Raw genomic sequence first — 114,466 nt, 5'->3', positions numbered from 1 at the left:
AGTATAGGCCTACTAACAGATGAAAACGTATAATGCGATGCACTTACTGCCGTTCTACCATATGTGAACAGCAGGGTGCGATATCACTAACAATGGAGCTGTTCATAGTTTGAACTTAGACTCAAATAGCCTATAAAGAAATACGATCAGTGCTCAACTTCGCACTTGTCTCTCAGCCGCCTGCTCATATAGAGACCAATTTATATTATAAAGCTTGTTTTGAGGAAAATTGGGTTGTAGCTTGTTGACTACGTTATTATGATTGGAAATAGGTTTCATTTGTGATTCAACAACGTTTAGCTCACAAGTTATTGATCCGGGAAGTTCGAATCTGTGAATATATTAGCCTACCAACTTTACTAAACTCCTTGAACTAAGCACTGACCGCACTTCTTTATATTCGAGTCAAAGTTCAAAATAAAACCCTATGAACAGCTCCATTGTTAATGTACAGAGCTGAAACACTGCCAGCGGGACATTAAACAGAAAGTATTTGTCTGAGCTCACAACAGGTTTTGCGAGAGAACACAAAATATCTGAAAAATATTTTTTTTTAAAGAACTAATAGTCGAAGTTTATTCGGAATTTGAATGTTTAATCAAAACGCCAGGGAACACCTCAAAGTCTGCAAAATCTCTTATTTTGTTTTCAAAGAAAAATAAAAACTCATCACATGACGGGGATGAAACCCCCGGAGAGAGTCCAGCCAATGGATTTAGAGTAGCATTTAGATTTAGAGTAGCATTTATAATATTAAAAAGTGTCTTTGGTCTGGAGCAGTTCTTGTTAATAATGTTTGATAGATGTCGACATTTGGCTTTTTTTACTTCCTTCTGGTATCTGCGCAGAGAGTCCTTTCAAATCACAAATGACACCTGAAGCCTGTCCTTTTTCCACTTTCGTTCCGCTCTTCTGCAACAGCGTCTAAGGCAACGAATGGAATCATCAATTCAAGGTTCAGAGTAGGATTTAGTCGCGGTGATCTTAAAGGGGCCACGGCGTTCAAGACATCAGAGCAGGTGGAATTAAATCTGGAGTAAAGTACTTCTGCGCTGGTCTCACAAGCAAATTCATCAGGCGATGGCATCACTTCATCAAAGATGGTTAGGAAAGATGATTTTGTATGGTTATTAATGTAACGATATGGAGCCTCACGAGGTAAAACTGTAGATATTTTCGCATGGCAGAGTACAGTAAACATAACAGTCTTATGATCAGAAAACCCGTTTTCACAGACTTCTAAGTCAGCAATACAAACTCCATGCTGGAGCACTAAGTCAAGGGTATGGCCACCTTTGTGTGTGGAAACATCGATCCCCTATAGTAAAATCAAAAGCATTTAGTAGATGCATAAATTCCTTAGCCAAACAATCATTCATGCAGCATACATGCACATTAAAATCACCCACGATAAGAAACTTATCATATTTTGGGGTCAGATCACCATGGAATTCTGCAAAGTCTGTTATAAAGTTTGTGTTATATTTTGGTGGTCGGTAGATTACAGCAATCAGAAGTGGATCAGTAAGTTCAAAGCAAAACATCTGAAGTTCAAAACTGCTGTAGCTGTTACTCACCACCGAACGACAAATAAAATGCTCTTTGTATATAGACACTAGTCCACCACCCCGGCCAGTTGTCCGTGGGGAGTTAAAATAGCGACATTTGTTTGGCAAAAGTTCGGTAAAAGGGCTCAGATCTCCTGGACAGAGCCGTAAGAAATAAAAAATCCAGTCTCTGCGCAGAGAACAGATCGTTTAAAATAAAAGTTTTATTTACGATCGATCTGGGGTTTATCAAGGCCATCCTTACTTTCAAGGGATTTGATGTAGATTCCTTTTCATGTACTGCGCGTGGTAACGAGCGAAGATGATTTAAACACACTCCTCCACGATAGAAACGAGGAGAAAAAACAAGAGTGTGAACGCTTGAGGGCGAAGCCAGCTCAGTCGGAACCAGGGGAATTATCCATTGTTGAAGCGGATCCAAAGACTGTCTCCGAACAGCTCGGCGCCAGGTGAGAGGAAGCTCTCCATGCCACAGCAACTCCAGCCTCAGCTTAACCGCGATGCCAGCTCGTTTTCCCCAGCGTCGCCTCCGCCTCCGAGTCGGAAGAGAGCCAGGCCAGCGGCGCAGGTATCCAGGTATAGATGATAAAACAGGTGGTGGTATAGAGTGATAACCATCCTGTAGTTGGTATGGCTGCACATTTGATGAGATTTCCACGTTTAGATTTAAAAGAGTTTCTCGATTATAAATCAGTAGTGACGCGCAGCATTTCTGCACGGTAGCACAAGTTAAAACATATAAGCAAACAAACAACAGACGGAGCAATAGACGGCGTGCCACACACATCGGCGCCATCTTAGGCCTCATCTTAGGCCCTTAGGAATCACCGATGCAAAAATGGACAAAACCTGTGCGGCATACTTTTCGCCTAATGAGCAACAGCTTCTTATGGAAACGTATGAAGTGAAACATATAATATGTAAAAAAGGCAATACAGCTGCTGTAATAAAGCAAAGAGAGAATGCCTGGCAAATACTAGATGTACCGCATGGCGGTACAAAATATGACCGCCGCTCAGGCCTGCACTGGCTTTGAATTTATTTTATACCCCCCCATGGATGAAATTCTACGAAACTTAGCATACCCCCAGAGGATGTCAAGTTAATCATACACATGAAATATGGTGCAGTTCTGAACATCTCAACTGAAGATAGGGGCGATTAAAGCAGAATAATATTGCATTTTCATTTTTTATGGGAGGGGCGCAAATCACAAATGAGTGATTATGGGCTAGGTTGATGTGGGCCCTTAAGAGCAACATACCATAAAAATGTCTTCATCCTCAGTGCCACGGTTCAGGTAGTTATTTAGGAAAAACTGCATTTTTTGGGTTTGGGGGGGCCCAGCGCGGGGGGGGAGTGGCCCCCGGGGACCAAACGAAATTTTTCCGTAAAAGTCTAGTGGGGCTACATGCCCACCAAATTTCATGTTCCCCGGTGTTTCGGTGTCCCTGGTATTGTTGACGAAAAAATTCAGTAGATGACGAAAAAAAAAAAAAAAAAAAACTTTGACAATCGATTATGGGCTAGGTTGATGTGGGCCCTTAAGACCAACATACCATAAAAATTTCTTCATCCTCGGTGCCACGGTTCAGGTAGTTATTTAGGAAAAACTGCATTTTTGGGGTTTGGGGGGGCCCAGCGCGGGGGGGAGTGGCCCCTGGGGACCAAACGAAATTTTTCCGTAAAAGTCTAGTGGGGCTACATGCCCACCAAATTTCATGTTCCCCGGTGTTTCGGTGTCCCTGGTATCGTTGACGAAAAATTCAGTAGATGACGGAAAAAAAAAAAAAAAAAAAAAATTGACAATCCCTATATGACCGCTTTCGCTAGCTACGCTAGCGGCGGTCATAAATAGCGGACCGATTGAATGCGTTAGTAGTCCAAATAACCAGTGCTCCACTGAAACCCTCATAATTACAATTCAAGGAGTTACTTGTCATTTTCAAAAATAATTGTATACTTTGCCTTAAATGTGACCAGTGGACATGCATTTAACATTAAGAATAATTGCAAACACTTACCCACTATGTGCATATATTTGATCTATTTAGTTTCTATGTCTATAATCTGTTTAATCTTTTTACTCTTATCTATTTGTATGTAGGTTTTGTTTCTAATTGATTTGATGTAATCTATAATCAGATAATTTGCTCTATTTTTATCCATCTAATCTATTTTATCATTTGTATCTATCTATTCATCTTAAAGAACAAACATGTCTGGCAAATAAAGGACTTGGCAACAAGTCAAGATTAAATACAAGAATATTTTGCAGGCTGGTAAGTGACTTGTTTGCGGAGAACATAGTTTATCATAGAACATAGTATCATAGAAGTATCATAGAACATAGGAGTATCATAGAACATAGTCAACAAACAATGTTTGCTGACATTTTATTGTCTGTGCTGATTTTAGCAATAAAAAAAAAAAGTCATATATCTGGTACGGGGGGTGGCCCTCTCCAACCCAAGACTTCACCACAGCAGAGGAGCTGGCCCTGGACTTAAATAAAGGGAAGCCAGTGATTGAAGGGATCCAGGGAGGGACAGCTACTGACTCTGGCCCAGCAAGGGATACTGGCCTCTTCATACAAGTTACATTATTGCCATACATGGAAAATATTGAAATCCATATATATTTTGTTATGTGGACTGTGTGACTTTGCCTTACCTTGCAGTGGCTGGTAACACCCTTACACTTTTGGAGCCACCAGATTATGATTCGCCGGTGAGTACTCTTCATTAAATCATAGGCTTTGCGTGTCCTGTCAAAAATATCAATACAAGTATTGAATATTGCAGAGGGAAGCCACATCTACAGCAGTGGAGTGCACTTCTGCCGATGATGAGACCGTGTCGCTGGACTCCAGAAGGCTTGAGGTATCATGTCAATTTTGTGGAAATAGACACATTTTTTTAAGTTCATAATAGATAAGAAGTCCGGGAAGTGGTACTAATAGAAAATATCATTTGTTACACGATCTTGACATTGGGCAGCCTGGTAACATAGTGAGTATTGCCTAAAGTAAATTTACATTATGCAAAAATTCTGCTAAAAGGTGTTCACAGAATTCACAAACTGTCAGACATCTCTACACAACGCATCTTAAGAGACAGATCGAGCTGACAGAAGTCAAGATTGATGTGAACAAAAGAAAGCTGCAGGACATGGACCTTGAGATGCAAATTAAACGCAAGACACTGAGGAAACTAGAACTGGAAATCCAGAAACTAGAAAGTCAAGTCAAGTCATCTTCATTTATATAGCGCTTTTAACAATGTAGATTGTTTCAAAGCAGCTTTACAGAGATAAACGTATAATTTAAGGTAACAGAGATTGTTTTGGCTTTATAACGGTTCTTTAATAAAGTTATTTTCCAGCTAAAGTTAGTTTTGATTGATTCGCTTCCGTCGCAATGATCATTTGTTATTAAATTTGGGGCCGCTAAGACGACACCATTCTCTCTACACAGACTTTAAACGCGAACCTGTGAGAAACGCAGATGGCGGTCACATGCGCATTAAGAATTGGTTCTATAGTTATGTGCGTTTGAATATATGTGCGCAGGTTTGGAATTCCCTACAAACCAAGCCTAAACAAAGTACTGGCGTTTCCTTATAATTTTTGATACAAAATTTTATTTTATTTGATCAATTCGGGGTAGGTACGCGAATTGAGTTTCCCGACAACGCTTTATCTGTAGAGTGGTAAAGGGATCCTCCATAGGGAGAGACTAGTTGGCACTTCAGCACTGCGTTGGATCGGGTTCAGGCGAAGGTCCTTCATCAGATCTGGATACGGCCTGGATCCGGCTGGCTGCGGGAAAACCTCGGGATAAACAAAGACACTAAAATTAGCGTAGATGCCATTCTTCTCATGATGTAACGAGTACATCAGGATTTATGGGAAGTGTTCCCGGTTCCAGCTGACCTAATCTATGCAGCCTAACATTGAATTCTATAGTCTATAATGTATTATGTGAATGCTAGGTCAAAGAGATGTGTCTTTAATCTAGCTTTGAACTGACAGAGTGTGTCTGCTTCCCGGACAATGTTAGGAAGACTGTTCCAAAGTTTTGGTGCTAAATAGGAGAAGGATCTACCGCCAGCAGTCGATTTTGATATTCTAGGTATTGTCAACTGGCCGGAATTTTGAGATCGCAATAGACGTGAAGGACTATAATGCGTTAAGAGCTCGCTCAAGTACTGCGGAGCTAAACCATTTAGTGCTTTGTAAGTAATCAGCAATATTTTAAAATTGATGCGATGTTTAATAGGCAGCCAATGCAGTTTTGACAGAACCGGGCTAATATGGTCATACTTCCTGATTCTGGTAAGAACTCGAGCTGCTGCGTTTTGAACTAGCTGTAGTTTGTTTATTAAGCGTGCAGGACAACCACCCAGTAGAGCATTACAATAATCTAGCCTTGAGGTCATGAACGCATGAACTAATTGTTCCGCATTTGTCAATGAGAACATATGGCGTAATTTAGATATATTTTTAAGATGGAAAAATGCGGTTTTACAGATACTAGACACGTGACTTTCAAATGAAAGATTGGTATCAAAGAGCACACCCAGGTTCCTAACCGACGACGAAGACTTGACAGAGCAGCCATCAAGTGTTAGACAGTATTCTAGGTTATTACGTGAGGAAGTTTTTTGTCCAATAATTAAAATCTCTCTTTTTTCAGAATTAAGTAGTAGGAAATTATGAGTCAACCAATTTTTTATATCAGCTATGCATTCCGTTAATTTTGTGAATTGGTAAGTTTCGTTAGGTTTTGAAGAAATATACAGCCGAGTATCGTCAGCATAACAGTGAAAGCTAATGCCATGCTTCCTAATGATATCTCCTAATGGTAGCATGTACAGAGTGAACAGCAACGGTCCTAGTACTGAGCTTTGTGGTACGCCATACTGAACTTGTGATCGATGAGACATCTCTTCATTTACTGCTACAAACTGATAACGATCCCTAGTGCAATTCCACTAATGCCAACATAATTTTCGAGTCTATTTAAAAGAATGTTGTGGTCGATAGTGTCAAATGCAGCACTAAGATCGAGTAACACTAATAGAGAGACACAACCACGATCGGATGATAAGAGCAAATCATTTGTGACTCTAACGAGAGCTGTCTCGGTACTATGGTACGGTCTAAAACCGGACTGGAAATCCTCACAGATATCATTTCTTTCAAGGAAGGAACACAGTTGTGAAGACACTGCTTTTTCTAATATCTTTGACAGAAAAGGTAGATTCGAGATCGGCCTGTAATTGACTAATTCTGTAGGATCAAGTTGCGTTTTTTTAACAAGCGGTTTAATCATAGCTTAGTTTAATCAATGAATTAATGATATTAAGAAGAGGATCTATGACCTCTGGGAGCATCTCTTTCAGCAGCTTAGTCGGTATAGGGTCTAACATACATGTTGTAGATTTAGATGATTTAACAAGTTTAGTAAATTCTTCCTCTCCTATAGCAACGAATGAATCAAATTTTCCCTCAGGGAGACTACAATGCACTGCCTGATGCGATACTGTAGTAGACGGTTGCATAGTTATAATTTTATCCCTGATATTATCAATCTTATAAGTGAAGAAGTTCATAAAGTCATTACTGCTGTGTTGCTTGGAAACTTCTGGGCTTGAAGCTTTCTTTTTCGTTAGTTTAGCCACCGGTTCAAATAAATACCTAGGATTACGTTTATTTTCTTCTAATAGGTTTGAAAAATAAGCAGATCTAGCAGCTTTTAAGGCCTCTCTGTAAGCAATCAAGCTCTCTTTCCACGAAATGCGAAATACCTCTAGTTTCGTTTTCTTCCAGTTGCGCTCCATTTTTCTGGCTGCTCTCTTAAGGGCCCGAGTGTGCTCGTTAAGTGCAACGGAGCAACTGTGTCTAAAGTGCTGGAAAAGAGAGTTAAAAGTTTCTGTTGCAATATCAAGTTCTTCTAAGCTATCCGGGATGCTGAGATGATGAAACTGATCAGGAAGATCATTAATAAAGCAATCTTTAGTGGCAGAAGTGATAGGTCTAACATATTTGAAACACAGAGTCGGCTTTGCAGCCTTGGCTAAATGAAGTTTACACGAGACTAGATAATGATCTGAGATGTCATCGCTCTGCTGCAGAATTTCAACAGCATCAACATCTATTCCATGTGATAATATTAGATCTAGAGTATGATTACGACAATGAGTAGGTCCTGACACGTGTTGTCTAACTCCAATAGAGTTTACAATGTCTTTAAATGCCAATCCCAATGCATCTTTTTCATTATCGATGTGTATATTAAAATCACCAACAATTAGTACTTTATCTGCAGTCAATATTAATTCTGATAGAAAGTCCGCAAATTCTTTGATAAAATCTTTATGGTGCCCTGGTGGCCTGTATACAGTAGCCAGCACAAATCTCAAGCGTGATTTATCGTTTATACTATATATTTTTACATTAAGTACTAACACTTCAAAAGAATTATATTTAAAACTTGATTTCTTAGTGGTTTTGAAAATATTAATATAAATTACAGCAACTCCTCCCCCTTTGCGTTTCAGACGAGGCTCATGTTTATAACGGTAATCTTGCGGGGTGGCCTCATTTAAAGTAATGTAATCGTTTGGTTTTAGCCAGGTTTCTGTCAAACCCAGCACATCTAGGTTATTATCTGAAATCATATCATTAACAATGAGTGCTTTTGAAGTAAGCGATCGAATATTCAGCAACCCAAGCTTTAGCATTTGCTCATCTGTATTATAGCTGTTTTTTATTTGTTGAACATCAATTAAATTTTTAACCTTAGATGGGTTAAAACGTTTTTTGGATTTCCAAATTCGGGGAACAGACACAGTCTCTATATGATGATAGCTAGGTGAAAGAGGCTGTATGTGATGGGATTTATCTGACCTGGGTGACGCGAGGCCGCTAGCAGACAAATAAGTAAGTGAAGAGAAGTAAGTGAGCAGAAAGAGAAGTAAGTGACTTCAGTTCATACTCTAACCATGACTGTAACACAATGTATTAATCATCATAATTTTTTCTCTCCAAAGCTCCAAGCTGACAAGTGATAACAGCAAAATAATAAAAGAAAAATAATAAAAGAAAAATATTCCAAAACCATCGTGGTCTTGTAACTTTTTTTATGAATGTCAAGTACACTTTATAGTTATTGATCCAGTGAAGTGGAACTAGAATTTGGGAAGATAACCACAGTGTGTGCTACCGATGCCAAATAAAATGCATGTACACATGAAAAAGTTATATAGCCTACATTATCCTTTATTAAGGGATGGGCTAAATCAAAACTAAATTAACTGAAATAATTTGCAATGTATTGTTCTCTAACAAGTCTACTATTTCTGTCATCTGGGAATATGGCAGCATTGTCCCAATCACCATCCAAAGCAACTCTGGGAGCCCTTTCTTTTCTTAGGCTGGCAATATTGTGCAGCACTGTGCAGGCAACAGTCACGTCACATGCTCTGTCTGGGGAGACCCTCAGCTGGTGCAGGCACTAAAATCGTGATTTCACGAGGCCGAAGGTCATTTCATTTCGAGCCCTGGTTTTGGCATGGGCATGGTTGTAAGCTTGCTGAGCTGGGGTTTGGGGGTCTGTAAGGGGAGTCATCAGAAATGTCTCACAGGCATAGCCTTTGTCCCCCAGCAGAACACCAGAGAACTCACCTGTGAATACAAAACATAATTCTTACAAGTACTGTACTCTTGATGTTCAAGGTGCTTAAAAAAATGGGGTGGCTTACCTAGAGAGTCTCTGGTAAATTCTACTGGCCCGAAAGATTCTGGAGTCATGGACTGAGCCAGGCCACTTTGCCTCTAAATTTGTGATAAGGCAGTCAGCTCATCTGTAAAAATATATAGCCTATTGATACTTTGCACGTGACGTCACAAGTAATGGCTGGCGGGCAAGAACGTCGTTCTCCAGCAACGAAACCCAGTAAACTAATCAAGGGTCGCCAGAAGTAGGTGTTTTGAGGTGTAAACGACATGCCAGATAGTTGTTGTGCAATTGGATGCACTAACCGCAGATGAGATAAGCAACCTTCACAGTATACACACGTCTGTGCAAATTACCATCAAAGGTAATTTCAACATTTGTCTGAATACAATGGGTGTATGATCATGTAATTAATCGTGTCTTTAAGTTACCCTGTAGTTTCATCAATCAACACCACCAGCTGGTTCGGCGAGTCAGCTGTTTGTGTTATGAGTCTAAGCTAGGCTAACTGTACGTCCACACCGCCACCGGCGAGAGCGGCAAAATTCATTGAAAAATGAATGATTTCCGGGCACTTTGACGCTCTCGCCGGTGGCGGTGTGAACGCACAGTAACAGCTGTCGTCTTTTGCTAACAATAACAGAAGTGTGTGATAGGTTGTTTTGAGGTTTGCGATATCTATGATTTTCAATGAGAACCAGAGATGACCCAACAGTAGAGCTAGATTATTTACGGAGGAATTATTGCTGCTGGATTATCTTTAAAAAAAAGTCTGCTTTACACAATTTAGCTACCTTGGAGTTAATCCTAGTCCATAGTTATGCAGATAGCTCGCTAACAGACTTGATAGCTACTAGAAAGACCTGGAACTACAGGACTCAACATTGAAAATACCCGTTTGTTGCCCGCCAGGTATCCGTGGTAGTCACGTGACTGCAAAGTATCAATTAAGGTCATTTAATGCACATAATAATTATGTAGCTGACAGTAACCATAACTCATTCTTACCTGAACATTGACACTGTGGAAGGATTTCCTGTTAACATAATCTCCCTCATGTGCCCCTGAGGGGCGTTGGATACAAATATGGGTGCAATCCACTGTACCATTTACATTAGGAAAAGCTATAACACAAAATAATGAGTGTCATACTGTGACTGTGCTAATGTAACATTTTGTAGTAATCTGTTATTATTCGTGTTACCTGCAATCTTGTAGAACTCCTCCTTGATGTGGATGAATTTTCTGTGACCAGGGAAGGTGATAAATATGTGCACAAGAGATTTCAATGCCAGACTTACATTTCTTATTGTGCGGCAAATAGTGGCTTTATTGAGGTTTTCTGCATCACTGACAGAATACAGAAACATGCCACTTGCAAAGAATCGCAGTGTTATGCAGACCATCTGTGGGACAGTGAGAGCATGGCTCCGTGCTGTCCTGTGCTGTATGTTTGGACCCAGCAGCCTACACAAATATCTGATGCCATCACCTGAGAATCTGTACCTCTCAGTCAGATATTCGTCAGAAAAGGCCAATGGGTCTGCCCTATCTCGGAAGACTCTTTCATGCCTGAATGCTCGTCTGAGTATTAAAACTTCCTCATCAACTACATCATCAAACAAAGGGCAAGCCATTGTGAATAGGAAACACACAAATCTTTAGTCTATACAGTATATACTACATATTGACTTCGTTACGGACTTAATTGAAACCACATTTGCAACTTCATGAGCCATTTCTTATTATCTCATCAACTGCAATAAAATATAATATATTGATATTTTTTCTCATTCAACAGTACATTTCTACTCTATACTTGCATATATAGATATACATAGTCTATATTCTATTTCTCATATTGTATAGTATAGTTCTTTTGCACTGTGTTGGCATTCATTGTGGACAGCAAAGTAATAATTGCTCAGGAAAATCTGCTTTCCTTACTGGGTGCATGACAATAAACGCTTTAAATCTCGAATAATATATATATTCATCAAACCTCTGACAGTGAAATGAACAGCAGTTTTCAATAATAATTAAAATAACAGTACGCATACTTAGATGAATGACAGTATATCTAGTATTTTAATGCAGGACCATGAAGTGACTAAAACACATTAATATCTAGTAGGATTTAGGGAGGAACTAGCCGATAAATCACTAGGATTAATCTTAGCCTGGTTGTTAGCGAGCTCCGGAGCAGGCTAGCTGCAAAGTGTAAATCTCCATAGTAACTTAATGTAGATTAATTTAGCCTCCCTTCATGCAACCGCGTCAGGGCTAAATTCAGCCAGGATAACTGGAAAATCCCAGCTTAAAGGGACACTAGGTAACTTTTTAACCTTAACTGAACAGCTTCGGAGTCAGTGGAATGGTTATATTACTTATTTCGGGTTGAATGGTGGTGGTTTCGCACCCCCCTGGTGCCCGAGAGCGGAAAAAACTCATTTGCAACTTTGGGCCGGCGGCCTCGCCGTCAGGAAGTATCGCGTGATATCAGGTCTCGCGATGTAACGAATTGCTTGACGGCACTGCACACGTACACGCCCCCATTCAAGCACTGGCTAGGTATAAGCAAAGGGCAACGATAGATTGAGTTATGGCTGAGCCTGTAAAAAAAGAAGCAGAAAGCTAGGAAATCTTTGTCGGAGGACCAACGAAAGAGGAAACGGGAGACTGACCGAGCAAGAAGTCAGACTCGAGTAAATATATCGGACCGGCTTTTTCAGAATGGTGAGAACTGAGAGAAACAGAAGCCTGCAAAATGGATGCTGACTTTCTTGCTGTTGCACTTGTAAGTATCTTTGGAATAAACTGTGTTTAATATTTAAATTTCAAGTAATTGCGACCTCAGGATGTTTGCTATTGTCTGTAAAGGTTTTTTATTATGATCGCTGTCTGTTACGGGCTTACTAGTACGCTAGATACTATAACTTTGATGTTAGCATTGTCATTAGCAAACACGTTTGATTTCTGTAGTTGTTTGGCCGTTCCTCTGTCGGTTTTATTTGTGTAACTTACACTTTTATTTTATGTCACTAAGTCAACGCGTCTGATAATAGGCAATATCAGACGCGCAAAATGTTGCACATATCATGATCGAGCTAGAAAAAACGTTCTGATGTTTTCTTAGACAAGCAAAGGTAAACCATCATTCTACCAGATAAACTTATAGACCTTGCTAATATAACTTTAGACAAATATTAGCCTCCGATATATATATTTTTTTATGCTCATGCCCATTCTCCCAAAAACAAACAAACACGAAAGCAGTAGTTCGCCTCGTTCATATCGTTCGTTCCCAGTAAAAATACTAGTATGCATGACAACACAATAAAAAAAAATAATAAAAAAATCGCCATCAGTTGGAAAGAAAGTATTGCTTTACTTGCCTCGGTAGACATAACTGGTTTTGAAATAGCCAGTTCCTCTGCTCAGCTGGGTTGACAGCTGATCAGCTGGGTTGCTCGTGGCGAGGGGGGAGAGGGACAACAGTTCGTTTTTACGACAGAGTGTTTGAAAGCATTTACTACCAGACACTAGGGGGAGCTCCGTAGAGAAAAAACACTCAGACTTGCATAGTGTCCCTTTAATCCCTTATCTTGCTTTTGTGCGATACCCCTCAGGGGTTTAGTTACCCTTTAAGATTTGTAACTTACCTTATCAACTGCAGCCATTTTCTCTTCTCTTTCTCGTCACAGGGAAAGCGGTAAAATGACAGCTGAATGTCACTTGTTTTTTTTTAACTCTGATCTGTTCAAACAACACAGCACTGCGGCATTGTAAAAACACTAGTGAAAGCGGTAGAGAGGACCCGGAAACAGTATTAACGGAGTGTGGTTACATCATGACTTAACAACCAACACGGAAGTGAATTCAACGGCAATTCATCGACTGGCTGCTTGAGGCTGGGTGCAGAAGTGAGTCAAATCTGTATCTCCCCCATGTTAAAATACCCAAATTTACAGCAAAAAAAAAAAAAAAACACATTTACAGCCTGGTGCAAAAAGTGGCTTTGGTCTATATAGCTTATTTTTCCCTTCATGACAACTGTGAAGGGGGTGAATTTTTTTTATAACTCATCTGTTTACATTATATTAAGCCTTAAAGTTCTGCATAATTAAGGGTGTCCACTTTTGAGTGACAGGTGGATTGCCGCTGCTGTGGTCATTAGTCATCATTAGCCATTTGTCTGTTAGCCGCCACGTTACCTAAGCTAATTGTCTGACTGTAAAAATAAATAAATTCAGGAGTGACGCGCTGCCAAGATGGCGACGGTCGGCCACGCCCACTTTAGGCTTCAAAAACGGTATTCAGAAACCTACGGGTGACTTCCGGCAAGATGACGGAACGGGCCTGTCCCAGATGTTTACAAATATTTCGCTATCCAAATTGCCATAATGTGCTCCTTTTGAAATGACAAATAACAGTGAATTTTAAACCACCGAAAAAGATTGTGCACCATGACGTCGGGAAAAAAAATAATCTGCACTGTTAGACAGTTCTTGTAATTTTACAGGAAATTCCTGGCTAATAGTTGCCGTAAATTTACTGTAAACAGTATACAGGACTGTTATTGTAATACTTAATACAACATCCCTACTGTAATTAATTACAATAATCATGTAAATTTACTGGTATTTGCCAGGAATTTCCTGTAATTTCACAGGATAGAATACTGTAAATATTACAGCAAAATGTTATATTTACGGCAACTCAGTAGCCAGGAATTTCCTGTAATTTCACAGGACAAATCAATATACTGTAAAACATTACAAGTATAAATATTACAAGTAAAAAGCTGTCATTTTCCGTATTGGCCAATTAAAAACACAACAATGGTATATTTTCTTTTTTTTTAATTAACAAACTGTGCAAAAATACATATTACAAAAGTATCCACTTTATCACACATAAAACAAAATTTTACTTTTAAAGAGATACTCCACTTTTTGTGGAAATAGGCTCATTTTACAACTCCCCCAGAGTTAAACAGTTGAGTTTTACCGTTTTCGAATCCATTCAGCCGATCTCCGGGTCTTTAGAAGAATGTCAGAGTTTTTGGTCCCATTGACTTCCATAGTATATATTTTTTCCTACTATGGAAGTCAATGGGACCAAAAACTGTCTGGTTACTGACATTCTTCTAAAGACCCGGAGATCGGCTGAATGGATTCGAAAACGGTAAAACTCAACTGTTTAACTCTGGGGGAGTTGTAAAATGAGCCTATTTCCACAAAAAGTGGAGTATCCCTTTAATGAAGAAGCTCACTTCCAGACATCCAGGCAGCCAATCATCAGGGGGAACATGATGATATGGAACAAAGGTGTCCAGCCAGACTTGAACTGCATAGGGGAAGTTGTTCATGTTACTATCCCATCAACTCAAAGTCCAGTTTTCTTAGGAGGGTGCAAACAGGTGCGTTGAGCCTGTGTCTCTTCTCGGCTTTACTGCCCGTCTGGGAGTGGATTCCACAAAAAGCTCTGAAAACCGAGAGAGAAGAAAAAAGTTAAAGTTTTCATATCTGTTAAATAATGACAAATACTGTATAAAAAACATAAGTAACCTACTTGCTCATAAAATAAAATGACTTTGATGTATTTATTTAACATTAACAACTTTAACCATACAATTTAATTTAATGAATTAATGAAAGTTGTAATGTTAAATTGTTGTCCGTCAGTCTCTTCTGTTTACACAAATTATGTCCTGCAGGGGAAAACCAACTCTACTATAGAACAGACACTTAACAGCAATAGCTGGGTCTCCATCCAACTTTTTAATGCACATTTTAACCATTTGAAAAAGAAATCCTGACTGGAAACGGTTAAAATTCACATAAAATATTCTAATGTGAACAAAAACTTCTATGTGGATTGACAAATTTGCATTTTTTGCAATTATATCAGGTGTTTCAAGTTGCCCTGTCAACCTTACGTTTTGATCCCACAGCTGTTCACGACTCCTAGGTGCGTGACCATTTATAATTCGCATAACAGAGTTGATTGAAATGCTCTCCAATTAGAGGGTTTTTTTGCCAAATTTTTACGAATGCGTTTAAAAGTTATGTTTTAATTGGATGGAAACCTATCTATTGACATCATTGCATAGAATATATCATAGAACCTAACAATACTGGTAATAAGGTAATAATTCATGGGACGTTACATATGAGAATGATGGATTCACTTTACAGTAAGAATTATCATGAATTCATGTATAAATTCATGCATGAATTATGCATTCATATCTCATGAATCATCAGGAACTAACACGAGTTCAACGTTTTTCATTCATGACTTCATGAGTGAACAACACCTTAATTAAAACATTAACTAAGATGGGTAAATCATCATGAATTATGATTTATTACGCATGATCATGATGTTTTCTTTGTTCACAGTTATACCACTGTTCATCAGTGTTTCTAAGGACCAGTCACCACTTTAGTTGAGGGGCCACACACATGAAGTCATTGATAGATAATGCTTAGTTAATGATGACTACTGTATTTGAATGTCAACAGTTCATGTCTTCTTCAAAGCCTGCAGGTGATGATGATGATGATGATGTTTATTTCAAACCTGCATTCTAATTTTCTCACAATCAACATAACAGGCAACATAGCAGACAAATTATACAAGTGCATGTTTGAAAAGGAGGTGGACGAAGCAAACGCTTGTGGTAGTTGGACAGACCCCAAAATAGACCAATCACAGCTCAGAGCACACAGATTCTGTTGACATTCAAATACAGTAGTCATCATTAACTAAGCATCATCTATCAATGACTTCATGTGTGTGGCCCCTCAACTAAAGTGGTGACTGGTCCTTAGAAACACTGATGAACAATGTGCTAATGGTCGCATATGTGAACAAAGAAAAGCATCACGATCATGCGTAATAAATCATAATTCATGATGATGTACTCATCTTAGTTAATTTTTTTATTAAGGTGTTGTTCACTCATGAAGTCATGAATGAAAAACGTTGAACTTGTGTTATTTCCTGATGATTCATGAGATATTAATGCATGAATGAATGCGTAATTCATGCATGAATTTATACATGAATTCATGATAATTAATTTACCCATACTGTAAAGTGTTACCTCATTTTCTTTATTAGTGTGTAAACAGTTTAAACATACCTTTGTATAAAGTGCCTGAGGCGTCTTTAGGATACTGCATGTTGAACACATAGTAAGCAGCGAAGGTTTCAGCCACTCCATTCAAAAGACTGTTTTGGGCCCCATCACAACTGTTCCTTCTATGAACACTTGTTGCGATTAGTGTCTCTCCTGAAATGCATTAACACAATATGATAATAAAAGGTGAGTAAATCATGGGGTAATTTTCATTTAAAAGTGAACTACTCTATAAAATAAGGGAAGAATTTACCTTGCACAATTAAGCAAGGTGTGCTGGATAGGTCTCTCTCTCTCTCTCTGGATATCAGCAGCTGTGGCAGAGGGCTAGGCTAGGGAATAAAAAACGTAAACATTACCAAATGTATTACCAATTACACAAATGCCAAATTAAAAATCTATTATTATTTTAGTCCATATAGTCTGCCAGGCAGCCACATGTAATTTGAGACAAACAAAATGGTTAACTTAATTTTAATACTACTGATAATTTGCTGCCTTTTCTGAAGACAAAGAGAGCATTGAAAGCTTTTCAACAGAACCCAGGCTCCGGAAAAAAATATATTTTATGACGATGCTGGTTGGATTTAGTTGCGCACGCGCAGTTTATTTTAGATACAGACAGTTACATGACTGCTCTTCCAACCTGGTTTGCCAAGCACAAAGTAATGTTATAACATATGAGCATACCAGATGCTATATTCAGCTTATCTCACAGTTATAGCTGACTCACATAATTAAAGATACCAGCATTGTCGTTTAATTAAAGCCCATATTTCAACTAAAATGTGCTTGTGTTTATTCAGTGGCCGTAAAATCTAACGTTACAAACTTCGTTTATGCTAGTGTGCAAACCACGGCTTCAAGACCCCCGATTACAAGACAGCAAAGCCCTAATAATGTTACGACAGCCTATACAGTAGCACGTGTAATCAATGCAATAATAACCTGAGCTAACTGATCGGGCTAACGTTAATGCTTATTATTAACAGTCTGGGCTAACGTTATTTGAGCTATCGTTATTGTGGTGGTTTTCCATTAACGTTAGGCTACGTTACAAGCTCAGCTCTACTCGATTCTACTCACCATGTTTGTTTTTCCATTGAAAATAGTGCCGTGTATCTGCATGTGGTAACGTTACCATTTTCTTTATGGATTGAGTAACTTAAAGAAGACGCCGCTTCACCGCGGTCAGTTCAGGTTTATAACGTCGTTACCCGGGAGTGAGCGGGGCGAGTTGAGCTAACGTTATATCTAACATTACTCTGGTTAATGTTACTGAAATATACCAAGCGAAAAATTGTGAATATCTCGTACCTTGTAGCTGCATGTGGTAACTTTTTTCCGTATGGGTTGTGTAAGAAGACGCCACTTCACCGCGGTCAGTTCATGGTGTTGTTTTACCGGGAGTGAGCGAGTCGAGTCGGGGCGAACGTCACAGAAGCTAATGTCACTGAAATATACCAAACGAAACAATCACCACTCATATGACCGGTATTAATATATCCATAGACTTATAAAAATAGATGGCATGTTAACGTTTCATACCTGAGATGTGTTCCTTCCAAAAGCTGCTTCTTCCAAAAGTGTTTGATTCTGGTGCCGTTGGCCGCCGCGGTACCCATAGACAGTGCGGTACCGCGCAATTTCAAAATTCAAATCGCAGCAATCCCACAATGCTATGCGGTGGCTGTAAAATAATGCTTCTACAGTGTAGTTACAACAAAATTACAGGACTGTCCATAAATTTCCCATCATGCATTTGTATTTACAATAAAAACATGAATACAATATGTTGTTGTAAATTTTATTGTAAAAATTACATCAATTGCTAACAGTGTGGCTTTGTCCCGCAGCAACGACACAACTGACGACCATGAGTATGCTGCAAGGATGGAAGTGGATTCCACCGAAAAAACTAAAATAAAAGATCCGTTCTCGCCGTTAAAGAGCACACCAACTGCTAAAAGGCAGGATATGGGGACGGAAGGGAAAGAAGGTATGAATGCGGTCCTGGAATAGCCTGGCTCCGCCCTCCTGCGTACTTCCGCTCAATTATATTTCCCTTCAGTACTACGTCTGGGATTGTGGTGTATTCTTTGGTTTTCTCCAATCATTTTTTTGGTGATCCAATCAGCGAACAGAGGAAGTGGCTGAGAATGATGATGTTGAGGTTGTGCGCTAGTTTGAGTTGTAGGGTTACGTCACGACCAAAGGTTAGCGATTGGTTATGGCAGATCCAATAGTTTTAAACTTCAACAGAGTACCCGCCTACAAGGAAGTTAACGCTTGTCAATGGAGAGAGGCCAGACTCTCTGTTAAAATGCAATGTACGAGAGTCTGGTAGAACCAGGCTAGTCCTGGAAGCAATAAAGCAGCTAATAAGGTGGATACACTATGTACCCAGCTGCAACAGAACTCAATCATGTTGACTAGCTAAGGCTGTCGAGTTCAACGCGGCAGAAATTAAAGATTGCAAAACCCAGTTACAATTGACTGTTCGCGATGTATCGGCTGTAAAGAAAGACAACGCAGAGCTAATGGAGCGTGTCCTTGAGCTAGAACGATACAAACGCCGGTGGAATCTTTGGATTCGGGGACTAAAAGAAAAAGAAGGTGAAGACATACGTGAGGCGGTCGCTGATTTACTAGTTAAAATCTCACCATCATGGTCCTCGAGCATCAACCAGATTGTGGACTCAGTTCATCGAATAGGGAGGTGTGAAGAAAACAAAACAAGGCACGTCATAATTCAGTTCACTCAGAGATTGCATCGAGATGCGCTGTGGAGAATGACCAAGGATCACGCGATCTGCAAAGAACTTCGTATCAGCTTCATTGAAGACCTCTGCAAAGCCGACAGGGAAACCTGAGCTGTACTGTGGCCTAAAATAAAAGAAGCAAGAGATGCGGGAAAGCGTGCATACTTCAGATGTGGTGCTGGATACTGTAATAAACCTTATTGAACAGCCCTACGGTGATCAAAAACTCTCAACAGCCAGCCGGTTTGATCAAAGGGAGTTTACACTTTATTTCAGATAGAGAAGATAAAACTCATAATTATGGGTACAGGTACAGATACGGAGAAGGGGAAGAGAAACATGGGAAGACCCGCAAGGCACATCACTTCATCTACACACAGTGAGTTTCACACTTAATACGTCACACAGTGTTTTATACTCAACGTAGCACCCCAGCCTGCACAACACTCAGTGGACACAAGTAAGGCGTGTTTCTCCATTCTCAGTTCCCCGACCTCCCTCCTTGACCCGCTGTCCGTTACACAATCAAAACAGTCCATACATGCATGAATAGATTAAAAACACTTCCCTCTCTCAGGGCCAAGAAGACCCATCCGTATGGGGTGAATAGTGCAGGCAGCAACCCGTATCCTCATCCAAGGACGCCAATCCACGATCCGGGGGCGGCGTTTAAAGCATAAGTTCGTTCACCAAGTCAATTCATCATTCGCGTCAGAGAATTCTCATTCTCAGAGTCTCAGTGGCAGGTGGGCGTCAGCCGAGCAGTATTCTGAGGTAATTGGTGACACTATAATAAATCCCCCCCCAACTCCACTTTCTCACCCAAATGCAGCTAACTAACTAACTAACTAACTATCTTCATCTCCGGAGGACCTATTGTCCTCGAGAGACAGCCAAAATGTTCTCCACAGTTCACCACCTCAGACCCAAATCTGCTTGCCCCGCGCCTTTTTTTAAAGTCTGAATGTGATGAATGCCATCAGAGCAATCATCTGATCACCCAATGACGTCACACTACAATACATTAACAGAGAGAGAGTCACTTAGGAGCACACAAGGTAACGTGATAGGATCAAGGGGCCTTGTTGTTCAAGGTTTGAAAAAGCCTTTTGACTTTATGATCATTTTGGATGGTTTCATCTACATTTAATCCATACTTAAGGGACATTGCCTGTTTGGGCTTCAGGCAAACGGTTGTTAGTTAGTTAGTTTGTTTGTTATGAATTTTTTTTTTTCGTGCATTTCACTTAATGCTAGGGGCTTAAGAGAGAACACTAAGAGGAAATCAATATTTTTGTTTTGCAAGGGTGAAAAAGCACACTTTATTTTGTTGCAAGAAACACACTCAAAACCAGAGGATGAAAAGTTTTGGGTAAACCAATGGGGTGACAAAATTATCTTTGATCATGGGTCTACTAGATCAGCAGGTGTGGCCATCTTGTTCTGTAACTCACCTGGTAAAATAGTGACATCTAGATTTAGCAATAATGGTCACTGGCTAATTTCTGTTCTGAAAATGGATGATCACTACTTTATTCTGGTTAATGTTTATGGGTTCAATAATTTAATTCAAAACAGACAGTTGATTTCAGATGTTTCTAATGTCATAGTAAACCTCAAACTCATTTATCCAACTGCTATTATGGGTGGTGACTTTAACATGGTTAGTGATGAATGGCTTGATAGATGACCATCCAGATGTAGTCACAGTTCTTACAACCCTGTTTTAACTGATCTTTGTCGCACTCACAATTTATTGGATCCCTGGAGATTTAAATATCCTAATGCTAAGCAATATTCATGGTTTAAGCCAAACAAAGTAGCAAAGTCAAGAATAGATTTTTGGTTAACCACAGTCTCCACTATAAACTTCATCGGCGACTGTTGTATGTCAGCAGCTCCTCTCACAGATCACGCTGTTATTAAATTGAGTTTTAATCCTCCATGGTGTTAGCCGTCAGAATAAAGGGTATTGGAAATTCAATTCTAGTTTTTTAAAAAGCCAATCATTGAATGAAGGTATCAAAGCCACAGTCTCTAATGTAATGTCTGATAATTCTATAATATCCTATGTCTCCAAATGGGAATTCCTTAAATTTAAAATGAGAGAATATTATATTAATTTTGGGAAAAACAATCAATAAAAGTAACAGATTATCTGAAACTAATATTATTAAAGAAATAAATATATATTATACTAATTATGATAAACAGAAACTGCAAACAAGCTAGATGAAATCTATCTTCGTAAAGTGGAGGGGGCTTTTATAAAGTCCAGAGCAAAATGGATTGAGGAGTGGGAAAGAAGTACCTCATACTTCTGTCGTTTATAAAAAAGAAGGCAAGAGAAACTTTCAATTAAAGCCTTATCGGTCCAGGGCCAGGTAATTACAGATCAAGCTTCAATCAGTAAGAAAGTTGTCTCTTTCTACAGCAATTTATATTCCTCAACCTTTTCCCTGGACGATGAACTATTATTTTTCGACCATATTAATGATCTCATTCCCCATATAGATGATGAATCTGTAGCGCTATGTGATGCTGTTATTACTTCTGTTGAGTTGGATAAAGTAGTTGGTAGTTTGCCTTCGGACAAATCTCCAGGATGTGATGGCCTTACGGCCAATTTTTATAAACACTTTTGGACCTTACTAAAAGACCCTTTTTTACTCATGTTAAAGGAAGCAACTGAAAGCTTGACTTTCCCTCTCACAATGAAACAATGTATAACCTTAATCCCCAAACCTGATAAGGACCCTAAAATCTTAGATAACTTTAGACCAATCACATTATTAAATACTGATTATAATATTTTATCCCTTATACTGTATATGCTAACAGATTAAAATTATTTTTACACAAAATCATAAGTGATTCTCAATCCGGTTTTATGAAGGGGAGATCCATACACAACAATATTCGTTTAGTGCTTGATCTTTTACAGACATCTAATAGAAACTGATAGCTTTATTCTCTTCATTGACTTCTACAAGGCATTTGATTCAATTGAACACCCTTTTATTTTCGATTGTTTAAAATTGTTTGGTTTTGGAGATGAATTTCGAAAGATTATAAAATCCCTTTACGAAAATTCTAATGGTTCGGTTTCTTTATCAGGAGGTACATCACCAAGATTTCCAATCAATCATGGCATAAAACAGGGTTGCCCTATTTCCCCATTTCTTTTTATTATAACTACAGAAATGCTGTCTATCTTTATCAGGAACTCAAGCATAGCCCCATTATAGGTACTTGGCCAGCCAGTAATCATCAGCCAGTTTGCAGATGATACTACCATTTTCATGAAACAGTTAACAGAGGTCCCCAAAATATTACAAATAATTCACACCTTCTCTCAAGCCTCCGGTTTAAAAATGAATTTGAACAAGTGTGAATTAATGCCAATTCATCAATGTCACTTAACTGAGGCTAACATCCCTATAAAATCTAAAGTTAAGTACCTAAGGAATGTTTATTTCAAAAGATTCTGTTGAAAAAATGAATATATGAATGTGTGGAAAGTATTAGATACATTTTAAACGTAACTCTTGGCTATTGCGTGATATAAGCTTATTAGAGTATTTTTGATTAAGATGGAAAGCATTTCAAGATTAATCTATCCTGCATACACAATAGCTATATATTTCAAATAGAGCCATTAAAAAAAATAAATCAGGTTAACTTTGGTTACATCTGGAGGAAGAAAACACATTACATTAGAAGGGTAGAGATGACAAAAGATTATAAAGACGGAGGTTTACAAGCCATTGATTTTGATTCTATAAATGGGAGCCTGAAAATTAACTGGTTGAAATCCTTTTTAAATCAATCAATAATTTTTGGTTTCATATTCCCAGAGAATTGTTTAAGAAATTAGGAGGAATATAATTTTTACTAAGTTGTGATTTCACCGTTCAACGTCTGCCAATTAAATTATCCAAATTTCATCAACAGGTTTTGTTATACTGGAAGATTTTATATAATCATCATTTTACACCACACAATACACCATTATGGAATAATAGATGTATTACGGTTAGGAACAAATCACTGTTTGACAAGAACTGGATGGAGAAAGGTATTTGTTCAGTGTCCCATTTAATTGATAGTAATAGTGAAATTATATCATATGAAAATTTCTGTGTTAAATATAATCTCATTTGCAATCGGGCCAAATTTGAATCTATTACTAAAGCCATCCCTAATTCTGTTGTATGCCTAATTAAAGAAATTCTCTCTTATTCTGTCTCTATGATCCCACATATCCCAGCACTTTTAGTTGAAGGCCGTGATTTTAAAGGAAGCCAACTTTCAGACAAAACTGTTAGAAACAAATTCAACAACATTTCTTTTCCTATATTAGCTTATAGAAACTCAATTTTACATTATTTCTCAAAAGATACCATTCACATGCTTAACTAAATATTTAAAATTCCCTTTACCTCCCAAAGTTAAAGAAGTTCATTTTAAAATTTTAAATGGAATATGTCCATCGAGTGAATATTTACTACTTCGATTTGGATTTGACTCAAATAAATGTTTATTTTGTGATGATATTGAAACCACGGAGCATCTGTTTTTTCATTGTATGTTAGCCATATGGTCTGATATTTATGACTGGCTTTACCCAAAGATACCTCACCTCGAAGACTTCACTGCAAATGACATTATCTATATGGACTTCTAATGAACAATAACAAAGATAACTTCCTGGTTAACAATATCCTCATGCTTGTAAAATTTTATGTTCACAAATCAAAATACCTAAAGATGAAACCAATGTTCTGTGCATTTCATGGTGAATTTGTTTCTTATACAAAGCCCAAAGTGATAAAAAAGAAAAACGCAATTAGTCTTTTTTTCCACCATAGAAGAATATGATTTAAAAGAAAAACCTTAGCCCCTTAATTTTATTTTATTTATTTTATTTAATTATTTATTTATTTATTCTGTGTATTTGTGGTTATTTCATTCACCTGTTTTGTTTTTTTATGTAAAGATTTACTAATATTGCCTTATCGTTTGTACATGAATAATTGTTCAATAAAGAGAGGATAAAAAAGAAACAATTTCAGTCGCTGAATTGAACGTTCCACATGATAGGCCTACACCCAGATAGGCTATTGTATTTTGTTATTTTATTTTTACATTTACAGTCACGATCCCTCGGCCGCTCACTTTTTTATTTATTTATTTATTTTGTCATTTAATGTCGGGGTACAATAACGAAAGGTATATTAGATGTGTATATAACATTTTTTTTTAAATAAGAAAATATATAAAGTTTAAAAAGTTATATAGTTTATAAATTATCACTCGCGTGCCAAAGCTCGCGAGAGAAAGCAGAGCGTTCTCAGACAAAACTGCGCTGCCCGCTCCAGAGATCACCACACTAGACGAGCGAGTTTTCCTGAGGTAAAGTAGCGTACGTTACCTACCTACTTATCTGATTATTTTAATTACCTTAAGACTACATTTAATTACAAACAAATAAATATGTAAATTATGTAAAACTAGCAATAAATAGGCTATGACATTTCAAAATATGACCAGAGTAAATAATTAATTATTTTAGGACACAGTTTGAACAGTTCGTTTTCCTCATCTATTATAACAACTAAAAATTAATAACATCCGTTTTCTCAAATGAAACAAATGAAATGGTTAAAAGGTCTCGGACTGCCTTTTCAACATTAGGCCTAGCAGTAACGTTACCGTTAAATGCCGTTAAATATGCGTGACGTCATTTGCGCTAATAATAAATATTATGTGGCCCAGCCCAGCATGTACTGACCATCGGGACTACCGGGCGATTCCCGGTGGGCCGCGGTCTGTGTGGGCCGTCACAATATATCAATCGTATAATTCGTATGCATATTGTTGTATAGTCAAATTAATGATACACATATTGCATTGTTTTGTTTCAAAGTTAAGAAATTGCAGCTGTAATTCGCTCCGTGCACAATTGGGCGACTGTTGACGTTCGAACTTGAGTGTGTGGGCCAGTACTTCCGGTGATCTGACAGCGAGAGACAACAGTGACCCAGTTCCTTTACCACAGAGATATTTTTTCACAATGAGTGTTTTTAGCAGGGGCGGTTCTAAGGTCAGTGGATATTCGGGGCTTTAGCCCAAACTAAAATTGGGTATTTTTATATAAAGGAATGAATTAATTATTTATAAAAGCGATTTATGGGAATAAAGACAAATAAAGGCTTATTGTATGACAGGGTTTTTCCTGGCTCAAAATGAGACCGAGGTGGTAAAATCCTAATAATGTATTTTAATAATAAGGTAATTAAATGTTATTTTTCATAGATCATCATATAGCCTAATGTGTTTTCGACATTATTTTTGTGGGTGGAGCTTGGTACCTCTAGGGGGGTCCGGGGGCATGCCCCCCCCCCCCCCCCCCCCCCCCCGTAAGAAATTTTGGTACATTTTAAAGATAAATTCATTAATCTGGTGCACTTTGAGTCACCCAAATCCACTGTTAAAAATAAATAATCCACCCGCAAACCACCCATATTCTTTGATTTAGATATCTGCATCTGATCATCACATAACAATTATTCAAATTCTCAGTGTTAAGCATGATAATATGGTAACATATCACACTGAAGTTGGCTAATTAAAAATGAACATTTGTTTAAAATAAAAGTTCTTCTTTTGGCAAAATTACATTTCCTTAATAGACAATAATAGACAATAGCCTAAACAGAGGCTTTACTCCATTCAAACTTAAATTGTCAATGTTTCATTACATCACTGTTTGAAAACACTCAGAATAATTTTTTGTACCTTTATAAGGTTTTATTTTATTAAATGTTTGCTCATCTTTCATTTCAAATTCTTAAATTTGATCAATATATTCAATTAAAATAATAAGACATTAGGCTGTTACCAATCAAATTAAATAATTTACATTGAAAAATTATAACTGTATTAAATTAGATTATTTTAAATATTTTTGATATTTAAATAAAAAAAGTTGACTAATTTGCGTCCCCGGATACTGTCGGTAGTTTGACATTTTTATTGTAAAACAGTCAAATATTAAATGTTTATCTAGGCTACTTACATTTTACCAGACATTCGTTCACTTCTTTAAGCATTTTGACATTGAGCTCGACCGCTGAACTTTTAGTCATCCTAACAAACAGAGCGGTGCGTAATGTAGTGCATCAGAGCAGCATCAAGAATATAAAATACATTGCAGTGAATCTCTTATTTGCATCTTAAGTTTATTGCCAATAATAATGACAGGTTTGCGAAAGTGTAGAACTCGGTGAGCTCGCGCAAAATACATCTTCAGCACAGCGACTCATGTAAACGCCTCTGATTGGCCGATGCGTTCAACAGACATGTCTGTGATTGGCTACAATGCTCAACGCTGCAAAAGCACGTCGCAAGTACCTTTAATGCAAAGGGAAAAATAAATAAAACTGTAATATGCACTTTTCATGATTAGGCAATCGCGGCTGCTGTAGGCTAATCTTATTCACATTTGTTTTTCTGATTAATTGTTTTGCTCTATGAGAAAGACAAGGTAACAAATTATTCGGGGCTTGACAGGGTGACAGCCTCAGCACTTCATCGTTGTGTGCAGTTATAGTCCAGGCGTTTTAGGAAAACAGGGTGAACAAATTGCAACAGAATCAAACTCAACTGATTTTGTATCCTCCATATGTCCTGAGTAAGGAAAAAAAAGCCCCGAAGAATCCCATTAGGGGAAAGTTCCAAAAAAGACCCAAATATAGCCTATTCATAAGCCTATTCATTATTTTTCTCACATGAATAGGGTAAAAAATGTAACCTTTAGATATCACCATGAAAATTACTGAGTTGATTACTTATATCAAGAAAAACAAAAAATGTATTACAAGTTTTTTTAAATTGTTTGTTAACATGGACAAACGGTGCATAATCTAATTACAGATGTGATAATTTGCATAAATACCACAACAGATCTAAACATTGGGGACAGCCAGGAGAAAATGTCTTGTTGAATCTTGTTCACACATAACAGTAAAATACTTGATGTTAAGGTCTGAATGGAACCCGACCCATGAGCATTAATACATAGAGGCAGGAAGATGTACTTTAGAAACCAGCCTTTATTAATTTTTAAGAGACTGGGTTTGGGGCTGGGTCCGTGGGACTGTTTCTGGGGGACGAGTCTGAGGGAAGAACAGGAGACAATGGTAAGGAGAATGCAGAAGACAAAAGGTAGGCAAAATAAAAAGTGAATCCCCAGAAACAGTCCCACAGACACAGCCCCAAACCCCCATCTCTGCAATAATAATTAATAAAGGCTGGTTTCTAAAGTACTTCTTCCTGCCTCTATGTATTAATGTTCATGGGTAGCCTAAATGGGTCCCATTCAGACCTTAACATAGTCTTTTACTGTTATATGTCAACAAGATTCAACAAGACATTTTCTCCTGGATGTACCCAATGTTTAGACCTGTTGTGGTATTTATGCAAATTAGCACATCTGTAATTAGATTATGCACCGTATGTCCATGTTAACAAACAATTAAAAAAAACTTGGCATGAGTGGATACAGAAGATCCGGAGGGATGACTTCAACCCGACCAAATTTTTAAATGCATATAAATTTTCAGTGTATTTCACCTGTGCGTTTCTATGCTTTCTATTACTGCATTTATTTTGTGCAAGTGAGATGAGTAAAGATCATAAATCATTATCTGTCTGGTGTTTATAAGCAGCACTTACAGTATTGTACTACGTGTAAAATATACACAAACTTACCTATATTAAATTGTTTGTGGTACCTACAGTTAAAAACGTAAATGTAAATATGAGATGATATTATTGATCGAGCAATTGATGCAAGTAAGTGAAAATATATGCGCAGAATTGAGAAAATAGTATTTATGGAGATAAATTGTTGCCTATCACAGGGCAAACATGGGAATGTTCGCTGTGCATGACACTTGCACAATTATGCCAGGAGTGTTCATTAAGATTTTTAAACATTATTTTCTTTATTTATAAAAGTTAATATTTATGAAATAATTTTGTCTACCGTCACACCATAGGACGATTTTGAGATTTGGCTCAAAGTTGTAAAAAAATAAAAAATAACTCTGGAATTAAAACAACAAATTCATGTAAAACAAGAAAATGTTTAACCATTTACAGTATTCCAAATGATGAAAATGTGAAATAAATATTTTTTTATCTTCTGTGACGGTGAAAAAGCCACGTCACGTCAACTACCCATTTACAGTAGGCATAATTGTCATTGCGTAGGCCTGTGTATGCAGCATGAGTCAAATACAATCTTCTGCTCGTGAACAGTTGTATTTCATTCATTAATCTATGCACCCGTGCATTTAATTGCCTTTGGCTCGTGTGATAGTAATATGGATCTTAGTAGAATTTTAAGTGATAAGTGATTCTATAAACAACTATAAAAGATCATTTTCGTGATAAGTGATTCTATAAACAACTATAAAAGATCATTTTCGGCTTTCCGCGGCTCCCACACACTCGCAGATCTGAAATCCAAAATGGCGGCCATGTGCAACTAGCCTATAGGCCACCACTTACTGATCTATGGGGACATTTATATACATCAGATCAGTGCTGCCACTGTATTATCTCACTGCTATTAAAAATAACTCGATTAGTTTGCATGAAACAGTGCGTGAGTTATCTTTTGCATCTTCTTTGCGCCCGAATAGATAATTTCACAGACAATTGTCAAAATAACTTTCTTGGTGAGAATAAGTGAATGTAATCAATCGAGAAAAAAATCCCTTAAACATAAAATAACTTGATCCTGTTTAATCAAGGCTTGCGACTGTTCTGACTTGTCCAATTTTCAGCATAAATTTTTCATCTTGCATCAAAATCCTGTCTATTCATTGTATGCATTTGAAATATAGAGTTGGGTTCTGTTATAATGGACCCAAGTGTACTTAAAATAAAAAGAGTTTAATATACAGGTTTGTGGCTCTTAATTTCCTTTTATTAATTAACCACTTGTAAACTTATGTTCACTGTTCTTTTTTTATAAATATAGGATTTGGATTAAATCTATATTCATTGAGTCGACTCGTAACATCTGAATGGATACCCAGCCCTACATTTATAGATATAATGGCCATCATTTGAAAGAAATACTTGCTGTAACAAATCTGTATAGAGTAACAGCTCTGTTACACAGCAATAAACAAAAACGGAAGCCTTCTGTTACATATTGCTTAGGCTATCTGTGCAGTGTGAAATAGGCTTTACACTTTCAACTATACCAACATACCAATGGAACAAAATGTGTTGCATGAACACACAGTTTCTGAAATGGCAAAAAGCAAGACACATCCCTTCACTGTTTAAACTGGCTGATATGTTTCTCTTTTCTTTCTTTCCAGAGACATTGCTGCACACCTATCTTTTCAATGTTTGTTGGTAGACCAGCCAATGCGGGCGTCGCGAAGACGACTCCTTCTGTTGGTAAGGGCCATCCCATTTTATCATATATACAATTTTATACAATATAAATAATATTATTGCGAACTTTCTAATGTAGCCTAGTAGTGAATGACTATGTTTGGATTAGGAATGGAATATTCTGCATACTATGTAATACTTACAATTGGAAAAAGAATGGGAAAAAAAGCATCTGCTAAATTAACACATGTAAATGTCATTACTCCAAAGTGCAGTGAGTTGCGTATGCCCTATGCTGTGGTTATTTACAGAAAGATCATAGGAAAAGCGTAACAGGGAACTACACTAACCTTTTCCACTGGTGGCACTTGCGCTACTAACTTTTTCAGTTACTGGCGCAAAACATGATTTGGTCGCACAAATTATTTATAGTAAGCCGCTCTGGATAATAATGAACAATAATGAAACTGTATTGCTTATAGGGCTGGTCCGAATACCTTTTTTTTTTTTTTGAGCTTCGAAGCTTCGGTAGTAATGAACATTGAATATTCAAAGCTTCGGATAGAAGGGGCTGAACATATTCTTCGCTCTAATAAAGGCAGTATTCTTTCTGTGTCTGTCTGTCCGTTTGCATTTTGATTATATCAACTGTTCTAACAAATTACTGACACAGTAAGATTTAAATAAAGAAAAACGAAATTTAAATAAAGAAAAAAACTAAATTTAAATAAAGAAAAACGAAATTAAGTTCATAAAAACGAGATTAATTTAGATTGATAATAACGGGTAAAAAGCTTAACCTGTTAACCGTTGCCAGAGCGCGGACGCACTGAAGCGGTTTTATTTATATATAGTTCAAAGTTACTATCAGATTTAATGTTATACCTTGACAAACTATACATCATTAAAAAGATATAAGACTCAAGTTTCAGAATTTGACCACTATTGTATTCTGAGAAACTTATAGCGACAGTTATTTCTTAATTTGTTTCAGGAGTTATGAAATGAAAAAATTAGTCGATACCTTTGATATGAATTATGCGCGTCAGCCGCTTTCATTCATAAAAAAACTCCCGTGCCGTCGTCATGACAGCGATACACAAAACAACGTGCCTCAGGGCTTTAGCTCAAAAATGTGCAGATTTGGAGAAATATTGATATATTCTCATAGGTTTACATCAGATTTCTATAGACAGGAATAATATTTATTGAATTTATACCCAAATGCGTCGATGTAATCATTATGAGCTTTTGCATAACTCTGATACTGTGTTTTGAATTCATACCAATAGCCTGAGGGCGCCCTCGCCGCCCTGTGCACAGTATTAGAACATGAAGAAGTGCCATAATCATGTGACAATCCAGGAAGCCTCGAACACACACAAAGCTAACGAGATCGCGCTGTAACTATGGCTGTAACATGCAGTTTTGAAGACAATAAACATGTTTGCTATGATATTTGAGTTACCTGTGTTTTTCAATCCATGCCAGGTATTTCCATAATAATAGATTATATTTATAATGTAATGCTAATCTATATAGAATCGTTGTGCAGAACACTATTCAATAGTATATTTTCTGTCTGATTTTTTATCTGAAGCCAAATTAGATCACAAAAAATTATTTAAAATACTCGATTTGCTTTATAAAGTAAGTTTATAAGCACAAACATGGTTTTAATCTCATAAATTGTCGTGTATTGATGGTGTGCTAAGCTAACATGCTAGCTAGCCCTAGGTGCACCTGCCACCTAGAAGTTATATTTTTATTATTTTTTGAATGCTTACTGAAATGTTTCTTTATTCAAGAAATGCATTTGATACAGTTTAAAATGTAAGGGTGAACTTTAAGAAAAGAAATTAGTGACTGAAACCCTATGAATAGCCTGTGAATAGCCAGTCGTTAGTAACTATAATGCAGACAAAAGAAATGCATATTTAGAGCCATAACTAGGCTGGAGAGGTGTGAATGTGTGCAGGGGGAGACTGAGACTGAATGGGGCTCGTTTGCACCACAAAACAATAAAGACAATATACTGGATAGATGGTTAGAAGATGACAATAAACATCAGTAGCATTTTAGCGTCAAATCAAAATAAAGTCACATGACACGGTCTTGAAAAACATTTCACTAAATACAGAGTTTTGGACTTATTATCTTAAGATTTTAAACATAAAATGTTTAGACATGTGGCATTAGCTGTAGTGCATTTCTAGATTGCTCCAGTGCCAACTTCAATTTTTTTTTCATGAGGATGTTTCATAAAAAATAATTTCTAATAACTTTACAAAACTTTGAAGCTATTTATAACAATTTTTGTCATTATGACAATAATTAATTCTACATTTACAATAAACTGCCAGGTGTCAGCTTTCAAATGAGATCATACTTGTGCTTTTAGTACAAAGGGTTCATGAACTGTATCTGTTTCAGTTTGGGTATGTCATTTCTTGGGATTTTTCAAAAGTGGGGTTACAGCTTAACAGGTTAATACATTTTGTTTCTATTATTCTATTTTCCACAATGTCAAAGCAACGCAGCTTAACCCAAAATACAAGCTCAGGCATGCACTTCTGTCCATACAAACTCCGCTGTTCTGCGCTCTAGCCATGAGAATACTCCCGTTGCAGGAACACTTTAGTAGGCCAAGAAGAAGCAAATAACGAGGTTGGGTTCCTTCAACTGTCCATCCTATTAAAAATGGCTAGGCTATATAAGATAGTTGTAAAAAAGAGTTCTCGGAGCATATAAGCCCTGGCCACGTGAGGCGCGTCGCTTCCCGCTCGCGCTGTTCTGTATATCAAAAGCCAACTTGATGTGTTGAATGCTCAGAGCACGTTATAAAACGTATTCTTAAAATACACATTTCTGTTTTAATAAATGCTCATAGTAAATCATAGTATATTGCCTAAAACATAAGGTAGGTACAAAAATAATCAGTGATACATTTGCGACCCATTAAAAATTAGGGTCGCAATGGCATTTCAAAAGGTTGCATATGTAGTTCCCTGCGTAATCAAGAACAGGCAATGCCACTTGCATTTAGTCCGTCGTCCAGTTTGTTTATAATGTGCACCACTTTAAGATTCACTTTACTTGCATATTGGTGTAATTTTAAATTTAATGTAACAAAGTCTTTCAAATAAAATTTAGGCTCAAGTGTTTAAAGGCTATTTGAGTAAACATGTTAAATGTTTAGGCAATTTTTTTTCCCTAAATTGGATTAAAAAATTTCCCCCATTTGAACTTTTATGGATTCTAATTTAATGGTTTAATTACATTTTAATAATCAAAAAGCATGTCTTAAACAATTGCATTCATGAAACTTTAACACTTTAATTTATTAATTTTTCTTTTTACAATAATAGGGCCCTGTGAAATGTTTTATTTTTTCAGACATTCTTTGTTGTCTGTTTTTCCGGATTTATAATTTAATACAAATGTTTTATCAAAAACAGTGGTAATCGAATGTAGGCATGAAACATTCACAATTTAATATTTTTTTTTTATATATATATATATATATATATATATATATATATTTCTGTCACAATTTCTTCAAGTCAAACCAGACTTTTATTTTGACTGGTTGTTGCGAAGACCTTTAAGTTTTTGTGGCTGCATCCAAAATCACAATTTCTTGAGTAGGTGCTTATTTTAAATACCGTACGTAATTACTTTTGCGACCTAATAAAGGACCTTCTATATAGTAAGAATGTAATTCTTCTTTAATTTCCCAACTGGGATCAATAAACTACTAATACTACTACTACTACTACTAATCCGGACGCACTACATTCACCATGCTGTCATTATCATGTGACCAGCATCAGTTGTGTCGCTTCACTGTCATTCATACATTCTCCCATGGCCTCATGGGATAGTATGCCCACTTCAGAATGTCTCCGGAAGTAGTAAACTGTCTGCGCACTTTTTCCCTTCTCTTTTATGAGTACTGTAAATTCAGACATACTACTCTTGTCACATACGTTTTTTCACCTACTATAGAGTAAGGAAGTATGCGATTTCGGATGCAGCTTGTATGTATATGATATGACGATAGTTATTTATCAAATGAATACAAATTTGATAAAAATCATTGTGTATAGCACAGTGTAAATACTGCATGTTATATTCTTAACAAAGCCTATTTATTTTCTTCCTTTGGAACAGGTGCTTCCAAACCACCTCAAAATGACGAATCCTCAGCCGAAGCCCAAGATGCTGGCGAGCAATACAAGATTGGGGATCGTGTCTGGGTTAATGGCAACAAACCAGGCGTCGTTCAGTTTTTAGGAGAGACTCAGTTTGCTCTGGGCCAATGGGCTGGCATTGTGCTTGATGAGCCAATTGGGAAAAATGATGGTTCGGTGTCTGGTGTGTGCTATTTTGAGTGTGAAACATTAAAGGGTATTTTCACACGTCCCTGGAAGCTTTCACGCAATGAAGGTGAGGTGGATGACACAACGACGGCCCTCCGTCTCGTGCCAGGTCACCCACTCCCTCTAATGCATCAGTATCTGCTTCAGCCAAGAAACCAGCCTCACTCACTAAAACAGCTGCACCTACCTCAGATCTGGTGCGGTCCAAAAGTGCATCGGTGTCAAATCTGTCAGAGTCTGGTTCGGTCAAGAAAGGTGATCGGGAGCTGAAGATCAATGATCGAGTTCTGGTGAGTGTGTTGTGATGAGCATTATTGTGTGTCAAGTTAGGATAATTCAAGGTTCTCAAGATGGTCCGACTCAGTCAAAGTATTATTAGTTTTAAATTGTTGTGTCCTCTCCTTGAACTGCCACCTTACCGTGGTGGAGGGGTTTGAGTACCCGGATGACCCTAGGAGCTATGTTGTCTGGGGCTATATGCCCCTGGTAGGGTCTCCCAAGGCAAACAGGTCCTAGGCGACGGGTCAGACTAAGAGCGGTTCAAAACCCCTTATGATGAAGAAAAAACAGAGGACCGTGACGTCGCCCGGTATGGCGCAGCCGGGGCCCCACCCTGGAGCCAGGCCCGGGGTTGGGGCTCGTATGCGAGCGCCTGGTGGTCGGGCCTCCCCCCATGGGGTCCGGCCGGGCTCACGTAGGAGCGACGTGGGGCCACCCTCCCGTGGACCCACCACCTGCAGGAGGGACCGTAAGGGGCCGGTGCTAAGTGGATCGGGCGGCAGTCGAAGGCGGAGGCCTAGACAACCCGATCCCTGGATGCGGAATCTAGCTCTAGGGACATGGAACGTCACCTCTCTGGCGGGGAAGGAGCCTGAGATTGTGCGTGAGGTTGAGAGATTCCAACTAGAAATAGTTGGGATCACCTCTACGCACGGCTTGGGCACTGGAACCACACTCCTCGAGAGAGGATGGACTCTTCATCACTCTGGAGTTGCCCATGGTGTGAGGCGGCGGGCTGGTGTGGGTTTGCTTATAGCCCCCCAGCTCAGCCGCCATGTGTTGGAGTTCACCCCGGTGAACGAGAGGGTCGCTTCCCTGCGCCTTCGGATCGGGGATAGGTCTTTCACTGTCGTTTGTGCCTACGGGCCGAACGGCAGTGCAGAGTACCCGGCCTTCTTGGAGTCTCTGGGAGGGGTGCTGGAAAGTGCTCCGACTGGGGACTCCGTCGTTCTACTGGGGGACTTCAACGCCCACGTGGGCAGCGACAGTGACACCTGGAGGGGCGTGATTGGGAGGAACGGCCCCCCTGATCTGAACCCGAGTGGTGTTCTGTTATTGGACTTCTGTACTAGTTACAGTTTGTCCATAACGAACACCATATTCAAGCATAAGGGTGTCCATCAGTGCACATGGCACCAGGACACCCTAGGCCGGAGGTCGATGATCGACTTTGTGGTCGTCTCATCTGACCTCCGGCCGTATGTCTTGGACACTCGGGTGAAGAGAGGGGCGGAGCTGTCAACTGATCACCACCTGGTGGTGAGTTGGATCCGATGGCGGGGGAGGAAGCTGGACAGACTCGGCAGACCCAAACGTACTGTGAGGGTCTGTTGGGAACGTTTGGCCGAATCTCCTGTCAGAGAGATCTTCAACTCCCACCTCCGGCAGAGCTTCGACCAGATCCCGAGGGAGTCTGGAGATATTGAGTCCGAGTGGACCATGTTCTCCACCTCCATTGTCAACGCGGCCACTCGGAGCTGTGGCCGTAAGGTCTCCGGTGCCTGTCGAGGCGGCAATCCCCGAACCCGGTGGTGGACACCGGAAGTAAGGGATGCCGTCAAGCTGAAGAAGGAGTCCTATCAGGCCTGGCTGGCTTGTGGGACTCCTGAGGCAGCTGATGGGTACCGACGGGCCAAGCGGACTGCAGCCCGGGTGGTTGTGGAGGCAAAAACTCGGGCCTGGGAGGAGTTCGGTGAGGCCATGGAGAAGGACTATCGGCTGGCCTCGAAGAGATTCTGGCAAACCGTCCGGCGCCTCAGGAAGGGGAAGCAGTGCCCTACCAACGCTGTTTACAGTGGAGGAGGGCAGCTGTTGACCTCGACTGGGGATATCACCGGACGGTGGAAGGAATACTTCGAGGATCTCCTCAATCCCGCCATCACGTCTTCCATTGAGGAAGCAGAGGCTGAGGGCTCGGAGGCGGACCCGTCCATCACCCAAGCTGAAGTCACCGAGGTAGTCAAGAAACTCCTCGGTGGCAAGGCACCGGGGGTGGATGAGATCCGCCCTGAGTACCTCAAGTCTCTGGATGTTGTGGGGCTGTCTTGGCTGACACGCCTCTGCAGCATCGCGTGGCGGTCGGGGACAGTGCCTTTGGATTGGCAGACCGGGGTGGTGGTCCCTCTTTTCAAGAAGGGGGACCGGAGGGTGTGCTCAAACTATAGGGGGATCACACTTCTCAGCCTCCCTGGGAAAGTCTATGCCAGGGTACTGGAGAGGAGAATCCGGCCGATAGTAGAACCTCGGATTCAGGAGGAACAGTGTGGTTTTCGTCCCGGTCGTGGAACACTGGACCAGCTCTATACCCTCTACAGGGTGCTGGAGGGCTCATGGGAGTTTGCCCAACCAATCCACATGTGCTTTGTGGATTTGGAGAAGGCATTCGACTGTGTCCCTCGTGGCATCTTGTGGAGGGTGCTCTGGGAGTATGGGGTCCGGGGCCCTTTGCTAAGGGCTATCCGGTCCCTGTACGACCGGAGTAGGAGCTTGGTTCGTATTGCCAGCAGTAAGTCAGACTTGTTCCCGGTGCGTGTTGGACTCCGGCAGGGCTGCCCTTTGTCGCCGGTTCTGTTCATAATTTTTATGGACAGAATTTCTAGGCGCAGCCAGGGGCCGGAGGGGGTCAGGTTTGGGGACCACACGATTTCATCTCTGCTCTTTGCGGATGATGTGGTCGTGTTGGCCTCATCAAACCAGGACCTCCAGCATGCACTGGGACGGTTTGCAGCCGAGTGTGAAGCGGCTGGGATGAGAATCAGCACCTCGGAAAAGGGTGGCTTGCCCGCTTCAGGTTGGTGGAGAGTTCCTGCCTCAAGTGGAGGAGTTCAAGTATCTCGGGGTCTTGTTCACGAGTGAGGGAAGGATGGAACGGGAGATTGACAGACGGATCGGTGCAGCTTCTGCAGTAATGCGGTCGCTGTACCGGTCTGTCGTGGTGAAGAAGGAGCTGAGCCGCAAGGCGAAGCTCTCGATTTACCGGTCAATCTACGTTCCTACTCTCACCTATGGTCATGAGCTTTGGGTCATGACCGAAAGGACAAGATCCCGGATACAAGCGGCCGAAATGAGCTTTCTCCGCAGGGTGGCTGGGCGCTCCCTTAGAGATAGGGTGAGAAGCTCGGTCACTCGGGAGGAGCTCAGAGTAGAGCCGCTGCTCCTCCACATTGAGAGGGGTCAGTTGAGGTGGCTCGGGCATCTTTTCCGGATGCCTCCTGGACGCCTTCCTGGGAAGGTGTTCCGGGCATGTCCCACCGGGAGGAGACCCCGGGGAAGACCTAGGACACGCTGGAGAGACTATGTCTCCCGGCTGGCCTGGGAACGCCTCGGTGTCCCCCCGGAAGAGCTGGAGGAAGTGTCGAGGGAGAGGGAAGTCTGGGCATCCCTGCTTAGACTGCTGCCCCCGCGACCCGGCCCCGGATAAGCGGTAGAAGATGGATGGATGGATGGAAATTGTTGTGTATTACACTGATTGCATGTATTTGTAAGCGGACATGCCAAGTTCTGAAAACCCCCTTTAGTTAAAGGAGTAGAATTAAGATTTCCTGATAATTTACTCACCCCCACATCATCCAAGATGTTTATGTCTTTCTTTCTTCATTTGAAAAGAAATTGAGGTTTTAGGAAGACATTCCAGCATTTGTTCTCCATACAGTGGACTTCAACGGAGATCAACGGGTTAAAGGTCCAAATTGCAGTTTCAATGTAGCTTCAAACTAAAGGGCTCTACACCAGTGTTTCCCAACCTTTTTTCTGTCATGGCACACTTTTGATATGTAAAAAATCCAACGGCACACCACTATCACATTAAGCACTAAAATATGACAAAATTGCACAAACATGCATTGTAATGGTTCAAATGGCATGTAAAACAGCATATAAAATTTAAAGTAGACCGTACTCACATTTAATGTGAAACTTGAGCTTGTTTTGATGAACACAAATATGATATCCTGGCTGGAACTGACGAATTATAATTTTTTCCGAAGTGTTGAAAACTTAGTGTTAACTAATAATCTTTGCAAACTGGTACTACCAACTACCCTGGCTAATGTCAGACCTCGTCTCATTGAGACGTGGTCTGGGAACCACATGTTCATTTTTCTCGTATTTGAGGCGTGGTTTACGAATGCCCAGAGCCGTTTATTGGGCGCTACGAATGTATATCAAATGCGCCTGTACGTAGCTCATAGCCAATCGTTTCAATTATACCAGATGACATATGTAGAGCGACAGAAATTCGATGAGGAAGAAGACGATTCGTCAAAGATTTATGTGTACACGATGGCGTTCAGCGACTATTGCCGTTTGTGCAAGACAAACATGAGGGTAGAAGGTATATATGGACATAAATCAATATAAACCAAACTGCTTTGGTGTGTGTTCGGGGAGGGGGGGGGGTCATGGTGCAAAGGACCCTAGGTTGATTTTACTCCGAACCATCCCTTTAGATCTTTGTTTGCTAATGTAGTAGACGTGTATATGAAATAAAGTGAAGATGCTGTTATAAATATTCCATAAGCACTGTTTAGGAATCCTGTGTATGTTAAGTTCTTTTTTCCTTCACATATTTTAGGTTGCTGGCTCGAAAGCTGGCGTAGTGCGTTTCTTAGGCAAAACCGATTTTGCCAAGGGTGAGTGGTGTGGAGTTGCGCTGGATGAGCCCTTGGGAAGGAACGATGGTGCTGTGGCTGGAACCAGGTACTATGTCCTGTTCTTACATTAGCAAAGGTAGATTGTCTTGAAAGAACGTTAGGAGTTTTACATGGCTGGATTTGTGTGTCATCAGGTATTTCCAGTGTCAGCCCCAGTATGGCCTCTTTGCACCAGTGCACAAGGTGACCCGTATAGGCTTTCCCTCCACTAGGAAGGTGGAGGACCTGAAATTTCGGGTGGAGGAAGCTTACATTACCAAAGGAGATTTGGAGGTATTTTAAGATTTATGATTTTTGCTCTACATGTCTTAGATGATTCTTGGCTGAATTCAGAGAACACAAACTTTAAAGCTGCAGGTTTGCGTGCTGTGGGAAAACAGATATATGTTTTCACATTTAGAAGAAATGTATCCATGTCTATTATTTATATATTATTCATTTGAAAACAGAAGCCCTAGAGTGTGACATATCTTGTTCAAAGTGCCAAGTGATCCACATTAAGACGAGTCCACTTTTACCATTACGAGAAAGTTCTTGAATTTGACCAGAGTATTGTGATGATAAAGTGCTTAAGCACCACATTGCTATGTTTCAAATACTGTCCAAATTCTACAATTTGTTGGTTTCAGTCATGAAAGTGTACCTGTTAAAATTTAGGTGTCTAAATTGATGATGCTTAAGGGTTGGTTCACCCAAAAATGACAATTCTGTCATTAATTGCTCACCCTCATGTCGTTCCAAACCCGTAAGTCTTTAAGTCGTTAAGTCGTTTATCTTTGGATCACAAATGAAGATCTTTTTGATGAAATATGAGAGATTTCTCTAGTTGCTTAAGCTGTCAATCAGGGGACAGAAAGCTCTTAGATTTCATTAAAAAGATCTTCATTTGTGTTCTGAAGATGAACAAAAGTCTTACGGGTTTGGAACGACATGTGGGTGAGTAATGTTTGAGTGAATTAACCCATTAAATTGTTCTGATAGACCACTAAAATATAACCAAGCACTCACCTCATCTGCAGTTTTGTCATGTGTGGTTTATTTATAACAAATGTCATGCGAATGATACCCAACATACCAAATGAAGTGAATAGCTAAACTGTTATCAAAATGGCAAAAAGAAAACAACATGTATTTTAGTTTATACAATCTGGTCTTGTTTTCTCTTGTCCTGTTTGGGATGTTCTTTTGATATGTGTTTCCAGCCTTCATTATCATTAATTTGAGTTGTTTTCATGTCCTGACGTACTTATTTAAAAATAGCTTTTGGACTTAATCCATTCAAGAAACCTTTGGCAAATGATTTTAATAAAACAACAACAACAACATGCAAATCAGCAACCTAGAAAATGACTTTTAGTGCAGATGCTTTACATACTTGAACAAATTCCTCACTGTTTATCTGTTCTCGAGTCCCTTAAAATCAGAAGTGTGACATTGAAAGACAAGTGTAGAATTTGTAGGAGGCAAGAAATCGTATAGGGTTAGTTATTATATAGTAGTTTTTTTTTTTTATAACATCATAGCCAGGGGCCAGTTGCATAAACTTAGCCATTATGTTAAGCCAGTGTCTTAAAGGAGTCATAACCTAGTATTACCTTGGATACCCACGCTCTATTATAGTCTTTCAGGCCCTTCTAAAAAAGAAAAGTTGAAAAAAAGTGGGAAAAATATAAACACAGAGCTCCTCTGACCCTTATTTCTGAAGGCATTATTGTCTTGCGAGATCTGATGCGATATTTTGGCTGTCGTGGACGGTCATTGTAATAATCCAATTTTCCTTTCTCATGATTTTCGTTTTACATTGTTTTGCGTATGTATCTATCTATCTCACATAAATTGGTTGTCTGGGAGGGTAATGCTTTGTAAAAGTAAAAAAATGTTAACATAAGATATTTCTTTAAAAAAATAAAATAAACATATTTAAATCTTTTTAAAATTGACTTTTGCAAATAACCTTTGTTAAATTTATAGAATTATTTGTTAATATTAATGGACCAGAGCTTAACCCTCTGGGGTCTGGGCTGTTTTTGGGGCCCTTGAGATGTTCTGACATGCCCTGACATTTGTGCTTTTTTCAGTTGCTTATAAACATATTAATGGCAAAGGTGTAAATTCACTCTATAAAGCACAAACAGGGCTACCATAATATGTGAGCCATGTGTATGTACATGTTTTCATTTTTGAGAGAATAATGTTTATGCGTGGTTATTGAAAAAAATAAAAAATAAAAATTCTGAAATAAGGCCACAAAACACATAGTAAATATGTGTCAATAAGACTTTTGACTAATGGATGTCCTCGCCTAGTGTTTTTTCTTCAAAATTATGTGAAAATAGTCTTGCTTTATCGTTCACATAAAACCATACATTGATTTAAATTGATGTAAAACAGGTTTTGCTTGGAAAGCCAATATGCGAGGGGGAGGAGTAGTTTACACCTTAGATTACAGTGTCCCACCCACTTTGCATAATGATGAGCCATTCACTCAGGTGTGAAACTGACTGAGCCACAATACAAGGACAACAGATATATTTAGAAGACTTATATTGACCATTTAAGATTTTGCTTACATCTATCTTGTAAATATGTTTTGCTATTTTATTAAAAAGGTTACAATTGCAACAATAATTACAATTTCAACAATATTTCAAGTGTACTCTTTCTTTGTAAAAAAAAAAAAAGATTATAGGCCTACATTTTATCTATGTATATGTATGTATGCATGCATATTTCAGTCGATTTTTACTCATCTCAGTAGCAATACAGTTTGCTAAAACATCATCATTCATTCACACACGCGATTTAAATTTAACTTCTGGCAAAGATGAAGTTGACCATAGGCTATTGACTCGCGATCTTCGCAGTAGGCTAGTGTTTTGAATGGTTTGTTTAGAACCAGCTTTCTGTAAATATATTTCACATTTTTTAGACATGTGAGGCGAGTAGGCTATACGGTCTGGTTCATGATGATCTCCAGTTCAAGCACCTTATGTTGTGATTGCTAGCCTATATTTACTTTAAATCCAGGAAATTTGTTAATGAAAAAATTATTAAAATTAAGATACAATTGATACAAAACGAAATTCGTTTTAAAGAAAGGATTTGTACTTTCTGTTTTGAGGTCTCTGTGAAAGTTTGAAAGTCTTTTAGTGCTTTTTTTAGAGCGCTCCCGACCATAATGGAGAACTGTCACGTAATATTGTTTTTTCCTCATAAATGCGAACACGAAAAATAAAAGACAAAAGACTTTTAAGTAAAACTTACTCCGAAATTGTGTTCTCGGCGGAATTCGCTCTTCAAAATGCTGCCGTTCGTCCTCTGAGGAAAAGGTGCATTCTTCCTCGCTGTCCAGAATCATCTGAAGGGAGTCTTTATTACCGGAGAAGCGTGTCATACTCAAAACGCGATGAACTATCAGTCTGAAGTCTGATGAACAAACTGTGTTTTTATGGCATTGATCGGGGGGCGTATGCGATGCATACTAGATCAGGTAAACTATTTACATGTGAATCGCGCCGGGGGCGGGGCGGCTGCAGCTCATTTAGAGATAATGAAGGGAGAAGGAAAAACGGTACCTCTCCTTGCTTTCAAAGGGATTACACGAGTTAAAAACATTTGTTTTTTATATAAATTACTTCATTTAAAAGAGGAGATTTCAAGCTTCATAAAGACATATCTCACGTGCCTGTGTGAGAAGTATTCGCTGAGTTATGATTCATTTTCGGACGCGTTTCAGAATGGACTACACGGACAGAGAGAAGGCAGAACTCGCTTCGTGATTATTTTTCTTTATTTGGCAAAAAGCACAACATTTTGTTTTTATTGTGAGTATACACAAAAATAATACACATTTAACAGAATCGATTGATGTATGAAACTTGTTTTATAAAATCAAAGTCAAAAGAGTATTTGGGGTCTCAATTCAACTCATAAGGAAAAAAGCGAGCAGATCACGCCGGCGTGATCTCCGACCTCTGAGGGTTAAATAGTTTTATTTTTTAACAACTAAAAAAAGATTTATAAATACTAACAAATATATTGCTCATTCATTGTTCGCTAATGTTAAGTTAATACATTTATATGATAAACAAATTTTAAATGGGCTTTTTTTGTGAGAAGTTCTTATTTCTATGATGCATTTATTGGAGAGAATAATCCTGTCAGACGCAGCACTGCTGTGAACGTGCATTCACGTTTAAACACAATTTAAACAATGTATTATTCAATGCATTACTTCTTCATAATTATATATTAAGTTGCTCAAGCAAGTGGTAAAATATTTAACCATGTACTTATATTAAAATCGCATAGCCTACATGTTAAATTAAAACTTAAAATTGACAAAAACAGCAGACTCATACCCTTTCTTTTGCATAATTTAAATCTTTATACAATAAATCTTGCATGTCACAAAGAACTTGTTTTTCCACCTCCACGAATGAGACGAGTGTCGTTCATTATGTCGCCTTGTTGAGGTAAATTGTAGTTTTTGTGGTACACCCTTGGATCAGTTACGCACTGCAAATCAGTTACGCACAGCATATGTGAAAGCACTATAGCCCGTTCTGCTCCTGCACCGCATACGCACCGCAACACGCACTGCATATGCACTGCAAACGGAGTATGTGTGAAACGGGCCGTTAAACTGGAACGGATCGCCGGACTGCATTCGCGTGCAGTGTGAAAGCTCTAACCTGTTAACATGGGTACGAAAAAAAATACGCACCGCATACGCACTGCAAACGGAGTATGTGTGAAACGGGCGTTAGACTTGGGGCCGGTTTCACAAAGCTATTTTAGACCGGTCTATAGTGTTAGACAAGTCTAAAATGTGCTCATAGACTAGTCTAATGCAAGTTAGACTATTTCACAAAAATAAAGACTGACTTAATTTAGACCAAAAAAATTAGACACCTTACCCCCAGGCTAACTTTTGTCTAAGACTCTATGTTACCTTGGCAACCAGCAGTAACAATCAGTTACATTACAAACTGCCAAAAGAAAAGGGAAAATGGCTCATAATTTAAACATTTCTTCTTGTGACTACATTCCCAACGTAAAATGTCCTTGTAACTGTTAGGGCCGTTACATAGTCAACGCGAGCAACGATCGACGCGCTCACTTTCATACGCAAGCGTCACGGGCGATGCGTGAAATGCAATACACCGTGACTGCTCAAACAGGGGGTAGTAGAGTCATAGTGGAGTCATAGCTCTGAATGCCCGTCTATTTCGCTTCAAACACTCGCTTTATACGCGCGTCCTATTCGCCTTGGACGCGCGACTGGATTTAAAATGTTCAAGCGTCGAATTAGACGCGATAGACGCGTTTGGTGTGAACGCTGCATAATAACAGGCTGCGATGTCAAGATTGCAATGCTGGAATGTGTGTGTGTGTGTGTGTGTCAGAGAGAGAGAGAGGCACGGGCGCGATCGAACAGTGGAAACATAAAAACATACTGCGTCATTATACTCCTCCAACAAACACATATTTTCCGCTGGGGTAAACTGCACTGAACGGTTGAATGCGCTTACTCGATCCGCCATGTTTTTTGTTTTGAAAAGTGTCTTATTTTACCCAGAATGCATTGCAGTGTAGTCCTACTTAAGATAGTCAGAGTCTTAAGTGCTTTGTGCAACGGTCTGATTTAGATGTCTATCTGAAGTCTGACTATCTACTATATCTAAGCCATAGTCAAAGTCTATCTTTGTGAAACCGGCCCTTGGAGCAGGAGAGCTACTCGCAGTAGAGCGAGTGTTGCCATCTTCAGTTCAACGACATATTTCCCGCCGCGCGCTCTCTGTCCGCTAGTGCTCATCTGTATGTGACGCAAGTGTGTGTTTGTTTGTGTGTGAGTGTGCGCGCGTGCGCACTCATTTGGATAATTGTAAACGCGCAAACACAGACAGAAAAGACATGCCATTTTGGAAATAAGATAAATAACATATTACTTAAGGGCTATTTAGTTTGTTTAATAAAATAACAAATTGTAATCTGGCGCTATAAAGAGAATCAAATCAAATTTACTTGACCTTCAAGGGGTGCGGGGTGAGCCATTAGGAGGGCGGGGCGCCCCCTTATATAATGGTAGGGGAAACCCTGCTGTAGTTAACCAAGATCACATGTATAGGATGTTGGGTATCTATGAATTGCAATTTTAATTAATTTACATTACATTTTGCTAACTCTGTTACATATTAGTATGATAAGAATATAAAAAATTTCTTCTCTTAACATTCAATCCAATTTCATATGCAAAACACCCTGCTAGAAGACAAAGGATCATAAAATTCCTCTCCGAAAATACGACTCCTTATCGGCTCACTGACCTCTAGAGTGTGTGACATCCTGACATGTGGTTACCGATCACAAGGGGGATTCTGAGAAATTCTGATGTGAAGATGATGCTGAGCTAGAAGTCTTTTAAGGACCCCTAAGTTTTTGCCAGGTTACGGCCTTGTCTTTTCATTCATCAGAGATCCTCATTTTGGTTCTCTCTCATCAAGACAACTTCAGCAAAGATCAGCTGGAGCCTCATCAAATTGCATCAGATTCAAATGAGTGAGACATGCAAGTATCAAACTTGATATATTAAATATCCCTTACCCCTTTGAATGAAGGGTGTGTTAGAACCACTGATCTATATAATGACTGGATAGCTCATGACGTTCTAAACTGCCACTAGGCAGTGAAGCCACCGGAAGTGTTCGAGCGGCCATCTTACGATTCCCTACCAGCAGAGGGCTCCAACGCCCGTTATACAGAGATTGGTAGCTCCGACGGCACTTTTAAGATGATCCGCTGTGCAGCATACAAGTGTAAAACGACGTTCACAAAAGGATGTAGGAAAAACTGCCCACAGGTTGTAATTCAAGCCCTATTAGTAGTAATTTATGCAAAATTGTCGCTATGCCCGTGTTGTTTTCTCCGAGGCAAGAGCTGCTGCTTCTTCAAAAAACAACGATAAAACAGTCAACAGTAGCCTATAAGAAACCTCAGAGCAGCAATAATCACAATTAAGTGTCCAATAGCGACACCATTTGACAACTTCAAAAGAGCTTCGTGCAGAGTCCGTTTAACGTTACATTAACCCATACAATTTGTATTATGCATTTCCTGAACATGTACTTGCTAATCAAACACTTTATATGAACAAACTACTAATCTATAAAACACAATCGGTCTACCGACCTTTTACTATTGTGTCAATTGATGTTGATATGCGCGAGGGAGAGAGAGAGCAATAGCCTACAGTGCTCGTGATGTTTGAAGGCGGTGAGAGTGCGCACGCGCGGCCGGGGCTCTCTCTGCTTGTTCTTGCGCCCTGTCCACTGATCTAAATAATTCGTTGTTACGACGACTTGAACGACGAACTAATTCCCTCCCTCATTTTGATTTAACGAATTACAACGTGGCTACAATATAATAAAACGAGGGAACAAATTAGTATAACGTGCTGAGGTATTATAAATTCGTGGCTACGAATCAATATTCACCTGAATATTCACCAATTCACAAAAATATAGGTCTTTAGCATTCACTATTTAATTAATAGTATCAAACTGTTTTTCTTACCTGTGAAGATAGCTTTTCAGTGATGGCCGACTAGTGTTCTTGTACAGCTTTTTATTCCTTTTGCAAAGAAATTGCCGTTTTTTAATAAGCAGGAAAAATTTCCGACTTTAAACAAATACCCATTTAAATGCTTAGGATGTTTGCGTTGTGAGAATGTACAGGGAGACTTTAGATTTAAAAACTGTGTCTCGTTAGGCAATGTTTTTTCAGTCAAATCATAAAATTTCCTATTGATTCAATAGAACGCGTGAGCTCACTAGGGAATACCAATATGGCGGCGCGGTGGCTTCACTGTTTATGACGTCATGAGCTATCCAGTCATTCTATATAGATCAGTGGTTAGAACTAAGAAACTGATGGTTTGCTCAAGGCTGTCAATCTGCTGAATTTGTGATAATTTACTTGCTTTCCTGTATTCTGCTTCAGCTCTCTTTCCATTGCTAAACTGTATGCATGTGTGTGTATGTATGTATGTTAGATTAGTTAAAGTGTGTACATTGTCACACATAAGGTTTTTTTTTTCTGGTTCATGCTCCTATAACTAATCATGCAGATTTTGGCTACATGCTCCGAGTACTGAACAGTAAGAAGGTAATTTCCCATAACCCGGAAATGAGCATTTTTAGAGTTAATAAACAATTAACAATGTTTTCTAGACAAACAGGTTAGTTGATTGTGGTATTAATTCTCTACATCAAGTTAATTCTTACTGCTGATCTAAATAGCCTATGTATACTTAATTATATCTTGGTGTATAATTAATTTATCATATTTCACTTTTGGGCTAATTTGTGAATTATTTAACAAAGGTTATGAGTTTAAACCACTGTCAGCCTAAAAGTGTGCATTTGATAATTTCGGTCAGTGTAGGACGCGACATGCAATAAGCATTTAGGTTGCTGGCTTCTAAATGCAGATAAAGCAATAGCTTCAATTGACCCCTCTAATGTAATTAAGGCCCTGTTTACACCTGGTATTAAGATGTGTTTTGGTCGATCAACCACTTCTGTTCTGATTACTTTGAAGGGAGGGTTTATAGGCATGTAAATGTAAATTGTTTTATCAGATTGTTTGATCTAACCGCCGCAAGACCACGCCGAACGCTGTGAGTGTGTGTTGGAAATCGAGAATGATGAGAGAACATTGTGCTTGGTATGTTTTTCCTCTTTAAAGTCAAACCAAACTTAGGTTTTCAGCCAACAAAGTTTAAATCCCATCTTGCTAGCACGCTTCCCATAATGTTTACGCGTCTATTGTGGCTGTTTGAACACATTCGACCACATGAGCATCTACACTACGAAAGCAGTCCAGATGAATGCGTTTTTGACTACCTCTGGAAGTGGTCGAAAGTGGACAAGCTCAAAACGTTTTAGATCCCGTTTACCCCTGTATTTAGCATTGTCCACTTGTGATCCGATCAACCAAAATGCATCTTAATACCAGGTGTAAACAGGCCATTAATGAGTCTTAATGCATTTCAGCATATGTTCAAATGGTATCAGTGGTTAAGGTTAATCTGATCTTAGTGAATAAACCCTAATATCAGTGTTAAAGCACAATTCTGTTCTGACAAAGTAATCTCAGCTCTGCTGCATGTATAAACTGTACCAGAATGAATTATTCTGCTTTGGTTGATGAAATCCCTATTGCATAATTTCTTAATCTGTTCAGTACAGTGTAATCTAGAAGGTAGATTTGAACAATGTTCCTCATTCTACATCATAAAGGCCCTATAAATTATGGTTAGATCGATGCCATTCATTTAAATTTTGACTGCATATCTACCTGGTTATAACGATTCACTTGTCAAATGGAATTCAATTTGTAAAACTGTGCCTCATTATTTGTGTGTAAGGGCGCGTAACTGTGTATGCTTAAGCAAGTGTTAAATAACAGTAAAGCCTTGTAACTGCTGCTTAAACAAATACCAGAAAACCAAAAGCATTAGTAAAATTTGGATTTTAACGCATGTAAGAACAAAGTGGTGCATTTCTGAAATTGAAAGCACACATGTTAATGGACTGTGTGTGCCTTATTTGAAAGCACCTCTTCATTTAAGCTAAGCTACTTAGTGGTCCTAAGACAGAAGCCAAACTAGCTTGTGTGAATGCAGTGTGAAGTGAATAGCCATCTCCTCTCAACCTACTCCCTGGTTTCTGATCTTCTCTTTTCTTTTATTTAATTAATCTCAGCTAATTTTCACCGTAACCTTTTAGGTGCATTCCTTCCTGAATGCTAGTTACTCAATTATACATTCAATTATATTAAACTGTGTAACGGGAGAAGACTTTTCATAGTTATTGAGGATGTTTAATAGCACCCTGGTTTACTCCACTTTAAGGATGGGAACACATGTGTGGTGATCTAGTCATGGAAGCTGAAAACGCAGCAGCCTTGACCAACCATGGAGTGATGCCCATCAATAACTTAACAGTTGAGAACCAGTACTATTAATTATGCCCAATTTCAGATTATTCCCCTGTTTTATTAGTGGCATTCAGCTATTTTGAAATCTTCATTTCATGTATTTGCTTTTTTAATTTGACCCATCTTGTTCTAGTATGGTTTCATTGTCTTATTGAACCTCAAAATGAACTAGACATACTTTCCTTCTTGATTTTGTTTATTTGCAGCGGTTGCTCTAATTTTATGACCCTGCTACAGAAGCAATCTAAATGATTGCTAAGGCATAACTATAATTTTGAGCACCACTAATAAACACAATCTGAATAGGAAAGCTATCCACTTCCTTTTGCTTTCTCTTCTTCGTTTCTTCAGAGACCAAGCCTTTGTTGAACCATCAGTAAGTTCTGTGTTTTAATTTGACAATAAGAACAGTCTTTAGTCAATAATTAAACCCCTGCTTACACCTCTTTCAGCAAATCAATTCAGATTCACACAAATCTTAGCATCCTGCTATCCACAGCTAACATACTAATATTCGAGTACGCACTTTACTTGTTAACCACACCTGATAAAACTTAGCTGTGCGTTAGACACCTAGCTGCCCCACTACACCTTTTGCTCCAAAGTCTGTTTGGTTTTGCATTAGTCTCTTTCCACTTACTCTCACCACAAGTGTGCCAGAATATCACAGGTGCTCAACCTAACTGTCCAGATGGGAGAATTGGAGGCCTGACAAGGCCTTATGAGGAACATCCTTCTACCCAGGTGTGCTAACGACCCACAGCACCAGAGCCAAAAGCAACTGGACAACGAGGGAAGGGGACTAATGACACACGACCCAAGCGAGGGTTACAACCACACAGAGCTGACCAAGGTTATCATCTCCTTAGCCCACAACCTCATGGATCTGAAACGGGGTAAACAACCTCACTGGAAAAATCACTTTTTCACTGTTAAAAACAGCAAATTCTGAACTCTTGGACAAAGACGCCAGAAGTGGGGCCTGTGAAAGTCACCTCAGAACATCCAGAGCTAGAATTGAAGCTCTGACGCAGCAGCTGGACAACAGTGAAGACGAATTTGACATGGTCCAAAGAGAACTGAGACATTCTTAAAGGGATACTCCACTTTTTTTGGAAATAGGCACATTTTACAACTCCCCCAGAGTTAAACAGTTGAGTTTTACCGTTTTCGAATCCATTCAGCCAAACTCCGGGTCTGGCAGTACCACTTTTAGCATAGCTTAACATAGATCATTGAATCAGACAAGAGCATTAGCATCTCTCTCAAAAAAATGACCAAAGAGTTTCGATATTTTCCTATGTAAAACTTGACTCTTCTGTAGTTACATAGTTTACTAAGACCGACGGAAAATGTAAAGTTGCATTTTTCTAGGCTGAAATGGCTAGGAACTATACTCTCATTCCTGCGTAATAATCAAGAAACTTTGCTGGAGCATGCCCTCCTTAAGGAGCTTGAACAGAGTCTTCTCTTTGAAAAGACCAAAGCTGACAAACTTCAGAGGGAGTTAGAAGACTCTAGGGTAATGGAGCTTCACCTGGGCTACGGGTCAAGGATCGCTGAAGATATGTCACAGGAGCTACAGTGCTCACTGAAAAAAATATTTAGGCCTAAATTTAAGATGTATAGATTTAAATTGCATATAAAATTTCCATCTCTACAAACATTAACTAATACTCTTAATGTTGATTCATATATGTCAGTCATACATAAATGAAATGTAATTAATCTGAATGTGTTTTAAATACACAATAACCAGGTTTATATATTTATTGTCAGTAGATCAAAATTTTCAATCACATTCATTTTACATTGCTTATTCCACAGCTAGTCATATTTATGTTCAACTTTTTAACTGATAAAAATGTATTTACAAAAAATTAGATGCAAATAGTTAATAAACTATGGTTTGATTTTTTTGAGTGCAGAAATCTCACCTGTTTCTTGTTCAGGTATGACTGACAGATATTTATCACAATAAGTTTATTTTAATAAACTGTTAAAACTGTAATTCAAATGGATGGGAATTTTTATAAGCAATTCAAATTATAAATCTTAAATTTAGGCCTAAATATTTTTTGAGTGCCCCAGCTAAGAAGTTTTTTTTTTTTTCATGTCAGGGTGTTGCAGGGATCTTCACTGCATGTTGTTCAATTATTCCAATTAATAACTAATTTGATGAATGATTACTAACACGCACTAAATATCCCATTGCTGCAGTTTCATTGTGCTGTCTTAATATACATACATGTATAGGAGAACACAAATTTGTTTTTATATCAGGGTTCCCACAGTTTTAGAAAACAAAAAAAAATGTCCCATGGAAATGAGCATAACCATAGAAAGTTGAATAGGAAATATACTTTGTAGTATTTTTTTCTCTGCTCTGAAATGTTTCATATTGCTATTAGGGAGTGGTTGTGTAGATCTGGTTAAAGCTTTTTATTTAGAAATAAAAACTGGCATACAAATAGAAATCTGCCCAACAATGACTGACAAGCTCCTGAAAATCAATTTAAGTGTGGAAACCCTGTTAGATGATTAATTTTGGGGTTAATGGTCGTTCCCATGCTTGTAGAGACTTTATCCCATCCCATTCAATCCCAGATTTCTTGTTTCAATGATTTTTACTTAGTACTACAGCTTAAGGCCTTGACACACCAAGCCTGATGGTAGGCCAAAGTTGGGCCGTTGTTAAGTGTTTGTCAGCTCAGCTTTTGTGGTGTGTTTTGCACCGTCGGCACAGGTTAGACTCTATTTAAAGCTATTTGGCCAATTGAGCATGTTGAATCAGCGTCTGGCAGTCGGTGAAAGATATCACTCTGATTGGCTCTTTAGTTATCAAAAGTGCATTAAAAAAAGCAAGCGAACAATGAAGTCAAGAGGGCACATACAGAAGGCTCTTCTAATTTTACATGGTCAGCTTATCTGAGCATTCTAATACAGGAAAATGTTCATAACGACATTGCCGTTTGGAAGGAAGAACGCGATCAACATGATTCATGTTCAAAATGGTAAGCAAACGTTGTTTGTATATTTGCAGTCCTAGTTTCGGTTTTCTTTTTTGAATGACGAATGCTGACTACTGCCACCTGCTGGTATAAACCGTTTGTTCCTCTTACGCAAGCGCAGAAAGCACATGCTAGTTGGCCGTTGGCTGTAGTCTTTGCGGTGTGTTCAAGTGCACCTTTTTGGCACAGAAATGGTGACGCAATGCTTCAACACAGTTTGCTTTTATCGCCACTAGTTCTTTGATGTCGGTTTGGTGTGTCATGGGCTTTAGGTTAACTTAATTTCTATGAAAACATCTAATTATCCACATCTTTAAACCTGAAAAGATGATCATATTCACACCATCAAATAAGTTCTCAATTATCCGTACAGCATGTATCGTTAAATAAAAAACTATTTTTCCTTTTAGGTGGCCACAGTCTTAGAGAAGTCTCGTGTCTTGGAGTTGGAGCGGGAAGGAAACCAAGAGATTCAAAGGTTACTGACCAATATAGAAGAGGCAAAAAGTAAAGCCAGATCTCAGGAAGAAAAGGTAGGCCTTCATGTCCATTTATACTATACACTATACACAGTATGCGTGTAGAACATGTATAACAAGGAATTAAAAATTTGACCGCTGAACTTCTCACCTAAATTTTTTTGTTTGGGATTTTATTTAGGAATGATACGTTTTTGGGTACTTGGTAGGGGTGTGACGAGATCTCGTGTTACGAGATCTCGCGAGATTAAAACGCGACGAGATTTCTCGTCGAGTGAAATTTTGTATCGTGAGTTAAAAAAAAAAAAAAAAAAAAAAAAAAAACTTTGTCTCGTGAGTTGTTGTGATGTCAGCGTGAGGGTGAAATTTGTATTGAAGATGCCCCTGCCACTTTTAAATCATTTGTGTGCCGGGCCAATCACACACACACTCCGCACACACACACACTCACTGTCCCTCGCTCACTCACTCACTCGCGCGCACACACACACACACGCTCACTCGCGCGTGCACACACGCACACTCACTGTAACCGCACTCTCACTCACTCTCGCTCACACTCAACCCGTCGTGGAGGACCGGTAAAATTAAACATGCTAGTCTTTCTGTTGTGAAGCATCACAGACGCGTTGTCGCCCACTATGACACACTATACGAAATGAAACGATCGAATCTTGCGTCCCGACGCCCGTTGTACTTTACGAGTCTCCACGAAACGGATCGTGCCAAAATAGTGTAATCTGAACCAGGCAGGTAATAAACATTTGACCTATCACGCAAAGAACCTATTAAAGCACTAAGACATGGGAACAGTATAGCTAACATTCACATATCACAAGTCATATCGACATCGCAATATTAAACAATGTTATCGCACATCGCAGCTTTTCCTCATATCGTGCAGCCCTGCCCAAAGGTCTCAACTGCTGCCAGAAATCGTCGACATGCTTATATTCTTGAAAAAGAACATGACCATATCTTAGGCTTATCTTAGTTAATTTATCTCTTTTTCATGCTTGAAGAAAAAAATTGTTTCTGTTTGAACTTGTAGTTTTGAGAGAGCAGTACTTTGATTATGGATACACACTTACTGTTTGCATTTAAAGTGTTATTTCAGTTATTTATATTTATTTTATTTATACTGTTTTATTTTTTTATGTTCGATTTGTGGAAAGGAGTTAGATTTCTCATGTGAAATCGTACAGGGAGAAGTAGAGTTTATAGCAAAACATTTTGCAGTGTTTGCATGTCCTTTACTGCATAGAATTCATTAAAATAGAAGTAAAATAACATTCATTACAAGTTGATTTCAAAATGCACATAAATTGTTTTGCATTTTGTGATTTTCAGTTGAATAAAAGACTATTTTCCATTCATATATTTCATCATTGAGGATTTCTTAAAATTGTGTAAAAATCTCGTCTTGTCTCGTTCTCGTGAACCCAATCTCGTGTCTCGTCTCGTCTCGTGGAGTAAGCGTCTCGTCACACCCCTAGTACTTGGTCATGACCACAATTTAAAGGCCCTGCTATAGCCGTTCAAATACTTAAGTTCAACATGTTTTGATAATTATTGGTCTGGGGAGTCCAGAGATTTGTACTATTTGTACTTGTGCGAAAAACCTAGTACTGGATTATAAAAGTATTTTTTAAAGTAATCTCAAATATTTAACAAACAATTTGATTGGCAGCAGTGGTTCTTGAGGTAAAGTTGTTCAGAATGAGGAGATATGAATGAGGATATTTTGGGGATATTTAATTTTATTTTATCAATCAATAAATTCCACTAGAAACAAACCTTGTTGTATTATTTTAATTTAATACTGTGAAGCTGCTTTGATACAATCTGTATTGTGAAAAGCGCTATACAAAATATAAAAAAATATATAAAAGCTCTCTGTACTGCGTGTACGTTATCACAACAACAAAGTTTGTTAGGCGTCTATATGTCAGCTGAGGAGATTAACGTTATGAAGATTAACCGAGTGTTGTATTATTTATCATAGCAATTACTTGGTTTTGTTTGACTCAGAAAGATGAAATGTGAATGTATCTGGTCTGCTAAAAAAAAAAAAAAAAAAAACTTTTAACATATTAAAGCATACTTTCAATTAACTTTAATTTTGTAATTTACCTGTATTTTTTAAGTTATTATTATTATTAATCAAAACAACCCAGCTGCAGTTTGATTGATATTACTTGGATGCACAATAATAATAAAAAACATGATTTATGAAAATGAACAAGAACGGATTACTTGCAAATGACCACTTCTGTTATAAATGTCCCAATTGGGAGAGGGTGTGCAATTTTCAAAGAGTTTAATTAAACGTTCATGTTATATATTTTGATTGCATTTGTGAGTTAATAAAAACGTAACTGGTTGTGTGAACATAATATCTAAATATCGATTAATCGATCGATATAGCCCTGAATCGAATCGAATCGTATCGTGGAATTTTTTGAAGTATCGGAAAATATCGTATCGCTGGCTGAGAGAATCGATATCGTATCGTATCGTGATGAACTGTCCGATTTACACCCCTAGTTATTACATTCAGCACCTTTGTTACATTAAGGGTAAATCCTGTCACTTTTTCAAAGTTACTAGCCGCTCAACATTTTCACTTGCCACAATTTTGACATTGATACCATGGGTAAAAACTGCCATATAGATATTTTTAATGCCATCTCATAATTTGACACCAGGGATATTAGGCTGCAGTCACTTTATGTCCTGATGCACAGAGCCTTTACTGTTACACATGCGTTTTCTTTCTCAAATGTTTATGTTCACTTAAAATAAAACTGACCGTGTTATGTGAATACTCGGCAAGACTGGCATTTTGACTATTTTTGTGTGCAGTTGATTGTTTAAGCACAATAAACAGTGAAAAATAACACAATTTTAATATTGCGAGGTGGCTTAATGTGCGCGCACTTTGGGTGTGAGCATAAAATCTGCGGGAATGACTAAAAGGATGCGCAATAGGTGCAATCCCACGCTAAAATTAAAGTCCTGTAACAGCAACCGTATTCATCCAGAGCAAATGAAACGAGTGAGTGAAGGGAGGCGGGTTTGTGTGTAACCCGCTGTCGGAGAGATAGGAGCGTGAGAGAGCGCGGCTGGTATGGTGTTTCTATTCTGTTCAAAATGAGTACTGGAAGCATTTTAGATATTTCAGTATCGAAAAATCAATACTTTTGACAACCCTGCATTGCAGTTAGTTTGTGATTTTCAGATGCCTTTTTAAAAGACTACAATTGACCCTTCGCAGGGAGCTTGATTGACAGGTGATCTGACCAATCATACTTCGCCATCCGCCATTTTGTCCGACAAAGCAGTCAGGAGAGTTAGTAGATTAACATAGGAGGATTTGAACTTGAAAAACGGAGTGTACTGACGCCTTTCTGTGGTTAAAACAACATTCCTTTTTGTGTTTGTTCATGTTTATTTGAGGCTATAAATTAACTAGAAGGAAGAGATGATCGGTTCACGAGCAGCTTTAACTGATGCTCTACAGCGATCTGTCACGGCACATTAAAGAGCAACAAAACGGTATTTATTGTTAAAATTTCTTTTTAAAAATGACCAAATTTGAAAGGTGAGACTTTGTTTAATATGTTTAATATCAAACGTAACCGAAAAGTAACCTGCTCTGTCCTGTCTGTCAGCGTGTTGTCAGTCTCCTCTCTACTCCGCGATGTATTTTTCACTGCATGAGAACATGGTGTGGCATGAGAACGGCGTAGCTTGTCGGACATAGCGACAGTAACTAAGGGGGGCGGGTCTTTGCGAACGGTCAATTGAAAAATGTATGTATTATATAAAATTCAACGAACCTACCAAAGTGTCTAGGAGGAGTGACTGCGTAACACGCCACTGCTTAAATCATTGATATTTACTAGTGCTTGTTTTAAGTTGCTCATTGTTTTCTCTGTACTTTTGTGTAGCTGGATGCTTTAACAAAGCCGAACTCCGAGTATCAAGAGAATGTGAGTTCAGACAGTCAGAAGATCAGCAGCCTCAGTAAAGAGATGTGAGTGTCGTAACCATTTATCCTCACTGCAATTCTTTATCAGTTGAAATTGTGTAGTTTGAGTAATTTCTGTGTCATATTAATTCTAATAATAATAAGCCAAATAAGTTTGTGTGTCTCTGTTGCGTAAACAAATGCTGGTTGTGTTTCAGTGAGGAGTTAAAACAAGAAATCACTGAAAAAACCCAGGCAGTGGATGCTCTGAAAAATGAGAAGGAAAAGCTAACCATGGACCTGGCCAGCAGCCACAAAGACAGTAACGTTCTACTAAATGTATGTTAACCAAATTACACGTAATATTTTACTCTTTCATATTGCACTAGGAAATACTTTATATAATATTTTTCTCCAATTTTTTATTTTGCTTGTCAATCATATTTAAGTGACAAAAAAATTTAATTAAATGATGACCAGCAGTTTATGTACATTTTATTGTAAACTTTGTAGTTTGTTGGCTAAGTATTTTTATGCCTAACCTTACAATAACTTGTATATCATTTTGTGCTCATATACTAGCCAATAAGTACTATTATTATTGTGCTATATGTACTATTATGTGCTATTTTGTGAGAAGTAAATGAATTCTCTTCACTGTCATCTTAATGCAGCTCAAAAAGGAGTGTGACAGTCTCAACGATCAGTTGAAGGAGATGAAAATGAGGTAAGGAACTTTTCCTAGTTGTCAAAACCAAGTTTATGTATACGCGAGAAAAAGTTTGTGCTCTTTTGCGTGACAGTGAGAGTAGATTAACTGATCTCTCCTACTGATTCACCAGCGTTGTTTGTGAAAGAGAGCTGTCCATGCAAGAGATCCGCTTCTTGTTTATTCTTTAGCATTAAGAGAGGAAATAAAAGTTTTGAAATGTTTAATTGTAGTATTATGTTAAAGTTCCCCTGTTGTTATTTTAAAGGTTCCTAGTTTTCATCGGGAAGTCTCTTACAATAGGTTTACATGCATCCAAGATCAAAAACATTATAATCTTCTCATAATATCTTCTGCAGCATCAGCCCTTCTCTCACAGTGTCTGAAACAGTTTGTTCAAGGATCCAGTTTATCTAAACCCCGCCTTTTCTGAGAGCTTTCTCTGCTCTGATTGGTCGGATGGCCCAGTCTTTTTATGATTGGTCTACTGCTTACAGGAAACCAAACGCCATTTGCATATCTCAATTTCAGCTCTGTATCTTCCTCAGCATTTGTACACACAGTGATATGAACAGTAACGATTGTGTCAGTTTTACCGTATCAATGCCTCATCTTTTGGAAGTGCATGCAGAGTAGATTATTTTTTTTTGCTGTGCAGAAAACAGCGTCTTCTCAACACATCAACAACACAAATCAAACTCTTCCAGTCTCAGCTACAACCACAGTGTTTGAGGGTCAAAGTAGACGTTGTTCGCGGGCAGCCAGTGAAGACTGTAGGCTGGCATTATGCAGATATGTTATAAACGCATGTTTCGAGCAGGAATAATTGCTGGAATTACTGATGACTCATGTCAGGCAGTTCAGAATCGGTTCTTTCTTTTTGGAGACATTAACTCCAATTATGTACACTTTGATCTTTGAAACTTTGCAGACCTTTTACATTCACTAACAGCTCTATTACACACTACATGAAAGGTAATATCCGAAAAAGCATAATTAAGTCACTTTAAAATACTGTAATACCCAAGTTATTATATTTATAGCACTTAATAGACATGCCAAAAGTTTTTATTTTATTTTATCCCAGTCAGTCCTACACCCTGAAATGCTGTAAAGGGATTGTCATAATCTACTCACCCTCGTGCCAAACTTGTTTGTTTTTTGTGTGCAATACAGAAGGGGATGTTTAGCAGACAAGCTGCTCTTTTTCATACAATGAAATAATACAAGGAACAGGAACTTTCAAACTCTAAATAGAATTTAAAAAGCATCATAAAAGTTGTCCATACACATAAAAATAAAGGTTCCAAAATTTGTGAATATAAAGAACCTTTTGTGCAATGGAAAGGTTCCGTTGATGTTAAATGTTTTTTTTTTTTTCATTGAATGCCGAATGCACACATTATACAACCTCTCTTCTGCACAGGGAAAGCACTTCAAGAAGTGAATCTGAAAAGGAGAAAGCAGCACTTCAGCAATCTCTCCAAACACAGAGTGCCTTGGTCTCAGAAAAGGACAAAGAATTAGACTCTCTGAGAAATGAGGTATGGCTGTTTATATAATAACCAAAATACATGTTTACATGTGACTGTTGTGATAAAACAGTTACTCATCTTAAATGTGCAGTATTATGCATTCAACCATGTAAAGCTAGTAACCCTACAAGTAAGGATACTAGCAACAGACTGTTTACATAGGTACAAATTCACACAGAAATTGTCAGTAATGCATAACCAGAAGTTCATCCATCTATAAAGTCAAGGATTTTTAGACATGTTTACAGCCAAATAGCACAGTGTTACTGAATAATTCATGTAAATGTGTTAACAAAAATATTTCTGATTTTAAACTTGCAGAATGTCTTGACCTAATATGCAATCAATTTTGAAAACTGTGGGAGTAGTCTATATTATTTCTGTGTTATCTGACAATGTTATGTAAAGATGTGTGCAAAATTATTCATAATTTATTAGTGTCTGCTTCAGGTTGTCCTTGTTCTATGTTGTGTATACTTTTAGATGATCAGAAGATGGCCAACATATTTCTAAATGGTTTTCTCTGTACTTTTTGTAGCTGGATGCTGTAACAAAGCAGAACTCCGAGTATCAAGAGAATGTGAGTTCTGACCGTCAGAAGATCAGCAGCCTCAGTAAAGAGATGTGAGTGTCTTAACCATTTATCCACACTGCAAATCTTTGTTTTGTTTGTAGAATTGTGAAATTATAGTAATTTTTCATTGATATTTACCCTCTGGACTAATCCACAAGTTTGTGTTAATGGGTGAAGATCCTTCTTTATTCCCTTTATGCAGGAGTCCAATATCTCTAAAGCATATATTTTTAAGCATATTTTTGGACTGTGATGGTTTGAACTCTAGGACTCTTCACTTTTCGGTTATTTTTTTAAGTTATTTTTTAGAGTTTTAGATTTTTTTAATCAATTTTTTTTAGATGTATAATTTAGGTCACACTTTAGTTTAGGGTCCAATTCTTACTATTAACTACAACTTCTGCCTCAATAAACTCCCAATAACTGCTTATTAATAGGCAGTTGTTAAGTTTAGGAATTGGGTAGGCGTTAAGGGATGTATAATATGGTCATGCAGAATAAGGCATTAATATGGGCTTTATAAGTACTAATAAACAGCCAATATTCTAGTAATATGCATGCTAATAAACAACTTGTTAATAGTGAGAACTGAACCCTAAACTAAAGTGTTACCATTGTTTAATTATTTACTTTTTCTCACCATAAATATACTGTAGCTGTGCTAGCTGGCGTAATGCTAAATAATAAACAAAACTAATAATCTTTGATAATTATCTTTTATATTCATGACAACTTTTCACTCAGTTTAAAGTCTTATCTCAATCTTTTACTGGTATTTAATTTACTTTTAATTCAACTATGTATAAAACTAAGGGAGGAAAAGGTCGTCCATGCATTTATTATGGATTTTAAAAACCATTCCATTTAAAAATTACAATCATTACAATAACACCCAATGTATTACGCATTCAAAATACAATTCCTCACTGATATTTTAAGGTAAACTTTTATCTATCTCAGCACAGATGCTTCAGATGCTTTAGAAATATATTCTAATGCATATTTTTTTCCCTATCCAGATTTCACAGTTTAAAGAATTGTCTGGTCAAATATTTACACCCCTTTATAATGGTCGGTGTGAAAACCACATCCTCGACTAAATTCATGTCACCATACCTGTAGCACTAGTATTGCATTATTCGTGTTAGCATAGCCTAATTCATAGATGGCACAATCATGACATACTGAGCAGTTTCAGACCATACAGTCGACCCATTTACATGTGCACTACAGCTTTCTAGGACAGGTTGGAGAATCGTTGACAAGTGCTTTTATTTATAGTGGTTTTTAGAAGTGGTGTAAGAATCCTTCACACTGTTTTATGTGTCTCTGTGTGTTGTTTGAATAAATGCTGGTTGTGTTTCAGTGAGGAGTTAAAACAAGCAGCTGCTGAAAAAACCCAGGCAGTGGATGCTCTGAAAAATGAGAAGGAAAAGCTAACCATGGACCTGACCAGCAGCCACAAAGACAGTAACGTTCTACTAAATGTATGTTCACTGTATAATGTGTGTCATTTCATTGATTTAATTTTGACTTGCATCTGAATGTTTTCTAACAGAACTATTCAGTGTCCAGATAATTGAGCTGAATTCAATTTTGGTCGCTTTTAATGGTGATGTTGTGTGCATGTTTAATGTAAATATTTTATGCCTTAAATCGGGGGTCGGCAACCCGCGGCTCTAGAGCCGCATACGGCTCTTAAGCGCCGCCCTAGTGGCTCCCTGGAGCTTTTCAAAAATATGAAAATGGAAAAAATATTTTTTGTTTTAATATAATTTCTGTAGGAGGAAAAACATGACAAACATTCTTAAAACCCTTTCGCACGTACGATCACTTCGGTGTGATTAGAACGGTCAGTGCATGACGTGTTCAACTGCTAAATTCAAATATGCTCTCACGCGTTGGCTGGCGCTGAGCCAGAGAAAGGCACACTCAGAGCTGTCATATATCACAACTTTTCAGTGTTTTCAACCACATAATGTTTATTTTAGGTTTCAGACATATAAGTACTAAAAAAACAATACATTTAGAGTTTGTAAAATACACACTGATGTTAAAGGAAGAGGCAATAATAATCCTTTCCATTATAATTAGACATTATTCTTCTCCCAGTTCACCAGCCACTTACTTTTATGTATTTCGAGAGAAATAGATGAATTCACGTGTTGTAAATCCAACAGATCCGATTCTCTGAACTGCATCTGCGGCACAAACTAAGATGGCGGCGCCCATCGCGCATACAGCTCAAATAACTCGATCGTTATAAAGGTGTTTAAACAACAAAACACTTCCACTTGCATATATTTGACAATCGGATTATCAGATATTTCATGCCATATCTAACAAATTTGTGAATATTTTGAATAAAAAAGGAAAAATGACATAAAAGCAGATCATCATTCATTCAGCTCTGTTGTTGCTGCGGTGTGTCACGTGACACGCAATGACGCGTCACCATGGAAACCATAAAGTGACACATTCTAAATAACGGTCGCCTTGAAAAACTCACGCTGGGGGGTCAGCCAGAATATTTTAAACTTACGTGTGAAGTTTTTCAACGTTGTAAAAATGTGTATAATAAATATTTAATTTCAACATTTCTGTCAACGAACATTTAATCAATTCAATTCAATTCAATTCAAATTTATTTGTATAGCGCTTTTCACAATACATATTGTTTCAAAGCAGCTTTACAGAAAGTGCATTTCAGAAATGTACATAGAGAAATACAGTTAGTTAATCATGTATTGATTTAGGGCATAAACATATCGCCAGCGTCGAGTCGTCTCTTCACAGGCGCCGAGTCGTCTCTGCACGGGTGTTGGAGAATCTGTAGTTTCCATGAGAGGCTGGATACAAACTGGAGCTGACGATCTGTATTTACCAACAGATAACAACAGAAAAGCAGATGGGAAATAATTAGCGTAGCTGCTGTTCGTAATATTAATGCATTCAATCTGATTCAACTGTAGTATAAAAGGTAGGTATTATGTGAATGCTTGGCTAAAGAGATGCGTCTTTAATCTAGTTTTAAACTTGGACAGCGAGTCTGAGCCTCGAACAATATCAGGAAGGCCATTCCACAGTTTAGGAGCTAAATGTGAAAACGCCCTCCCTCCTTTAGTGGACTTAGATATCCTAGGAATGACCAGAAGCCTCGAATTTAGTGAATGCTCATGAATGCTCATTGTAGCCTACTTATCATTTTGATACTAGGGGGCTAATAAAGCTAATATAGACACTTACAGCATGTGTTGCCTTCATTATAAGGCTTATATAAGGCTTTTAATTTTTTGCGGCTCCAGACAGATTTTTTTTTTTTTTTTTTTTTGGTCCAATATGGCTCTTTCAACATTTTGGGTTGCCGACCCCTGCCTTAAATCTTTGTAAGACTATGATGTGATGATTAATGTGCTAATTAAATGTTATTCAATGCAGCTCTTAATGCAGCTCAAAAAGGAGTGTGACAACCTCAATGATCAGTTGAAGGAGATGAAAATGAGGTAAGGAAACAGAACTTGTTTGTAATGGCATCATGTATAGAGAGACTTTGTTTCAACCCCCAAATGAATGCAGAATTCACACATCATACAATCTGTCTTCTGCACAGGGAAAGCACTTTAACAAATGAATCAGAAAAGGAGAAAGCAGCACTTCAGCAATCTCTCCAAACACAGAGTGCCTTGATCTCAGAAAAGGGCAAAGAATTAGAGACTCTGAGAAATGAGGTATTGTGGCTGTTTACATATCTTTTTTTTAATGATATTCAAGAAGAAATTTCTCACATTACACAGTGGTTATCCCAGTTTGAGAACATATTTTAACACCCAAAGTAAGTTAATTTGGTGGCTTTATGCAATCAAGTGCTTTAATGTAATGTACAGAAATGATTAAGGGGTCCAAGAACAAAGTGCTGGAATCCTATTGTATTTGTAGGGGTTTCTTACTGATGAAACTCGAAAAAATTAGAATATCATGCAAAAGTTATAATTTTGATGATTATGGCTTACAGCTTATGAAAACCCCAAATTCAAAATCTCAGAAAATTAGGGGAGGGGGGGAGGGGCGGGTGGGTGGCCACGGTGGAGCAGATCGTGTGGGGGGCCACGGCGGAGCAGGTTGTGTGGGGGGCCACGGCGGAGCAGGTCCTGCGGGTGGCCACGGCGGAGCAGGGCGTGCGGGTGGCCACGGCGGAGCAGGTCGTGCGGGGGGCCACGGCGGAGCAGGTCGTGCGGGGGGCCACGGCGGAGCACCCTTGGACGGGGACCAGAGCGAAGCAGAGTCAGACGGAAGCCCTGTTGGCGCAAACTCAGACAGGGACCAGGGTGGAGCAGACTCAGACGGGGACCAAGGCGTATGGGGCATAGAACTGGACCGGACCAGCAGCATAGAAAGTTCAGGCGGCACAGGAAGTTCAGGCGACACAGGAAGCTCAGGCATATAAAGCCGTGCAAGGATCCACGTAGGCGCCGCCTCCATGGCCCTTTCAGAGTGCCTACTGCCCCGCGGGGCCAGCAGGGCGAAGCGCAGAGGTGGGGCCGGCAGTGCGAGGAGCCTGGGAACGCCCTCTGGAGCCAATCGAGCCAAGCCAGTCCTCCTCTTCTTCCTCCTACATCGGCGAAGGCGCGCCACCGGGAATGGTGGCTCAGACAACTGGGCAGGGCTGGACTCAGACAACTGGGCTGTGCAGACGCGATGAGTGGAATCAGCGGGACCCTCTTGAAGCGTTGGCTCAACGAGACTCATTTGTAGCACTAATTCGACGGGATCCTCTCGCGGCGTTGGTTCGGCAGACCTCTCATGAAGCGCTGGTTCGACGGAGAACATGTGTATATCTGGATCAATGGGACTCGCGTGAAACGCTGACTCGGCGGAGCACGTGAGAAGCACTGGTTCAATGAAGCCCACGTGAAGCACTTGTACCTCCTCCGCTAAGCCCACTGTAAACGACGAACCGCTCATGGAAAGAGCCCACTCGATATACTGAATCAGAGTCCCGTTAGGCTCAGGCATCGACGAGTAGAGAGGCTCGGACAGTCCTCCACGGAAAAACAGCATCAAACAAACCTCATCCAGGGGAGTCTGATAAGCCAGTTCCAGAAAGTCTGTCACGTAGTCCAGACTATTATTATTATTATTATTATTATTAATAGCAGCCAAGCACCAAAGGCTTGTTATTGTTAGCTTGTCTGCGCTTGTCTGAAGTTTAAAATCATTGGTTACCCGTAAGCCAATCACATAACGTTTGGTTATGACGTGTGTTATGCGCTGGCTCAGCCGTATCAAACTTCCACTGTAAACACATGTATGATGCGAAAACAAAACCATTGAGCGAAATACCGGAGTGAACATGGCTGTGTCGACTTTTGCAGATTATGTGAAGTAAATCTACGCATCCACGGTACAATCAGCGTCTACGTCACGGCTCTCAGCCCGCCCTCTGTTCGTTGATTGGCCAGCTGTTTTCAGGCCGGAGGAAAACTGGGAGATAGGTCGATATCTCAGACTGAGTACAGAAGCGAACTGAAATTGAGCGGAAGTACGAAGTCTGACGTAGTCAGGCTAATATATTGCTGCCATAATAACCATTTCAAATTTTTACATGCTTTCTTCTCTTTCCCATTTTTGTTCGCTGAGGTGGAGCTGCGATGAAATATTATTCTTGTAAATATTTTCCAGCATTTCAGTAATAAAAGTGTACATGCTCGGCAGTGATCAAAAAGGATTTAAACTGTGGATTTTGAATCTCTTCTTGAAAACTCAGAGATGTGGATTCAGACGGCAATTAAATTACCACACGACCTGTTTGTCAAAAAAACAGTAGGCCCTAGGTACTAATTTGGCCAGGGATTTTTACGCGGGTTGGGTGAGAAAAAACACTGATATTATGGATTTGGACGGCACTAAAATCACCAACTTACCCCTGTAAATGTTTAAAATACCGTACGAGCCCATGATAAACAATATTAGCGTCCGAATAGGACTTCTGACAGTAGCCTATGCTTTCACTGGCCTTTAAAAGCGCTCTTTAGTTAAATTAATAATATTGTATAATAATATAATTAAAAATCTAACAAAAATCAGTGTAATGACAATTTTATTCTTTGCATGAAAACACTTGAATTAGCCTAATTGAACACTGTTTGGGTGTTAGGGGTGTAACGGTACGCGTATTCGTATTGAACCGTTTGGTACGAGGCTTTCGGTTCGGTTTTCGGTACGCATTTTCAAACCGAACCGAGAGTTGGACCATTTTTCCTGCCGACCAAAATTTCATTATTTCAGTGTTCCCCCTACAATGTATTCAGCAGCAGCGAAGTGGCTTTTTAGCGCCGCTGCAAAATCTTCACATGATCAGTAATATCACGACATTCACATCATTCACTTACACACCTAAAAACACTTAGATATGGCGACCGCCGGCGCTGCTAATGCGGTGGCTCTGAATCCACTTGTTGACAAGAAAGGAGGAAAGAGCCACATATGGAAATATTTTCAATTAGGCTAATGTCACGTTGGCATAAGAGGCCGTCCACATAGCGCGTTTTTTGCGCGTGCAAATTCGTAATTTAAAATGTAGACACGGCAAGCGCGCTCATAATAGAAGCGACGCGGCGCGCTCGTTTTTCCAGACGCGCCTCTCTGTTTATGGTTGCATAGCAACAACAGAAGCTTGTGGATTCTTACTGAATATTAAAATTTGTCAGTGAAATTTTTTTTTTTTTTTTCAGTGAAAATTTTCACCTTTAAGTTATTTCTAGGTGAAGACAGACCTGAGGAATAGGCTACAAGGACAGCATCTGGCCACGTGCATGCGTGTCAGCATTAATGGCCCCCCCACAATAGCATTCAGTTACTAAAGAGCCTTAGAGATCTTCTATGAAAAGCCCAGTAAAATTAAGTGCTCCCAGATTGGGTGTGGCCTTTGTCATTAAGATAAAATTTTCAATAAATTGTAAATAATCTTTTTCTTGGTTGTGCCGTTTCATTTTTCCCCTATCAATTTCTAACTTATAGCTGAAAATTAACACAAAAGAAAAACATGAATAATCCTGTCTAAAATTTTCTATTTGTTTCTATTTTCTAAAAGTTTCTATTTGTGACCAGTTCAAGGTACGTGCTGCAATAATCATGCCTTGAATCTGTTGATGGTATATTTGTATGTCTCAAAATGTCCATTTCTATCCACAAAACTTGCCAGAAGTCATGGTTTAAGGGGTTATTTAAAAAAAAATTCTAGGGGAAACACTGTATTTTAAATGTAGGCGCGTTGCGCGTGGCAAGCGCGCTCATAATGTAAGAGACGCCGGCGCGACCACAACATTGCCCAACATCATGCTCGTTATTGTGTGGCTGAAGGACCGTTTATCAGTTTGGACCAGTGTAGCGCGAGCCAATCGTGATCATGCGACACTGTTACTACACAGCGCTAATAAGAGACCCAGTAAAGACAGCATTTGAATTCGCCACTGAAGTAATAACATCGCTGCGAGATCTAGTGAGAAACATTCACATTTCTCCGTTATTAACGGATCAAACAGCGCTGGCGTGGAAACCAGGAAGAAACATTGTGGCATGCCCATGAATGAACTATCCAGTGTCCACAGATCAGCAACATTCACCATGGATTTACTGTAGTAACACAAACTGCAACCATGGAAGTTTGGCAGGAATAGTAGGCTATAATGCCTTCAAGTAACATTACGTCGGTTTTATTTTGACATTATGAATACAATTGCTGCCCTCAAATGTTAAAGGTCCCGTATTATGCCCCTTTTCACAAGATGTAAAATAAGTCTCTGATGTCCCCAGAGTGTGTATGTGAAGTTTCAGCTCAAAATACCCAACAGATCATTTTTTACAGCATGTTTAAATTGTCATTTTTTGGGGCACAGAAAAACGCGCTGTTTTAGTGTGTGCCCTTTAAATGCAAATAAGCTTCTGCTGCACGACCCAGGGGGCGGAGCCTCACGAGCTCGTGCTCAGTCTCTCAGGACAATTTCATCTCACGGAATGATGATAATATCAGAAACTCTCAGTAACGGTGTTCATTTCGAGTCGGACAATAATGCCTACAGAGTCAGAGTGCTGTATAGAGATGAAACGGGTATAGTTTAGTAGTTTAATTACGGTTATTATAACGTATTTGTCATCTGCTTGTATGTATGCATTATTTATTAATAGCCTACAAGTCTGCTGTCTGAATGATGATCAAACATCTGATGAGTTTAATAAAGTTTATTGTACATCACACAAAAGATGAAGCGTCAGTTTTACTTCAGAAAATCACCGTAAGAGCTGAGTAAACACAGTAAGTTATAAGAAGTGCGCAAGTACATAAACGAATTTCGGTAGAGTTGAGGGAGCATTCCTGTGGGCGGAGGTTAGTCAAAAAACGGTTCTAGTGACGTCATTAAAGAAGGAAGTAGAGGGATGTAGTCCAAACGGGCCGTTCGCTGTAGGCGACTTCTGTTAAATAAAATATCTCGCTTGGCATTGAACTTTGAGCTTTTATAATTTTACAGATATTATTTATGCTCTAACAGCAACATTACACACTAACTAAAGTTTGAAACATGGAATCACGAAGAACGGGACCTTTAATCTGAACTAAAATAAACCTTTGTTTATAACTACTACAATATTACATTTAATTTTTTCCAAGGAGCTGATTTGTTTTATATGCTCCTAAGAAGAGTCAATTATAGCTCTAGAATTGCTCAAAGTATAAAAATATCATACTTTATGATTTTAGTTTTAATCTAAAAAAGAATAAAAAAAATTAAATCAAGGAAATTTCTCTGGCATTTATTTCTTTTTGTTGTATCAAAAACGTACCGAACCGAACCGTGACACAAGTGTATCGTATCGAACTGAACCGTGAATTTTGTGAACCGTTACACCCCTAATGGGTGTATTAAAACTTCAGAATTATATTCGTATAGACCTGCAACAGTGATAAGGTAAAGCTAAGAGTGGTCCAGACCAACCTTCCGAACGTATGACTTACAGAAGGTATACTTAACTAAGAACGTTTTGGGAAACGCGTATTAACGATAAGGTACAGCTTAAGGTGTAACTTAAGAACGACGTAGCGTTAAGGAGGTTTCGGGAAACCCAGCCCAGATCATGTTAAAGGGCATCTTGCAGGTTAGAGTACCCAGTAAGCCAATGTATAGAAAAATAACTTAGGAACTAGATTTATATATAAACATATACTTATAAAAAACGCTATTTAGGCTTCTGGAGTCGTTTTTGTGATAAAATTTTACTTCCGCATTTGAAAACCGCCAAACCGGAAGTGACGTAACGGCAGGGAGAGCGGTCAAAGTAAACAATAGGAAAGCAATGACAGCTCGGACGCTGAGGAAATTGTAGCCTAAATGTTTACTCGTATATGATATATAATAATTCATATAATTGATATATATAATGATATCATATAATTATGAACCTGATTTGAAGCCAAGTGAGCAGGGCAGGCCAGGATTAGACAGAACAACGGTGAGTTGTGCTGTCAGGAGAACAGGGCAGGGTCTCGGTGAGAGAACAGTGTTAGCTTATAGATGTATTCATGTTAGCCGACAATATGTATAACACTATGCTCAGATCACAATACTGTACAGATTATTAGCATGTATCAGGCAATAGCAAAGCTAGTATTTAGACCAGGGGTGGGCAAACTACGGCCCGCGGGCCACATACTGTTAGGCTGTTTAATCCGGCCCGTCGAGTATTTAAAAAATTGTCTTAAGATCGCATTCATTTTGCCTTTTTCTTACAATACTTTTTCGTTATATATAGGCTATATATATATATATTGCGTTGCATATATTTGACAATCGGAATATCAGATATTTCTTGCCATAGCTAACAAATGTAAAAAAGGAAAAATGACATAAAAGCAGATCATCATTCATTCAGCGCTGTTGTGGCTGCGGTGTGTGTCACGTAACAAGCAATGACGCGTCACCATGGAAACCAAACAGACAGCGACTTAAGCGCATAGACTTGTTGCACGTTAATGTTTTTTCCTTTTTTGGAAACTCACAGAGAAAAAAATGTTTGGTAACCGCTTGCACACCTGGGGTGCGTTTCCCGAAAGCATCGTTGGCCAACTATGGTCGCAAGTTCCGTCGTTACCAATAGAGTTCAATGGACATTGCGATGAACTTGCGACCATAGTTGGCCAACGATGCTTAAATAATAATAAGGATAAACAATATTTAAAAATATAGGCTATAATTATCTAACATCTGACTAATTAAAAATTAACCTCAAAACATAACATGCTAAATAGGGGATATCTAGCATAAAAAATGTATTGTCAGAATGTAGTCTCTCAGTTATTGAATTTCGCGCAGACGTTGCCACAACGTAAATGTGTTTGCTCAGCCCGATCTCATGAAAGTGCGAATACCACGAATTGTATTTGTAGTGCTTATGATACGCAGTTTTCGCGTGCATATGATACGCACTTTATGGCGTGTAATAGGCACGCACTCCGCACCCGTAATCCTAACCAAGGGGTTTACAGTGCGTAGCATATGCAAGCAAAAAACATTTTTGGCGTATATGGCACGAGAAATAAAATTTGTGGTATAGATACGCACTTTCATGAGATCGTGTTTCATAATCTGCTACTGGGCCGGCCCTCTGTCAAATTTTAAAACCCAGTGTGGCCCTTGAGCCAAAAAGTTTGCCCACCCCTGATTTAGACCCTTACCTGCATGTGTTGTGTATGTCAGCCATTAGGAGACAGTTTCCAGAGGAAGAGGGACTTTATAAAGGCTTTGAATGGCCCCATTTGGTGACAATGAATAAAAAAATGATCACAATCACAACTGTCTTACTGTATAAAAACTTTATATGTAGAAACAGCCAACACAAACATTAAAGTCGGTTTGTACAGATTCAAAATAAATTATAGAACATATTATATTTATAATAATAATAATAAGTGTCGGCTGCAGACTAATAACAAACACATAAATGCATTACATGCAAACGAATGCAAACGACTCCCTGTCGTGACGTCATATGACGCGGTTGTGGAAAAAAACGCGTTTTTTCAAAACGGTCAAGGAAACTGTCACGTTTTCTACTAAATTTTTGCCCTTATGTCTTGCAAAACAATTTTTAATCCTGCATTTACTTTTCATATGGTATTTTCATACAAGGTTATATTCATTTTGAAAAAAAGAAAAAAACCTGCAAGATGGACTTTAAGAGCATGTTGACAAACAGTTATAGAATTAAAGTTGATTAGTAAAACCATTCTCAAATAACATGCAAATGAGTCTGACGAAGAACGCATTGAAATGGACATTTCTTCTATATCTTGTGTATTTATACTCAACTTAGTGTGTGTTATGACAACCATGACCTGAGGGTTATGGAAAGTTATCAAAAGAATTTTGATTGGTCAAAGTGTTGCGAAGATACGAGCAAATTAAACAGTCAGGCGATGCCCATTTTTACTAATTCACGTATATCTGCAGGACGTCAGACATCAGGAGATTCTGAGGACATGTGTCAAGTTTCTTCAAAATTTCTTCAAAATTACTATTATATATTTTGTGAATGTCCAAACTTCACAAAATTTGGTGCACATGTCCAACAGGAGAGTCTGAGGAAACATGCCAAATATCACAAATTGTGATGAGGGCTGTAATACTAATGTTGATGGATAATAAATCTTTTTAGGTCTATAATTTTTACCATCAGTTTGAATGGCTGAATATTTCATGATTTCCTTTTTGAACTATCATGTATTTTTGTAAGGTGTTTCATCAAACCCTAACTCTCAGTATCAGTGGAGATTCAAGATTCAAGTTGACTTTGCAGTATAAAAACACATAATATTTGGAACGATACAAGGAAATCACAAGTATCACCTATTTGTTCATATTAACTTTTGGTGCTTGGACCCCAGTAATTGCTGCATGTGGCTATATTTTAAATGTATAATATTTATAGAAATAAATGTATTGTTGTAGGCTTCCTGAAATATTTGGTTTATACGTACGTTTTAAGTAACATCATTTTAGGTATCTCAAATATTTAGCAGTGTGCAAGTTTTAACTTGGCGCTCATGTATGCCGTGAATAGGCAGACAGCTTAAGGTCTGTAGAAAAGAGAAATCTGAATTATTTTTGATTAATTTTCAGATAAATCCACCCTTAAATTGCTCATAAAAGCAAAACAAAACAAGTTTACATGTCTTTGTGGGTGGTACTTGGGCAGAAAAAGCTGAAAAGTGCACCAGACTTTATAATAAGTTTATTTATTTATTTATTTTTAAAGAAACTGAAAATACTAATATGGATTTTGCCTTTTAATTTTTGCATAAATATGATATTCTGTTCACTCTTAATGCAGCTCAAAAAGGAGCGGGACAGCCTCAACAGTCAATTGAGGAAGATAAAAATGAGGTAAGCAAATACAGGAAATGTACAGCAATTTGACTACTTTAAATAGAAGTCCTTGTTTCGTTGTTTTAATATAGACATTCTGATCCTATTACCGTTTTAATGGATGCAGAATGCACACATACAATCTGTCTTCTGCACAGGGAAAGCACTTTAACAAAAGAGACAGAAAAGGAGAAGGAAGCACTTCAGCAATCTCTCCAAACACAGAGTGCCTTGGTCTCAGAAAAGGACAAAGAATTAGACTCTCTGAGAAATGAGGTAACGTCCTTTTGGTTTAGAGTTTGAATGTGCGAATTTCAGGTTTGCTCAATTTTTGTGTGTGTGTGTGTGTGTGTGTGTGTGTGTGTGTGTGTGGTTCTTGCAAGCAGATAGCAGGTCTGTGTGACAAGACACAGGCGCTTCAGTCCAATCTGAAATCCCACAAGAGTGAGAACACTCAGCTTCAGGAGCGACTGAAGGCTCTCGAGAGGAGTCTAGCTGACGCTTAGGGCACCGGCTCAGGTACCACTCCACACATAGTTGTTTTAAACCAGCATGTTTCTATTAAATCAGTTAAAAATAAATATCACGGGTTAAATGTCAAATTAAATTCAGTAAGACTATAGATATTGTTTAATCTACATGACCGGTTCGCATGTGTGTGTTTTACATTCCAACCAGATGATTCTGTCTTGAAAACATGGAGGGAGGCGAAGGAAAATGCTGAGCATCAGGTATGCAGACTGGACTGTTTTCCTATCACACATAATTATATTGACATACTGCTCTTTTGGCCCACGGACCTACAAGAGTGAGCATTGCTTAGGCAAACAATTACAATGTTATTTTACACAAAAATTTTGTTTTGTTCCTAAAAATGAGTAATAAAGATTTGTTTGTTTGTTTGTAGGCTTTTCGCACACTTTTTGCATTAACCATGTATAATATTATTGATATAATCTGTTAATTCTTAATTTAAAAGTTGTACAATTAAATTCAGGGTCCCTACGCAGTTTAGAAAAGCATGGAATTTGATTTGAGTAATTTCCAGGTCTGAAAAAACTACGGAAAATTAAAACTGACTGGAAAAATAATTTTGTTTTCATGGTATTTCCCCTATTCAGTTTTCTGAAATGTAAAATTAAGAAAAAAAAAAAAAAGAAAGCATACAAGCAGAGTGATTTCATGGCAAAACTTTAGTGATAGTGATTGTCGAACACGACTCAGACTGGACTTTGCTGGATCAAAGTTTGGATCAAACCACAAATTCACCAAAGTGTTCATCTTGTCAGAATCTTGTTATCCGTTTGTCATTTACATTTTTTGACTCTCAAAAGGATTTGCCAGGCTGATGTTAAATTTTCCGATGCTTAGTAAAAAAATAAAATAAATAAATCAATAAAAGTAATTAAAAAAGGTACTTACATTACTAGTCATTTACGGATATCTAAAAAATCCTACAAATAGAAATCTAATTTTAACAAGTTGGCATTGCAATATTACATAACAGTGGTATTAGGGCTGCACGATATTGAAGAAAAATGCGATAACTCATTAAATAATGCGATATTCAATATGCAATACAATAATGCTTAAAGTGTGTAAAATAAACTTAAATTATCTTCGTCAAGCAGGGGACTGCGTATCCATCAAGGGAAGATGAAGTGTGTGAAGCAGACAGACCAGCAACCTCGCACTGCTCAGGAAGCAGGTCAGACGATAGGGTCCAGAAGCCGGAAGTGCAACCACAGTGCTGCAGGACCCAATGGTGCTGAGTCTCCTGATGTGGCTGAAGGAAACCCCATGATGGAGAAAGTACCCTGCGTTTACGAGGACACCAGCCCACCAGAGGCACACCTGATAAAGCCAGTAACGAAGCAGCCAGGTAGGCGCGGAAAGATCAAGTGGCCAAAAGCGAATGACCGGGTGGCGTGGCAGAGTCTGGATGCTGACTTGAGCCAACTGTTGGAGCTGGCGTTGAGAGGGAGCATCGAAAGCAAACTGAACATCATTGGGGACATCATCTTCGAGGTATGCAGAGAGAGGTTTGGCGAGGTCAGTAAAAAAGAGCCCACAGCCCCAGCCAAAGGAAGAAGAGAGAGAGAGATCGAACAGCTCATTAAAGCAAGGCGCCAGCTCCGTCGGAACTGGAGAAAGGCTGCATCTCAGGAGAAGGAAGGCCTGAAGGTCCTGTGGGACAAGGTCAGACAAAACCTCGCCAGGCTGAGGAGAGTGGAGAGGATTAGGAGGAGGAGGAAGAGATGGGAGAAAGAGAGAACCAACTTTTTTAGAGATCCCTTCAAGTATGCCCGGCAGTTGTTGGACGAAAAGAGAAGCGGAAAGCTGAACGTCAGTAAGGAGGAGCTGGAACAGCACATCAAGAGCCAGTACAGTGACAGCAAACGAACATCACACCTTGGTTCTCCAGGGTATGTACCGCGGCCAGCCCCCCCAATTTTACCTTTCGACAGTTCTCCACCTAAGTTGCGAGAAGTGGAGGAGGTAATCAGGAAGGCAAGGTCAGCGTCAGCCCCAGGGCCGAATGGGCTTCCCTACAAGCTCTACAAGAATTGCCCGCAGGTAGTAAAGGTACTATTGAAGCTAATGAAAACAGCTTGGAGGAAGCAGCAAGTCCCAGCAGAGTGGCAGCAAGCCGTCGGCGTATTTATTCCCAAGGAGCAGAACTCCCAGACCATCAGCCAGTTCAGAAGCATTGCCTTGTTGAACATAGAGGGGAAGGTTTTCTTCTCCGTTCTGGCAAAGAGAATGACCAACTTTCTCATGGCAAATGGGTACATCGACACAGGCTGCCAAAAGGCTGGAATTCCCGGCTTTCAAGGATGCATTGAGCACTCTTCGCTGATTTGGGAGCAGATCCAGCGCGCCAGGAGAGAGAAGAGTGATGTGCATGTGGTTTGGTTGGACCTGGCCAATGCATATGGCTCAGTTCCACACAGGCTGATTGAGTTCGCCTTGGAGTTCTTCCATGTCCCGGGTTGTGTAAAGAACATCATTGCCAGATATTTCAGCAACCTGCGCATGTGTTTCACACTAGAGGGCTACACGACAGGATGGCAGCAGTTAGAACGTGGCATTGCGATGGGGTGCGCCATCTCCCCCATCCTGTTTGTGATGGCTTTCGAGGTAATCATCATAGGGGCCAGGCAGGTAGTTGGAGGTATCAAATTACCATCAGGCGTGAGGCTACCACCCCTGAGGAGCTACATGGACGATGTGACAAGCATCCTTCAAACGGCTCCTTGTACAAACAGGCTCCTCAGGCGCTTTGATGAACTTCTCACTTGGGCGAGGATGAAGGTCAAGGCGGAAAAATCAAGAAGCCTGTCGATAAGGAAAGGTGTAATGCAGGTCCAGGACAGCTTTGTCGCAGGAGGGGAGCCCATTCCACGGCTGGACGAAAAACCACTGCGAAGCCTGGGGAGGCTGTACACGGCAGACTTGTCAGACAGGCAGATGGGAAAGATAGCCAAACAGCAACTCGCAGAAGGTCTGGCAAAGATTGAGCAGAGTCAACTGCCCGGGAAGCACAAGGTGTGGTGCTACCAGCACATCCTGTACCAACGTATCCTGTGGCCCCTTAAGGTCTGTGAAATCGCTTCATCACATGTCAGCAGAATGGATAGCCTAGCCAACAACTACATCCGTAAGTGGCTAGGCTTGCCCCGATGCTTTTCAGATGCAGGGCTCTTCGGTCGGAGCATGCTGGAGCTCCCGATCAAATCCATCAGCCTCGGATATAAGCAGGAAAAGGCTCGCCTTGTGCTGGAACTAAAGAACTCAGCAGACCCGCTCATAAGGAGTGCGAACGTTCCCATCCGCACAGACCGCAAATGGAAGGCGCAAACAGAGGTGGAGCGCGCCATCGCCAGTCTGCAACACAGAGAAGTGATGGGGGCCGTCCAGACCAGTCGTGCTGGCCTGGGCTGGGGAGCAGCGCAGCAATTCTGGTCCAAAGCCACCAAGAGACAGCAGAAGATCATGGTGGTGGACGAAATCACCAGACTGGAGAAGGAGCGTTTCCATCTGAAAGCAATATCCCAGGGCGCGCAAGGAGCCTGGACGAGATGGGATGCTACCATAAACAGGCGTTTTACCTGGGCGGATATCTGGAGGACGCCTCAATCCAGGCTCAGTTTCCTGTTGAGGGCGACCTACGACACCCTTCCATGCCCTAGGAACCTCACACTGTGGTATGGTGATGAGGTGGGCTGTCATCTGTGCGGGAGCGCCAAGGCAAGTCTTCAACACACTTTGTCAGGATGCGGAGTGGCACTGACCCAGGGACGCTTCAGGTGGCGCCATGATACAATACTGACGAAACTGGCCGAGATCCTGGAGGGCTGTAGGGTGGCAGCGAACCAGTCACCGGCAACAAAAGAGCATGCCCTGACAGGGTTTGTAAAGCCCGGTGGTATACATCTATTTCCTGAGAAGAAGGGCAACATGCTCGCACCTGGTAAAGAGTGGCAGATGCTGGCAGATCTTAGGAAACAGCTGGTCTTTCCAAAAGAGATCATGACTACCGCTCTCCGACCAGACATAGTCATGTGGTCTACAGCGGCGAAGCGAGCCCTCCTCATCGAGTTAACCATCCCCTGGGAGGAGAATATGGCAGCAGCCCACGAAAGGAAGCGCCAGAAGTACGCCGAGTTAGCAGCAGAGTGTAAATATGCTGGCTGGAAAGCAACTGTTCACCCTGTGGAGATTGGCTGTCGAGGCTTCGTGGGCAAAGCAGCAGTCCAGCTGCTACACGGAGTGGGCGTAACAGGCTCAAGGCTGAGGAAAGCCACGGGGGTGCTGGGAGAGGAAGCAGAGAAAGGGAGCTACTGGCTTTGGTTGAGGAGGAAAGAAATGGGGTGGGGATCATCACCCCAGTGAAGGCAGCTGCAGGGGGTGGTGGGGAGACGTCCCCGGCATGCCACCGCCCCCCCCGCCTGGAGATGTACTGGTCATGGGGGCAAAACATCTATGAACGGCGGTGTCCAGCTGATGACCCTGCAGCTGTCCCAATGGCACCGGAGGAGGTGCGACAGGCTGGAAAGCCAGAGCAGGTAATGCCACCTCACCTGTACAACAAACTGAAATATATTTAAAATTATATAACCTACATACGTGTTTCACATTCTTTTTTGATAAAAAAACATCCCTACAGCTTCTGAAAGTTAACATCAGTGTTTTACTGTAGCATAGGAAGTGTTATTTTAACATCAGTGTAAACCATTGGGTTCAGGGTTTCAGGTTGCATTAGGTAATCCTACATTAGGTTTGTATCCTACAACAGAAACTGAATAATCAAATGTAAAAATAAAACGCTGATTAGTTTTCACTGTATGAATTAAATATATACTGATTCTTGTTAAAGCTACAAAAGTTATTCAGCCAAGAGCAGTGAGTGATTTTCTCTTTGTCCTTTGTTCATGACTCCAGTTATTGCAAGCCGTTGCGATATGCATATCGCGATATACATTTGCGATATTTCAATATATTGTGCAGCCCTAAAATGGTATCAGAATAGAGTCTCAATCTCTAAAAGCAACTTCTCTGGGTTTATTGAATCATGTTAATTGACTTTGCTGATTTCTTTGGGAAAGGTTGAATTCCTGAACACGGTTATTGTGGATCTGCAGCGGAAGAACGAAGACCTAAAATCTATAGAGAAGATTGCTGAAGCAGCGCTCAACGTAAACGTTGCAACCGAAATAGACACTCATAACAGGTGCTTTTTTATTTATTTAAATCCCAGCATACAATCCCAAGAGTCACTCATTTATTTTCAATCTTCAAACACAAACGTCTCAGTTAACTTAATTACTATAATTACTGGTTTTATATTAGTTGACTAACATAAAGATTTTGTAGTTCTTCAAACAAAAAGGTCATTGTGTGTACATACATTTATAGAGGTGTATTCCTAAATGTAAAGAGTGTTACTTCAAGGTTTATTACTTAATTCTCATATATTGATTTGAATTGGATTATTTCCGTTTGGGTTATCCATGTTTCACCTTGTTCAGTTTATCATGTTGATATGCAAATAAAATGTTGTTTTACACAAGTATATTGGGTAAAAAAGAAAGAAAGTTGTTATTATATAAGTTCATCATGTTATGCAATGTCTAAGAGCTTGTCTTTTCTGAGACGGCGGTTAAAAAGAACCCCCCTCCCCGTCTCTTCTGTGACATATGCGACTGCTTCGACCAGCACGACACCGAAGACTGTCCCACGCAGAACCAGATGCTAGATCCCCCCCCCCCCCCCCCCCGGCTCATGGGACCTTATTTCGGAAAAAATATGTATGGAAGTCAATGGCGAGAGACAACTTATCTTTTTATTCCGTCTGAACTGTGCCCTGAATTACACATATGATGTTTGTCAATTTAAAAGGTAATTATGAAAGTCAAGAAAGTCGCAGTTTGTCATAAAACAGAAGAGTAACGTTTAGTTTTATGTGAAAATCGCTCAATGAACTACATCTCTCGTCTCCCATTATGTACTACGTCACAAGATCCGTTGCTCGTATGTGTGTATTCTGGCTCAAAACACTCAGGCATGACGGTGTTATGTTACGATTATAATGTAAGACTATAGAAAAAATGTCAGACGTTAGCTTCATTCATTGAGAGAAAAGGTATGACGTCCCATGTGCGCCTTCTGGGTTTGTAGTCTTTGTAATTACGTATTTTCACAGTCTTATACCTCAACAGTTTTACATCAAGCTGCGACTTTCTTGACTTTAAAATGTATCTTTTAAATTGACAAACATCATATGTGTAAATCAGGGCACAATTCAAACGAGATCAAAATATTTGTTGTCTCTCGCCATTGACTACCATACAATATTTTGAGGGACTTAGGCTCTCTATAGTACGGTGGCCGAGAGAGCTCAACGCACTGCAACTGAAGAAAACACATGCAAATAGAAAACCACCTGCAAATTAAGAAAACATCTTCATCAGTTTCACAACACATGTGTGCTCCAAATACTCACAACACAACCAAATACAGAAACGCGCTGCAAAAGTTCACAACACAACCAAATACAGAAACGCGCTGCAAAAGTTCACAACACAAACAAATACAGAAACGCGCTGCAAATAGAACAGAACACAACGGAAATGTTTCCAGGGAACCCAATAAGTGACGGACCCGGCTGGGACGTGCTCACAGCTGTCTACTTTTATTATTATTTAATTTTTTTTGCAAAACATACAGAGATGACACGTTTATGACATACAACTTTGTATACAATATACAAAATGTATTTACAATATGTTCAATGTCATAAGAATACTAAAAAGAACAATGAGCTGAAGACAAAAATAAATAAATAAATAAAGAGAGAGAAAAAGAACATGAGGGAAAGACATTAATCTATACATCAGTTACATTGTACACATTTTGTCATGTTATGTTAAAATAAGTTTCATAAGAAATGTTAGAATGCAGCTAGGGTCCAAATATGAGACGGCAAGTTTTAAAGTTGAGACACTCACACACAGATATAACGCATATTTTAAAAACTTAATTTGTTGTATAAAATGTATATTTATTTGCAACAGTTATGTTAACAGCAATAATACTATATTTCTGGTAAGAACAGCTATTCAGCTGATGGACACGCGCTGCGTTGTCATGGGAACGTCCCAGGTGAAAATAATGAGGAAATTACGTTGTCTTTCGTTGCTCCCTTCATCAACACAATGGCACACAAGTGCCCCGCTCCCTCCAAAGTGCCCAATTCAAGGGCTCTGCCGTCTGCCCTTTTAAGAGAGTAGGGCATAGGTAAAGCTCACGAGCAATAAGCACGTCCCTTCTTCTTCTTCTTCTTCTTTTAGTTATCTGGCCGTTCACTCCATAGGAGCATTACCGCCACCTACTGAATATTTTATCCACCTGGGTGATGAATCTGTATTGTTTTATTTTCTTTTCTTTCTTTCCCCTTTCCTTCCTTTCCTTTCCTTCCTTAAAAAATAAATAAATAAATAAAATAAAATTGAAGGGGGGTGGATACCCCACCCACCCCAAAGGATCAGAGCCCAGGCTTCAGCTGACGCTGCGTGTTCAGCTCCTCCAGCTTCCACACTGGGCTCCTCAGCCTTTAAGGCAGGCAGAGGCACCATACATCTCACCCTCAGACCCTATATTCCTATATCCTGTAACATATACCTGTAACCTCCAAAAAGATTAAAACAGCCCTATATATCTGATTGTCACTTAAACCCTTCCCCAGAAGATCCACAACACTCACTGGCCTATTTTTAATACTATTAAAAAGACTGTCACGCTGACCATCATATTTACCACACTTAAAAAGCACATGCTCAACTGTTTCTAAAATATTACATTCGTTACACATCCCACTGTCATGCTTCCCCATTAATGCTAATAAGCACGTCCCAGCCGTCCGTCCGTCACTTATTGGGTTCCCCGGAAACATTTCCGTTGTGTTCTGTCCTATTTGCAGCGCGTTTCTGTATTTGTTTGTGTTGTGAACTTTTGCAGCGCGTTTCTGTATTTGGTTGTGTTGTGAACTTTTGCAGCGCGTTTCTGTATTTGGTTGTGTTGTGAGTATTTGGAGCACACATGTGTTGTGAAACTGATGAAGATGTTTTCTTAATTTGCGGGTGTTTTTTCTATTTGCATGTGTTTTCTTCAGTTGCAGCGCGTTGAGCTCTCTCGGCCACCGTACTATAGAGCTGGTAAGTCCCGCCCATCCGTAAAACCCCAAGTGGACCTCTAGGTTGAAAAATCGTCAATGCAAGTGAATGGGAGAAAATAATTATTTTCTGATCCCGTTTGAATTGTGCCATGAATGTGAACATATGTTGTCTGTGAATTTTTTATATAATTTTTCATGTTACGAGTTTGACAGTATATTGTATGATTCTTTGGCTAGCAGTTGTGGAAAAGACATAACGAGAAAGACTACATGTCGCCTATGTGACGTCACCCCATAACACATTTTCCCTCCACTTGTCAAATCACGGTGCTACTGCTGCGATAATCTATGGAGACAGATCGAGATGCCTGTGTGTTTTGTACCCAAATGTCACCATTCAAACCAAATGGGCTGTTCTTTCTTCAGATTCGCGTCGAAAGCAGCGAAGAGTTGTAGTCCACAAAGTGCTCTCACACAAAGTCTAACCGTATCAAACTTCTACCCGCTAAATTGTAGCATTCTTTACACGAAAAATTATATAAAAAATTCACAGACAACATATGTTCACATTCATGGCAAAATTCAAACGGGACCAGAAAATAATTATTTTCTCCCATTCACTTGCATTGACAATTTTTCAACCCAGAGGTCCACTTGGGGTTTTACGGATGGGCGGGACTTACCAGCTCTATACTGTCTATGGTTTGGATACTGTAAGAGAAGTAATAATATAACAAGTTATTCTAGGATTGTGAAAATTTCATTATTTCTCAACAGAAAAACGAGTAGCCTAAATGTTTCTGTTTCAATCAGTTATATTTCTGTTTCAAGGAGTTATATTTCAGGATGACTTAGGAAAACGTTTGCAAAAATAATTGAGTTGTGTAGATCTGGAATGTATAAAGTCAGCATGTTTCCCTGGTTGTTTGAGACATTTATTTGTATAAAGTTCAAATGGGGAAAATCTTATGGAAAGAAACATAAAATATATTTTAAGTGCAAAAAACATGTCGTGTTATATGTTAATTCTAATGTGCTGCTCTAAAAAACGTGTGTATGGCCCTGAAGAACTTCCTGAACTGTCTGTAGAAAACGTAGGGCTATTTGTCTCTTCTTAAAGCCAGACATGTTTTTCCAAAATGAAACTGCCTGATAAATGAAGCAGTGAGTCACAATAAACATCATTTTCAAATACAATTGTCTGATGTTGTCAATCTTAAGAATAAACGGTTTTTCCCAGATTTTTTCTTTATGTTCCTCACTGGCCACACGGTAAAGATCAAGTACCCCCTATAACTTGTATTACTGAATAATACTTTCACTGAATACCATTTAGCAAAATCGTTGATATTTAAAGTGAAGTATTGTAAAGTATTGTTTCCTGTGACCACTTCGAACTTCCTGTTTCGAATGCGCATGCGTCGCGTCTGAACGCGTTGTTGTCTTTGGAGCTCCATCGATTGATTTATAATTCTTGATTTCTCTTTAAACTCACTTACAACGAACATTTTCTATTTTTCCTCACCTCATAGTTACAACGCGGACTGTTGAGCAGACGCGTCTCAAGCCTATTAGTGATCCAACGTCGGATACTCTTATAGGTTACTCCTGTGGATCACGGCTGAACGCGTCTTCTCCACACTCACTTACAAACAAACATTTTTTCGCCTATCGTGCGTCTACTCTACACCTGTACCACTAAAAAGACGGATTATATCCAAGACTTCAGTCATAAATTAGTATTAATATTGATAGCATCACTGGTAGCGTCGTTGCTAACTTAACTTACTGTCCATCTGTTAAAATGGCGAATATATCAGATGTAAGTAGTCTACCTTTTGGTGCAGGTGAGGACACATTTGAGCTACACGCGTTGCAGTCTGAGCTGGAAGCTGTTGAGAAACAGATCCACGACCTTTTAGTGAGAAAAGCCGAGCTGATAGACCGGCGGTTAGCTCTTGAAACATCACGCGCCGATGCACACAAATCAGTGATCAACGTTACTAACCCGCTGACTCCGACCTCGTCTACTCCGTGCGTTACTCAGCATCGGTCACGAGCGTCGAGGCCGCGATCAGCTATGGTCTCGTTCACTCCGGCTCCAACACGCCACCACGAAGCCTGGATATTTCCGCAGCGGAAGACGCGAGTCAGGTCTAGACCAAGAAAACTCTCTCCGACCCTCCCGGTTTTCGAGATATCCACACAAAACCGCTTCTCCCCTCTTCGCGAAACAGAACGCGATGCTGTGATCATCGGTGATTCCATCGTTCGACACGTACAAGCTACGTTAAATAAAAGTAAGGTGCATAGTCACTGCTTTCCTGGTGCTCGTGTTTCTGAAATCGCTGCTCACGTTCCCGAGATTCTGAACGAGCGCGTCGGAACTGTGGTCCTGCACGCGGGAGGGGCCGACATCAGGCTGCGCCAGACAGAGGTTCTGAAGAAAGACTTCAGGAATCTGATCGATACGGTACGCAGCACATCGCCTGATATAACGATCATTGTGTCAGGACCGCTTCCCACGTACCGACTAGGTCATGAAAAGTTTAGTAGATTATTCGCGCTAAATGAATGGTTAATGTCATGGTGCAATGAGCAGAAACTGCTCTTTGTAAATAATTGGAATCTGTTTTGGGAGCGTCCTAGGCTTTACCGTGCTGATGGCTTACACCCAAGCAGATTCGGATCGGATCTTCTGTCAGATAACATCTCCAAAATGTTAAATACCCTTTGACTAGTAACCAAAAGTTCAAATCATAGTCTCTGCTGCACCAAATTAACTGATATAAATAGTGTAGAACATTGCATAGAAACTGTGTCTATTCCTCGTTTAGTGAGATCAAATAATAAATCTACTGCAGGATCTAGAAAAAATCTAATTGTTATTAAACCAGAAAATGTTGCTATTAGTAACCAAAAACAATTTCTAAAGCTAGGTCTTCTAAACATTAGATCACTCACACCTAAGGCAGTTATTGTAAATGAAATAGTCACGGATAATAGCTTCGATGTGCTTTGCCTTACTGAAACTTGGCTTAAACCTAATGATTATTTCGGTCTAAATGAGTCTACTCCATCAGGATACTCCTATAAGCACGAACCCCGTCTGATTGGTCGTGGCGGCGGTGTTGCAGCGGTCTATAGAGATATTCTCAATGTTACTCAGAAAACGGGTTATAAGTTTATTTCGTTTGAAATACTTGTACTAAATGTTACGCTCTTAGATGTTAGAAAAAAATCCATATTATCTCTAGCCTTGGCTACCGTATATAGACCGCCTGGGCCTTACGCTGATTTCCTAAAAGAGTTTGCAGATTTTCTCTCAGATCTATTGGTCAATGTAGATAAAGCATTAATTGTTGGAGATTTTAACATACACGTAGATAATTTAAATGATGCGTTAGGGGCTGCGTTTATAGATTTATTAAATTCCTTTGGGGTCAAACAAAACGTCACCGGACCAACTCATCGTCTTAATCACACACTCGATTTAATTATATCATATGGAACCGATCCAACCGATATAGATATCATTCCACAAAGTGATGATGTCACTGACCATTACTTGGTAACTTGCATATTACGTACTGCTGTAATATGTCATGCGGCGCCGCGTTTTCGACCAGGCAGAACAATCCTTCCATCCACCATAGATAATTTCTCGAGTTGCTTGTCTGATCTGTCTCAGCTGCTGCCTGAACCCAAACAAACAGATGAACTAGAAGAACTAACTAGCACTATGAGCACCATTCTCTCTAGAACATTGGATGTTGTTGCACCCGTTAGATTAAAAAAGGTCACAGAGAAAATTAAAGCACCATGGTACAATAATACTACGCATGTTCTAAAGAGAGAAACCCGTAATTTAGAGCGTAAATGGAAACAAACTAATTTAGAGGTCTTTAGAATCGCGTGGAAAGACAGTATGTCACGTTATAAAAAGGCCCTAAAAGCGGCCAGGGCTGAGCATCTCCGCAAACTAATAGAAAACAACCAAAACAATCCTAGGTTTTTATTTAACACCGTGGCTAGACTAACAAATAAACAGACGTCACCCGAACAAAATATCCCATTACAGTTTAGTAGTAATGATTTCATGAACTTCTTCACTGAGAAAATAGAAAACATCAGAACCACAATTGTAAACGTTCAATCCTCAATCGCACCTTATAATTCAGCCTCAATTTTCCCCCCGCAAGAACAATTACAGTGCTTTACAACTATAGAACAAAAAGAGTTAAATAAACTTATCACTTCATCTAAAACAACAACATGTTTATTAGATCCTATACCAACTAAACTACTGAAGGAAGTGTTACCTGTAGTGGAAGAGCCTCTCCTCAATATTATTAACTCATCTTTATCTTTAGGTCATGTTCCAAGAACATTTAAACTGGCAGTGATAAAACCTCTCATTAAGAAACCACAATTAGACCCGCATAATCTAGCAAATTATAGACCCATTTCAAATCTACCTTTTATGTCTAAAATACTAGAAAAAGTTGTGTCCACTCAACTGGGCTCTTTCTTGCAAGAAAATGATATCTATGAAAAGTTTCAGTCAGGATTCAGGCCGCATCATAGCACTGAAACTGCGCTCGTTAAAATCACAAATGATTTACTCTTAGCTTCTGACCAAGGCTGCATCTCAATACTAGTTTTACTTGATCTAAGTGCTGCGTTCGATACTATAGATCACACAATACTCTTAGATCGACTACAAAATTATACTGGTGTTCAAGGACAAGCATTAAGCTGGTTTAGATCATACTTATCAGACCGCTACCATTTTGTCTATTTAAATGGAGAAAAATCGATCATAATTCCAGTAAACTATGGAGTGCCGCAGGGATCTGTGTTGGGCCCTCTGTTATTCTCAATATATATGCTGCCACTTGGAAATATTATAAGGAAACATGGAATTAGTTTCCATTGTTATGCTGATGACACTCAAATATATATTTCATCACGGCCGGATGAAAACGCTAAATTATCCAAATTGACAGAGTGTGTTAAAGATATAAAAGATTGGATGACGCGTAATTTTCTATTATTAAATCCAGACAAGACAGAGGTAATACTTATCGGTTCAAAAAACCGCCCACAGAACCTCTCACAATACAACTTTGACATCGTAGGATGTCCTGTTACTTTATCCTCTACAGTAAAAGACCTGGGTGTTATACTCGATTGTAACCTGTCTTTTGAAAATCATATTTCGTATGTTACAAAAACAGCCTTTTTCCACCTTAGAAACATTGCTAAGCTATGTAATATGCTATCAGTTTCTGATGCAGAAAAGTTAGTTCATGCATTCATGACCTCGAGACTAGATTACTGTAATGCTTTATTAGCCGGTTGTCCTGCATCCTCAATAAACAAGCTACAGTTAGTCCAAAATGCAGCCGCTAGAGTTCTTACTAGATCAAGAAAATATGATCATATAACACCGATTTTATCATCACTACATTGGCTACCTATAAAGTTCCGTATTAATTACAAGGTATTGCTACTGACTTATAAAGCCCTAAACGGCTTAGCTCCAGTCTATTTAGCGGATCTTCTATCACCCTATAATCCATCGCGCTCTTTAAGATCAATAAATTCAAGGCTTTTGGTCATACCTAGGATATCCAGATCAACCAAAGGAGGGAGAGCATTTTCACATTTGGCTCCAAAACTCTGGAATAGCCTTCCTGATACTGTTCGTTGCTCGGACTCACTCTCCCAGTTTAAAACTAGATTAAAGACGCATCTTTTCAGCCAGGCATTCATATAATATTGTTAATCTCACAGTTTCAAACTACAATCCGGCCTCTAGTTCATAAATGCCAGAGGAGAACTGGCCCCCGACTGAGCCTGGGTTCTCCCAAGGTTTTTTTTTTCTCCATTAGGTCACCTGATGGAGTTTTAGGACACCATTAGGCCGCTTGATGGAGTTTTTTTCGGTTCCTTGCCACTGTTGCCTTTGGCTTGCTCAGTTGGGGATATTTTGGGGATATTTAATTTTATTCTATCAATCAATAAATTCCACTAGAAACAAACTTTGTTGTATTATTTTATTTTAATACTGTGAAGCTGCTTTGATACAATCTGTATTGTGAAAAGCGCTATACAAATATACTTGATTTGATTTGATTTATTTCACTAATGTTATTTTTTTTTTTTGCTGTTCTTTACCATAAAAAAGCATGCGATTAATGTATTACATTTTCTGTTTATAGTTTTAAATAAAAATGGACTAATAATTCAAGGTTCTGACAAGTTCAGAATTCATTCCATAAATCTTTGTTTAGCAATTAAAAAAAATGTTTCTTGTCATAGATCAGTCAATGACAATATATTTGGAAGCTTGTTTTCCCCACAGAATAAATTAAAGATAATTCTGACAAAGTAAAAACAAGTGAAAAAATCCCACTTATTGACGCATATGAATTATTTTACTCTTGAACAAAAAAGACATTAATTATCAGCAAAAGCAAACAACAACAATCCAATTATTTCTCCGCCTTCAGCACAGGCTTTTAATTCTGTCAAGCAGAATAAGAGTCAGCACGAGTGCGGCACTTACAAATGCACTATAATACAAATAATGTCTGAAACCACCACTCACTGTTAACTACGCACTGTGTGCGAAATACCCAACCCGTTCGTAATATACTTACGCTTTTGACACGTCCGTCAGCGTATACTTTCAACGCACATGGCACCCATTAGCGTCAAAAGAGACGCACAGAGCTTTCCACTAACTCCAATGTAAACCCATCCGCAGTACTATTGAACGCCCAGGGCACGGCGAACTGAGTGTTGATATAACACCCGGGAAGTGTCCTCATTGTCAATTCAAATGTTTTTTTTCTTTAGATTTTAATACATATATTCATTGTTTTGACAATTTCACCATTAATAATCAATTAATCTCGATAAAATATTTGGCAGACGGAGCCAGTGGATTCACCCTTCACCCAATCAATTCAACCTACCTAAACCAAAACGGTCAAGAAATACCATCTAAACTAATAATAAAAGTATAATCTATCCAGGCAATTACAATACACTATGCTTTAATTATGTACCTTTTGTTAGGTTGACACTGGAAACAACATCAGTAGGTGCCGCACATCTGGGCTGTTCTGTGTTAACAATATTTTTTTTTTTTAAGGAAATACAGGTGGCAAAGACAGGCAGGCTTTATCAGAGAGACTATCAGTTTTCAGTACAATTCTGACAATAACATTTGGTCTGTTTTATTAATTGATGGTATTGCTGCTGAGACTCCAACCCCTTCAACATGACATAAGGAGAGAAGAAAGACAATCTGGAACTTTGAAACTCCTTTTCAGAGACTTTAATAAGGTTATGGAGATTAAAACCATGTAAATATCCATCTTTTTTAGTTTTTCATAATCACAAAATGTGTTTTGGCTTTACCTGTGCGTTGATCTTGCTTGGTAGTTGGCGCTGAAAATGACATTGAGACCAATTTAGTAATGGAAATTGTTAAGTAAACAGAAAGGAGAAATATAAGTAGGACTACTAACCAGATGGCATTCCACTGGATTTCTTACTGGATGAAGGCCTTTTAGGAATAACAAACCCATGCCTGTCACGCTTCTTCCATCGAACAGGGGTTGGGGTTTGTTCCCTCTGTGCCTTGAGTTCCTTCTGAGCCTCACTCTGTGTAATTCAACAAGACACAAAAAAAGCAACACTCCAAATAATGAATATATAATTTAGGTGTAAAATAATTTTCTTCGAACGTTTTGCCATAATGCAACACTTAACTTACCTCCAAAACCTGAAGAAATCTGTTAACATCCTGAAGCTTATCCTCTAACTCCAAATCTTCAGCATCAAAATTAAAACCACTCATTTTTCAACAAACTAAACAGGAGAAATAATATTGACAGAACACAAAATAAACAGATAGCTTATTTAATAAAAACCTACAATCAAATGCATCTTCATAGTTTGTATTCGGGTGAAAATGTAAAGTAGCCTAAAACAAATATGAAAATACATGCAAAGTTATAAAGTGATAATTAGCCACGTTGTTGTTGTTTTTTACATAAATACCTGAATTTTAATTTTACACACTATTAAATTATATTGTAATTATATTAACACTTTAATAACGCAATTTAGCAATTTTAGCTAGCAAGCCCGTTAGCTAGTTTAAATTGGCTTATGAGAACGAGTCAACGATTTACATTTAAATGTTTTACTTCTTGAAAAAGGTTTGCGAGATTTTAGCAAATCAAACCAGACACGTTGTCTTTCTAAAACAACTGTATAATATCACCTTCAGAACTTAAATAATAGCCAAAGTTTGACTTAACGTTACCTGCGTCACAAAATGCTCACGAACTAGAAAAAACTCCCATCAAACTCCGACCCCGTCAGTGTCTCCATAGCAACGGATTATGGGTAGTTCTCTTCTGCCAAAGATTTTATCGAGATTAATTTATTATTAATGGTGAAATGGTAACGTTTGTGGCTAATAGTTGGCTGAATATAAATATTAACAATAAAATAATCTTTAAACCAATCAATATTCATGACGCTGTTGTAAAGTAAAAAAAAGAAAAAGACCATAACATTTTCATATTGTAGAATTATCAATCACATTTTTGTGTTGAAATATATAAAAATAAAATTGTATATATATATATATATATATATATATATATATATATATATATATATACATGTTTAAAATCTGAAAAAAAACAAAAAAACATTTGAATTGATTGGGTGAAGGGTGAATCCACTGGCTGCGTCTGCCAAATATTTTATCGAGATTAATTGATTATTAATGGTGAAATTGTCAAAACAATGAATATATGTATATATTAAAATCTAAAGAAAAAAACATTTGAATTGACAATGAGGACACTTCCCGGGTGTTATATCAACACTCAGTTCGCCGTGCCCTGGGCGTTCAATAGTACCGCGGATGGGTTTACATTGGAGTTAGTGGAAAGCTCTGTGCGTCTCTTTTGACGCTAATGGGTGCCATGTGCGTTGAAAGTATACGCTGACGGACGTGTCAAAAGCGTAAGTATATTACGCCCCGGGAATGAGAACGGGTTGGTACACCTGAGATGGTGGACCTGTTGTTTAGTGGTTACTGGCCAGGTAGACCTCTTCGCATCGGTTGAGGACCTAAAGATCACTGCACCTGGGCTTTCAAGACAAGCATTTGTGAAAATGTTACAACAGCGCTCACAACAATTTGGAAGGGTAAGACTTGGAAAGTAATTTGTTTTCTGCATTTATGCAAGTCTTACTGGCATGTCACTGTATTCAAATTTTTATAATTTCAGAGTGGTAACATTTGTGGCAACGTCTTCCAAAAAGATTTCCTTGAATGGACATATTGTCGTCATAAAAGAGAAAAACTCTGCGGCATTGATCACTTCTCTTGCCCAGCTTGCACCCCAGATACAGTTTCTGTGTCTGCAGATAGAAACAGAAAACTATACAGATTCAGCAAAACAAAGGGGTATATTATAACATTTACATTTAATCATTTAGCAGACGCTTTTATCCAAAGAACAATAGAAGCAATCAGACCAACAAGAGGGCAACAGTATACACGTGATGTAACAAGTCTCATTTAGTCTAGCACAGTACACATAGCAAGGTATTTTTTTATTTTTTTTAATCAGAAAAATAAATATAATAGTATAGAATAGAAAAGGTAAGTGCTAGTATTAATTGGTCAGGTGCTGACGAAAAAATCGAAATCAATATGTTATTGATAACACTACTTCGTCCATATTTCTTGTGAATATTTTTTGTCATTAACATATTTTCTTCCCGTAGGGCAGAGGAACAACCATTTTTTGATGGAGTTTTTCTGGCTAATGACAAAGATGTAGCAACATTTGTTGATTGTGTTCGTGAGAAGACCATTCCAGTAAGATATTTGTCAAAAGATTTGGGATTGTACACAGTGAATCAGGATTTAGTTTGTGTATATATTTGATATGACACTGTTACAGGTACATGGAAAAGGCATCTGTGGAACATCAACATGAGCTGCAGGGAGCTCCAGGGAGACCTGTAAAAAGACAAACACCAAATGTGATGAAGAGGGCCTAGAGGTGGCAGTTTGCAGGCACAGCATATTGCTTAGAGGTCTGAACATGTTTAGGGGCGAAATATTTGCATACCCTCTGTTTCTGCAGAAGGAACTGGCCACAAAAACAAACTGCAAGTTCTTCTGCACTGACATCATGTGTCGATATTGGCCCTATCTGCAAAAGGTGGCTCAAGCATTCCCAGAAATGCAAAACTTTACTCAGATGAAGCCATTTCTCTCAGTTATGCATGCAAAGGGGCACTCTACAAAATGTGAGGTAAATGTATATTCTCGAACAATATGGTAGCTAAGCCTTTTACCATTTTGACATCCATGAACTTGATATTTTTAGTTTGGACATCTGGTGTGCATGCTGTAGGTGCAGTGGGGTGGCAAAAACCAAACAGGGGCAGGCACAACGATTGGTGAAGAAGTTGAGCAAGTGAACAGCTTTTTGTCCCGTGTGGCTCTAACTACAAAATACATGAGTAAGGCTGGTAAGTGGTCCTTTTTTACAGTTCTCATGTATTTTGCTTTGGTAGCATTATAATTGTTAAAACAGCTTATTTTTTTTAATTATTTTTTTTATTTCATTCATCATACTCTGTGACTAACCACTAATTGGAAAGCACATTTAAGCCTTTCATCATTACAGCACGAGTAGATATGATCACATTGCATGCCAGAGGATGGAATGAGTGAAAAAAAAAGAAACCTGCACAAGTACTTGTCTACTCGGTACTTGAAGGTAAGTAAAAAATAAAGATTTCATCAATGAAGGTTAAATTTCAATTGACTAAAGTCCACTGATAAGTTGTACATACTAAGTATCTAATACTTTCAGTATTGCCGAAGGTTTGTGTGACTTTCCATTAATTATTCTTTTGAGACTATCCAAAAGACAAAGGAAGTCAAAGAGGACATTGAGGCTATAAAGAAGTGCACGCAAAGGTCTGATGAGGAACTGCAACAGTGGGTCACTGATGTGAGACAGTGGGCAGTTGACAGTAAGTATGTACTTGTTGCTGTCTCCTATCGATAGAAAATGATCATAAATTAAAAAATTATTATGCTGGTTTGTGTTTTAACACCTGACCCCTTAAGTGATATTAAGTGGTCATACCAAACAATATTAAAAAGCTTATTATGATTGGGAACTCTCTAAAAACTGTGTTTTTAAAGGGGAACTTGGTAACTATTTCAACTTAATAAAACCGTTTAGAAATAATTTGGATGGTTAAATAACCTGTTCTGGTGACAATGGTGACTTTCCCCGCACCCCTAGCGTTCCCAGGTGGAAAACCAACCTTGCAACATGGGGACTAATGTCCCGGTAAGTTGGAAATAGGAAGTTCTCGTGAGAAGCGAGAACGAGCGAAAAACACAAACTGCTTTGCGGCAATTCGACATAAACACACACGCCCATCATACTGTATACGATTTATTACCCACCTCGGTAGACATAGCTCCACACGATAAAGTTGGCCGGCTCCGATAATAACAAAGGCACTTGAGCAGCGGTAGAAAGGTAGACGAGGGTGCCGCAAGTGAGTTTTTTTTTTTTTACGACAGTGTTGTGAAATATACCCCTAACAGCAGTAGGGGGAGCTCGCTGAGAAAACATGCGACAACAAAAGTGGAAATCAACGAAGAAATGGCTTGAAATGCCAAGTTAATAATTAAACTTAGGTGATGTAGCTTTCTCCCTCAAATTTATAATACTTATTCACCCTTGAAAAATTAGCAAACTGAACAAATGTTTTCAGATTCTTTGGCAGAACATTTGTGGATGTCCTTTTTTGTTTTTACATGTGTTCCTACTACATTCTTCTTATTGAATCCTCCTTTTACCATATTTAATGTATAAGGTGTTTTATAGAAATAGTATAATTGTTCTATTTTTGATAGCACAGACAATGCATGATACTGATCAAATACCTTCACAAATACTTTACAGCACCAGATGACCTCAGAACAGATGATCCAGTGGCGTTGCAACATCTGATTGAAGGCACCGTCTTGGGTGCGGTAAAGTAGGTTTTATGTTGGACATTCGTTAGACATTCGCCAAGCAAATTAAGGGACTGTCTCAAAACTACACACACACACACACAAATAAGCATTCCAAGGTGCGAAACTACACAAAGCATATTAATAAAATGTAAAGATGTGAATTAAGTGGAAAACCTATTTTTTGTCAAATAGGCCTAGATAGTTTTAAGCTGTGAATGGGATATTCACTATGAATGGGTACATGGTTATTACATTGTACTCCCAAAATTTCATTTTACCTTATAGAAACAGATGATGTCACACCACCTGGGATTTATTCACCAACCCTTGGGACACACCATACACGACTTGGATTTAGAAAATGTCATTTTGTCTATTTTTAATGAATTTTTGAAAAACGCAAATCTATATAATTTCCTGGTCACGTGACCTGATGATGTCACACCACCTGGAATGTATTCACCAACCTTGGAACCTTTTTACAGGTATTCTAAAGTTTTCTATTTTTCAAATTGATATTAAAAGAGGAATTTGACAAAGCTGTGAAATTAGTCCATTATTAATTTGGTTGCTTTCACAAGTAATGACCATTCACATTAAGAAATACATGTTTTGTCATATTTTCATAGAGGAAAAAGAAATTAAGTGCACAGTTTGCTCATGACATCCCTTTATTGAAGAAAACATACAGAAGTTAAACAATCAAGAGTTTGATTTCATTTTCATCTGTTTCTTTAAATATTAACAAATGTCAGCTTATGATCTTGGGATTTTGTAATATCACCGTTATGTAGTATAACAGTGAAATAAGTAGTTACATGTCTTATAACTGTAAAACCAAATGCTATATTTCAAAAGGCACCAGAGTTTTTTACTAAAATGCAATTTTGATGTTAATAACATACCAATTACACTTGTACACTCATAAATAGATTTTACTTGGTACAATAATAATTTCTTCCTCCACAAGGATTAATGCACAATTTGGAATAGTACTGTAAATAAATCAAGGTTAGAAACAAAAACATTTTTTGAATGACAATTGGTTTGGGAATTTTGGTTGAGGAATTGATTAAAGATGATGGTATAGTTTTATAGAACTTACAAATATTTAGCCAATATTTAATTGTATGCAATTCCCAGAGAATTTTTGAGGCTTATTGGATTATAGACACTTGAAGTGCTACTTCCCAATTTAGGCTGAATAATAAAAAAAAATTAAGTTATGTATGTAATAATTGCTTATGCTCCATTGTCTAAACAAAATATATTCTTGCTGTTACAAATACATTGAACTTTCTGTTCAAGAAACATGTTTTAGATTGGAGTAAATTATAGATGACACCTCATAGATATTCTATAACGAACAAAGTTAATGAGTTTTCATATAAGATAAATAACATTGAGTAGGCCTAAACTCATTAGATACTTGTATTTTAAAGTTAATGTGGAAGACAATTGTATATTTTGTGCCCATGAGACAGTTGTGCCCAGTTTTTTTTTTTTTTTTGAAGAAAGTGATATTAAAATGTTTTACAATTGATATAGATAAATATTTATATGTGATTTCATAAATATTATGGCTTATTATTAGGCCTATAACCAAAGTGGATTGAAAAATAAATATTTTTAAACAATTTAAAATTGACATTAACATTTATTTGGAAACTATTTATAAAAGTAAAACTTTAAAAGCAATACGAACCATGCAACTGTTTAAGATAATTATGAATTTAATGTTTTGGAAAAAAAAAAATTCCATTGCCACTATACATCGTTTTGATGTTTTCTAAAAAAGAGAAGAAAAAGTCTTTGATGCATCAAACAAACAAATAAAATAAATAAATATATAAATAGAAGGACATCTCTATTCATATTAGATGTGACGTGATAAATCATTTTGATATCACAATGTTTATTTATAATGCTTCATTCTCTTTCTCTAAAGTAATGACAAAAATGTTTGGATGTTTGGAATTCTCGCTTTTATTGTTTGATTATACAGCCAGGACTGGACTTCCGTTTGGGTTCCACCAGTAGGTGATCCTGCCTTTACACATATAGGATATATATATATATATATATATATATATATTTTATTTTTTTTATTTTTTTTGCTATGCAAATTCACAGTGCCTCCTTTGAGCTGCATTAGACAGTGTGTAATGTACATCTAAATGCAGGGTCAGATGCTGCTTCTGTGCCACCTATACTGCAAAGCTGGGTGTTTGTTCATACAGAGTTAATCAGACAGCCTAAAGCCTCTTATTGTTGATTTATATTTCAAACAACAATTCGACATTTGCTTGCAATGTTTTTCTTACAAAAAACCTCATCATTCTGCAGGACAATTGTCTATTACAGTATACAACACAGATAGAAGGGTGTCAATAAATCTGTGGTGATATACAACACGCTTTAAGAAAAGTTTATTTCCATCACACTGTAAAGTGTTTTAAGATATTACATATAGATTACATTTACCAAAGATTTTACATATAAACTTGAAGTGCGTCAGAAACAGAGCGCGCGCGATCAGTTGTTGGTAATTTGTTGTGTAACGTCGCCTCTCGCCACATCCAGTGTAGACAGCATTGCTTTTGTTTGAGGGCGCTTAACACACTGAAGCACCCCTGTAAAACGGGCCTGGCAGCTCGCCAGGCCACGTCTAGACACGGTGAAAGTTACCTGATTGTGACGGATGGCCGAATTTACATGACACATTATAAATTAGCATTATAGTCCGCAATAGATACTGTGTAAAAAAGAAGAGAAGAGGATAAAAGGGGATAAAGACAGAGGTAAAGTGATGGAATAAATGAACAGTGTGACTTTTTTTTTTCACTTTTTTTTAATGAATGTTTTACTCTTTGTGCAGTTTTGGGGGGATATATGTTTTTGGTTTTTTTGCCAAAATTAGTAATGATATTTATATACAGGTTTATTAAAATAGCAATGTTTTATGTAAAATTCACATTAAAGAAGACATTCTCAGTTTCATTCATGGTGAAAACATGAAACGTGCCATAGTTTAGTGGAAGATTGCTACCATCAACTGGACAACAAATACTTTTGCTAGTGCTCAATGAATAGTTTGTTTATGAATGACATTTGGACGATGACATCACTGTTTTATCCAGAGCGGCTATAAATGAACTAAATTAATAGCTTATTTACAACAAAAATAAACCATCACTGAACTTACTTAAGATGAATTATGACACTATTTTCTTCTAGATCTACTGTACAGGAGAAGCAAACTTTTTTGCGTTATTTTCCTGTTATCACTGTAAAGCTGCCTTGAAATAATCTGTTTTATAAAAATGAATGCTAGATGTAATGCTCTTGCTATTTGTGTTTAGGCTATATATATACACTACAGGCCAAAAGTTTGGACACATTACTATTTTTAATGTTTTTAAAAGAAGTTTCTTCTGCTCATCAAGCCTGCATTTATTTGATCAAAAATACAGAACAAATTTTCAGGATCATTACTCCAGTCTATCACATGATCCTTTAGAAATCATTCTAATATGATTAATTATCAAAGTTGGAAACAGTTCTGCTGCTTAATATTTTTTCATAACCTGTGATACTTTTTTAGGATACTTTGATGAATAAAAAAAATTAAAAAAAAGAAGCAAATGTTTAAAAAAAATTTTTTTTATATATCTCTTTTGTAACAACAATATACACTACTGGTCAGTAATTTGGGGGTCAGTAATGTGACACTGAAGACTGGGGCAATGATCCTGAAAATTCAGCTTTGCATCAAATAAATGATAATTTAAAGTATAATAAATTGAAAACCAATTATTTTAAATTGTAATAATATATCACAATATTACATTTTTTTTAATGTATTTTTGATCAAATAAATGCAGGCTTGATGAGCAGAAGAAACTTCTTTCAAAAACATTAAAAATAGTAATGTGTCCAAACTTTTGGCCTGTAGTGTGTATATATATATATATATATATATATATATATATATATATATATATATATATATATATAGGCTAAATAATCATGAACACATTGACGGGGTGAAATGGCCTGTGATGCATGGGGCACCAGGTCAAATCTTGCCTAGGGCAGCAAATTGGTCAGGGCCGGCCCTGCCTCGAACACAGAGAGGCTGGGAGGGAAAAAGTCACGTCAGAAATCCCCAGTGCATGCAGCACGTTGGACATCGCGACATTACATAAACATTCAGAACTTTGCCAGAGCCAGCACAGCAGGGATACTATTTCGATTAAGTTTTGCACGGACGTTTAGTATAGTGTTCAGCGTGCTAAACCAATAATAATGTTGAATATATTCTGACATTGCTTCAGTTTCTTTAGTTGTGCCCTCTCTTTTGGTTTGTCACTATGCATATGTGTCCTGTAATTGTTTTATTTGTTGATATTTTTCTAAACTGTGTACTTGATGCATTTAATAATTTGGAAACAAAGCTAGCTTTTTGAAGCTTTCCAAAGCAAGTTATACATTTTTCAGAAACTAGATTCCGGTTGTGCAGTGAATCACAGATAAATGAGTACATATAGCCTGTGTCTCAACACTGTTGACCTTTTTCTTGAGTCTAGCCTTCTCTACGATTTGAGTAATGTTACTGTTAAAGGTGAGCACATTCAAATGCTTAAGACAGTTTGACTTCCAAGTGATAAGAAAGGCCTATAGATGCCTACCTATACAGTTCATACATGAAACATCCATTTTTAGCAACGTTATCACACTCTTGGCCTTTATTAATGTTCTCGTAAAAAATGCCGAAATACATTTTTGAGATATTTAAAGCAATTACACTTTTGAGGGTACAGTCCTAAATCTGTTTATATTTGTGGTGCAACACATATTTACATAAATGCTGCCTTTTTCCGACATTTGTTCAGGGCCACCTATGGCTACGTCTTCAAATACCCCCCTCCCACAAGATGATGGTCTGTGGATGTTTCTTCAGAGCCGAGGGATTCCTGAGGAAAATATTCAGAAAAGGCAGCAAGATCATGTAGGTGACAGCACATTCATTCCTTCAATATATTAATTTGAATTGTTTTACATTTTACTGAATCTCAGCAGATTATACAAGTAATCATCATAAATTGTAACCCTATCACATTTAGTGCCAGTGCTTCCTATTTCTTTTTTATGCCAAGCACACCTGCCTCTCCCAACAATGCATTCATGTCTTCCCTATTCTAGCCCTGTAAAATAAGGTTTATAGGTATCTTTAGGAGTCAAATCACTCTATATTTTGGTCTCTATACCCTACATAAACAAGTAACAGTAGTTAGACTGTAACGTGCAGTAGCATCACCATTATACATTCAGGCAAAGTGCTGACTTGTATGTTTGAAATAATAAATAAATACACAAAATAAAATATTGTGCCCTTACAATTACTGCTTTCCATTTTGTTGTGATTTGATATTGTTTTAAAAGGATGGAGTAATGTTTAGATGCCAGCACAGGCCTTGGTTGGACGCTGAAGTATGGAATCAATATGGAATAGCAATATTATGGAGTACATAATAGCAGTAATAAATGGGAGAAGTGCTTTTCTTGTAATTGAGGTAAATGGTTATAAAATTAAAGAGGAATACATGAAAGTAATCAGTCCCCTGCCTAACTTTGATGTCAAGGATTTTCACTGTTAATACACTGTATTTTCAGCATCATTATGTCACTCAAACTTCATTGTTATGGTTACAAACAATTTTTTAGACAGCAGTTTTTGTTTTAAATTACTTCATATTTTAGCTCCTTTTTATTCCCATGCGAAAAAAGAAACAAGCAAGTGAAGAAAAATAGAAATAAATTGCTGATTTGTAGCTCCTGCTAAGAAATTAATTTTCACTCATATGGAAATATAGCCATCTCTTAGATTTAAGATAACCAATATGTCTTACTGTATTGTTTTGTTTTCATTACAGATTGACAGCTCGGTAGTTGGAGAAATAGATGATGCCACTATGACTGCTTACATTCCAGCATATGGTGATAGGATTGCTACAAGGCGTTTCTGTATGGAAAAACAGAGAAAATGTGGTGATGATCTAAAAAGACTGTCCTTATTTGAAAAACTTAGAAGAAAGATGGGCACATTGACAAGCAATAAAGACACAGATCAAGATTTTGAGGAGGAGCATTCTATGCAGCCAACAAAGATACATCTGAGAAATAACAAAAGGGCCGTGAAGATGACAAGGAAAATAGAACTAGGATGGAACACGACAAGAAACAAGTGAGAAAACGCAATGGTGGAGGAACCAGAGTTCTTGATATTTCCAAGAAAGCCACAAAAACAGAGATTCTATCACAAGCTAAAAAGCTATTTTTCCCCCATGAGAAATCGAGAAAGGGAAAGTGGGAAGAGTTCAGTCACAACATTGTTGACTTTCAGGAAGCATACCTTGATGAGGGTGTTAGTGTGGGACAGCTCTATGAGACACATAAATTGGGGATTTTAAGATTTTACTTGTTCACAGAGCACATTTTTGGCCCTTTGCAAGGTGGACCATTTTTAGAAGATCTTGATGACACAATCTTACATGAGCCTATAGAAGAGGCACAGATAAACATCAACGCTTACACAGGGCTGTAGAGTGCGACCAAATTTTGTAAGGGTGCGACTAAAATTTTTCCTAGGTCGCACCGGTGCACCTAACGTCCTCGCATCCGCTGCCTCTCCACGAACTAAGCGTTTGTTCTCCTTTGATGGAACTCACACTCATGGGAACTCACACTCTTCTCTCACGCGGTGCCACAGCTCGTACAACACTACTTCTCCCTAAAACTCAAACTTAACGACAGAATCAGCACGATCGGTGATTGTTGTAAAATGCAGTCTAGCTCCTGTTGCTAAATTGCGGGACGCATTAAATAATTAAAAGAGCTATTAAAAGCACAAAAATCTGCGCAAGAGATGCTGTTCGCAAGGCGGCGCGCGCTCCGAAACAGACCGAGACAAGCAAATTTATACTGTGGGTTTCATGTGCGCGTCTAAACGATCAAATGTACACAAAAGTATGTCAAAATGGCTTGGAGATTAACTAAAAACAGTTTATGTCTTAAATGGACGTAGTTATGGAAATAGTTGGGAGAATTTCATGCATCAGTCGCCTATTAGAGCTGCACTCGGTCTTAAAGGGGCCGCAATCTTATAAACATGCTGACGATTGCACCATTACTGTGAATCAAACAACGAGAGAAAAATCACTCACAGCTCTTGAAAGAATAACTTCAGCTTTAATTATGCTGTGTTATTTTACATTTGATTACTTTATTAGATTTCTTTTTAGACCATACCCTGAACAGTAATGTTAGTAGACCTTCCTGAAATTAAAGCACTGTGTAGGCCTATATAATGTGTATCAAAGAGGCATTACATTCAAACCAAAAGGGGGGTCGGTGGTCCGGCGGAGTGGGGTCGAGTCGAGCGGCGTTGGGGCCGCCGGTCTTGTGTTCCAGATGCGGTGGAAGACCGGAAGCCAGGCAGAGGGCGAGTCTAACGGGCTGCGGCATAATTGAAGGGTTGGAGAGGAGAATCGACACCGATGAGAGATAAGTGATGTCTTTAACTGGATTATGACATAATTGAGGTCTCTTGGAACTGGATAGAACTTCATGTCATTTGAAATTGCCTTTTGGGAGGAGTTTATAGTGTATTGAATACCCCACGCTTCACTGCTGTTACCAATGAGACTTTACCGGCGAGTGGCGGACGGGATCCCATGCCAACGCCCTATGCTGTGAGTGGAGAGACTTTGCAGTGCTGTACATTGATATATTCACGTGTGATTATTTGTGTGGGTTGCAGTGAAAACACAAGTGTGGGAGTGCATCGCTAAAGCATTGGTGGTTCCAGTTCGCCGACGTACCATCCTCTCTGTTGTAATAAGAAACAGTTAAGCTGTGGAACACTTACCTCCTCTCTCTCCGCCTGAGCCCTGTAAAGAAACAGTTAAGCTGTGGAACACTTATCTCCTCTCTCTCCGCCTGAGCCCTGTAAAGAAACAGTTAAGCTGTGGAACACTTATCTCCTCTCTCTCCGTCTGAGCCCTGTGAAGAAACAGTTAAGCTGTGGAACACTTATCTCCTCTTTCTCCGTCTGAGCCCTGTGAAGGAACAGTTAAGCTGTGGAACACTTATCTCTTCTCTCTCTGTCTGAGCCCTGTGAAGGAACAGTTAAGCTGTGGAACACTTATCTCCTCTCTCTCCGCCTGAGCCCTGTGAAGGAACAGTTAAGCTGTGGAACACTTATCTCTTCTCTCTCCGTCTGAGCCCTGTGAAGGAACAGTTAAGCTGTGGAACACTTATCTCCTCTCTCTCCGTCTGAGCCCTGTGAAGGAATAGTTAAGCTGTGGAACACTTATCTCCTCTCTCTCCGCCTGAGCCCTGTGAAGGAACAGTTCAGCTGTGGAACACTTATCTCCTCTCTCTCCGCCTGAGCCCTGTGAAGGAACAGTTAAGCTGTGGAACACTTATCTCCTCTCTCTCCGCCTGAGCCCTGTGAAGGAACAGTTAAGCTGTGGAACACTTATCTCCTCTCTCTCCGTCTGAGCCCTGTGAAGGAACAGTTAAGCTGTGGAACACTTATCTCTTCTCTCTCCGTCTGAGCCCTGTGAAGGAACAGTTAAGCTGTGGAACACTTATCTCCTCTCTCTCCGTCTGAGCCCTGTGAAGAAACAGTTAAGCTGTGGAACACTTATCTCCTCTCTCTCCGTCTGAGCCCTGTGAAGGAACAGTTAAGCTGTGGAACACTTATCTCTTCTCTCTCCGTCTGAGCCCTGTGAAGGAACAGTTAAGCTGTGGAACACTTATCTCCTCTCTCTCCGTCTGAGCCCTGTGAAGAAACAGTTAAGCTGTGGAACACTTATCTCTTCTCTCTCTGTCTGAGCCCTGTGAAGGAACAGTTAAGCTGTGGAACACTTATCTCTTCTCTCTCTGTCTGAGCCCTGTGAAGGAACAGTTAAGCTGTGGAACACTTATCTCTTCTCTCTCTGTCTGAGCCCTGTGAAGGAACAGTTAAGCTGTGGAACACTTATCTCCTCTCTCTCCGTCTGAGCCCTGTGAAGAAACAGTTAAGCTGTGGAACACTTATCTCTTCTCTCTCCGTCTGAGCCCTGTGAAGGAACAGTTAAGCTGTGGAACACTTATCTCTTCTCTCTCTGTCTGAGCCCTGTGAAGGAACAGTTAAGCTGTGGAACACTTATCTCCTCTCTCTCCGTCTGAGCCCTGTGAAGAAACAGTTAAGCTGTGGAACACTTATCTCCTCTCTCTCCGTCTGAGCCCTGTGAAGAAACAGTTAAGCTGTGGAACACTTATCTCTTCTCTCTCCGTCTGAGCCCTGTGAAGAAACAGTTAAGCTGTGGAACACTTATCTCCTCTTTCTCTGTCTGAGCCCTGTGAAGAAACAGTTAAGCTCTGTCTGAGTCCAGTAAAGAGCCTGCTAAAGCGGTGAAGTATACTTACCTCCCTTCTCTCCGTCTGAGTCCAGTGAAGAACATGCCAAAGCTACGAAACATATCCGCCTCTTCCTCCATTCGAATCCTGTTGAGGCGAACGTCGAAGCTACTACAGTAACTGTTTTAAAGATGTTTTAAATAAATAAACTTTTGTAATTAGCTTTGGTCGTCCTGTCTGCTGTGTCCAGCGGTTCAGCTCTTCACGGTGGTGGTAAGGCAGGGGTGACGACCGGCTCTTAACCCTCTGGGGACCAAGCTGTTTTTGGGGTCCTTGAGATGTTCTGACATGCCTTGACATTTGTGCTTTTTTCAGTTAATTATAAACATGTTAATGGCAAAGGTGTAAATTCACTCTATATAGCACAAACAGGGCTACCATAATATGCGAGCAACGTGTATGTAGATGTTTGTATTTTTAAGAGAATAATGTTTATGCGTGGTTATTGGAAAAAATTAAAATGAAAGTTGCTGAATTAAGAACACAAAACACATATTAAATATGTGTCCACAAGACTTTTGACTAATGGATGTTTTCCCTTTTAGTTCTAGCTTTAAAATGATGTAAAAATAGTCTTGCTTTATCGTTCACAAAAAAAAATACATTGATTTAAATGGTGTAAAACAGGTTTTGCTTGGAAAGGCAATATGCGAGGGGGAGGAGTAGTTTACACCTTAGATTAAGGTGTCCCACCCACTCTGAATAATGACTCTGCATAATTAGCCATTCATTCAGGTGTGACACTGACTGAGCCACAATGGAAGGACAAAAGATGTATTTAGAAGACTTATATTGACCATTTAAGATTTCGCTTACATCTCTCTTGTAAATATGTTTTACTATTTTATTAAAAATGTTACAATTACAACAATAATTACAATTTCAACAATATTTCAACTGTACTCTTTCTTTATATATATAGCCTATATATATAAAAAAAAAAAGATTATAGGCCTACATTTTATCATATGTATTCATTAGTTTGAATATAGCCAACATTGGAACATCTAACATCTTAGTCTATGAATTTATTTTTGACAAAAATAGTATTTTTTTTTTGCAGTTTAATACGTTGATTATACAAATACATTTTATTTCAACATAACAATATTATTCCATTCGATTTTTACTCATCTCAGTAGGCTATAGCAAAGCAGTTTATTCTTTCACACACAGACGCGCGATTCATATTTAGGCTAAACAGTCTTTACAAATATGTCCCCTACATTCATCTCACAGAAAGGCGAGTCATATTATAGAAATGCGATTCATCTTTTTGCGGTTTGCATAGGCCTACACTAACGTTATTCCATAACGTTATTCCACACGTGAGAAAAGAAAACAGCCTACCTCACTCCTCAGCGGGATCTGCTCCTCATATCAGCACTGTTCTGAGGAATCTTTTCTCCATAAGGTAGGCTATATTATGCCTCACTCGATCGCGACGCGCTTTGTTTACAGCTGATGTGGGCGTTTCACACCCCTCAGAATTTGCGTTTGAATAGCACGCGCTCTCCGGGGAGTGGTCACATTACTGTGAATGATCTCGTAATGAGCTCGACTGGATTCGCTCTCTTTTTATACAGATTACAGAAGCTGAGAATATTTGTTTTTTATATAAATGACTTCATTTAACAGATGCGATCTCAAGCTTTATGCCCGTGGGTCTGTTTGCCTGTTTGACTGAATTTTCGCGGAGTTATAGATCATTTTCGAACGCGTTTCAAATGGGAGTTTACTGACAGAGAGAAGGGAGAAATCGCATCATGTTAATTTTTCTTTATTTGTCAAAAAGCAAAACACTTTATTTTTATTGTGAGTATACAGAAAAAAAATAGAAACTGAACAGGATCGATTGATGTATTACACGAAAATGAAAGATCAAAATTAACAGAGCATTTAGTGTTTATTTTCATTGCTAAAAAAAAAAAACGAGCAAAACGCGCCGGCGCGTTCTTGGTCCCCAGAGGGTTAAGAGTCCACCCCGACCTGTGACAAGCGCACAGATGGCACGCTAACAGGCTAGTGAATTACTAGCGTGTTGTGCCAGCAATAACGATTTAGATTGAAGCTAGCGATGTCAGGTTAATGTGTGATGTTGAGTAATGATGTTTTATTAACAAGGTTCGGGAGGAGCACGTTCAGATAATTAACACAAGTGGAGAGCACTCAGCAATCAATGGTAAGAGGTGTATATATACTCAGCAGTCTCACCTCATTCCACTGACAGTTTTGCAGCATACTAGCAGCTATGTCTCAAGCTCCTCTTCCGACGAAGACGTAAACATCACCAGGGATGCACCTTCGCACTCCGCCGATCCCACGGTCATCCCTCCTACGCCGGTCGTCACACTTGAGCCCCTGGCTTCTCCTCGCGGCCGCACACCGGTCCGAACAGCCCGGCACTCAACAAGACGCCGAGACCAGTCTTCGCTGCCCCCGGCAAGACTCCCATCTTCTTCCCCAGCTTTCTCCTACCGCTCGGCCGTCCCGATGATCCCACCCATCGGGAAATGGACCGTAGCTGGACTGAGGCAAGCGCTGGGTAACTCAGACTTACACGCTTCGAGGAAAATGAGTAAAGCAGAGCTGTATGCTCTGTATGTCTCCCTTCAGTCAACTCCCAAGACGACCCACAGGCAGAGCAAAGCCCGCAGGGCTCAAAATTCATCTGCCCAGTCACCACCGTCGTCTTCCCGCACAGGACGCGGCTCGCTTCGGCCATCGAGTCGCCGCAGCAACAGGCCCTCAGCGAGCCTGGGCCAAGCTCCAGATTTTGCCATGGCAGGTCCACTACCACCTTTTGATGAGGCACAGCCCTCCACCTCTGCTTCCGCTGCCGCAGCGCCGCATGCAGCCGGGCCCAGCGGCCTCCCCACAGCCGCTCAGTTTTATTCTCCCACTGTTCATAACCCTTTTCCTTTTCAGTGGCCTCCAACTTCAGTGGCAGACACTAGCGCGAAGCTATCGCCGCTAGCATCACAGACCCAACAATGTCAACAGTTCTACCCAACAGGTTACAACCCCGCCCATTTCCAGTGGCCTGCAGCTCCAGTAACTCAAACGAACACGGGCCCGCCTCCGCTTGCAGCTCAAGCTCACAGTGCTTTCTATCATCCCTCACATCCTCCAACTAACTTTCCTCCAACTAACTTTCCTTTTCAATCTTCAGCAGGTCATCCAATTGCAAGGGCACCGCTGACATTCGCAGCCTCGGATTATACCCTTCCCAGCTCTATCATACAAACTAAATCACCATATTCTCTCTTCACAGCCACTCCGATGCCCGTGCCGTCCAACGCAGTTGCTATGGAACCCCCACCAGTTTCCCAATCCATCCGCGCTCAGATCCTCTCAGGTGCGAATGTAGACCTATCTTCTCTGCTGTCTCTCCTCCCCTGAATCAGACCGCCAAGTGGATTGCGGTGATTTCTCAGTTACCCTGAAAAACACAAACACACACTCATCTCGCGTCCTTTCATTTCCCGAATTTACGATCGCTTTTTCACGTTTCACTGAAATCATCTGTTCAGCCTTCCCCCACAGGCGGCGCGAACTGAACGATTATCAAGCAATCATTGCCGAACTCGCGCTGTCCTATGGGGGCGGGCATTTCTACACGTACCATAAACTTTTTTCAGCCAAAAGTGCTGTGCGAGTCGCACAATGTAATCAGTGCACATACTGGGGTGCACTTGACTCGGATCTCCACAGCAGGGTATTTTTAGGCTGCAAAAACATTACCTGCGCAGTTTGCAGGTCAGTGGCGCACCCTACCGCATCATGCCCACAGGTTAACCCTTCCTCTCTTCCCTACGTGGGAATAAGCAATGCTAAATCCACCAGCTATGTGCCACGTGCAGCAACCACCAGCGCAATACAGAACTCTGCTTTCGATGAAAGCAGGCAGCCTTGTAATCATTTCAATGCGGGCAAATGTCAAAGATCGTGCTGCCGGTTTATGCACATCTGCAGCTTTTGTGGCGGCGCCCATGCTCGCATTGTATGTCCAGTCTTCAAGTCTGTGAATAAAAAAATCTAAAAATTATTTGGAGACTCCTGTGAATATTTCGCGCATGCGCTTCGAACTAGCTCATCACCCGGATGCCGAATTTACTGATTATCTGCTGTCAGGCTTAAAAAACGGCTTTAAACCCGGCTTAGAATGCCCGCTTTCCCAAAACATCATATGTAATAATCTCCAATCCGCCCTTATAGAACCTGAAGTTGTAGACAAACTGATCAAAAAAGAAGTTGAGTCAGGCTTCATAATCGGTCCGTTCGACAATCCTCCATTTAATCTGTTTCGTATCAGCCCCATTGGAGTGGCTACAAGGAAATTCTCGGGTAAAAAACGTCTAATAATCGACCTGTCAGCCCCGCACAATGCCCCGTTCCCAAGCATAAACAGCTTGATCCCTCTCGATGAATTTTCGCTCAAATACCACGACATAGATCAGGCTATCGACATGATCAAAATCGCAGGTCGGGGTGCTTGGCTTGCAAAACTAGACGTCACATCTGCTTTCAAAGTAATGCCTATCCATCCAGGTTCATGGCACCTATTTGGAGTTCGCTGGCTCGGGAAATATTATTTCGCAGTACGTTTAACATTCGGATGCAAAAGCAGCCCTAAAATATTTGACATGCTATCAGAAGCCGTTTGCTGGATCTTGTCGAACAATTACGCCATTCCTTACCTCATTCACCTGCTAGACGATTTTCTAATAATCTCGCCTCCCGATGCTATCCCAGCTGCACACATTCTCACGGTACAAAACGTTTTCTCTGAGCTAGGAATTTCTATCGCACAGGAAAAAACCATGGGCCCTGCAACATCTATCGAGTTCCTAGGAATTAATTTGGATTCCGACAAATTCCAAGCATCCCTCCCCAAAGAAAAAATCGACCGAATAATCCTCGTCTCTACTACTTTCCTTGAAAAATCTAATTTTTCAAAACGCGAACTCCTGTCCCTGCTCGGACATCTAAACTTCGCAATGCGCATCATCCCGCAGGGCCGCCCCTTCATCTCGCATCTCCTCTCACTCGCGTCCTCTGTCCACTCGCTAGAAGACCGCATTTCTATAACTCAAGCATGTCGCGACGAACTCAGGCTATGGTCAACATTTTTAAAACAGTGGAACGGCCTATCCTTTTTCTACAACAACCTTGTTTCATCCCCCACCGACATCCAATTGTTCACAGACGCTGCCCCCTCAATCGGGTTCAGGGGATTTTATCAAGGTCGTTGGTTCGCGGCTCCGTGGCCACCACAGCTCCAGGCCATATCTCAATCCTCAGCTCTGTTCGAGCTTTACCCTCTCGTAGTAGCAGCTGTCCTGTGGGGAAAAGAATGGGCCGCTAGTAGCGTTTTAGTGCATTGCGACAATGACGCAACAGTGCACTGCATTAACAAAGGCCGTTCCCATTCACCCGCTCTGATGCCACTCTTAAGGCGTCTCATCTGGATTTCAGCTTGCAACCAATTCATTATCATTGCTAAACACATCCCTGGGTCAAAAAACCAAATCGCTGACTCTCTGTCTCGTTTTCTGTTTCAGAAATTCAGGATGCTGGCTCCAGAGGCGGATCAATTCCCAACTCCAGTTCCTCGCTATTCAGAACTAATATTCCCGTAACCCACCCGTTAAAACCCCTGCTTGACGCATCACTCGACACTATCCTCCAAGCAGTATCCTTCCACGGAGATAAACAATTCACAAACCTCCCTCCTGATTAAAGGGATTCAAAGATCCCAGCCCACCCGCCCCGACGCTAGACAACCCATAACGCTAGACATTCTCACCAAATGTATTCAGGCCCTCCACACAGGCTACCAGCCCCTCGGTTCCGCTCGCACACTCGATGCCATGTTTATCCAAGCCTTTTTTGGTTTTCTTAGATGCTCAGAACTCGCCATCACTTCTAAATTCGACCCAAAAATCCACCCCACCATCTCAGACTTATCAGTACTAGACGGCGAAACCATTTCATATTTGATTAAACAAAGTAAAACTGACCAAACCAAAAAAGGTCATTTCATCTACATTTTTAACCTCGCTTCGCAAATCCAACCATACCAGTCAATTCTGGCATATCTGCAATGGAGAAGTTCCCAGGCTAAATCTCCTCTGGAACCCCTGTTTTTAGACGAATTCAAAAAACCCGTGACATGTTTTTGGTTCCAGAAACACCTCAAATCTGTTCTCCAACAGTCAGGCATTCCAGCAAAGAATTTTTCAAGTCACTCATTCCGCATCGGGGCAGCAACTTCAGCAGCCCAAAAAGGCCTCTCCCAACAGCAGATTCAAGCCCTTGGGAGATGGTCCTCCGATGCTTTCCAAAGCTATATCAGGACCAACCGGTTCCACATTAAAAAAGCTCACCAAACCCTCATCGGGTAAAAAAAAAAAAAAAAAACTCATTCTCTCTTTCCTGTCTCCTCTTTCTGTCCAGCGAGCATTGGTCTCACAGCGGACGGAGTGAGAACTTTCCCAGTAGAGCACTTACGTTTTCTCTTTCATCCAGCGAGCATTTGGTCTCACAGCGGATGCAGTGTGAGAAAATCTCCTGGGCAAGCACTCATTTTCCTGTTTGCTCTTTCTGTCCAGCGAGCATTGGTCTCACAGCGGACGGAGTGAGAACTTTCCCAGTGGAGCACTTAGGTTTTCTCTTTCATCCAGCGAGCATTTGGTCTCACAGCGGATGCAGTGTGAGAAAATCTCCCGGGCAAGCACTCATTTTTCCTCCTTTCTGTTTCCTCTCTCTGTCCAGCGAGCATTTGGGCTTAGCAGAAAAGCGCAAATTCTCCCGATCGGTCATTGTAAACTACAACCGCTCCCCGTTCGCAGACCAACAGGGGCCGTCAGTCCAGGCAGTGAGCCACCATTACGGGCCTCCCTGGTCAAGCATCCAGGCCCACTCTAAAAAATGCTGGGTTGTTTTTTCAACCCAAACGCTGGGTTGAGACTGTTGGGTAAGGATGCTGGGTTGATGTAACCCAATTTGGGTTGAAAATCGTTATTATTAAGTAACCCAGCGGTGCTGGGTTGGGAACGCGGACGTGAAAGAGAGCACGCACGTCACGCAACAACAAGGACGACACCAGTTGGAGAAGCCGCCATTTTCTTAGCGCCTTCAGGTGGAAGCAAATAAAAGACGTTTATGCAGTTTAAGGTAAATAAATATACATATTTCAAGTAGTTTTCAATTGGTTTTTATCCGAGGGTATTTTGAGATCTCGTGGAAGGTGGAAAAGTCAGAAAAGAGCTTATATGGAAATATTCGCGGTTTTTGCCTCATGTCTTAACTGCCGCTTTTATTGGTTTTCTTATGTCTTATTTCCAAAAATTCTGTTAATAGAGTCACAATACATTATCCCTTACATATTAAATATTTCTCTAACGATTTTACTGTATAAACGCAGTTTTACGCTCTCAGCTCAATTGAGATTAACGTTGCCATGACAGCCGCGTTGCGCGCGCCTCATACGACTCTGCTCAGTGGACTAGGAAGAAAGTGCGCCACACTGTCATCGCGACGCTGGCCTTAGGAAGGGAAAAGGTAAGTCCATTTTTAAAATTTGCTTCTGAATATGTTAACTGTACTTTATTATATATGATTTGCTGTATTAGCTAACGTTACGGGTTTGATTCGGTGAAGTTTAACTTACTTTGCTAACGTTAGCTTAGTCTTCTGTCAGAACATACTTCACAAATTTTCCGCTCTGCTTTCGTTTAACTGTACAATAGTAACAGTAGATGTTATTAATTTACTATGAGCATACTACTCACTATACTTACTTTACATTTTTAACTTTTTAATTTTTTTTTTTTTTTTACGTTAAGTTACCTCGGCCGCCATTTTGTCCGTGCCACTCCCGGGATAATTTGGATAAGAGCTTTTCTCAAGTTTTCTGTGATAATAAAATGCCTTTTGACTGACATTAATTTTTGTTTTAGAGAATGTAAAGGCAGCACGCACTGTGATCTTACTGAAATGACTGAAAAGTGCATCGAAGGACATTGAAAAATAAATGCAAAACAGTAAGACCTTTTTGTTACTGTTGTATTTGTTAAATTATGTTATTTTTTTCATAAATAAACTTTTTTGCCAAATGCTGCTTTGACGCAGAAAAGTGTTATCCAGCTAAGTTAACTGTTCCATCTCATTTTTCCACTTCTAATTTCAACTCTGTTAAAGCTGTAGTCTACGATGTTGAAAATCGGTCGAGAAAGCCTGAGACGGCTGGGAAGTTTTAAAAAACTCATCCCGCCCCTCCACACACACACCCCTCCCCTCTGTGCTACCTGATCCCTCCCACCGGAAAACGACCTGAACAACGTCACTCAGTCAAGCTGTGATCACCGGTAGTAAACAGCGCATCTTGTTCAAATTCCGATCGGCTCGAACAGAAACCCTAGGCCTACTGAAATATATTCAAGCACTTCAAGAAATATAATTACTTTGACCCGTGATAGGCGATGCTAAACGGCTAACTTTCCAATGCCGACCGGCAGCATGAGCATGTTGTCAGACTGATAAAAAGCTATTTATGTAACACCTCACACCATAAAAGTATAAATAAATGCTTACCTGCTCAACAAAAAGTCAGCCGTGTCAGCGTCGGTTTTCAGTCCCAAATCTCCACTGCTGAGCTGATGCTACTTTGCTAGCTACCATAGACTGTCAGCTGCTTGCCCGCGAAATTTCATGTCGCAGGAGGGGGGCGGGGTGGGGTGGAAACGCGAGCGCCACGTGGAGTTTCAAGTGGAGCGGGGGATTGGATGAGAGCAGTTGACCAATGTAAGCTGTCCGGCCGGACAGCTTACATTGGTCAACTTCTCTGCAGCTGTACACCCAATAGAGTGAATGGATTTTTTTCATTCTTTTTTCTCTTCATATTGTTAGGATTGTACTGTAGAACCATAACCAGCATCTAAACGAGGTTATTAATAATGAACAATCTTTGAAATCGTAGACCATAGCTTTAAGCCTTGTATATTTCACATCATCGACCCTGATTTCACTATTATTAAAGAGCAATGAATGAGACGTTTCAGTTCTATAAACCTGACTACAGTTGCCTAGTTCAATAATGTTAACTAGCAGCATCATGACCGCCAATTTTGCCTTGCCAATCTGTAAATTGGGATGTACATAATTTAGTCATAAAATGTATTTTATCTGTTATTTTATCTATATTTATATTATAAAATGATGTTTCATCATCTCCATCAAAATACTGATGTTCTGCATATTTTTTTTCTCTTACAGCTGAGAAGATTGATCAAGAAACCCTCCTTCTTTTAGATGATGTCACACTGACCTCTCTTATCCCCATTATTGGACTTCGTTTAAAATTCAAGAAGTACCTCAAGAATGCACTTGATGTAAGTACAAGGTATTAGGTGTAGAAGGCATGGGGTTCATCTGCTTTAAATGCAAAAGGTCTTTGGGGCCTAATATCAGAGCTTTATTTTCACATTTGAGGGTTGTACATCATGTATTTTCTACATCTAGTTACTTTCAGTGTGTATAATATATTCACAATATATTGTGCAGACCTAACATACTGTAAAAATGCATACATGTGCATTACCATTACATTTTTCTATTAAAGGAATCAATTGAAGAGCTTGCAACTACACCTACTATATAAAGGGAGCAGCAGCACAGGATATCTGTGGAGCAAGTAGCAGCATTTGTAAGTTTGTGTTTATTTATTTCTTGTTTTGGGGCCAGACTGTTGCTAGAAAAGGCGTTGTTTTTTTGCATTAAATGAAAGAAATTTGTAGGATGTTTCTCTTTTAAACAAAATATTTTTTTTTTAGAATGTAAGAGACATCCTTCTTGCAACACCCAATGGCAGAGGTATTGTAGATACTATTGAAAACAAGCACTGCATTTCACTTAAAGAGAGACAAGCCATGGTTCGGATCTTGGTGTCACATCTTATTGAACGCTTTGGAGAAAAGTGAGTACACATTTTCAATACAAATTAAAGTAAAACATTTTAATGCTAAAATATCTTTTGATATATTAAATGTCTTGGCGTGTACATTTGTACTATTGTTAAAATTCAAAATATGAAATTGTTTCTTTTAGCCCAAGTGCAGGTACAAAAGTCACCCTGGCTTCATCAGTAGTTGAACAGTTTCCATGCCTTAAGGATTGCCAGGGTAAAGGCTATGTGAGTACAGTGTCTAACACAGGGATGTGATTTTGCTGTATTTATACAGACTTCTGTATTTCTGAACTTAGAAGTATGAAATAATTGCTGTTTTTAAATCTGTGCTTAAAGGTTACAGCACTAGCACATGTGCTCTTCTCAGATCATGTTTTGGGGACCTCCCACCATTGCACATTTAACACCTGACTAGCTCATTAGTAGATTGCAAGACTTGAATTGGGTGTGTCTGATGAGGGAGACATACAAAATGTGCAGTGGTGGGGGTCCCAGGACAGGTTTGAGAAGCACTGCCTTATCTGACCCATGTATTTCTGGTCGGAGTCTCTACTAACGATTTTATTGCAGTTTTATGAAGACTTTTTCTTTTTTTAATTTTGAGTGATTTTTGTGAACATTTTTTCATTGTATTCTAAAGAGACGTAGAGTGATGTTGCCTTACAATTACTTCCTGTAGTCCTTCCAACATCAGTGTACAAGATTGGAAGGAAGACGTTTAAACCACCTTTCATTGAAACCCGGAAGGCCTTCATAGACATACAGCCTGTAAGTTAACAGCCATTGCTAAAACTACATGATTTAAGTATTTACAATATATTGTATGGACCCTTTTCACAGACTGACACATTTTAACAATTATCAACGTCACAAATCTAGTAATGTTTTTAATTTAATTTTTAATTTTTGAGTGAAAACATACAGTAGTGTCAACCAAAAATGAAAATTATTTCATCAATTACTCACCTTACTGTCGTTCCAAACCTTTAAGACTTTTGTTCATCTTCGGAATGGAATGACGATATTTCTAATGAAATATGAGAGCTTACTGTCCCACTATGCAATTACCACTTTAATGCTACAAAAAGTTAGTAAAAAGATTGTAAAACTAATTCATATGAATCTAATGTATTCCAAATTTTCTGAAGAGACTTAATCGCTTTATATGATGAACAGATTTAATTTCATTTAAGTATTTATTTTTAGGTGTACTAACCCTTTAAGGCCATGACACACCAAGCCGACATAAAAAAAACTAGTGACATCAAACGGTAACTGTGTTGTTGCCATGAGTCATTTGCATCTGGGCCAAAAAGTTGGAACACACTGCAAAAGCTATGGCCAACCCCTGCCAACTGGGGTCCGACTACTGCTAACATTGGCCGATGATTGGCTTGGTGTGCCAATCATAGCCTTTACTGTTCCTAAAGGTATTTAAATTAGTTTTAATTTTTTGCGTTCTAAATTTATGCTAATTCTTTTTTTCCCCCCCTCTTCTTTTTTTTTTTTGTCAGATTGAGACCAATATGGCTGAGTACCTGCGCTCAAAAGACTCTGAATTTCCACATTTTCTCATGCTTGGAGACAACCAGTGCTTTCAAGCCTTTGCCATTATAAACGGAGAGGCACTCGAGCAAAATACATTGCTTGCTGCAGTTGATGTTTGCTTTAAGGAGTTCTACGTATTTGACTATCCGAAACAGTGTTCCACAGTGTGGCAGTTTTTACAGACTGTGGTGTATGGACTTTCTGGGGATGAAACACCAACAATGAGAGTTTTTGCTGACAGACAGTAGTTTTTGTTATTACTGTCTGTGACCTTGCCTCTTTTATGCTGTTTGTTCTTTTTATATTTACTACTATTACTTTTAAACTATTATTTCTAAACTATTACTTCTACTTGTACTTTTCTTCTACAGTACAATTACACTACAATGATTCTTACTGTGAGTATTTCTCTCACATGATGTTATGCTCAAGATGTTGATGTAAATGCTTTGAAATGTGTTAAGACTTCAAATTCATATTTTCTTCAAAAGGTTAATTTTTCTGACTCATTTTTGCTGACAAACAGGTTATTACTGTCTGCGACCTTGCCTCTTTTATGCTGTTGTTCTTTTTATATTTACTATTACTTCTAAATACTTGTACTTTTCTTCTACAGTACAATTACACTACAATTGATTCTTACTGAGTATTTCTCTCACATGATATCTTATGCTCAAGATCTTGATGTAAATGTTGTGAAATGGTTTTAGATTTCACTTCATATTTTCTTCAAGAAGTTATTTCAAGTCTTTCTGTGATATGGTTTCATGCATTTTCATTGAATTGTGTCAATGGGGAGGGAGTGATGGGAAATGTAAAAAAAAAATGTATTCACAAATGGACAATTTTACTTGATAAAACAAAAATAAATTTTCATATTTTGATTACTGAAGTCTGTATTGCTGTAGATGGGTTATTTTAGTAATTTTATTTACAAAAATTTCTAGTTTAAAATTCCAACCCATTTTGGGTTACATAAACCCAGCTTTGTAGTAATGTTTAACCCATAATTGGGTTAAAATGACAACCCAGCATGCTGGGTCAA

General features: G+C 39.1%; 1 protein-coding gene, 3 long non-coding RNA genes and 1 pseudogene across 5 annotated transcripts; 3 read left to right on the top strand and 2 right to left on the bottom strand.

Annotated features, from left to right (window-relative positions):
* Nucleotides 1–14,560: 14,560 nt before the first annotated feature.
* Nucleotides 14,561–18,068, bottom strand: LOC311084081. The gene is made up of 4 exons (XR_014606428.1): nucleotides 17,777–18,068; nucleotides 16,713–16,791; nucleotides 16,463–16,612; nucleotides 14,561–14,796 (listed from the first exon to the last, which is right to left on the bottom strand). It is a non-coding gene; the product is annotated as an uncharacterized lncRNA (long non-coding RNA).
* Nucleotides 18,069–18,352: 284 nt separating this feature from the next.
* Nucleotides 18,353–87,350, top strand: LOC311083778 (annotated as a pseudogene). The gene is made up of 23 exons: nucleotides 18,353–18,458; nucleotides 33,817–34,315; nucleotides 38,878–39,002; nucleotides 39,091–39,229; nucleotides 45,642–45,784; nucleotides 49,703–49,854; nucleotides 50,380–50,480; nucleotides 52,380–52,541; nucleotides 56,402–56,487; nucleotides 56,640–56,760; nucleotides 57,096–57,148; nucleotides 58,557–58,674; nucleotides 59,204–59,289; nucleotides 60,606–60,726; nucleotides 62,690–62,742; nucleotides 62,850–62,967; nucleotides 71,621–71,673; nucleotides 71,814–71,931; nucleotides 72,042–72,174; nucleotides 72,334–72,386; nucleotides 77,265–77,389; nucleotides 77,799–77,966; nucleotides 87,275–87,350. The product of its transcript is annotated as an uncharacterized misc_RNA (transcript).
* A 53-nt stretch (nucleotides 87,351–87,403) lies between these two features.
* LOC311083777 (uncharacterized protein) lies at nucleotides 87,404–88,873 on the bottom strand (the record flags this gene model as incomplete). Its single annotated transcript, XM_084115530.1, has 5 exons — nucleotides 88,680–88,873; nucleotides 88,125–88,219; nucleotides 87,877–88,012; nucleotides 87,767–87,796; nucleotides 87,404–87,468 (listed from the first exon to the last, which is right to left on the bottom strand). The coding sequence occupies exons 2-5, from the start codon at nucleotides 88,206–88,208 to the stop codon at nucleotides 87,404–87,406; spliced, it is 315 nt and encodes a 104-aa protein (XP_083971656.1). The 5' UTR covers nucleotides 88,209–88,219; nucleotides 88,680–88,873.
* A 2,446-nt stretch (nucleotides 88,874–91,319) lies between these two features.
* Nucleotides 91,320–97,446, top strand: LOC311083835. The gene is made up of 3 exons (XR_014606370.1): nucleotides 91,320–91,429; nucleotides 92,380–92,455; nucleotides 97,331–97,446. It is a non-coding gene; the product is annotated as an uncharacterized lncRNA (long non-coding RNA).
* Nucleotides 97,447–111,182: 13,736 nt separating this feature from the next.
* LOC311083932 lies at nucleotides 111,183–114,219 on the top strand. Its single transcript, XR_014606388.1, has 6 exons — nucleotides 111,183–111,298; nucleotides 111,529–111,612; nucleotides 111,740–111,882; nucleotides 112,014–112,098; nucleotides 112,553–112,641; nucleotides 113,388–114,219. It is a non-coding gene; the product is annotated as an uncharacterized lncRNA (long non-coding RNA).
* The last annotated feature ends 247 nt before the right edge of the window (nucleotides 114,220–114,466 follow it).

Source organism: Abramis brama, assembly GCF_963993115.1.
Source record: "Abramis brama genome assembly, chromosome: 5".
NCBI classification, from domain to species: Eukaryota; Metazoa; Chordata; class Actinopteri; order Cypriniformes; family Leuciscidae; genus Abramis; species Abramis brama.
Note: the sequence above shows the minus strand (reverse complement) of the source record. Positions and strands in the feature narration are given on the sequence as shown.